At 41.5% G+C, this 144,179-nt stretch overlaps 4 protein-coding genes across 4 annotated transcripts; 3 read left to right on the top strand and 1 right to left on the bottom strand.

The window, feature by feature from the left end:
• Positions 1-5,778: 5,778 nt before the first annotated feature.
• Positions 5,779-9,822, top strand: LOC127235880 (vomeronasal type-1 receptor 90-like). Its single transcript, XM_051203268.1, is given in 3 exon segments — positions 5,779-5,847; positions 5,849-6,669; positions 9,426-9,822. Coding segments are annotated over 3 exon segments (1,287 nt in total).
• A 20,554-nt stretch (positions 9,823-30,376) lies between these two features.
• On the top strand, positions 30,377-31,342 carry LOC127235546 (vomeronasal type-1 receptor 100). Its single transcript, XM_051202877.1, has one exon. It carries the CDS (start codon positions 30,425-30,427, stop codon positions 31,340-31,342), a length of 918 nt encoding a protein of 305 aa, XP_051058834.1. The 5' UTR covers positions 30,377-30,424.
• A 9,180-nt stretch (positions 31,343-40,522) lies between these two features.
• Vopp1 (VOPP1 WW domain binding protein) lies at positions 40,523-100,342 on the top strand. Its single transcript, XM_051202782.1, has 5 exons — positions 40,523-40,767; positions 69,401-69,459; positions 85,718-85,795; positions 93,840-93,976; positions 100,008-100,342. The coding sequence occupies exons 1-5, from the start codon at positions 40,714-40,716 to the stop codon at positions 100,196-100,198; spliced, it is 519 nt and encodes a 172-aa protein (XP_051058739.1). The 5' UTR covers positions 40,523-40,713; the 3' UTR covers positions 100,199-100,342.
• A 10,454-nt stretch (positions 100,343-110,796) lies between these two features.
• Lancl2 (LanC like glutathione S-transferase 2) lies at positions 110,797-143,759 on the bottom strand. The gene is made up of 9 exons (XM_051202904.1): positions 143,343-143,759; positions 132,448-132,565; positions 127,203-127,410; positions 126,274-126,421; positions 125,229-125,375; positions 123,050-123,232; positions 117,742-117,918; positions 116,516-116,588; positions 110,797-112,995 (listed from the first exon to the last, which is right to left on the bottom strand). Exons 1-9 carry the CDS (start codon positions 143,544-143,546, stop codon positions 112,901-112,903), a joined length of 1,353 nt encoding a protein of 450 aa, XP_051058861.1. The 5' UTR covers positions 143,547-143,759; the 3' UTR covers positions 110,797-112,900.
• Between the last annotated feature and the right edge of the window lie 420 nt (positions 143,760-144,179).

Here is a 144,179-nt window from a genome sequence, read left to right as displayed (position 1 = left end):
GTTCTTGCTGTTACAAATAATGCTGCTATGAACATAGTTGAACAGATGTCTTTTTTGCATGGATGTGGATCATTTGGGTATATGCCTAAGAGTGGAATTGCCTGGTCTTGTGGTAGACTGATTCCCATTTTCTTGAGGAACTGCCATACTGATTTCCAAAATGGCTGTACAAGTTTGCACTCACATCAGCAGTGGAGAAGTGTTTCCCTTTCTCCACGTCCTCTCCAGCATAAGCTGTCATTGGTGTTTCTGATTTTAGCCATTCTGACAGGAATAAGATGGTATCTCAGAGTTGTTTTGTTTTGCATTACCCTGATGGTTAAGGATGTTGAGCACTTTCTTCAGTGTCTTTCAGCCATTTTGGATTCCTCTATTGAGAATTCTCTATTGCCTGTGCAATTGGAGTCTGAATTGGAAATTTGCCCATCTATATGTTGAAGTGTCCCCTACTTTTCGCTTTAATCATGAGATTAGGGTCTTATGTAAATGTCTGTAAGATTCCTAGAATTAGTTTCTGTGAGAGATGGAACTATATATTAAGTAATTTACATGTGAACTTAATTTTTTCATGTACTGAAAGGTGAAGGGCTGGCTTTTCTCAGGTGCACATCTTTGCCAAAGATCAGTGGCTGCAGCTTAAAGACCCCATGCTTGTACCTTCTGTCTATCTGTCAGGTTTGGTGAAATTGCCATGCTATTTTTCTTAGCATGGCTGTGTACTATAGATTTAAGTGAAGTATTGTGATTGGGTATTTACTTCACCTACCATCAACAGATTGGTGTTAATCTGTGTCTTTTAATGTAGAAATCGATTTTTTTGAAATTGTATGTTGCTGAGATTGATGTGAATATGTTTAGGGTAGTGATGTCTTCCTGGTTACCTGGTCCCTTGATTGGAATACACTTTTCCTCTTTATTTCATTTGATTAGTTTTAGTTTAAAATCTATTTTGTGAGATGTTAGGCTAGTGCCTCCTGCTTACTTCCTGGTTCAGTTTACTTGGAGTACTTTGTCCATCCTTTACTCTAAGGTCATGTCTGTCTTTATAACTAATGCGTTGTAGGCCCCAAATAGACAGATTTTGTCTCTTGATCCATTTAGTCACTCTGTGACTTTTGAGTAGAGAATTGAGGCCATTCATGTTTAAAAAATTATTGAAACGTGTGTGTGTTAGTTCTTGTCATCGTGTTGTTGATTTTTAGTGTTGTGTTCTCAGTGGTACTTTTTGTTTTATTAATTATGGCTCATCTTTCTACCATAGTCCCTTTGTTTTGTTTATTCCTCTTTTACTCCCAAAATAAAGCTTCCCATATTATCTCAGGTTTGGTTTGTTGAATGTAAAGATTTTAGGTTGTCTGTGATGTGGAAAATGGTTTGGTCTCCTTTAACCACAGCAGTAGTTTACCTGGACATACTATTTTAGTTTGGCTTTCATTTAGAACTTTACTTGCATTGCTTCAGGTTCTTCTGACTTTGAAATTTTCCTTTGAGAAGTCAGCTGTTCTTTGGACAGGTTTTCTTTATTTGTGACCTGTAGCTTTTCTCTTGCAGCTTTCAGTACACCTTTCCTGTTCTGCATACTTAGTGGTTTAATTATGAGATGCCATGAAAAATTCTCTTTTCTGGTCTTGTCTCTTATGTGTTCTCTGTGCTTCTTGTATTTGTATGGCTGTGTCTTTCCTACATTTGAAGCAGTTTTCTTCTATGATCTTATTGAAGGTCTTGTCTTTGCCATTGACTTGGGATTCTACTACCTAACCTGTTCCTCTAATCCAGAAGTTTAATTCTTTCCCTGCTGTCTCACATAAACAGTACCTTCTCTACATGCACTCTACCAGCTGAGTTGCAACCCCATCCCCACAGCTCACTATCTCTTGATTATATTACCTCATGTCTGTGCTCTCTGTAAGAAAAGGTAAATTTCATCAAGCGTGTTTGGAGGTGACATTTTCTTATGTTTAACAAAACATAAGTTTTGTTCAGGTGAGACTCTGAAGCCACTGTAAGTAAGTATGCACACCATTAGGAATGTTTTGGAAGCAGCAAGGATTCCTTGAGGAATCAAAAATGTTTTTCTTATTTCTTATGAATGGGATATTATTTTTGCTTTTGTTTTGTCCACAAGGACTGGGATCACCTATTTCACACAGACAGGTATGGCCTGGGGAGAATAGCTCACACATGGGACACACAGAGCTCAGCTGTTCCTACTCCACTATTTTCCTGAAATTAGGAAAGTGAACTTTCACATTTGATGGTACCACTTTCTAACAACCTCAATGTCAGTGCTGCCCATTTCCAGGTGACATGGTAATTATGGGTGTAGAGGGAGATGAGGTGATGGCGTTTCTTCCTTATAACTGCTTCTTAGGGCCTCATTCCACATCCATGTTCATCAAAGACCCAGGCTGGTGAGTGTTTCTTTTTCTCTTCATTAATAGTAATAACTGTAAGCAAGTGGTAGAATGAAGCAGGAATTTCTGTAATACAATCATTAGAAAATTCTCTGTTTAGAATTTTACTTTTGAGCTATAATGTGTCATTAGCAAGCACAATAGATGCTTGTGGACACAAAATATCACTGTAATTATTTGTAAAGACTGTAGATTTCACTGACAGGACAGAGTCAGGAAAGGGTAACAGGGTGGAGACAACCAATGGGTATTAAATATTGAATGAAAATGTCATGAAACCCATCTCTATTTACAATGACTGTGTGTCCATATCTCTGTAAAAAGTGGCCCTAAATGGAATATTTGAATGAGCATATCTGACTATGGATTCTCTTGAGTGTGTACTCTTGTAATTCTAAAGACATGGTTCCTCTTCGTTAAAGACAGCTGTGTTAATTTTCCATCCATCTCACAAAATGCCTGAAATGGCTTACAGAGTAAAGCACAAAGAACACATTTATTAGTTTGTGGAAGTACATTTGTAATGTTAAGATACACTAAAATTACATTTTATATTTTCTCATTTTACTCCTGTTCTCAACCTATGCATTGATTTATGTGAAACTTTAAACTGGGAATATACAACAAATACTAACTAATTTAGTGTTTATCAGTAAGTTTTTGTTCTATTAAGTTTGCATATATAATTAGGAATTCTTTTGATGTTGTTGCTGTTTTCTGAGACAGAGTTTCTCTGTAGCTTTGGAGTCTGTCCTGGAACTTACTCTATAGGCCAGGCTGTTCTTGAACTCAAGAGATCCTCCTGCCTATGCATCCTGAATGCTGGGATTAAAGGCAAGTACTATCACCACCCAGCCATACTTGCAAATTTTTAGGAGAGTTTCACTTCATGGCCTAGTAAAATATAAGACATTCTTAACATTATATAAATAAGTTTACATTTTTTCATGGATTTGCTTATCCTATTATGATAATTTCTAATGAAGTAGATCTTTTTGGGCATCTCAAAATATCTAGAAGTCTGACTTCACTTATTCATTAAATTCCTGCAAAGTTATCTTTACAAAACATGTAAACTTGGTAATTTTCAGTAGGAGTTTGGGTGCTTTAATTAAAATGAATTCATTTGTAATAGTTTTTAAAGTTGAACCTTGTTACACTAATTCCTATATAATATTGAATATGCTTTTCATTAGCAGTGAGAAGTATTTTAATTATTGAGTAATGTAAAATTATTTAAAGTCAAAATCCCAAAGTTTTCCTCTAATAGTTCCAAAATATAATTGCTCATTAAAATAGGCATTCACAAAATATGCCAAGTTAATTTAAGTTTATCTGTGAATGTTGTAAGACTAAATGGAAAGTGAAGGCAGGTGTGGTCACACATACCTGTGATTCCAGCACTTTGGAGGCCAAGGCAGGCACATCCTGAGTTTGACTGAAGCCAATCTGAACTATAGATTGGGACCACCCCTATGTATCACTATTTCCCACCTCACAAAATACAACAAAATTATAGTGGTAAACAGATAAGGTAGAATTATGAAATAATTGTTTTTAAAAAGTGGAATAAAATGATGCCAGTAAATGTTATTTAGTCAATGCACACAGAGCATCACACCATGAAAACCAAATGATGGAAACATCAGTTTATGTCTGCAAGCACTATAGAGTTTTCAGTTTGTTTTGAGTAATTCACATTGAAAGTCTGCAGTGGTGATGAGGCAGGGCCCTCGTGGATCTGATCCAGTCACGCTGGAAACAGAGATACACTCTCCATTTTCCTTCAAGTTCATTTATTTCATGAACATATTTGATACAACTCTCAGTTTTTCACTCAAGTACTGTACACGTACTTATGTTATCAGACCCAGTAAACAATATGCTATTGGTCGATTCTTAGGCCCAATAGTCCAGTCATTACACACACACACACTTCTAGTGAAAATTTCCTTACATTTCCCAGACTCAAATGCCATGTTTTGAATTCCATCATTTTTAATGTTTTGAATCCTTGTCTCTATGCTTTGAATTCTATCATTTTTAATGTTTCGAATCTTTGTCTCTATGTTTTGAATTCCATCATTTTCAATGTTTTGAATCCTTGTCTCTATGCTTTGAATTCTATCATTTTCAATGTTTCGAATCTTTGTTACTAAGTCTCCCATGGTTTGTACAAGTTCCTTATTGTTTGCTGTAATCTCAAACCATTTCTTTAAGAATATCATGTTAATGATGAAACCCATTGCTATTACAAAATAAAAGTATATATTGGTCCAGTCATAAGTTTCTTCTGCTAAAATCCCTTCTACATATGAAGTAAAATAATTCCTAAAGTTCTGCATAGTAAAATTATCTGCCATAGTTATAGAACAATTTATCTCAGATTTTATATCAGCTTAAATTGCAAAGGATGTTACAATTACCTTAGGTGTAATTCTGCTGTCCTGGAACTTTGATGCTTTTAGTTGTATATCTCAGCTTGTGGTAGCTACGCCTGGAGGTGTGTCATCAAATAGCGCCTAGCCGCCCAGGCTCGTCTGATCCCGGTTCCTGTAAAAAGTTCTTAACAAACTATGGCAAGCAGAATTTTGTTAAAAGGGGACTTTTGGAGTTACTTGTAACACAAGACGAAACGCGTGCAAGCCGGGCGGGTGCCGCCGGGCGGGTGCCGCCGAGAGGCTCTGCGCGAATGCAAAGTCCCCTGCGGAAATGGGCAAAAAATGTTAAGCGGTAAGTGCCTTCTCAGGTCTGCTTTAGCGGCAAAGATCTCCTTTGCAGTAAGGAAGAGGCAAATGTCCCAAAGCTGTGGTGAGTCCACCTGGTTAAACCCTGCCCGTTGGGGAAGGTGGGGGAGGGGGGCGGCTTCTGCCGCCTGGGGGCAAAACCCAGGTAAATCCCACTTCTGACACCAGATATTGCGGTAAATAAGGATCAGGATAAACAAATAAGCCGAATAGATGTTTATTCAGGGAGAAATAACTTACAACCTAGACAGATGAACACCAGGAAATTCAACCCGATCCTCTCCTGTCCGAGTCACGCCAGAAAGAGAGCGCCTTCCTGGCCCCCTCCGACCTCCTTCCTCAGGTCACCTCCGCCCATAGCTCCACCCCCCAATGGGCGTGGTCAGTGCTACAGAAGGACTACCTCACTACAGAAGTTATATAGAAATATAGGACATTTGCAATGTGGAATTTCAAAAAATTTAAAAGATAGGTTAATCAAGAATAAGTTGGTAAAACAGATTGTTGATATAGACATACTGACCACTGAGTCACATGTTTGATGAATACTCTGTTATTTTTTTCAGGTATATAAAATAAGTTTCTACTGTGCTCTTAAGCTAGTACACTTTCCCCATATGTTTTCATTAAAGAATGTCCTTTATTTCCAAGCTGGTCTTGGAGTCCTGGCCAATGTAGTTCTCCTTTTTTTTCTATACTTTCATAATCCTAGTTCATAAATCTAAGCCCATGGACCTGATCTCCTATCAACTGACCCTCATCCACATAGTGCTGGTTCTCACTGGAGGGGATATTGGGCTTATGGATGTATTTGAGTCACTGAGTATTGAGAATAACCTCAAATGTAAGACAACTTTTTACATAAATAGAGTGATGAGAGGCCTCTCCATCTGCATCACCTGCCTCCTGAGTGTGTACCAGGCTGTCACTATCAGTTCCAGTTCCTCTGTGCTGGCAAAATTTAAACCTAATCTAAAGAAATACACAATCCATGCCTTCTTCTACATTTGGTCTTTCAACTTGTCATTCAATAGCCACCAGATCTTCTATGTTGGGGCTTTTACCAATGCAAGTGACACCAACCAGATGAAGGTCACCAAATCCTGCTCAGTCTTCCCCATGAACATCATCATCAGGGCACTGATTTTAACAGTGACAACCTCCAGAGATGTATTTCTTGTAGGAGTTATGCTGACCACAAGTGCATACATGGTGATCATCTTGTTCAGACATCAGAGGCAATGCAAATATCTTCACAGCCGCAGCCACCTGAGCGCATCTCCTGAGAAAAGGGCCACCCAGACCATCTTGCTGCTGGTGGTTGTCTTTGTGGTCATGTACTGGGTGGACTTCATCATCTCATGCACCGCAGTCCTGTTGTGGATGTTGGACCCAGCCATCATAGCTCTTCAGATGTTTGTGATGAATGTCTATCCCACAATTACTGCTTTGGTACAAATCAGTTCTGATAACAGAATAATCAATATATTGAAAAAAACATGCATTAGGTATTTTTAAAAGATGAATTTCTCTCTCTCTCTCTCTCTCTCTCTCTTTTACGTCCCTTGTACATGTGTGTTGTGCCAGCATGTATGCATGTGTGAATTCCTGTTGCCCACTGGGTCCAGAAGTCTTTGTTTCCTCTGGGAATGGAGTTACGGATGGTGCCATTCTGCTGCAGTCTAAATAAATTGTTTTTTCCTAAAAACCATATTCTTCTTAAACTTCAACTATTCAAATAGCAAAGCAAGATTCTTCTTATGATATAAACTAAATTTGTCTATAACACATAAGCATTCTTTTATGTTTCTGCTGTCAAATACTACAGAATTCTTTAAGTTCCTAGTACACCAAAAGTTGACATTTCCACAGGAATTCTCTTATCCTTTCCGTTTTACTTTCAATTATAAATGTTCCCTTAATGCTGAATGGGAGTATTTGACTTTCTGCTAGGTCTCTGGTACAGGGAGCTGTATCAGCTCAAGACACTCCAAGATAAAGTTCTTAGTGCAAAGGAGAATTTTTTTTTGACCCAGAAAGACAAAGGGCAGGGAATAAGAGACCAAAACAGGAGACAGAGGGTGAGAGAGAAGGGGAAAGGAGCAAGGAACAGGTGGAAGGTATCTTTGTCCTGGGGAATAAAAAGTACTGCCTCTGGATACAGAGGAGACAGATGTGACCCATAGACAAATGGCAGTTTATAAAGGAAAAGAGGGGGAGGGTGCTGGAGAGATGGCTCTATGATTAGAGCACTGGTTGTTCTTCCAGAGGACCAGGGTTCAATTTCTAGCACTGATATGGCAACCCATAACTGTCTGTAACTCCAATTCCAAGATAGAAGACATCCTCATAATGGCAAAACCCCAAAACACATTAAAAAAAAAGTGTGTGTGTGTGGGGGGAATCTCTTGTTAGGATGAGGTGTTTAATTTTAATTGGATGTGTTAATTAAGGTGGCCAAAGGGCTGGGGTTAATTGCTGGACTTCAGTGCTTTGATATCTGGACCTTGGTAGTCAGCCTCAGGAATAGGAAGTGGCCAACTAAGGGAATGGTCCTTGGGTGGGGGGGGACAGCTTCCAGAGTATAATTAGTGGATTTTAGCAAGGCAGAAGGATTGGAGGAGAAGGGCAAGGCCAGCCAGGGCCATGGTTGCCATGCTTGGGCTGGCTAGAGTCCCTTCATCTATGTGGGTTTCAAAATTGAGATATTTCAGGAACAAGAATGATTGTGGAAGATCTTGGAAAACCATGAGAGGTCTGTAGCAAGTTTTTGGGGTTGGTGTTGAAAGGTTGAAAGACCTTTGCTTTGGTTCCCCAAAAGGGTCTTGCATGATTAAGAGGACAAGCAGTCAGTAGTGGGGGGTAGGGCATTGGTAATTAGGGTATTGGGGGTGAGAGGGACTGAAGCTAATGGAGGACTTGAGAGAGAGAGAGAGAGAGAGAGAGAGAGAGAGAGAGAGAGAGAGAGAGAGAGAGAGAGAGAGAGAGCTTGGGTTTAGTTATGTCTTGTAATTGGAAGTGTAGGATTTATTCAGAGTTTGATATCTGAGAACATCTAGACAGTTAATGAATTTAGGGGAGTCAGTTAGCAGTGGAGATTTGGCAATCATCTGGGCACAGGAAAAGTCAGAGTGTCAGAAGAGAGATGAGATTTGTGGGAAATGGGTGTTCTTGACAGAACAAAAACTAAAGGGTGAGGATGAATATGCAAAGAGGGGATTAAGAGATTATCCTGTGTTAAGGAAGGTATGTTGTATTGTTAATGACTGGCAGGGAAGGTCTAACTCAGCTATTTGACAGGAAGGAGCTGCCATCTGCATAAAACGTGTAGTCATAAATAGTTAGAGGGCCCTCTTGTGTGTGGGAGGAGGAAGTAGTAGCTTTTGATAAGTGAAGTTTGGAGGAATAAAATCTGAGTAGAAGAGTTTGGAGTCCTGTGTAAATTGGGAGCTGAGAGATATTGGTGGGAATAGATTGTGAGAGAGAATCAATGGATTATGGGATGAGATCCCAGAGTCTGTTAGATTTCTAGGTGAGCAAGAGTGCATAGACAAGAAGGTGAGCCATGGGACATTGCTATGTAGAGTTTGGGGGGAAGTAAGAAATGGGGGTAGAGTTTGATACTAGAAAGTGTTTATGTGTTTTGGAAGTGTAAGGATGGAGAAGTTAGTATTGATCTGGGAGCTTGAGGGCTAGATCAGAAAGGGAAATATATTGAGTTTAAGGAGTTATTTGAGGATGGGAGGAAGACAGAGGTACAGAAGTGGTTTGGTATAGGGAATGCATCAGAAGTGAGTTTTCAGGGATCTATGATGGGAGGAAGTTGGCCATGCGGTCAGGGATAAGGAGTGGAGATGGGTACTGTGGTATAAAGTTAGGTGTCCATGAGTTGAAATGAGAGAGAATCTAAGATAGGTGACTTGGGGAGAGGGCTGAGCATTGAAAGGTGAGGTCAGGAGCTAAGGAAACTGAGATGTGGAGTGTAGTGAGATATTCACTTTGTTCACACCTATGGCACTGACCAAGCCCATTGGGGGTGGGGACAGGGGCAGATGTTACCTGGGGGAATTAGGTCTGGCGAAGGTCCCGGAGCTCGCTCGCTCTTGCAGCACAGGGACAGAAGAGCATCTGGAGGCACCCTTGGGACGAGGAACCTCCTGGTGTTCATCTGTCTCTGTTGTAAGTTATGTCTCCCTGAATAAACATTTATTCAGCCTATTTTTTTTCCTGATCCTTATTAAACCACAATATCTGGTGTGAGAAGTGGGATCCGGGTTTTCAAGGGACCTGGGGAATTAGGTTTCACCCAGGCTGCAGACACCACTTCCTTTCCCCACCCCAGAGACTTGGCATTCTCTTACATCTTACTTCCCTGTCCCCGTGCTCCGCTCCGGGGTCTGTTCCTTATACCTGTGTGCTGTGGTTTCCTTGCTCCAGTGGTGCAGGCGCTCATGTGTGCCCGCTGCCACCATCCACCACCACCGCCACCGCCACCACCACTATCCCAGAACAGGAACGGTCCTTTGACTAAGCCAGGTGGACACACCTCAGCTAGTGGGACATTTGCCTATGCTCTGAGACTGCCCTCACCGTTGCTCATCTCCACTGTCGCTGCAGCCCATTCCCCAACTTGCATCCTGCTTGGCACCAGTGGTTCCTAATACTAGAGGAGGCAACACCTGTTAGCCCTGCAGTCCCAGCAATTTGCATGAGGATTGTTTCACTCCTTCATTTAACAAAATTTTTCTTGCCTTAGTTTGTTAAGAGCTATTCTACAGAGACCAGGATCAGAAGCATCGTTTTTGGTGGTACACCTCCAGGCATAATAATTACAATTTGAGATCTACAACTAAAAGCATCAAAGTTCCAGGACAGCAGGATTATATCTAAGGTAATTACAACATCCTTGAAAATTTGAGCTGATATAATATCTGAGATCAATTGTGCCATACTTTTGGTGGATAATCTTACGATACAGGACTTTAGGAATTCTTTTATTTCACATATAGAAGGAATTTTATCAGAAGAAAATCAAAAAATCATGACTTAACCAGTATACACATTATTTTTTGTAATAGCAATGGGTTTCATCATTATTATGATATTCTTAAAGAAATGGTTTGAGATTAGAGCAAAAAATAAAGAACTTGTATAAACCATAGGAGAATTAGTAACAAGGATGCAGAATATTGAAAATGACAATGGAGAGCTGAAAATCATAGAACACAAAATATAGAATGCTTAGGAAAAAAGGGTCAGAATATTGAAGATGGCAATAGAGATCTGACAGGTAAAATACAAAACATGGAACATAAAAATGACCAACTAGAAAACAGAATTTGTTCCATGTCTGCTGTCTCAATAACCAAAACAGAATGCTTACAAACCTGAGAGCAATAAATAAAGTTATACAGCCTGGAATGACCTTGACTTCTTAGATAAGCAAAGAATGGCCTAGTATAGTTATTGATTTAAAGGATTGCTTCTTCACTATATCTTTACAAGAAAAAGATAAAGAAAAATTGCCTTCATGGTACCTAGTTACAATAATTCTCAGCTGATGAAGAGATGTCAATGTGAGGTTTTGCCACAGAGAATGCAAAAATATCCCCACCCTGTACCAATATTTTATGCAAAAACCATTGGAAATAATTCATAAACAGTTTCCACAATTCATAATTTACCATTACATGGATGACATATTGTTAGCTGATTCTAAAGTAGAAATTTTAGAAAAAATGTTTGAGAAAGTAAGGGAAATTTTACCTCACTGGGGATTACAATTGCACCCAAAAAATACAAAAAAGGAGATTATATCAACTACTTAGGGTATAAAATAGGTCTACAGAAAATTAGACCACAAAAAGTACAGATCAGGAGAGATTGCTACCAGACTCTTAATGATCTTCAAAAATTACTAAGAGATATTTCTCAATTACAAACCATTATTGAAGTAGAAAGGCATGATTTGACAAACTTAAAAAATGGCCCTAAAAGGGGACAAGGACTTGAATAGTCCATGAATACTATCAGCTAAAGCTGCAAAGGAATTAGAATGGGTAGAAAGAGAATACTAGAAGCCCATGTGGACCGTGTGGATCCAAAACTAGACTGTATTCTGATTATATTACCATCTAGAGAATATCCTTCAGCGATTTTGATGCACAGGGAAGATATACTATTAGGATGGATATTTCTACACATAAAGAGAATGAAAAACTAAAACCATATATAGAAAAGATCTCTGACTTGTTTATAAAAGGTAAATTAAGACTTCATCAACCCAGCAGAAGTTATAGTACCTTTAACTAATGAGTAAATTTCCTCTTTATGGAAAGATAATGAATATTGGCAGAGAGCATGCAGTAATTTTTTTGGGAATGACTAGCAACAATTATTTCAAAAGTGAAAGAATCAAATTCATAAAAGAAATGATTTGGATCCTTCCATCATTGTAAGAAAAACACCTATCTCTGGAGTTCCTATATTCTACACTGATGTAAACAAATCTGGTAAGGCAGGATATAAATCAGGAAAAATAAATAAAGTAGTTCAAAGCCCTTATACTTCTGTACAGAAGGCAGAATTGTACACCATTCTCATGGTACTTATGGATTTTACAGAACTCCTTAATATAGTTACTGACTCTCCATATGCAGAGAGAGTCGTCTTACACATTGAGATGCAGAATTTATTCCCAACGACACAGAATTAACTTCATTGTTTATACAGTTACAAGATACTATCACAAATAGGACTCATCCTATATATATAACACACATCAGATCCTGTACGGGTCTGTCAGGTCCTCTGGCACAAAGCAATGATGAAATTGATTGGTTATTAATAGGACTTGTGCTAGAAGCCTCAAAGTTTCATAAGAAACACCACGTGAACAGCAAAGGTTTAAAAAAGGATTTTTCTATCATTTGGCAACAAACTAAGGAAATAGTAAGGGAATGTCCTGCTTGCTCATTCTATAACCAAACATCTTTACCACCAGGCAGTAGCCCTAAAGGTATAAATAGGAATGAAACATGGCAAATGGATGTGTTTCATTTTGTAGAATTTGGAAAACTAAAATACGTGCATCACACTATAGATACATTTTTAGGGTTTCAATGGGCCACTGCTCTGAGCTCTGAAAAGGCTGATTCTGTTATCACACACCTATTAGAATAATGACCATTTGGGGCATACCTGCACAAATAAAAACTGATAAGCTCCAGCATGTCTCCAGCAAATTGAAGCAGTTTTTTGAGTATTATAACATAACCACACAATCCTACAGGACAAGCAGTAGTTGAGAGATCCAATCGTACTTTAAAGGAAATGCTCTATAAACAGGAGGAACCAAGACACCCAAACACAGATTACATAATGCTTTATTAACATTAAACTTTCTAAATGCTGATGAAAAAGGAAAAACAGCTGCAGAAAGACATTGGACAATAGAAAAAAACTTCTGAACTAAATCAGCCGGTGTACTTCAAGGATATATTGACCTCAGTATGGAAACCAGTGTACGTATTACGCTGGGGTAGGGGTTTCACGTTTGTATCTACAGGAGAAGAAAAGCTGTGGATACCATTTAAGTTGGTCAAGATCTGAGTTGAACAAGAGAAACATCTTAATGAAGAGGAATGACAAGTCATCCAACTAATTAGTTCCCATGAGTTGTGCAGAGACCTCTCAAAGGCAGGGGAAGTGTTCTGTTCTTGTTCTTACAGGAAAACAGAAAATATCCATCCTCAAACAGCCAAAAGACACTGAACATGTAGGTACATACAGAAGAGAAGATAGCACTAGAAAGAACCATTTTATGAAGAGGAATCTAATTTATGGTAGAAAAAAATTTAATTCTAGTAAACTATTTCTATACAGAAACCTATTTCTCCTTACTATCTAGTATTCCTGTAGTCCCAGTTCATGTAAACCAATGCTGGCTTTGGAGTTGGATTTAGCTTTCCTCCTCTAAATTCAAGCATGTTACGATTAAATTCACAGTTTCTGCCTTGTATCAAGAAGCCAATTGGTGTAAGGCAGAATAAAACAAAATCTGGGGACTCATTTGCCTATACGCAATTTTGTTTCTGCAATCCTAATTTTCCTCAAATACATTTTCATTCTTATTATTGCCTTTCCCTATATGCATACCTTAAACATTGAAAATTTTACATTGATATTGATATTTAAGTTTTCCAGAAGGAATAATAACAATTTCTAACATCAATCTTTGAACTCTCCAAAAAGAAGATGGGGTTCCACTTCATCATTTTCACTTGACTCAAGTCTGATGCATCTGGACTACAAACATCACCCTAAAACCAGTTTGGGACTGTTTTGCTCAAGACAACTCCTGTCTAGCTGAAATGGTGCACTTTCTTATTACATCCTGGCTAGAATTTCAGATAGAACTCCAGTCAAGCATTTCCTGCCATACCAGACTAGCTACATATGTCACAGCCAGCCCTGTCGAGAAATTTGGTTGCTAAAAATTTTCTTCCTTATAGGATCCCATGGAACAATCATCATCCCATTTCAGCAGGAAGTAATCTCAAGATAACGATGTCCCCTTTCCCTACTCTTGGCTTTTAGGGATAATATTCATCTATGTAGGGTTTGTTTTAGTTACTTAGGGTTGGGTATGAAAGGTGATGCTAAGACTCGGATATCTCTTTTAGACAGGTATAGGGTATGGTTGGGGAAGGTATGGTTTAGATAGGATATAGGTAGATTAGCCTATCTTCTTGTGAATTATTTTAGTAATAGTGAGATATTAGTATTATACAGCTTACATTGTTATAGATTCTTATATGTGGTAACCTATATTCCCTTCCCAGATGAATTGTATATTATATTTTGTCATGTTGTGTAAAATCTTTCCATTTATGATGTTTTATGCACATTATCCTTACCATATTCTAGATATGTATACTTCTACTTATGTTCAAGACATTTTGTATATTGATACAATTCAGGATATTTTTATCATGCTGCACTTTATAGTTCTACCTCTGGTCAAGACATTTCTACTCTACCTCTGTTTTAGGGATTTACGTGCATATATATGTACATAGTTATATTGTTTAGGTATTTGCCCCTGATTTACTCAGGGAAGTTTCAATCAGTTTTATAGCTAGGTTCCTGAGTATTATCTTCACCCATGTTTCCTATAACTATGAGATTAGTCAGGCATAGATGCTTAATCTTCAGATACTTCATAGACCTGCAGAACATGGCATTTAAATGTTTTAATATTAGTACCCCATTGACATGAGACACTATTGCTCCTGACAGCACCTTGCATTTTCCAGAAAATATGTTGGACACTGTTGCTGCTCCTTCTGGAGTCCAGCCCCGCTTTGCCTAATGGACTCTTGGGCAAAGAACTGCCCCCATCTCGACCACTGATTTGGTCATGCAGTCCTATGCAGTCCTATGTGCTTGCAGGAGACAAATATAGAAGACTGCTGAAACTTGCCAAGTCAGGGTAAGACAGCCTTTCTACCTCCCTGCTTTTGTCGTGGTCTGTCAGGTACTCTTGGCCTTAGCCAAAACTGGTTGTACCAACGTTGTTGTGAGACTTTGGGTGACTGTCCAGGTAGCCTGCTGTTTCTGTCCTTGCTGCACCATTTGGAACTTGCCCATCCACACTTCCTGCCTACCCTAGTATTGTTATCTTCCTTCTCATACCTTTGATGAGGTTGAAGATTAAGCTATCACAACTATTATTCTCTCTTCCTAGTTAGATATATTATGTCCTAGACTTAAGATTTCCGGCTTAGGACAACTCTATTATAAACTCCGTTTTGCCTTCACCCTAGGACTATATTTGTAGGTCTAAAGTTTGTATGTTCTCCATTTTCCTTTTCTTAGAGCACACTTGTTATTCACTGTTTTGTATATAGTTTTGTATCAAGCCTAAATCTTTTCTTTAGACTAAAAGGGGAATTGAGGTATTCACTTTGTCCCCACCTGTGGCACTGACCACGACCATTGAGGGTGGGGACAGGGGTGGACATTACCTGGGGGAACTATGTCTGGGGAAGGGGCACCAGAGCTCACTCTTGCTTGCAGTAAGGGGACAGGAGAGCATCCAGAAACATCCTTGGGATCAGTAACCTGCTGGTGTTCATCTGTCTCTATTGTAAGATATTTCTCCCTGAATAAACATCTATTCAGCCTGTTTTTCCTGATCCTTATCAAACAACAATTGTGGAATGTTGTCAGATTGGTTATCAGAGCAGGAAATACTGCAAAGGAGGAGGTCATCTATATAATGAAGGTAGAAGGCAGGCAAGGCTATAGGAGTTCCTAGCCAAAGATGTGGGACTGCCTATCTCTGAATCCCTTGGAGGAGGACAGTCCAGGTTGGTTGTTTGGATTGTTGAGTGTCAGGATCCATCTATATGAAGGCAAAAAAGGAGTAGATATTTAGGATTACTGAGGAAAATGGATTTTTAAGATTTAGGACCAGACCCTGGGTGGGTGAGGGTTTTTATTCTGGGGGAGTGGGTCAGTGAGCAAGTATGTGATGGAGAGATGGGAGAGAAGGGAAGTAGAGATGTTTGTCCCATATGAAGAGAGGCAGAACCAGAAATGCAATCATGGTGAGGAAAAGCTTGCATTGCCATCTGAGGCCATGGTGATGTCAAGGCCCACACTGCCACTAAGGGTCATGTCTTGGTCCATGATACTACTGAAGTTGGGGTCCATGACCTGTGTTACTGCCAGAGATTATGCAGATGTCTGTATTGCAGCCTAAAGCCATGTTGATGTCCAAGGGCCACACAGAGCTAGCTCTGCCCTTCAGCAGCCATCACAGGGTGGTTTCAGCAATGACAATGGTACAGGAGAGTTGTACCTGCCCCTTGCCTTGGAGGAACGTAGAGCTGATCCTGGAGGCTTGTGCATGGGGGAGTAGGAGAACTGGCCCCATCCCTCAACTGGCCAGGGGAATAGTGAACACTGATGGAGTAGGTATGTAGACTGACCAACTCAGCTACCATGAAGGACCATATCCTAGGCTCGGAGTTGACCCACCCCAACATCTTCCCCATCTATGATCTGTGAAGGATCTGGTCCTGTGGATCCATAGCCACAGGATCTCCACAACTCAGGGTAACAAGAATATATCTGAGAGTCTCTAAGAGAGTCCAGTATTGTTGGTGTAGCAGAAGCCATAGGCCTTGAACTAGACTAATGACTCTTTGCAATGATCATTTACAAGTAGGGATGTCTGGGCAAATGCGTGCACTATGTGACACACCACAGTTTCCAGCGCCAGTATGATGGACTATGTGATGGAGAGATGGGAAAGATGGAGGGGTGCAATGGTACATGCATAGAAGACTGTGGTTGATAGAGGAAAAGGCCATTGCCCAGAGGGGTTGGCAAGATGATTTTTCTTTTGTTTTCTTTTTTAATTTTTATCTTTTATTTTCTTCTTGGGGGGAGGTTACAAAAGTGAAGGGCAGATGTAGGAGGACTGGGAAGTGAGCGGGATTAGGGTTCAAGATGTGACACTCCCAAAGATTTTATAAAAATCATGTTAAAATTTTTTTCTTGACTATCCTGACTTGATAGAAGTGATTTCATTTTTGTTATATTTGTTTCTGTTTTTATTTTTGAGACAGATTCCCAAGCTTTCTTTATGGCTGAAAATAAACTTGAAGTTCTGGTGTTCTTTACAACCTGAGTGCCGGAACTACAGGAATACCACCATATAAAATTTAAGTATTGCTGGGGATTGAACCCATAGCTTTGTTCATGATACCAACTGAACTAGATCCTGAATCCTTTTCTTTTCTTATACTTGAATGCCAGTTGCCATATCAGAGGAGCATCAGATAGTACTTGAGCTTCAGGAGTTCAGCCTACCAGAATGTAAGGCATTGATGGATGAATCTCAGATAGACAAGGGCCAGAGTGCTTTGGCTCCAGAACGTCTCTTGCTACTTCTATGATTTTACATGTTTGCCACTGACACTTTTCTCTGATATCTGGCATGATGTGAATGGGTGTAGGGGGGATCTCCACTGTCTTTAATGTAGTGTAATTGTCTCATGTAAATTTCCCATCCTACTGGGCATTTTCATTTGTGGATATGAAGATGATTTCCTAAACTGAACTGTTTAATTGAAATAATAATTTTATGCAATAATGGTGTTGGTTTAAGTAGGATTTTGATGATTAAGGATTTTTAACAAATGTAGTAAAGGATTAGGATAGTGATGGGAGATGTCATTCTGTATATGTTTCTCATATTGGTTAATGAATAAAGCACTGTTGGCCAATAGGAAAGGAAGATAGGAGGGACTAGGAGACAAGGAGGAAATAGGAAGTAGAAAGGAGAGCCAAGATGGAGAGTCTGAAGAAGGCAGAACTGCCAGCCGCCTCTTGCTGGTAAGACCACGTGGAAATACATAGAAATGGGTTAATACTTAAGACAGAGCTAGCCGATAAGAAACTAGTACCAGGCCAACAGAATTATATCTAATACAGAGTCTCTGTGTGCTAATTGGGGCTGGCGTGGCGGCGGGACAAGACCGGCGGCAGGCGGAAAAACCCTACTCGTTACAGGATAGAGGTTAGTTTAGTGGGAAAATTAATATATATAAGTAAAGATAGAATATAGTGTTGCCCCCACTACTCATAAATCAGGGGCTGCAAAGGATAAAAATTAGGAACAAGAAAGTGTCACGAAGCTGGGATTTATGAGTTTTAATAAGAAGTTAAATAGAATGTGACTTCAGTTAATGATTAAGGAAAATAATTGAGTCCCAGGAGTTAACTTCTTTTTGATATTGGGAAATATGGTTACCGTGGGTTTTCATGTGCATCTTAGCCAAAACAAAGCTTTAAACAATTGACTTCATGTAATTAGAAAACGAAGAATTGGAGGGTTAGTTAAGATAATTGGACGGAACTTTAAATATGAAAAGTGAAACTAGTAACTTGTTTTCTGGCCATTATAAAAATACTGTCCCTGTAAATGGCTGTGGCTGAAAGGCTCCTGAGTATGAGAAGTCTAAGAGATAAATGTTTAACTGTGTGGGGGTTCTTGGGGATAATTTGTTTTTCACCTGTAGTACATCAAATATTCAATCATGTAAGGGACATGGAGAACATATTGTGTTTTACTTGTATTTGCTGTAATCATTCACTTGACAAACAGAATGTAAGCACATAGTAGTTTTTAGGGAACATACAGAAGAAGCACATGTGGCAGGAAGTGAGTTGCAGAGCTGCCTGAAGGCAGAGCTGGCCAGGGGGTGGCTAATTCCAGTGCCATTTTAAGCCCAAGGGCCTGTGGAGTTTGGGGCCTGTGGAGTTTGGGTGGCAGCTGAAAGCTTTGTGGAGAGTCTGCAATAGGCAAATCCCAGACTCGCTCAGATGACTTGGCAATGGAGGAAATGCCAGTCAGCTCTGGCAGCTGTGGCAGTGTTGGTGGTGGCTGCAAAGGCAGGGGTGAATGGCTATCTTGTGAATTTTGTGCCCCACACTGGGTGCCAGATGATGAATCCATCTTATTATTTTTTATCAATAAAAAAAAAAGTAGTCAGATATCAGTTTAAGAACCTGAGAGATCAGAGAAATGATGGAGAAGCCACCAGTGACCTCCTTTCTCTTCTGTTCATCCATCCCCAAAGGGCTGAGATCCTCTCTCAGCTCTGCCTTACTACTTCCTGTCTCCTCTCTGTCATCAGAACTCTAAAACATCTATGGTTAATTTTGGTCAACTAGTGGCTAGCTCCTTCCTCCGACTCAAAGCAAGCTTTATTGTCAGAATGCATTCAAAATATCCCACAACACCCCAGTGAGTCCAGGGAACTGTCAACAGGGTTTTTGGATGGTTAAGGAACGGGCACCATCGTCTAGCAGTAACACAACCAACAGTGAAAGGAAAGCTTGTCAACCAAACAGAACTTAATAGAATGTGCTTAACAAGAGTGTAGGAATGCAGGGAGTTTTAAGGGAAAGTCACCAATTAGCCACTGTTGCACGGAGAAGGTCAGCACCTAAAGGCCCTCATGAATAAGGGTGGGGAGTGGGGTCCTGTAGGCGGATATGAGTTATGAAACCAATGTACCTATATTTACTCAAGACACTCCAGAAATAAGTTCTCGGCACAAAGGATATTTATTTGTCCCAAATGGACAAAGGGCAGGGGAAAAGAGACTGTGAAAGGAGACAAAAGATGAGGGTGTGGGAGAAACAAGGGACAGCAGAAGGGGTATTTGTTCCAGTGGACGAAGGACTACTTCTAGGTAAAAGGGAGATAGACATGGCCTTAGACTAATGGGGGTTTATAAGAGGAAAAGGGGAAATCCTTTATGGTGAGGTTTTTAATTTGTCAAGCTAATTAAGTGAGCCAGAGGGGGCTTTTGATTTCTGGACTTAATTGTTTGCTAGTTATCCCTTGGTGGTCAGCCTCAGGAGGAGGAAGTGACCAAGTAAAGGAACAGACCCTGGTGGCCAGCTTCAGAAATGTAATCTAACAGTTTTTAGCAAGGCAGAGGGAATGAGGGGGAAGGGCAAGGCCTGCCACAGCCATGTTTGCCCTTCTATGGCCAACTAGAGTCCTTCCACCTAGCAGATCTAGTCTCAGGGTTTTTTCCACTTGAGCAACATCATTTATGGGTTCCATCTCATGGAGTGGGCCTTAAATCAAATAAATATTGGTTGGTGACTTCCACAAGCTTTGTGCTACTATCATACCAGCACATATTGTACGCAGGTCACCAATGTAGACTGAAGGTTGGTGTTTACCTTTCTCCTTTGATGGAACACCTTCCAGTACCATGAACACCAGCCAGTAAGAATAAAGGCTCTAGATAGGCACAAGTTCTAATTCTCCAAGATCAATGAGATGTGTATGTGTTATATTCAGCAATAAATGTTATTGTCAGTGGATGGAGAGCAACTAATAATCTTAGGGATAGCCTGGGTTGTTCAGGAGATCCCATGGGGCCCTTTCAGCCAACAACTCAATTAGATGTAACCTATCCCGAATTCTGGAAACTTCTGTATTACTACCACTCAAATGTTCTTAGGTTTAGCTGTTCCTCCACACATACCCTTCCTTGCCCATTCCCTTCTCTCCCATTTGATCCTCCCATTCCAGTACCCACAATCCATCTATAATGATCGAGTCTATTTCCCTTTCCTAGGGAGATCCATCAGTCTCACCAAGTCCCTTAGCCTATATCTTACCTTTGTGCTAATATGGATTGTAGCAAGCAATCTTATCAATGACTCAACAGCTAAAACACACATTAAAAAGTGAATACATACCATGTTTCTCTTTCTTGGTCTGGGTTACTAAATTCAGTATGATTGTCTATTCCTAGTTAACATCCACATACCTGTCAGTTTCATTATTTTTAGGGATAGGTAATATTCCATTGTGTAAATGTAACATATTTTCTTTATTTCTGTTGATGGATATCTATGTTGTTACAAATTTCTGGGAATCATGAATAGAACAACAATGACTATGATTGATCAAGTGCCACTGCAGTAGAATGAGGCATCCTTTGGGTATATATATCCAAGAGTGGTATAGCTGAATCTTGAGGTAGATTGTTTCCCAGCTTCCTGAGAAACTGTCACACTGATTTCCATAGTGGCTGTACAAGCTGCACTCCCACCAGCAATGGATGAGTGTTCCTCTTACTCCATATCATCAATCATCATCAGCTTCAGCTATCATGCATTTAATTGATCTTGGTCATTCTAAGTTGTGTAGGATGAAATCTTAAAGTTGCTTTAATTTGCATTTTCTTGATGACTAAGGATGTTGAATGGTTCTTTGAGTGATTTTTTTTTTTCTTTTTGCCATTTGGCTTTCCTCTTTTGAAAATTCTGTTTAGATCTATACTACATATTTTAATTGGTTTGTTTCCTTGATGTACAGGTTTTGAGTTCTTTTTTTTTTTATTTAAAAACGTTCTTTTCATTTTACATACATACCAACACTAGTTCTCCCTCTCTCCCCTTCTCCTGCCCTCTCACCTACCTCCCAACCCATACCCATTCACTCCTCAGAGAGGATAAGGCCTTACCTTGGCGAGTCAACAAAGTCTGGCATACCAAGTTGTGGCAGGACCAACCCCACACCCACCCCGGTATCAGAGCTGAGCGAGGTATCCCACCACAGGGAATGGGCTCAAAAAAGCCAGTTCATGTACCTGGGATAGATCCTAGTCCCACTGCCAGGGGCCTCCTTATCAGATCAAGCCATGTGACTGTCACCCACATTCAGAGGTCCTAGTTCAGTCCCATACAGGTTCCCCGGCTATCAGTCCATATTCTGTGAGCTCCTACTAGCTTGGGTCAGCTGTCTCTGTGGTTTTCCCCATCATGATCTTGACCACCCCTCCCCACACACACCTTGTTCATATGATCCCTCCTCCCTCTCTTCAACTGAATTCCAAGAGCTAAGCCCAGGGCTTGGCTATGAATCATAGCATCTTCTTCCATAAGTTACTGGATGTCTATTTTATGATGGGCATTAGGGTAGTCACTAATCTGAATAAAGAGTAATGGCAGTTCAGACACCCTGTCTACTCTTGCTAGGAGTCTTAGCTGGAGTTATGTATTATGATAAATAAAAGACCTGGAGACTGATATTGAGGTTCAAACTTCAAGCTGAAGATCAGAAAAGCAGCTGGGCACTAGCTCTCACTCTACCTCAGACCAAAAGATGATCCTGGCTCCACCAAAAGCTCAGACTGCTGCCTCTCCTCTACATGGCTGGAGAATCCTGAGACTTCCATGTCTTCTTATCCTCAAGGTGGCTGGAGAATGATTCCCTGATTCTGACTACTGAAGACCCTGCTCCTATCTTATAGTCTTTTAGTGGTGGGATTAAAGGCATGTGATCTCAGATGTGGGAAGTATGTAAAACATTTTTAAAAATGACTTCCTGTATTTGCATGCATGTGTCTTACCTTAACTAGGAGCAGTTTTCTTCTATGATTTTATTGATTATCTGGTCCTTGCCATTGACTTGAGATTTTTCACCCTAAGCTGTGCATATGAATTTGAAAGTTTGATATTTTCATGGTGCCTTTCAATACAGTAATTTCTAAGAATGCACTTCCACATCCCACTTTCTGCTGAAAACACAGTTACGTTACCTCATGACTATGTCCTCTGTAAGAAAGATTACTGTTCTTAAGTGTGTTTGGAGGAGGTACCTTTTTAAAATTTTAACAAAACTGTCGTTAAGTTTTAGGTGAGATCCTGAAGCTACTGTTAAGTAAGTAAGGAGGCTATCAAGAGTATTTTTGGAAGCAGGAAGGATACCTTGGGGAGTCGAAATTGGTTTTCTACTTCTTTTAAATGGGATATTATTATTTTTACTTTTGTTTTATTCACCAAGGCTGGGATCAGCTACTTCACACAGATAGGTATGGCCTGGGGAGAATATTTTACACATGGGAAATCCAGAGCTCAGCTGTTTCCTGGAATTAGGAAAGTTCACTCTTCCATTTGATGGTACAACTTTCTAACAACCTCAAGGTCAGAGCTGCCCTCTACAGATGACATGGTAATTATGGGTCTAGAGAGAGAGATGAACTAATGACATTTCTTCCTTATAACTGCTTTGTAGAGCCTCATTCTACATGGGTGTTTATCAAAGGCCCAGCCAGGTGAGTGTTTGCTTTTCTATTCATTAGTAGTGAGAGCTGTAAGTGTAGAATGAAGGAGGATTTTCTTTAATTGAAGAATCTCTGCTTAGAATTTTACTTTTGAAACTTACTGTATCATAACCAACATAGCAGATGCTTGTAGACATAAATTATCAGTGTAATGATTTTTTTTTTAAAGAACATAGATTCAATTTCTATGATCTCTGAATATAATATATGTAACCCTAGAAAGGACTGGTGGGAAGGGAACAGAAGTGGAGACAGAGACCGAAAGGGCGAATAGGGCAAAGAAGATCAATAGGTAGTATATAGTGAATGAAAATGCCATGAAACCCATTACATTTTACAATGAATGTATACTAATACATACATAAAAGTGGGCACAAATGGAATGTTTTAGTGAGCATATCTGGATATGGATTCTCCTGAGTGTCTATCCCTGTCATTCTAAGAACATGACTCCATCTAGCTAATGCCAAAGTATTAGTTTTCCATCCCTGTCACAAAACACCAAAAATGACTTAGAGGGTGAAAAACAAAGAACACACATTTATTGGTTTGCAGGAACACATTTATAATATTAAAATATATTTAAAATGTATTTTGTATTTTCTCATTTTACTGCTTTTCTCAAGTTAACTGGGTGTATGCCTTGGTTTATACGAGACAAGCTACAAATATACCATAGATATTAACTAATTTAGAATTTATCAGTAATTTCCCACTCTGTTAAGTTTGCATATATTTCTTTTCAGGAAAGTTTCAACTCATGGCCTAGTAACACATAAGATGTTCTTAATAGCACACAGTAAATTTTAAAAATATTTTACATAGATTTGTTTATTCTATTGAATGATTTTTAATAAAATATATCTTTTCTGTTTATTTTGGAAGTATCTGAATACCTCATCTCACTTATTCATGAAACCTTTGTAAATTTATCCCTACCAAAATATAAACTGTCAAATTTTAGCAGCCATTTCAGTGTTTAAATTAAAATAAATTCAGTTTTACTATTTCAAGTTTTCTGTATTGAATCTCGTACCACTGATACTAATCTAATATTGACTAAGCTTTTCATTAGCAGTGAGAAAATATTTTCAATTCTTTTTTTTTTTTTTTTTTTTTTTTTTTTTTTTTGAGACAGGGTTTCTCTCTGTAGCTTTGGAGGTTGTCCTGGAACTCGCTCTGTAGACCAGGCTGACCTCGAACTCACAGAGATCTGCCTGCCTCTGCCTCCAGAGTGCTAGGATTAAAGGTGTGTGCCACCGACGCTCTCAATTCTTAAATAGTAAAAAAAAAAAAAAAAAAATTATTTAAAGTAAATATCCCCCATGTTTCCCCTAAGAGTTACAAAATATAAATGCTCATTAAAATACGCATTTACAAAAAGTGCCAAGTAAATTTAAATTTAGCTGCTGAATGTCATAAGTCCATTTTTATTTTGCTGGAATATATAACTTACTGATGTATACAGGAGACTAAATGGAAAGTATGACAGGTTTGATGGCACACACCTGTGATCCCAGCACTTTGGAGCCTAAGAAGGGAGCATCATGATTTTCATTAAAGCCAGTTTGAACTACAGGTTGAGACCCTCTCTGTCTCCCTTTCTCTTACACACACAATACAACAAGATTAAATTATAGTGTCAAACAGAAAATATAGAATTATGAAATCATTGTTTTTTTTAAATAGTGGAATAAAATGTTGCCAGTAAATGTTATTTAGTCACTGGACACAGAACATTCACACCATGAAAAGCAAATGATGGAAACATCAGTTTATATCTGCAAGCACTATAGAGTTTTCAGTTTGTTTTGAGTAATTCACATTGAAAGTCTGCAGTGGTGATGAGGCAGGGCCCTCGTGGATCTGATCCAGTCATGCAGGAAACTCCATTTTCCTTAAAGTTCATTTATTTCATGAACATATTTGATATAACTCTCAGTTTTTCACTCAAGTGCTGTGCACATATTTATGTTAGCAGCCCCAGTACACAATATTCTATTGATGTATTCTTAGTCCTGGTAGTCATCACACACACATGAACACACGCACATTCCCAGTGAACATTTTTTTGTCTTTCCCAGACTCAAATGCCATGTGACATGTGATCAAGCTCTGGGTCTGACTGCTTCCCTGCAGTCTCTGTAGTGACAGACTCTTCTGCTGCTGCTGCTTCATCTCAGGGGAGATGGCTTGTAAGTGTAAGAACGTAACATTCTAGTCAGGGTCTGTGTGCTTCCAGTTCACCTGTGCTAAACTCAGTTTCCAAAGAATCATGTATACACTAAATTATTTAAGAGTATCAGGCAATTACTATGAATTAACAATTTAAATAAGTAATCACTATTTATGCCTGCTGGCATTATCTATTTTATAAAATTCCATGGAACTAATTTGAGTGGCTTAGGTTTTTGTCTTCTTGAGATTCCTGAACACTTATTAATGTTGCTGACAGTGGACAGTACATAGGCCAACACCATGAATCTTGTCATCTGGAAGTAACTTAATCATTCTTTTTTAAAAATGTTTTTATTTAAATTAGAAACAATCTTATTTTACATATCAATCCCAGTTCCTTCTCCCTCCCATCCTCCCATGCCCCCCACCGACTCCCTTATCCACTCTTCAGGGAGAGTAAGTCCTTCCATGGGGGATCATTAAAGTCTGTCACATCATTGAGGGAAGGGCCTAGGCCCTCCCCCATGTATTTAGGCTAAGTGAGTATCCCTCCATGGAGGAATGGGCTCCCAAAGATCATTTGTGGACTATGAATAAATTCTGGTTTCAATGCAAGAGGCCCCATAGACTGCCCAGGCCTCCTAACTGTCACCCACATTCAGGGAACCTGTTTCCATCCTGTGCTGGTTCCCCAGCTAACTGGCTGGGGTCCATGAGCTCCCCGTTTTTCAGGTGAACTATTTCTGTGGGTTTCCCCAGGATGGTCTTGACCCCTTTGCTCATCACTCCTCCCTCTCTACAACTGGATTCCAGGAGTTCGGCTCGGAGCTTAGCTGTGGGTGTCTGTTTCTGCTTCCATCAGCTATTGGCTGAAGGCTCTAGGATGGAATTAAAGGTAACCATCAATCTCATTATTGTGGAAGGGCATTTAAGGTAGCCTCTCCACTATTGCTTAGATTCTTATTTGGGGTCATCCTTGTGGATCTCTGAACATTTTCCTAGTGCCAGATTTCTCTTTAAACTTATAATTGCTCCCTCTATTATGGTATCTCTTTTCTTGTTCTCCTCTATTCTTCCCCTGACTCAGTCTTTCTGGTCCCTCATGTTCTCCTCCCTCCTCCTTTTTTCTCCTCCCCCCCCCACACTGTGCTCCCAATTTGCTTAGGATATCTTGTCCCTTTCTCCTTCTCTGGTGGACCATTGCATGCCTCTCTTAGGGTCCTCCTTGTTTCTTAACTTCTCTGGAGGTGTGAATTGTAGGCTGGTGATCCTTTGTTCTATGTCTAAAATCTATCTATGAGTGAGTACAAATTATGCTTGTCTTTCTGTGATTGGGTTACCTCACTCAGGATGGTTTCTTCTAGTTCCATCCCTTTGCCTGTGAATTTCAAGATTCCTTTCTTTTATCTTTTCTGCAGAGTAATACTCAATTGTATAAATGTACCACATTTTCTCCATCCATTCTTTATCTAGGTTGCTTCCAGGTTCTATTATAGACAATGCTGGTATGAAGATAGCTGAAGAGATGGCCTTGTTGTATGAAGGTGCATCCTTTGGGAATTTCTGGATCTTGAGGTAGACTGATTCTCATTTTTTATGAGAACTTCCAAACTGATTTCCAAAGTGACTGTACAAGTTTGCACCCCCACCAGCAATGGAGGGGTGTTCCCCTTTCTCCACATCCTCTCCAGAATAAACTGTCATTGGTGTTTTTTATTTTAGCCATTCTGGCAAGTACAAGATGGTATCTCAGGGTTGTTTTGATTTGCATTTCCCTGATGACTAAGGATGTTGAGTACTTTCTTAAGTGTTTTTCAGCCATTTTAGATTCCTCTATTGAGAATTCTCTATTTAGTTCTGTACCCCACTTTTTAACTGGATTATTTGATGTTTTGGTGACTAGCTTCTTGAGTTCTTTGTATATTTTGGAAATCAGCCCTCTGTCAGATGTGGGGTTGGTGAAAATATTTTCCCAGTCTGTGGGCTGCCATTTTATCTTGTTAACTGTGTCCTTTGCCTTACAGAAATTTCTTTATTTGAGGAAGACCAATTTATTAATTGTTGATCTCAGTGTCTGTGCTACTGGTGTTATGTTCATGAAGTGATCTCCTGTACCAATTTGTTCAACGGTATCTCCCACTTTTTCTTCTAGGAGGTTTAGTGTGCCTGGATTTATGTTGGGGTCTTAGATCCATTGGACTTGAGTTTTGTGCTTGGTGATAGAGATGGATCTATCTGCAGTCTTCTACATGCTAGCATTCAGTTATGCCAGTACCATTTGTTGAAGTTGTTTTCTTTTTTCCATTGTATAATTTAGCTTCTTTGTCAAAAGTAAGATGTTCTTAAGTGTGTGGGTTAATATAGGGTTTTCAATTCGAGTCCATTGGTTTTTTGTACTGATACCAAGCTGTTAAGCTGTTTTTATTACCATAGCTCTATAGTAGAGCTTAAAGTCAGGGATGGTGATGCCTCTGGAAGTTCCTTTATTGTACACGGTTGTTTTGACTATTCTGCTTTTTTTGATTTTCCATATAAACTTGAGTATTGTTCTTTCATGGTCTGTGAAGAATTGTGCTGGGATGTTGATGGGGATTGCATTAAATCTGTAAAATTGCCATTTTTACTACGTTTATCCTATCTATCCAAGAGCATGGGAGATCTTGCCGTTTTCTGGTATCTTCTTTAATTTCTTTCTTTAGCAACTTAAAGTTCTTGTCATACAGGTCTTTCACTTGTTTGGTTGCAGTTACCCCAATATATTTTATGTTGTTTGTGGCTATTGTGAAGTGTTATATTTCTCTGATTAGTCTATTAATAATGGGTTAATTAATTAAAATAAATGGTTGTATAAACATGGTTTGTCAATTTGCAATTTTAAAGTTGTGATGGGGCTACATATTTTTTCAGTTTGAAACCAGCACTTGGATTATTATCCCAGGCTTTTATTTATTTACATATACATTTATTTATTTAAGATTTTGTCCATTTGTGATATGAGAATTTGTGCCTATTCTTATTGTATCTTGTTAGGTCATGTTAGGTGGATATCCCTGAAAGGCTTTTTCTGGAGTTTGCGTTTTTGGGGGTGGGGTTGCAAAGAAGGAGTTGATCTGAAAGTGAGGGGAGGTGGAGGGAGGTTCTGGGAAGAGGGGGAGGGATAGGAGAAGGGGGAAACTGCAGTTTAGACGTAATATATGACGGAACAATGAAAAGTTTAAGAAGGATTTATTTCATTTTACATGAGTGTTTTGCCTGTATATATGTCTGTGTTCCGCTTTCACGCTTGGGTCAGAGAGGGCAATGGATCCTCTGGAACTAGAGTTACAGACGGTTATGATCCACCATGTTAATATTGGGACTCTAACCACTAAGCTACCTCTCCAGCCAATATCCTGGAACCTAAGAAAACAAAAAACAAACAAACAAACAAAAAACAAACAAAACAAAACAAAACAAAAAACAAAAACCAGAACATCACAGTGCAGCTACTGTAGATATTTGTTGGTGGGAGGAGAATCAGATGTTTGACTCTGGCAATTGGGATGAATCTATTCCTTTACTAGATTAAGCTTTTAAAGAAGAAAATTTGTGTAAATATCAGACATGTGTTTTATTGTGTCATATTCATGGGGAGGTTTAGGAGGGCTATAAGCCACTAACTTCTGAATTGTTTCTATACATGCCTGAATGTATGTACGTATATGTGTGAAACAAAAATGTGAACTTGACAATATAATTGTGCACTGTTTTTCCTCACAATAATCTGAGTGAGAGTAGCAGCTTTCTATTTCTCTATCAGAAAGCTGATTTTAAAGCACTGAATTGAAACACTTTGATAAAATCATGACACTGGTCACCAGGCCAAATCACTACCAGAGACACCAAAGCTAAGACTGTTGAGTGGAACTGTAAAAGCTGTCTGTGTATTGATGACATATGATAACACTGGGGACCTTGATTTCCAGTGCATGGGAAGGAATCTCCTTTAAAACTGAAGTTCCCAAACAGGGTCACTATATGGTCATCTTCAGCAAGTTCATGTTTGTCGCAATGTGTTGAAAATAGTGTTTGTCTTAATGTCACATGTTCTCTCTTGTTGGAGGCTCTGAGCTTCACATCTTCAGATTACATGATCTGTAGCAGAAAAGTAAAAGGACAATTGCCAGGATAGGGGTGGGGTGGTAGGGAACAATGGAGAGAGGACAAGTAATAGATGGTTACAAGCAGTCTGGTCAGGGAGATATGAAAATGGAGCTCCTTAGGGAAGGGGATGGAAAAGAAGGTGGGAAGAAGGTAAAGGGGAATGGTAGGATACACAACATCCAATCAAGTAAAGGGGGCAAAGGGAGCTCGTTGGGGAGCAAGAGGGAGGTGGATCCAGAAGAAGGTAGGAGGAGAGTCAAAGGTGATAGCCGGATACAATTGATCTAAGAGGAAAAATGGGAACAGGGAGGGGCCCCTTCACAGGGAGGTAAATCCAGGAGGTAGGTAGGTAAAATACAAAAAGGATGACCGAAAAAGCTATAAGGGATCATGCCATTAACCATTTACTCCCCCCACACCCCCCACACCACCAGGAAGGTAAAATAGTGTTTGTCTTGATAACTGGGGGTCAATTCTTTAAACCTGAGGTGAAGTTCACAAAAGTTTTAAATGGGATGGGACATAAACGGTGAGACATCTAGGATCACTTATAACCACACTGGTTATATAGTTAATAGGGTGAGGCAAGTGTAGTAATGGCCTCCTATTATATCTACGTCTTTAATTCTAGATCCTGGGGATGTAAGATTTCATGCAAAAGGGGACATAAAAATAGATGGATTGAGAATATTGTGGACTAAAATAGTGGGATTATCATTCATGAATTTTCATTGCGATTTCAATACAATTATAAGTCAAAACATGAATGGTTGCAAAATATAGCTTATTAAAATTATGAAATATGAGTCTGACTTGCCTCACAGTTTTGGATTTATTGTGTGATTTTTCCCAGGTCAATATAATTTTTATTCGATTGTAGAAATGTTATTAATATTCTGTGTTTGTCACTACTATATTCACTGTTAACTATAGAATGAAACAATGTAAAGCAATAGGATTGGATTTCTAAGGAATGAAACTTAGGTGCTACACAGGCACAAAGTATGCATTCTATATACAATGTGACTGTATTATCTCTAGCATGCTATATATACAGGTAGATACATGGAGAAGTATATAGAAATGGAGGCTATGATATACAGTCTGGAACATCAAAAGTTAAAGATACAAGTTAATCAAGAATAAGTAGGTAAAGCAGAATGATGATAAAGACATACTGACCAGTGAACCACAGTTTAATGTCTATTATTTTTCCAGGTATATGAAATATGCTTCAACTATGATGTTAAGGTGAATACACTTTCCATATATGTCCTCATTGAAGAATGTCCTTTATTTCCAAGCTGGACTTGGAGTCCTAGCCAATATGGTTCTCCTTTTTTTCTACACTTTCCTAATTCTAGTTCATAGAAATAAGCCCATGGACATGATCTCCTGTCAACTGGCCCTCATCCACACTGTGCTGGTCCTCACTGGAGGGGATATTGGGCTTACAGATGTATTTGGATCACTGAGCATTGACAGTGACTTCAAATGTAAGACAACTTTTTACATAAACAGGTTGATGAGAGGCCTCTCCATCTGCATCACCTGCCTCCTGAGTGTGTTCCAGGCTGTCACTATCAGTCCCAATACCTCTTTGCTGGCAAACTTTAAACTTAAGCTAAAAAAATACATGACCTATGCATTCTTCTACATTTGGTCTCTCAACTTGTTATTCAGTAGTAGGTGGATCTTCTATGTTGGGGCTTTTACCAATGCAAGTGAGACCAACCAGATGAAGGTCACCAAATCCTGCTCACTCTTCCCCATGAACAGCATCATCAGAGCACTGAGTTTAACAGTGACAACCTCCAGAGATGTATTTCTTGTAGGAGTTATGCTGACCTCAAGTGGGTACATGGTGATTATCTTGTTCAGACATCAGAGGCAATGTAAGCATCTTCACAGCCTCAGCCACCCTAGAGCATCCCCTGAGAAAAGGGCCACCCAGACCATCTTGATGCTGGTGGTTGTCTTTGTAGTTATGTACTGGGTGGACTTCATCATCTCATGCACCGCAGTTCTGTCATGGATGTACCACCCAGTCATCCTGACTGTTCAGAAGTTTGTGATGAATGCCTATCCCACAATTACTCCTTTTGTGCAAATCAGTTCTGATAAAAGAATAATCAATATGCTGACAAACTTGTGGTCAAAGTGCCACAAGATTTTTAAAAAGGGGTAATTTTTCTCTTCTTTAAAAAAACAATTCATTAGCTGGGCCATAGTAGAGCATGCATTTTTTCCTAGTGCTTGGGAGAAGCAGAGGCTGGTGGATCACTTTGAGCTTGAGACCAGCCTAACCTACAGAGTGAGTTCCAGGACAGGCTCCAAAGTGACAGAAATAAACCCTGTCTCAAAAACAACAACAACAACAACAACAAAAACAAAAACAAACAAAAAAACCAACCAACCAATGAAAAACCCCAATTCATTTAGTTTAATTAATATGCATGAGTGTTGTACCAGCTTGTGTGCTTGTGTGCCTTCCTGGTTCCCACAGAGGCCCGAAGAGGCCACTGAACCCCTGGAACTGGATATGCAGATGGTTGTAGTGAGTCATGCTGGTGATGCACCAATATGTTTTTTTCCCTAAAAACAGATTCTCCTTAAACTGTATAAGAGTTCAAGTAGCAAAGCAAGATTGTTCACGTGACTGAAATAAAATTTTCTTGTATTACCTATGTACTTTCTTGTGACATTTCTGCTGCCCAGTGCTATAGATTCCTTTGAGTTCATTGTACACCATAAGTTGGTATTTCCACAGGAATTCTCTTACTCTCTTCTTTTTCACTTTATATTGTAAATGTTCACTTGATGCTGAGGTTATTGATATAGACTGTGTCCTAAAATACAAAATAAATCTTTATAAATTCAAAAAGGTCAAAAATCACTCCTTGTATCCTATTTGATCACAATGCCATAAAACTTGAAATGGACAGGACACAATTCTCTAGTAAATATAAAACTCATGGAGATTAAACAACTCACTACTGAATGATGATGCATCAAAGAAGAAATGAAGAATGAGATAAAAACTTCCTGGAACTAAATTAAAATGAAAATACAATACAGCAAAATCTCCGGGACACATTGAAAACATTCCGGTGAGGGAAATTTGTAGCTCTAAGTGTCTACATTAAAAAACCAGGAAGTGCACCAATAAATTGCTTAATGATGCAACTCAAAACTTTAAGTGAACAAGGACAAATCAAAACCAAGTGTAGTAGAAAGTCACAAATAATAAGTGAGAGCAGAAATCAATGAAATAGAACAAAAAATAATATAAACAATCAATAAATATAAGAGCTGGTTCATTAAGAAGATAAACAAGATTGAACAGATTCTTGGACCAATTAATAAAAAAAACCAGAGGTCCCAAATTAACAGAATCAGAAGTGAACAAGGAAACATTACAACTGACCAAAGAAATTAAAACATTGTAAAAGATACTTTAAAAACCTATAATCTGTTAAAATGGAAAACTTAAAAGAAACAGATGAATTTCTAGATGCAGCCAAACCATAAACATTAAATCAAGAAGTCAACAACAAAAGCAGACCACTAACAAATGAGATTGAAATAGTAATAAAAATATTCCAGTTAAAGAAAACATCCAGGGCCAGATGTATTCACAGTAGAATTCTAAAAGACTTTCAGAACAGATCCAGGGCTCGTCCTTCTCAAACTATTAACAAAAGAGAGTATAACCCAGCTTTACCATATATTTGCACATGTCACAAGACTTGACATCCTACTCCGCAGGTACTTGCCCCAACACATTCATTGCTTCCATATTCACCATAGCTAGGGAATGGAAACAACCTAAATGTCCTTCAACTGAAGAAATGAATGGACAATGAAAAAGTGGTATGGGATAGATTTAATATATCCCAAATACTGTATGGGATGCAATTTAGGCTAAAAGCAAATAGTCAGAGGATGGAACTAGAGAAGATCATATTGTGTGACGTAACCCAGACCCAGAAGTATAAACATTCATACAAACATATTGTCTCCCATTTGAGGTGTAGTTCCTATTCTTCAGATATGAGTATATAACCTGGAGCAACTACAGAAATCATGAAAGGAGAAAGGGGCCATTGCTAGGGCCATTGCAGGGAGAAATAGTGATGGGAATACCAGGTTATAAGTTATCTGAATGATGAAACGGGAAAAGTGAGGGTCTCTGATTGGGGAAGGGGAGGGAGATTAATATAGAAGATGGAAGAGGAGGGTAAAACAACAGTAAGGATGTCTGAAAAAAGAAATACTATTCACTGTCTAACCCCTCCTCAAAAATAAAAAAAACCCTATAATGCATGTAAATCTATGTATAAATATAGATATAATTTAAATGGAATTTTCTTATCTGAGCTGGCATTGTTCCCTCCAAGAGCTATAGACCTCTTAACAAAACTCCCAACATCAAGCATGAGAAACCTTTCTTCAATTGTTGGTCATGGTTGTCTAACAGACTCCTCAAACATTACAGACTATTGCTATTGCCCTTGGTTGTCCCCCAGATGTGGAAGGGAAGCCCCTATTGCTGAAGACACCATGCACTTACTTCATACACGGGCCCAGAGGCCTCTGAACTGGAACTGATTTAAATGTTTACTCCTTGAGGTTACCTTGAGGTAACCATAAGTTACCATGCTAGCCTCTAAAGAAGGGGATCACCCACCAGTCCTACCCAGATATGACACTTATGAGTCACAACAATGACCAGAATTGCACAATGAACCTAAGGGAGAAATACTGGCACACATACCTTTACGTTAACCAACAACTCTCTAATTGAACTTATGGCTCACCCCAAGAAAAGAAAATCATGTTTTGTATTGTGAACCTAACCAACTCCCCAGGGCTAGCAAATTCATGGATTTTGGGGGACAATAGACAATCCCTAAGTGCATTTTAAATATTTGTCCTCATGCCCATAGATAAATTTAGTCCTCTCCAGTCATCTGTGGTAATATATTATTTTTTAATAAAGCTTGCTTGAAGAATCAAAAAGCAAAGCCAGCCACACACTAGTTTGCTATAGAAGCTAGGCAGTGGTGGCCCACGCACCTTTAATCCCACGGCTCAGGAGACAGAGGCAGATGGATCTCTGTGAGTTCAAGGTCTACACGAGAGTGAATCAGTCTAAAAGAGAATCGGCTCACACATTTAGTACTAGCACTAGAGAGAGTATGAGGAGCTCAGTGCAGCCTCAGAGAGCAGTCTGAGGCTTGGTAGAGAGAATGCAGTCTGGAGATGCAATCTGAGGTTCAGTGGATCTCCCTTTTAATCTGAGCATTGGTAAGAGGTGAGAACTCTCTATGGCTGGCTGATTTGCTGTTCTGATCTTCAGCTTGAACCCCTATATCTATCTCTGGGTTTTTATTTTTCGTGCTATACTCATCACAGAAACTTCTCTTTGCAACAGATGGCAACTACTATAATAACCCCACAACTAATCAAATTCCAATAGATACATCTATAAAATAGCTTCTACACATAAGGCTCAGGGGACACTGGACAAAGGGGTGAAAACCGTGCAAGAACAAGGAGGTCGGGGAGTTTTCTTCGAGACTCTATCTCCTAGTGATGTCAAAAGCTACAACCGTAACTGGAATGCCTAAACATAAGTTGAACAAAGACAATAATAGACATGTCAAAGTGGATGGGGGAAATAAATCATGAGACCTCAACCCTATGAAAGAATTGTAGGCAACTGAGGAATGCAGAGAGCTGGACAAATAGTGTTTCCAGGGGAAGAACACACTAATTGGCTATCCAATAGCAAACGGTCAACTCTGGAAACACATACAAATAACATTATACAGGTTGAGCAGATTAGATCAGTAATATACATGCATATATGCATGTAACAACAATTAATGAAAAAGAGGTCATGGATTTCAAAGCGATCCAAGAGGGGCATGCAGGAGCATTTGGATGGAGGAAAGGGAAATGATGTAATTTTATTATAATGTCAAAAAGAAAAGAAAAATAATAAATATAAAGAAAAAAAAAAGAACTCATGAGTAGGGAAATGTTTCCTGGCTTCCTGCTCTGAATGGAATTGACCATCAGTGCAAAGAATATGTACAGACTTTGGAGCAACAAAGGATCAGTTTAGCTTTACCCTATGAGCTGACAGGTTTGGGACAATATTTTTCTAAAACTTAAACCAATTCATGTTACATTTCAGCTCAACATAGTCCCATTATATCCCATTTGAAAATACAAAATATCACAAGTCATTAACACAATAAAAGAGAATTAAAACCTATTAGTGAGGAACCTGTAGGATGATTCCATGGTTAGTGTTAACTATCTGATTGACAGGGTCCAGGATCACCCAATAGTTGTTTCTCTGGGCCTGCCTCTGAGGGATTGTCTTGATTGATGTAGAAAAACCCGTATTGTCCATGGGTAGGACCATTCCTGGGCAGGGACTCTGGTCTATATAAAGTGAAGTCAGCAAGCTGGGGCCGGGGGTTTTCTGTTCTATTCTTCCAAATGAGAGGGTAATGTGGCCATCTGCTTCAGGCTCTCACTGCTCTGGCTTCTCCTTCATGATGGACCTACCTTGAACTATGAGTTAAAGTCATTATTTCTTTCCTGAAGTTGCTTTTCTTATGGTATCTTGTCACACCAACAGAAAAAGGAACTAAAATAGATGACAAAGCTTCTTCAAAGTTCATTATAGGCAACTGACACATATGTGGCCAATGAAGTAGGTGTGTGTGTGTGTGTGTGTGTGTGTGTGTGTGTGTGTGTGTATGTGTGTGTGTATAGAGAAATGAGATCAACAAATTAGGACTGACTAAGGTTCTGATGTTAGCATAGGTCATTTGACATTTTACAGATTAAGATTGTTTTCAAAGTCATGAGAAGATAATTTGGGTTCTCTGTTATATAACATCATTATATAAAATTGAGAAGAATTATCAGTTCTTTGAATTGAAAAGATATCAATTCATGTGCCTACATGCTACATTGTACTGGACTTCTGAGCTATACTCCCAGTCCTGACTTTACCCTCAAAAGTATTTTATCAGAATGGTTAAGATCAAGAACACAAATGACAATAAATGCTGGTGAAAATGCAGAGAAAAGGAACCCTTGTCAGTGCTTGGTGGGTTTGCAAACTAGAACAACCACTCAGGTAATCAGTGTGGAAAGTTTTCAAAAACCTAAAAGTACACCCACCCTGCTCTACAACCCTTTGCCATATATGGAAAGGACACAATATTCTGCTACTTGCTTAGCCACGTTCATTGTTGTTCTATTCACAATAGCCAGAAAATGAGGACCAACTTATATGCCCTTTAATTAAAGAATGGAAAATGAAAATGTACATACATACAATGCAATACTATTCCACTGTAAAGTAAAATGAAATAATGAAACTTTTAGGTAAATGGATGGAATTAGAATGTACTATATTTGAAAAGCTACAAGGAGAAACCCTGTCTTGAACTACTCCCACAAAATGTACTATATTGAGTTTTGTAGTTCAGACCCAGATAGACAAACACTACATATTCTTCCTTATTTGCAGACCCTTGACCAAATCCTTATGTTTGCATATATAGTTAGGAGTAACTGCAGAAGACAGAAAAATAGAAAGGTGCCATGGGTGGTGGGGGAGAAGAAGCTCAAAGTGAGGATAAGACACAGATGCTGTGAAGGCAGAAGGGGGAAAGGGAGACAGGGGGGAGCTGAGAGTTAAATGGGCCAGGGGAAGGGAGGGTAATACAAGAGGGGGAGGAGGAGAAAAACAACACTAAGGAAGTTGGAAAAAGTCAATCACACACACACACACAAACACACACACGCATGCACACACACGCACACACACGCACAAACACACACATGCATGCACACACACGCACGCACACACACAAACACATACGCATGCACATACATGCACGCACACGCACACACACGCACGCACACACAAACACACGCACAAACACACGCATGCACGCACGCACACACACACACTCACACATACACACACACACACACACACAGAGTATGTGTGTATGTATCTAACATTTAAAATGAAGTTATACCTCGAGGGGATGACAATGCTTCCCCAGTAATCATAGACTAACAGAAACTTTCATACCAGTGTGGTGATTTGATTATGAATGGCTCCCATAAGCTCATAGGTTTGAATGCTTGGTCAACAGGGAGTGGCATTATTAGGAGATGTGGCTTTGTTAGAGGAAGTATGCCATTGGGGGTTGGCTTTGATGTTTCAAGTGCTCATGCCAGGCCCCGTGTTGCCTGACAACCTTCCTGTTGCCTGACAATGTAGATGTAGAACTTGTGGTTCCTTCTCCATCACTACATCTGCCTGCATGCTGCCATGCTTCTCACCCTGACAATAATGAACTAAACCTGTGAACTCGTAGGTCAACCCCAATTAAATGTTTCCCTTAAGAGTTGCCATGGTCATGGTGTCCCTTCACAACAATAAAAACCTTAAGACAGCCAGGTGTGGGAAATACCCTTCAATATGTTGTTCAGGGGAGTCCACAAATAATATAGACTACTTTCAATGTCTTTGGCTGCATCCCAGAGCTTGGAGGTAAGACCCTATTGCTGCAGACACAGGATTTGGAGGAACTGAGCTGTAACTGACCTAGAAGCTTCTCCCCTGAAGATTAGCTGCTGTACCATCAGAAGGTGTGATGTAAATTGACAGGAAGAAAAGCAATCAAAAGTCCCACCCAGATGTAAATCCTGCAAACCCCAACAATGACTGGAACAGAAAGATCTTCCCAATGATGGCACTTTAATCTTTGGAGTAACCAACAGCTGTCTGATCAGACTTAAGGCCTACTCAATAGGTGGGAATTCTTGGTACTGTAAACCTAGACCGTTTCCTGTGGTAGAGTGATCATAGACCTTAAAAGAGAACCCACTATTGCCATTCTCCCAAGTCAATATAGTTTCCCACCATGCTCTTAAAAATGTATTCTCATACACATAGATAAGTGTAGCTCTTGCTGCCTGACTAAAGGAGGTTCTCTTTTGGCAGTAGATAGATGGAGGCCACAATAGAGATTCACAACTGACCAAAAGCCAGAGAATAAGTGATGGTGGCAGTTGAACTTAAATTGACTGATATATATATATATATATATATATATATATATATGTATATATATATATATATATATATAACAACTCCTACAGTTCTGTGAACATCATAGAGTAGGACACATAGTGTATTCTAGCTATATCCATGGAATCTCAACAGTAGGTTGCCCAAACAAGACCTGCATAATGTCCACCCCATTTGATGTGCTAAAGGGGATGGAGGAAATCCGCAAGGTCCCACTCTTAGCTAAGAGAGAGAGAGAGATTAAATTTTCTCTAGGAACAAGTACCCTTTTAGGCTATCCAAACCCAAGTGGTCAGCCCTGAAGGTGTTCATCCGATCAACACTAAGTGCACTCAGTATGTTTTATAATGTGATGCAATATAATGTGTGTATATAAATGTAACAATAATAATTGAAGAAGTCTGTTGTGGGATATTTGTACACTGTGAAAACATATTGCTGTGATTGGTGTAGTAAAAGCTGAATGGCCAATAGCTAGGTTGGTGGGATTTCCCGGGACAGAGAGGACTCTGGGAAGGAGAGAAGAGCAAATCCCAGGCAGGTGGAAAGGAAACAGGATGTGCTAGAAGACAGACAGATAATGCCACCTGGCAGAACATAGGTTAATATAAATGGGTTGATTTGAGTATTAAGAGCTATTTGGTTCATGCCTAAGCTAAAGGCCAAGCTTTCATAATGAATAAGAAGCCTCCATGTTGCCATTTGGGGCTGGCAGCAGAAAAGGAAGTCCCTTTCCAGAGGTCATATATATATTCAAGCGAGTGGGACCGGAGAGGGGGAATGGAGGAGTGGAAATGTTAATATGTAATACCTACATATGCAATTCTTTTTAAAATTCATTTAAAACAGATTTATAAAGAAGGCAGTTACCACAGTCCAATAACCCTTTGCAGGCTTTGAGTCAGTCCTGTGTGCACACAAAAGTCCCCCGAAGAAACTACTTCTAGCAACCAGAAAGCTAAGAATATCATCAGGGCCAAAGCAGAGACTTCTGGGCTTCGCTGTAACCTACCCACTTACTGTTTGCGCCAAAGGTCTTACTTTTTGCCCTTCTTTATTCTGTTACTATAAAACTTCATGAAACTCTTACTGTGTTGGAATATGGAATTTGGGATAATCAGGAGGGCTTTGTTTGTTTGTTTTTTCTGCCTCACTTGACAGTTGTAACAGGTGTAGTTTCATGGTGCATTCTCTATCTTAACCAAATAAGCGCTTGTACGTAAAGCTGGCAAAGTATTTAAGACTTGCTTAATGAGAAATATATTTTCGTAAACTCCTTCCTTCCATGCCTGTTGGAGGGGGTTCTGTCATTTAACCAACTCCAGTTACTTAAAAATAATTTAATTTAATTCATTATTGTGAGTGTGTATGTGTGCTTGTGATGTGTTTGTATGAAGGCATGCACATATGCCACAATGAGTTCAGTAAGTTGATTCTTCCTGTCTTAGAACTGCAGGGTGGAATTCTCTTCCTCGGGCTTCGCTGGCCAGCATTTTTAACTGGTGAAGGCTCCCTCTGGACCCAATGGACTCGATTTTCTGGATCTCTGCACTCAGCACCCTGTATGACAGTTGTTTAAACTAGATCTCTTTAGGCTCCGCGAGCTGCTTTCTTGTCCACCTCTATGTACTTGGCCTCCTGCTTGGCTCTGATATCTTACAACTTCAACCAATGCTTCAGTAATTTACGGGGTGTTAGGTGGCAGCTGAGCCTTGTGCAAAAGCAAAAGACAGTGTCTGCGAAGGAAGCAAGTGAGAGTGGACCTTGCCACCCGCAGGTCTCTGTGGTTAAAGGGCCTACTTCAGAGGTGATTGATGTACATCGTGGGGTCCTAACAGAGTCGGACAAAAAGGCGTTGGCACAAACCTTACACCAACCTTTTGCTGTCAGCGGTCCTTTCCTTGCGGTTTAACTGTGCTTTCCATCAGGCTGGGGCAGGGTGAGCTGCCCACCTCACCCATAGAAACCAAGGTGAGAACGTCTCGAGAGCGTAATAAAACTTCAGGACTTCCCCAGGGATGGGCTCATTCGTATCCATCCCCAATCCACTGTATCCCCCAACCTCGGCGTCCTTTAAAACCCTCGCCAGAACTAAGGAAGACTAGACTAGAGGCCTCCTCCGGGGCCGGGGCCGGACACTCCGGGCAGTCTTCGCACCCGGCCCGCCCGCCGTCTCCGCGTCCCGCAGCGCGCCCCACAGACCTGGCGGGCTCCGAGCCCGCGAGCGCGCGCCCGTGCGGTGGGTCGGGGGCGCGCGGCGAGGGCGGCCCGGCACGTCCCCGCGCTCCGCCGGCTTGCGGCGCGTCCTTGTGCCGGCGTCAGCCGGTTTCCCCGGAGTCTGCACGCCGGTCCCGTCCCGGGGTGTGGACCGGCTCGGAGCCCGCCGTGCAGCCGGGCTTCGGACGGGCCTCGCGGAAGCCATGAGCCGCCGGCTCGGCAGGGTGGCGGCGCTGCTGCTCGGGCTGCTGGTGGAGGTAGGGCCGCCCGCTCTCCGCGCCTCCTGGAGTGGGGACGCGGGAAGGGCAGTTGCGGGGCTCGCGGATCTGCGGTGTGGGGTGGCCGAGGGGCCTGGAGCCGGGACCCCCGGCCCTGCCTGCGCCCGCCTGCGTGCCCAGCCGCTTGGTTGGGATGGGGAAGGGACCTTTGTGCGTGTCCACACCGGCTGCCCGCTGCACAGGGCCTGGGCCGGCACCACCCGCGGCTGGTAGGAGGGAGGGGGGCATTTCTGCTTTTGGAAAGGAAGTGGCGGCTTTTAGAGGCGAGGAGAAAATTCCTCGGGGAGCTTGGGTGGTGGGTGTACCGAGGTGAAGCCGCGCGAAGTTGATGGTGGGTGGAAGCGCCGCCCAAGCACAGCCAGGGTTAGACCGCGCTTGCCGGGGACTGAACCGCGACATCCTGTGACGCCAGACACCCTTCCTGCTCCCGCGGGTTCATTCAAAGGCGAAACAGTGGACTTCTGGTGTGTCACATCCGAATCGGGGTTTGCTTGCTCTCCCACGGCTTCACTGTTTGGAAGGAATTAATAAAGTCAGTGTAAGTGGGTAATGGCTGTCGCGGTCCTGTCTTCAAGACCCGTGGAGTCAGCAGTGCTGGGAAGACTTACTGGTTTTCTTGGAGGGAGAAAGTCCTAGTTCTTTAGAAAGGAAGGTTAGTGGAACAGTTTCTCCTTGCTCCAAGTTCCAAAACGGAGCAAAGATTGCTTGCTTTTCTTTGAAATATTTCTTATCGGGCATTTAATGTCTTGAGGTGTGCCACGTCTTAGAAATCTTAGAAACGTGATCCTCAGGGTGGTGATTCAACATTGCCGGTTGTGGAAAAGCCAACCAGAGACCATAGTTTACAAACATAAACATGTGTTTACCTTAACCCACCCCTGTCAAGTTTTGTAATCCAGTAATCTCGTGTGTGTGTGTGTGTGTGTGTGTGTGTGTGTGTGTTAACACTGCCTGATAAGATTATCTAGATCTAGGTTCTCTTGTTTCTGTTCCTACCAGTCCTGTGTGTCCTTCCTAGCTTCCTGTGTATCTAAGCTAAAAGGCTGCTGGGGTGGGGTGTTCTTGCTGTTTATTTTTCCTTTTCTTTTTGTATTCCAGTGATGTTATTGAGGAAACTAACAGGTGATTACTGCCAGGCATGCCAACAGCCAAGGGTTTCATCTTCAAGGGTTGGAAGTGGAAAAAACTGTTAGCTTTTGCGGTGGGGGGGGGGAACCAAAGTAACCTCAAACATGATGGTTAACCTATGATTGTTGCTTGTCATCAGTTTTTATTTTCAACGTTTTAATCTATTGCTTATGGTGGTGTTGTCTAGAATTGCAGGAATGGATTCTTTTTCCCCCCTTTTCCTCTGCTGATTTAAAGAATAAGAAGGCAGTAAAAACAAGGTCTTAGCACTTAGCCAAGTTTTATTGCAAGGGAAGGGAGAGAGAGGAGAGGAGAGTGGAGGGAGGGAAAGAGAAAGAGAGAGAGAGAGAGAGAGAGAGAGAGAGAGAGAGAGAGAGAGAGAGAGAATGAATACAAAGAGACAGTCTCCCAGTGGGGAGGGGTTGCAGACCTGAAAGCCAGAGTTTGTCTGGGAGAGCTAAAACTTTTATATTTGGGGATGGGTTGAGTTCCCCCTTTCTCTCCTAATTCGCAGGTTTGGGCTTGTGCAGGAGATTGGGTAATCCAGACAAAGAAACAGAAGCTGATTGGTTCCTACTGTAGGAGCCCCCATCCATCTGTGGGAGATTTGAAAGCTGACTACTTAGTCTTGGTGAGGGAGAAGGAACAGAAGTCAGTTGTTTTCAAGGGTCTAGTGAAAAGTATACTAATCCACCTAGAACCTCTTTTCCCTGTCTGTCTGCCTGCTGGGCATCTGTCTGTCTAGCGCCTATTACTTTAGTGTAGAAGGTTTTGTCCTATCCAGTAAGCTGTTTTTTGTTTGTTTGTTTTTTCAAGTGTTAAGAGTGGAACCCAGGACCTCAGTGCCTTGAACACAGTAGTCGAACTCGGCACTCTACCTTTGAGCTGCATTCCTGTTCATTTTATTTATTTTTTTCTTAGCTGCTGGAGACTGAACCTAGGGCTTCTTACTCATACTAAACAAGTACTCTATCCAGCCATAGTCCCTGTTTGTCCTGTATCACCTGCTGATCTGTACAGGGACAGGGGCAGTGTGTTTGAGGAGGCAGAGGGTTCCTCCTGAGGACATTAAAACATTTCACGGCTCCAGTTTCTGACTGTTGACTGGCTGACTGTTTTTGTTCCTTTAGCTGATTGAGATGGTTTCAACTGTACACTTGTTTTGTAGTTGACTTTGGATATGTTTTGTGGCAGTGGCTATCCTGTTTCTGCCTTCTGGCAACCTTTTGTCAATGAATGCTCTCAAGGACTCAAGATTATCAGGCATAGGAGTTTTATTAGCCAGATGTCATTGAAGAGAGTCTTAACAGTTTGAAGGGGGCTTTCCTGTCCCATCCTGACATCCTAAACAAATTTGTATTTTTGTTTAGTGACCGTTTATAGAATAACCTACTCTGTGGCCAAGCCCTGCTCTGAGCACTTTACTAATGCTAGTTCATGATTCATCCTGACAATTATCCTCATGCCCATGGTTCTTTCAAGTGGGAGATCTTGTATAATTTGTCCCAGGTTTCGCTGTTGTTAAGTGAGGGGGTTGAGATGTAAATTCAGGCACCTGGTTCCACTCCCCTTCTCCACCCCCCCCCCCGCCCCCAAGTCTGCTTACGTGGGGACACGGAGGGAAGGAACATACGCCTTGCATTAGCCCAGAGAGATTTGCAGAGGTGTGCATTCCAAGATGTGGGCAAGCCACCAAAACTCCTCCAGAAACAGAAGTCAGTCCTCCTTAGAGGGATAATCTAATTTAGCACTTCAATGTGACATTTCAGAGGGGGAAGCTGGATGTGTACTGGATAGTAGGTATCAGCATGAATATCCCAGAAATCCTGGCTGTTCCACTGGACTCCTCGGTCAGGATTTAAACAGGAAGAGGCAGCATCTTCCTACTCCATGGAGGCATCTTGAAGCTCATTTCTTGACCCCCCCCCCCCATTTAGTTTCCTGTAAATTACATGACCAACTGTGGAACTCCCTGTCTTATTGTCCCCAAACCTTCCACTCACTGTCTGACACCTAGTTAAATACCAGGTTAAACACAGGTCAGACATGAACCATACTCTGTAGGTTGGGCCCAGACTGGTCCCCTCGAACGGGAGGCTCTAAAAGCCCCCTTTGAGTCCTCAGATTTTAAGGTTTGATGCTTCAGTTTGGCTGGCTGGCTCACAAGAGCTCCTTGTAGAAAAAGAGAACAGGGATCCAGCTCCTGTCACTGCTGCTGGGATAATTCCTAGTGGCCTTCACTGGGCCACAGTAAACTGCAGAAACAACTAAAAAGCTGACTGCACCCTGTGTGAGTCGGGAGTAGTTAGACCCCAATTGTGGAGGCCCATAGCTCATTGTTTCAGTGCGGTCTCTTTCTAGGAGTTAATTTGGTGACACTTTTGAAATATATTTAGTCTTTCTTAGAAGGGCTCTATCCTAGAAGGGCTCTATCCTTCCTGAGATGTATACTTTAAAATTTTACTTGTGTGTGTGTGTGTGTGTGTGTGTATGTATATATATATAAATTTTTACTAACATTTTGGCTGTGTTATGCATGCCCTTGTACATGCCAGCAAAGGCTATGCTTCTAAGCCTCATCAACATCCCCGTCTTTGAGTATTATTTAATATGAGTCACCAGTGCAAGTCTGTAAGTTCATCTGTGTTTGTTCACAGGGCATGAACTCACTTTGTAGGTGGGGCCAGCCTCAGTATCTTCCTGGTCCGTCCCTGGCACCAAAGCTGTTCACTAAACGAGGCTGCCTTTTGCTTCAAGGCTGTTCTCCAAAAAGACAGCTGTTCTTGGCTGGGAAGAAAAAGTGGTCATCCCTGGGTGAGAGAAGGTGAGGAAGTGAATGTTGCCTTTTGAAATTAGGAAAATAAGAGGACCAGTGGGTGTTTTTTCTTCTTCTTCTTCTGTAGTTCTATGTGTTTTGATCCTCCGGAATCTCAAAATTAGAACTTTATTGTTTGAGAGTAAAGGATTTTTGTTGTTTGTCAAATGTTTCTTGCCCTGGAATTCCAATCTGTGTGATTTCTAAAATAAACCTTTCAAATGTCTTACTTCAAAGAACATTTAAAATCTGAGCAACAATTCAACTTGAGTGGAAAAGGCTTCTGGTTTACCTCTAGAAGCTCCAGGGAGGGCTGGGTGGGTTCCAGGAGAGAGAGGAATGGCATTGTTCTGAAATGGGGAATGGCTGTGGCCACATGCCAGGGCTGGGGCTCTACTAGGCTAACAGCAAGGATAGGGTTCTAGTCATGGCTGCTGCTTAATTGGGTCCATGGGACCTAAAGTTCCTAGCACTCATTGCGTTCTCTCTATGCAGCCTCTCAAATGTCTCCTCCTTAGTGTAGCTATCTTGACCAACCTAATAACTACCACCCCAGGTGCCCTCCTAACTACCTTTGTCTTCCTGGGAATCCCTTTCCTTCCTGGTATATATCAGCTTCAAAGTATGATGGAATTTATCATCTACCATACAAGTAAAGAGACAAACATTTTACTATCATTTATTAACTGGAATATCATAGGAGACTGGGGATGCATGTCAGTGGTAAAGTGTTAATTAGTGTTGCTTATGTACAGCGTGGAGGTCTATTCTAGTGCCATCAGTACACACACGCATACATGCATGCATACAGTGCCTGCCTGACACATCATACAAACAGTGAATATTTGAGGGGGTAAGCAGATAAATGGCAGGAGCTGGCAGGAAGGAAAATGCTCTGAAGAGGGGGCGCCTGTGCAATGTTCATGAAATTTGTTGAACTTGTAAGATACATTGGTTCATACTGAGGGCTACCCATCGTCATCCTAGTTATTTGTTCTAGTCAGTCCCGTTTCCCTTTCAACTTCCTTAGTCTTTTTTTCCCCTCCAAGACAGGTTTTCTCTGTGAAGCTCTGGCTATCCTGGAACTTGCTCTGTAGACCAGGCTGGCCTCCAACTCACAGAGATCCACCTGCCTCTGTCTCCTGAGTGCTGGGATTAAAGGCGTGCGCCACCACCTCCCAGTATCAGTCTTTATTTAAATATCACTTTCCTTACATACGTGTTAGACCATTGCCGAACTTAACTGCCAAATTCTTTTTGTCTCTTTCTTAAGGACAGTGTTGTATTGTATCCTGTGAGGTCAGTAAGGTTGCTTTGCTGTTCATTTCTTCTGTGCTCTGCTGGGACTCTGTGGCCAGTTTGGTTACAGAGCTAAGTGTTAGTGAGAAGTGGGCCGTTTTAGAAGGAAAGCACTCACTGCTGAGTACATTCTGTCCTGAAGCCTTTGCTTCCTGATTCTTCCCTGTGGACATTTAAGTGAATAGTTAAGACACTCTGTTCTGTAAGTGTGAAATGACTGATGTGGTAGCACCGTTTCCCCTCATGGTCCTTGTGCTATTAAGATTGTATTAGTTTGCGATCTTACCTTTCACCTCAGCTTCTGAAACAAAGAAGGTTCACGTTGAATTGCGGTGCAGCTGCGGTCTTTTCACCACGTGTTACTGAATGTAACAGTCTTGGAGCTGTCTATTATATTAAAAATATAAATTGGTTGTGTTTCAGACTTATTTGTCTTCTTAGCCCTATCAAAATCTAGCCGTGTAATAAAGTTTTGAATCTATTATTATGTGTCCTTGACAGCCTTGTAATATCCCATTGGTTTTACCCAACTGACTAATAAAAATATTGAGCAGAGTAGACTCTGAGATGTTTAGGATTTAACCTGGAGGATAGTATAGCCTAAATTGTAATAGGTCAGACTTGAGGTTTAGTACAGCTCTCAACTACTGCTCCAACACTTGCCTGCATGCCACCACGCTCCCCTCCATGATAGTGGACTAACCGTCTGAAACTGTAAGCCAGCCCCAATGAAATGCTTTCTTTCATGAGGGTGTCACCTTGGTCACAGTGTCTCTTCACAGCACAGAACAGAGACTAAGACCGGGGCCCAGTATCAAACTATTCTATTCACATGAAAGAAGAACCAGCTGCTAGAACCATCCAGAAAGGCAATCTCATCAAAGTTCAGCCTCATGGTCTTTTTTTGACAATGAAACACATAGAACTGCAAGTGTCCAAGATGGTGGCCAACTAGAGTGTATGATTCCCCTCTACTGTCAGTTCATTGGTAGCCAGTATGTCCCGTGAACAGATGATGCTTTGCGCTTGACCCTGCCATGGCATCCCAGACAGAGAGAGGATTGTTTTGTCTTATTGGTTTACCTGAGTCAGAAAGTAAGAGCCAGGGTGACAGTAACCACAACCATCCTTTCCATCATCGTAGATTGTGACCAGGTATCTTAATCTAATAACTGACATACTAAACTTCTAAGCTAGTAGTTCGTTATTCTCATTTCTTCCACAACTTCATAATGCATGTAATGTATTTTAATGACATCTCCACTCATTACCTCTTAACATCCCTCCCACGCTTTGAATCTTTGAACCCCTTCTTCCCAGTAAGTCCCCTTCTATTTGCATGTTACTTTGGTTTTCTTGTGTGTGTGTGTGTGTGTGTGTGTGTGTGTGTGTGTGTGTGTGTGTGTGTTGTTATTGCTTTTTGTCACCCATTAATTAATTAGGGCTTCTTGCATGAGCACGGATGTGGAGTTATTTTTCGGAGTGTGGACAACTTACTAGAAGCACAACTTTTAACTAAAAGATTAACTGGAGTTCAGTCTTGTGGGTGGGCAGCAGATCTTGGTAGGGACCAGTACATAGCAATCTTGCTTGGGAATTGCTATGATATTCATAATCTCATTTACATTTTTTATTTTTGTTTTTAATTATGTGCATATTAGGGGGAGGTCACATGAAAATAGTAGATCCCCTGGAGCTGGAGTTAAAAGCAACCACAGTCCACCCAAATGGGTGCTAGGAGCCAAACTCTGGTTCTCTTCGAGAACAGTATGCTCCCTTAACTGAGCTATCTCTCTGGCTCCTATTCAGAATCTCTTAATCCAACCTGTGGAACTAGTTAAATCCCTCATGGGGATTTTCCAAAGAGCTCTGTCAGGGTCAAGGCATTTCTCTTTCACACATGAATCAACTGAGCCAGTGAGAGCTTAAATTATAATTTATACAAAGATTCCTAGCTATTACATGAAGAACCATCCAAGCATGGGACTTGAATACTACCCAGATATCTCCTGTGCTCCAAGCAAGTAACTAATCAATTTCAAATCTCATTTATAAAATAACATCTCTTTGTTGTAGTCTGGGGACACAGTTTTCTTATGAAAACATCTTTTAAGTGCACAGCTGTGCTCCCATGGATTTTATGTGTACAAGTATGTGAATACCCATGATCTCCTTGTCTTCCCTGAGCCCTGATTGCTTAACCCCAACAAGCAGTCACCTTTTCTGATTACTAAGTATCAGGTTTTGTGGGATGCTCCTTTTCAAGATGCTTCATATTTTCTCAATTGAAATACTTTTATTCTCTTTCATTCTTTTGTTTCTTTCCTCCCCTTTCCCCCTGTTCTCTTTCTCCCCGTCTTTTCTTTCCTCTGGAACCCTTTTTTATATTCCCTTAAGAATTGCCCCAAATCTGTATTACTTTCATGTCAATTTTTTAAACTTACAGTCATTCTTTGTGGATTTTACATCATGCATTCCAATCTCACTTATCTCCTCGTCCCCTGGCATCTGCCCTTGCCAACCTACTCCCCAAACAAAACCAACTTTAAAAGAAAATCCAAAACAAGCAAATGGGGGAGGAGGAGGAAGAGGAGGAGAGAGAGAGGGAGGGAGGGAGGGAGGGAGAGAGAGAGAGAGAGAGAGAGAGAGAGAGAGAGAGAGAGAGAGAGAGAGAATTTTGTTGTGGAAGCTGTGGTGTGTCCTGATGAGTCACACAATTTACCCTTAGTCCATGCATCTTTTCTTACAAGTGTTCATAGCCATGAGTCATTGGTCTGGCTGGATGTCAATATGCAACCTTTTATTTTTGGTTTTAAAGAATTGTAATGGATTTGATTTCTCATGTCTTATAAAAATAGGAAGTGAAATTATAGCATTAATCTGTAAATATATTTAGTAGAGTCTAACTACCATTAATAATTTGATATTGATTATTATTCCTATGAAAACACATAAATACCTTTTCCACCAGTTGAAAATGTAATTTTCTTAAACCTCTGACCTTCTACTTTTCCTAAAGAATTTTATTGTAACAGATACACAATTTATGCTTGAAAATCCTAGCAACTATGAAACACACACATTATATTTAGTTCTCTGGATGTGGGTTTCTATTTTTGTGATAAGTACTGCAGTCAAAAGCAACGTGGGGAAGGGAGGGGTTTATTTCATTTACACTTCCGTTACTTAGGAAAGTCAAGACAGGAACTCGAGGCAGAAACCAAAGCAGAAGCTGTGGACTGTGAAGAGACAGCGTGGCCGAGGCAGGCGCCTCTTAGAAGAAAGTATTTAATCGGGGCCGTGCTTACAGTTGCAGATGGTTAGTCCATGACAGTCATGGTGGGAAGAGTGGTACAGGCAGGCAGGCATGGTGGTAGAGCGGTATCTGAGAATGGTATCCTTACCTTCACGCAGAGGCCACTGGGCCTGGCATGAGGGTTTTAAACCTCAAAGCCCACCCCGAGAGACGCACTTCCTCCAGTAAGGACATAACTTACTTCAACAAAGCCACACCGCCTACTCCTAATTCTTCTCAAACAGTTCCATTCTCTAGTGACTAAGCATTCAGACCACCACATTTACTATACCTCAGGACCACCTGCCAGTGTGGTACTGTCTCCACATCAATCGTTAGTCAAGAAAAATGCCCTATATACATACCCACAGACAATCTGATGGAGGCAATTTTTTTCAGTTAAGGTTTCAGATAACTCTAACCAGTTGGACACTGGATAGAGTTTAAAGTAAACATCAAAAAAGATGGAACAGTTTTCTTAATCTTTTTGTATATTTAACATTAAAAAAAAAACCAATGTTCTTTTGATATTTGGAAAACTACGTGTAATTGATGTATGCAACTTCACAAGTTCAATATAGCCATGCTGCCCTCTGCCATGTATATGTGAAACCTATTATCCCCCAAAGTTTCTACTTGCCTTAGGTAGTGGTTTGAGTAAAAATGACCCACATAGGTTTCATGTGTTGCAATAATTCAGTAGTTGGAACTGTTTTAGAAGGATGAGGAGGTATGGCCTTGTTGGAGATGCATAACTGGGGATGCCTTTGAGCTTTCAAAAGCCCACACCATTCCCAGTTAACCTGTCTGCCTCACACTTGTGGCTCAAGATGTAACCTCACAGCTACTGTGCCATCTCTGCCAGCCTGCTGCAAGGCTCCCTACCATGATAACCGTGGGCTCACACTCTAAATAAATGCTTTCCATTATCAGTTTCCTTGGTCGCAGCGTTTTATTACAGAAATAGAAAAATCACTAAGACAGAAGTTGGTACCAGGAGTCGGGTAGTACTGCGATGGCCCTGTTTTTTAAGAATGTGGACTACTTTTGGACCTTGGATTAGGAAAGCCTGTCACTGAGTAAGAAGGAAAGTAAGATACAGAGAAGTAAGATGAAAGCCCAGAGGAAAAATGTAGATGGGATAATTAAACATAAGACAGGCTGGCTAGAAACAAGCCTAGTTAAGGCTGGACATTCATAATTAAAAATAAGCCTCCCTGTGTGATTCATTTGGGAGCTGTGTGGTGGGCCCTGCAAAAGAGAAGAAAACATCACTACAGGTCAGTGGGATTATGATACGTCTGGCCCTCTGCCAGGCAGAACAGTTGGTGTGATGTGGGTCGAGTGTGATGCTGTCTCATTCATTTGCAAGTCAAGGAGTTCCCTTCTGTGTCACAGAGACAGAGCAGGGGAGCCCCATGTTCCTAGAGGAGCTGCCTATGGCCGTAAAAACCAAGGCTCAGCCCTTCACACACTGTGGGATCTGTGTGATCTCAGCCCTCATGCCTCAGCCTCATTACCCTGCTATTCGCTCTCCAAGCCAGAGGCCTTAATTCAGGTTCTCGTCAGCTTTTGGGCTTTTGGCTATATGGTGAGACACACAAAGTACTTGTATATTTTTCACATTAACTTAATTTTAGAATAATTTTTAGATTTGGAAAAGTTGTAAAAGTTAGTCAGAGTTCTATGTGTAGCAATTACCTAATTTACTGTCTGTGAACATTTTTGCCATGGCAAGTTTGAACAACAAAAGTAAAACTGGACATTGCCATAATTGTTAAGTTTTTAATTTTTATTTCCTCCTACTAAGGGCCCTTGTTCTATTTTAGGATTCAAGCAACCCTCTCCCACTCCCCTTCAAATTCATGGCTAATTCATACTAATCCTTGTTATGTGTATTGAAATTTTTGTTGACTCCTGAGATAGTTAGAGTGCCAGGATTTCACTTACATATTTTTATTCTTTGAGAATTTCACACAATGTGTTTTAGTCATATTCACTCCCCAGTCTTCCCCATTCAGCATTCATGTGCACCTTTCTACATTCTCCCCCAACTTCATTGTTCTCCTTTAAAAAAGAAAAGGACCCATCAAGTCCAATTTGTGCCTTATGGGTGTTACCATCCATCTGGTGGTGGTGGGCCTACCAGGATCCCCAGCCCCTCCAAGCAACTGTTCATAACTTCTAACTTAGAGGACTTGCAGGTGGGGTTCCTGAATCCTTTTCCACTCCTGTAAGAGGCTGGCTGGCTCGATCTTGTGCCAGTGTTATGCGGCCTTCACAGTTGCTGTGAGTTCATGAGGATATCCTATCCTGTACAGAAGATCATTTTGGCTTGAGTATTTACCCACCTCTGGCTCATAACATCCTTTTCTTAGCTACTCTGACTGGGGCAAAGTGAAATTTTAAAGTTTGAATTTGCATTTCCCTAATTGCTATGGCTGATGATCCGCTTTTTATTTTCAGAACTCTCTGTTCAGATTCTTAGCCTCTTTTAAGACCTGACTGTTTGTTTTCTTGACTATGTTTTGAGTTGTTTATATAGTGTCTATATTAATCCTCTGTCAGATATATAGATGGCAGGGATTCTTTTGCTGTGCACAGCAATTTAGTTTTATAAGGGTCCACTTGTCAATTGATGGCCATAATTTCTGGGTAGATGGAGTTCCATTCTGAAAATTATATTCTATGGTTCCACCTTGCTTTTTTTTTTTTCTAGAAGTTTCAACATTTCAGGTTTCACATTGACATCCTTGATCCACTTGGAGTTAGTTTTTATTCAGGGTGCTAGGTATGGATCAATTTCATTATTCTACATGTGAATACCCAGCTTCCCAAGTACCATTTGTTGGCGATGCTTTCTTCTCTCCAGTGTATGTTTGTAGTCTGCATATAATAGACTTTTCTATATACTCCTACTGTGTGTACTTTGTTCATGTGGAACTCTATTTAGTCCCCTCAGAGGAATGCTTCTGCCTGCCCACAGAATGCCTTGGGCAAGATGTTTCTTTCTCCTTCCTCAACATATGTTTTTGGCATCTCTGTCAAATCTCAGATGGTTGTAGTTATGTGTACTCATGTTTGGATCTTCAGTTTTGGTCAATATATGTGTTTCTGAGCCAATACTTTACTGTTTTTATTACTCTAGTTCTGTAGTTTTGGTAACTGCTTCAGCATTGTTCTTTTTGCTTAGCATTACTTCTTCCATCTGGGGTCTTTTGTAGTTCCATATGAATTTTAGAATGGTCCTCTCTATGTCTATGGAAACTGTTGTGTGAATTTTGATTGGGATTGTATTGAATCTGCAGATTGCTTTGGGGTAGAAAGGTCATGTTTTGCAGCAGCAATTCTATAAATCCATGAGTCTTTCTACTCTAGTGTCTTCTTCATTGTCTGCTTTAAAGGTTTAAAATTTTTATTGTAGAGGTCTTTCACCTTTTTGGATTTCTTCCTAGATATTTTACTTCTGTGAGGCTTTTGTGAATGGGAATGTGTATTTTGTTGTTGCATAGGAAGGCTTCTGGTTATTTATTTATTTAGGCTTTGAGTGTTTATATTCTCTCTTTTTTGTTTATTTTTCTTGTTTGGCTTCTGGTTTTTGTAAGCTGATTTGGTGAAATTATTGATCATTTCTATAAGTTTTCTGGTTGAGTCTTTAGTATCTGTTGTGTATTATATTATTTGCAAAAAGGGATAATTTGACGTCTTTTCCTATTTGTACCCTTTAATTTCCTTCTCTTGCCTTATTGCTCCAGATAATGTTCCCAGCACTGTATTGAAAATAATTGGGGATAATGGGCAACCTTGTCTTGTTCCTGATTTTAATGGGATTGCTTGGAGTTTTATTCCATTTAGGACAATGTTAGTTTCAGGTTTTTAGCCTTTATTGTGTTGAGATTTGTTCCCCCAGTCCTATTCTCTTTAGGACTGTTATAGTGAAGGCATGTTGGATTTTTGTGGAAGACTTATTCTGAATCTATTGAAATAATCATGTGATTATTTTCCTTAAGTATGTTTATATTATTCATTGACTTACATGTATTGAATTACCCCAGAATCTTTGAGATAAAGCCAATTTGATCATGGTGGATGGTCTTTTGATATATGTTTATATTTGGCTTACAAATATTTTATGAAGACTTTTTCAACTGTTCATCGGGGATATTGACCTGTAGTTTTGTGTGTGTGTGTGTGTGTGTGTGTGTGTGTGTGTGTGTGTGTGTGTGTGTGTGCGTGTGTTTACCTGATTTTAGCATTAGAGTAATATTAGCTTTAAGCAGGGAGTTTGGAAGTGTTCCTTCTGTTTCTATTTTTTGAATTATTTAAAAAGTATTGGTTGTAGATCTTTGAAAATCTAATAGAATTCTGCTGTGAATCCATCTGGCCCTGGACTTCTTCTTATCTGGAAAGTCTTTTATTACTCTTCAATCTCATTTGTTATTGACCTGTTTAGATTGTTGACCTCTTAGTTTTATTTTGGTCTAGAAATTCATCCATTTCTTTTATACTTTTAAACTTGATGATGCACAGGTTGCTAAAGTATTCCCTTACAGTATCCTGGATTTCTTTGCTGTCTATTGCAATATTTCTCTGTTTATTTCTGATTCTGTTAATTTGACATGCGTCTTTCATCCTTCAGTTAGTTGTGCCAAGGGTCTGTTGATCTTGTTTATCTTCTCAAAAACAAACAAATAAACAGCCAAACAACCAGCTCTCAGATTCTTGGCATTATTTTTTTCATTATTAATTTCATTCATTCTGATTCATTCTGATTTTTCTAACTTCTTACCATCTACTAAATTTGGATTTGGTATGTTCTTGTTTTTTTATATTTTTGAGTCACATCATTAAGTCATTTATTTGTGCTCTTTCTGGGTTTTTAATGGGAATTTAGAGATTATAGATTTTCTTCATAGGACTGCTTTTTAATGTGCCCCAGAGGTTTTGTTGTGTGTTTTCATTTTCACTTAGTTAACATACTTTTTTTTTTTGACCTGTTTCATTTCTTCTTTGACTCATTCATTATTCAGTAATCTCCATGAATTTGTGTACTTTCTAAGGATTTATTTGGTGTCCATTTTAAGTTTTATTGCATTATAGACAAATAGGACACATAGAGTTATTTCATTGATATGCCAAATAGGCATCTCAGTCAGCCACCTGTCTGGGTTTCTTTGAGATCTAACATATACCAAGTATCACTCCACTGAAGAAAACTAACTCCCCGCCTCACATCCCCCATAGCAACAATAAAATGCTGATAGCTTCTTGGCTCAGGATTGGGCTTTGTGCTTTCCTCCCCTCCTCCATGTTGGGATTTTTGTTTGGCTTGAGCTCCTGTGGGTCTTGTGCATGCTGACACAGCCTTTGTGAGTTCCTACGCATATCTGTTATGCTGTGTTCGGAAAACAAGGTTTCCTTTAAGTCATCTTTCACCTCTAGCTCTTAGAATATTACTGCCTCCTCTTTTGCATAGATCCCAGCGCCCTGAGGAGAAAACTGTGGTATAGACATCCCATTTAGGACTGAGCAGCACCAAGTCTCTTAATCTCTGTACATTTTTCAGCTGTGGGTCTCTATGTTAATTTATATCTACTGAAAGAATTTCGGATGAGGACTGAGTGATGCATTGATCTGTGGACACAGCAGTGTGTCATTAGGAACATTTTATTATTGCTATATTCATTTAGTAGGATAATAGTGGTAGGTTTTCCCCTAGAACACATTAACTATGTAGCCTCAGGTTCTTGGCCTCATCAACAATATCAGATAGGAATTCCATCTCACAGAGAGGGCCTTAAGTCCAAAAGACAAAAGTGGTTGGTTACTCCTATGACATTAGTGACAATATTGGACCAATGTGTGTAAATTGACAGGTAGGTTTATTGTATCATGCAGGGTTTATACCTGGGCAAAGTTGATTGTTTTTCTCTGTTTTTCTCTTTGAATAGCACATTACAAAGCTATAAATGCTAGTCAGTAGGGATAAAGCTTCTGGGAGAGTACCAGTTAGATTTCCCCAAGTTGTATGACATAATGCATGTGGTGTCTTCAGCAACAGGGTCTTGCCATCAAGCTGTGGAGGGTAACCATAGCATTGGCAATAGCCTGTAATGTTTGGGGCTTTGCGGGCCCTCGCAAACTCAAAGAAAGAGATTAACTTCTTTCTGGTACTGGGGCTTTTATTTAGCAGCATATGGTGTGTGATTTGGGTATTCTTTCCAGTCATAGACTAACTCCATTTAAATTCTGTTTATGTAAATATTTTAGGAAGCTTTTACAGCAGTAGGTTTTCACAGGGCTTTTTTGAAAAGGCCTTTAGTGGTAGTTATCCTTCTCCATAGTCTCTTTTACCACCGCCCCCCATCCTCAACACATTTAATTCTTGCTCTCCCAATTTCCTCTGTATTGACCTTTCCTTGGACGATCCCCTTCTCACCCATGATCCCTTACGAGTGCCCTAACCTTTGGGTTAAGTACACAGAATAGCTAACCTGTATTCTGAATGGAACACATGTATTTAAAGCTTAAAAGCTAAGATCCACAAATAAGAGAAAAATCCAGTGTTTGTCTTTCTGAGTCTGAGTTACCTCACTCAGGAGGATTTTTCTAGTTCTATCTTTTCCCTCAATGTTTCATTTTTCTCAACAGCTGAATAATAGTCCGTTGTATAAATGTACCACATTGTCATTACCCATTCATCAGTTGATGTCTCCATGTTCTGGTTACTATGAATAGGTTAGTAATGAATATGGATAAGCAGGTTTCTGTGTAGCTCTACTACTTTGTGTTCTGCTGTCCCTGACCCCTTCATGCTTTCAAAACTGCCATGAGGTGGAAGACTCTGCATTACTAAGCTCAGCTCCCAGCCTTGGACCTGCTGATTCGCAGATGATTTTACCCACAATGACACTGGGGTCTTCTTAATCATGGTTGGCTGCTTTTCAGCCCCAGTTCACCACCATCAATTGTCTGAGTACCAAAAAGATTTCACCTCATTAGTGCTGGTGTTAATCAAAGCTGATTCTGTAGCCCCAGCTGACTAGAAACCACAGATTCTTAGTTCAAGTATATCATACGAGTGATACTGAGAGTCTTTGCTTCCCTTTCAAACTTCACAAGCTGGGGCCCGTTGTTTACATTACATTCAATCCTTCACTTCTAGGCTCACACAATGGCCTATTAAGCTTTGCACACTCAATGGATTTTCCAACCCAACTTCCAAAACACTTCCACAGTCCTCCCCCTAAACAATATGGCCAGGCCTGCCTCAGCAGTAGTCCGTCCACACACTTAGGTACCAACATCTGGATTTACTTTTTCATTGTGATAAACACCTTGGCCAAAACCAACTTGAAGGGGGGGAGGGGTTTATTTGACTTGGATGTCCTAATCATACTCTGTCATCAAAGGAAACCAAGGCAGGACCCCATGCAGGGCAGAAGCAGGGAATGCTGAGAAACTCTGCTACCATCTTGCAGCTCTGGCTTCCTCAACTTGTGTTTTTATATAACTTAGGACCACCTGCCAGGAGTGGTGCTCCCTTCTGTGGGCTGGGCTTGACTCCTTCCATATCAGTCATCTGTCAAGAGAATGCTGCTCATGCAGGCCTACAGACCTTCCCTCTTCCCAGATGCCCCTAGCTCGTGTCAGATTTACAACAGACAAACAAACAATTAACAACAACAACCAGCACGCAGTTCTCTGTGATTTGTGCTGCTTGTCATTGCACCCACTTCAGTAACATAAAGCCAGAGAGGGGGTGAGTTTATTTTAGGAACTAAACAAAAATCCGCCAGCCAACCAGAAATGTATACTGTCATTGCTGTGAGATAATAAGCAGTAAGTACTGCATTATCAAGCAGTTGGGAATGCATTTGTATTAATGCACCAGTGATCAGAATCCTGGTAGCTATTCAATTTCCTGGGGATTATTGTACGGATGTTTATATGTGAACCACAGAAACGTCACAATGTGCATGCATGTCTGCATCTATGTACACTCACGCAGGTACCTATATACGTCTGTATACACATGTTCATGTAAGTGATGTGTGTGTCTTTACCCAGCTTTCATCGGTTTCACTGGCTAAGCAGCTACTTACTGACCCGATTTTTGGCTGTCACCATTCTCCGTCATACACTCTAAGACTTCTGTCCTACCTCAAGACCGCTTGAGCAAATGTGAACTTCATCCTGGCCTGAATCTTCTGCTGGCTCTCAGCTATCCAGTTGTGAATTATTCAGCTTCTTTGTCCCCCCCCCCTCAGCCACAAGCATTTTTCACAGCCCATTGCGGTGGTTTGAATGAGAAAGTCTATGTAGGCTCAGTGTTTGGGACTTGGTCCCCGCTTGGGTAGGATTAGGTGGTGTGGCCTTGTTAGGGCAAGTATGGCATTGGGGGCAGGTTTTCAGAGTTTTCTCACACCGCTTCAAATTCATTCTCTTTGCTTAGCCCTGACACCACGGTGGCTGACCATCGGGCTCTAACCCTCTGAAACCGTAAGCCCAAATGGCTTCTCTCTTCACTTTGATTTCTTTATGTGTATAATACTTGTGTGCAAACGTGTGCCATGGAACACGTGTGGGTGTCAAAGTCAACTTGTGGGAGTCAGTTCTCTCCTCCCGCTGAGTTGGTCTTGGCAATTGAACTCAGGTCATCAGGCTTGTGGATAGACACCTGTAATGTCACCTGAAATACCACCTAGGGATTATACTAGCCCACTTCTTACTACTTTGTAGATGAACAACTCAACGCTCAGAAGCAATTGGTGACCAGACTAGAATCTTTCTCTGTTGTTGAGGCATAGAAGTAAGTATCATGCTGGGTAATGTGATTTGTTCATCCCAGGAGGTCATGCTGTCTCTAAGTGTGAGTGATGCCATCATTTACTCAGCCCAAGGCATGTTTTAATTTCTAATCTCATTTCAGAAGCTTTTGGTTTTGCTTGTTTGTTGTTGTTGTTGTTGTTTTTCTTCATGTGAGAGTTCTAGGCTTTCAGGAATGTATGTGCCATCAGAAGCTATGGCACACTTTCTTTCTGAAATATAACTCGGCGGATGATGAGCAGAGGGAGATAAAACAAAGCGTGCTTTATCTACACTTTTTTTTTGAGGGGGCATGCATTTTGTCTTTTTTATCTTTTTTTTTTTTTTGATATTTCTATTTGCAAGAGGTGAAAGCTGATTTTTGGTCTTCAATCTGAGTTACGGATTGACTCAGTTTGGATTAGCTGAGTTTGTGGATTGACTGGCAGAGCATAAAGGAAATCACCAACCTTGCACAGTTCTCAGTCATGTCCTGTGAGATCACCAGGCCAGGTGCCTTGGTTATAGGCTGTAAAACTGACATGTGGGCCTTATTCTCTAATGTATTGGTTGTGCTCTATGTGATTACGTCAAAGGGGTAGGTTTACTGGGGTAGATTCTGGGGAGCATAGGAAAGTGTGGTGTCTTCAGTGTGTCTATTAGAACTGGAACCAAATTAAGATTGATTTTTAATCATTTGTTGTCAGCAATGTCAGATGCCATTTCCCTTTGCTGTTTTCGCCAATCAGATTCATAAAGCATGTGTTTCAGACCAGTCACCACCTTAGACTATAGTACCACAGTAGCCCTTCCACCAGGGGAAGTTCTCCCCTTTTAGCAAGGTGACAATGGTTCATAGAAGCTTCTGTTTGCAAAAAGTTTGCTATGCTAGTTTAAACAGCCCTGACTGGGACTCGTCCTTCGTGAAAAAGCCAGGACAGTTAGCTGCAGTTCTGGGCGCTTGTCTTAGGGCGTTCATAGGTTGCTCAAGATGGCTAACACTGGCATAGTTCTTTTGTTCAAGGCACGTTGGGCAGCAAGACAGAGTCTAACACTTGTTAGGGAGCGTATTGTTCTGTCTCCCCTGTTTTTACCTATTTATAGGAAAATAAACTCCAGGAATGCTTCCATTAGAAGCATAGGCAGGCCCTGACACTAGTAAGGGTTTTACACAGATCTTTAGCAATGCTTAAATGCTTTCCCCTGTGCCTGGGTAAAGGTATACTCTCTTCATTTGTCTCACTACAGCTTTCAAATTTTAGTATTCAGTTTTAAAAGGGATGGTGGGTTTTTTTGTGGCATTTGTAAAATTTATTATATAAACCTTTCTAGCTGAAGCCCAAACATTAATTTCACATTACTTAGTGGCCAAAATTACATCAGTAGGTGGGCGCTGGAGAGATGGCTCATCAGGTAAGAACACTTACAGAGGACCTGGGTTCATTTGTCATCACTAACAAGGTGGCTCCCACACTCTGTCATTCTAGTTCTAGGGGAGCAGATAGCCTTTTCTGACTTCTGAATGTACATGGTATACATGCACACATGCAGGAACATACAAATGCACATAAAATAACTGTTGTATATTGAAATACTAAATTCTTCTCTCTCTCTCTTTGTTTTTTTTTTTTTTTTTTTTTTTTTTTTTTTATGTTAAGGCCTCTTTTTTGAGAAGGAGGAAGTTTTTTCATGAATTGCCCTCTGCATGGGCTTTTGGCTCTTTCTCTCCATGGTTGTTTATGGAGGAAGGTTGAGGATTGGTCTTTCTGAGCTCAGAATGATGGTTCTCTTAACAAAGTTGTTATGTATCTGCCGCCTTGTTTTTGTTCCTGGAGATATGGTAAATGATAGCGGTTTGTTTGGGTGTTGTCATAGTTACTTTTCACTTGTTGTGACAAAACACCATGGCTAACACAACTTATAAAAGAAAGTGTTTAGTATGGGGCTGGTCCTACAGAGTTAGAACCTGACCATCATGGCAGTTAGCATGGCAGCAGGCAGATGTGGCACTGGAGCAGTAGCTGGGAGATTACATCTGGATCCATGAGAATGAGACAGCACTGGCTGGTGACATAACTCCTCTATTAAGGTCACACTTCCCAAGCCTTTCCAAACAGTTCTTCCCAAGCATTGGACCAAGAATTCAAATATATGAGCCTATCTGTGTCCCATTCTCATTTAAACCACAGTATTCCATTCTCTGATACACATAGGCTTGTGACCATATCACAGTGCACAATGCATTTATATCAACCTGAAATGTCCCAAGAATCTTTCACAGTTTCAACATGGTTTAAAATCCAGTCTTTTTTGAGACTCAAAGCAGTATCTTAATTGTAACTCCCTGTAAAAGCAATAAGCAAATCACATATTTTGGGCATACTGTGGCATAGAATATATATTACTATCCCAATAGGGATGGGAAGGATCACAATGAAGAAATACTGGACCTTTGATTCCATTTAGAATGAGGCCTTGCCTATTCTTTTCAGAATAAACCTTGTCTGAAATGGTAAATTGCTTAGTGTTCTTTTTTTTTGCTTCAATCTGTGCATTTTTGTATTTCTTTTCTTTCCTTTTGTTGTAGGGCTGCTTAAGGAGTATTACTAATAACCATACTACAGAGTCAATATGATAATTTCTTGAAATCTCCCCTGCCAATGAAATTAGTTCAAAGCTTTTCAGTTTTGCTTCAGTCAACATTTTACAACATGGCACAAAGCAGCCATATTCTTTGCCAAGATATCCTAAGAATGATCTCTAGCTTAGCTGCTGGTATTGTTCCCCCTCTGAAACCTCTTGAGCTGGGTCTCCATAATCCAGTGTTCTTAGCACTATTGTTTTCCAAGCTCTTACTTGATGGCTTGTTTAGCCCTGCTTTCAGCATTCTGCCACTGTCCTAGTCAGGAGTCTTCCACATTTGTTCCTAAATCAGCTGTTAACAGCAATGCCCACCTCCTGGTACTAACTTCTGTTTGTAGTTACTTTTCAAGTGCCATGACCAAGGCAGCTTATACAAGAAAGGATTTAATTTGTGGTTCATGTTTCTAGAGGGTTAGAGTGTATAACAGTCATGGCGCTAAGGATCGCAGCAGTCAGGCAGACATGGTACCGATAGTAGCTGAGAACTTGTATCTTGATCCACAGGTGTGAGGCAGAGAGAACTAGCTAGGAATGTCCTGGAACTTTGAAACATCAAAGGCTGCCCCCAATGACAAATTTTTCCAACAAACTCATGCCCCTAATACTTCCCAAACAGTTTCATCAGCTTTGAACCAAACATTCAAATATATGAGCCTGTGGGACTCCTTCTCATTCAAGTCATGGCCAGGGTGCTGGGAGATTGTACTAATAAGTCACAAAGGCCACTGGAGTTGAGGTTCTTTCATTTGGGTTCAGATATCAGTTTCCTTTTTTGTAGTGAATACCTGTAACAAATCTCATGCCAGTTCCTATGCAGGATGTGGCAGATATTCTAAAAGGTAGGATGATTGGTTTGGTAGCACAAGAAATTACACACTGTTTAGAGAAAACACACAGACATTTGAAACCACCATAACTTGTTCCAATTTTGTGTTTTTTTTCCTGCATTTCATTTTCAAGTCACCTTTTTGTGGCCTTTGATTGTTTATAAATGGATTTTCCACCAACTCTCAGAGTGGCCAGAGTGGCCATGATGTTAAGTGGGGTTTCCTATGAAAATCATCTGTGATCATCATTCTCTCTCTCTCTCTTTCGCTCTCTCTCTCTCTCTCTCTGTCTCTCTCTCTCACACACACACACACCTTACATACATAATATCAGTTACTATCCCCCATTTACTATAGCATATTAAATGGAATAAGAAGCATACATTATTAGGAATTATGAGAATGGCAGAGAAGCCACCATGAGATACTAGCATAGTGCCAGATGGTTAATAGCAAATGGACAGATGATAGGAGTCGGATATGGAAAAACGAGCTCTGGTGCATTTTTGGTACGAATATAAAGTGATGTAACTGCTGAGGAAAACTTTTGATGGTTTCTCAGAAAGTTATATGAGGAAAGCTGTGAGAAGTGAGGAACATCCGATTTCTTAGGTAATCAGGAAGCTGTGAGGTGGCAGGGTCACCTCAGCCCAGTAGGTTCAAAACCTTGTCACTATTAAAAGAAGAGATACTGAAAAGTTATATATGATGTGTCTTGTTGCCTAGGGATTCTATTCCTAGGCATCTACCCAGGATGTAAGGACATTTATGCAAATGTTTGTCACGTTACCAGGGAAACTGAGGTTTCCTTTTTGAGTTCTTGTCTTAATAAGACAATAACTTAAAAATGGACTCAGAAGGGAGCGCAAGGATAATTTTATTTGACTTTGAGAGCAAACAACAGGAAAGGTAAAGGACACCCAGGACCAAGTTCTCAGCACAAGGAAGATTTATTTGCCCCAGAGGGACAAAGACAGGAAATAGAGGACAAGGGAGAAGGGGAAAGGAATAAGGGAGAGAAGGAAGGGGTCTTTGTCCCAGATGGGTGAAGGACTGCCTCTGGATAGAGAGGACACAGACATGGCCCATAGCAATGGCAGTTTATAAAGAGTGAGTTGTTTAAGTTTAAGTAGGCATGTTGATTAGGTGGGCCAAAGGGGGCTTTTGATTGCTGGACTTCAGTACTTTGATAGCTGGATCTTAGTGGTCAGCCTCAGGAGGAGGAAGTGGCCAGTTAAGAGTGGGCCTTGCAGGGCTAGCTTTAGGAATGTAATCCTAACAGGTTTTTTTTTTTTTTTTTTTGCAAGGTAGAGGATATGGGGGAGAAGGGTAAGACTTGCCAGAGCTATGTTTGGCATGCTCAGGCTGCCTAGAATCCCTCCAGTAGGCAAGCTGCAATCTTGGTAGCTGTTTAGAATAGGCAGATGGAACAGAGGGAAGGAGGAGGCCAGGACTTTTGCAGCGGTGGCTGTGCTGGAGACTGATGAGATCGCAGAGCGGTGTAGATTAGGTTGGCCTCAAACACACGGTAATTATTAAAGGCATGTGCCATCACACTCCTGCATGGGTGTTTAGGCCTTATTGTATGTCTGCACCACATTTGAGTGGTGCCCAAAGGAGGGCGCCAGGTTCCCTGGAAGTAGACTTAGCAGTTGTGAGCTACCTTGTGGGTGCTGGGACCTAGACCCTGTCCTCTGAAAGGTGGGTAGTTGGTGCTCTTAAGCACTGAGCCATCTCTCTAGCCCTTGGCTTGACTCTTAAAAGGAGACAGCAATGTGTTTCGTTCTGTATCCAGGGCAGAATGCTAAATTTAAATCCTATTCTTTTGACTTTGCCTTACGGAAAAGGCCACCTTTTCACACGGCAATTTAAGTTCTAAGGAGTAGCAAATTTGATGTTTCATTTTGTAGTGCTACCAGGGAAATGGGGTTTAGGGTCCAACCCTCCCTTCTGAAGACGTAACCTAAAACCATTTAGAAATCCAAGCAAGGAGCAGAGCCCCAAAGCACTTTTGCAACCCCTGGCCTCCAGCCAGTGTAAACCTAAGACATTTCCTGTTTCTGTCCAAGGACATGAATCGAGGCTTCTATCTCTCAACTGCCTGTCATCAGTAGCAGCAGCAGACATATTAGTCTAGAACAACACTGATGTCTGCCAACTAGTGAGTGATGCTCCCACTCAGTGGGGCACAAGTACTAAAACTGAATGAAGCGCAGTAACAGATAGAATGCAGAAGAAAATGTAACTTAAAATGATTTTACTTTATTGAGTCTTGTAGCAGAGGCAAGATTTCTATAGAATAGAAAGCCAGAAATGAGTTAGGAGATGGAGTTGATTGTAGAATCTGGGGACAGAAAGCTATGCTGTGGAACTGGAGTGCAGTGAAGAGGGTACACCTGGACCCATTTTCTAAAGTTCATCAAACTACTTGATGGATGGTGTGGATGGTATATAAATTAAAGCTCAGGAAATTGAGGTGGAACTTGCTTCACCCAACTGTCTCCTGAATTATGTTTTATAATTGTGTTTTAAAAAGTGTTAAAAAGATTTGGAGAACTCTGTTCACAAGGGCATGAGTAGTCCTTCCAAGTGCCTGAGTGTAGTTTGGGCTTTTCAGCGGCTCCCGCCCTTTGCACTGACTTACATTCTTATGTCCCTTCTGTCTTTCACACAGCATATTCTGGCTAGTGTTAGAAGATTTTCAACATAAAGCAAGAGTATGGGTGCAAAATAGTCAACCCCTCCCCAACTTCAATTTTCAAGATGTATTTTTAAAGTAATTCTAAAGAGATTATGGCACCCAAAAATGACTATCAAATGTATGAATGTTAATTTTTACAAAGTTAAAAGTAAAAATATGTAATATTTTAAGTTGACTAATGAACACTTTCCATTTTGGACTTTTTACAGTTTCAGTTGCTGACTATATAGAGTATCGTTTGGGACATCTTTCTACCCTTACATATTATTACTTTTCATAATCTTTGCATTTTAGACCTGAACCCAGAACCTAGGAAATACACCCTGACTCTGAAACCTGAGCCAAAGAAACACTTTGATCCTGGAACCAGAGCCAGTGAAAGAAATACGCCCTAGCCCCAAAACTAGAGCAAAAAAAAACAAAAAACAAAAATCTCCCCGGGGGAAACTCCACTGCTGAGGAGCCCTGTATAAGCCCTTCTGCTGGCTCTGTTACAGGCTGCCGTTCACCACTCTGGCAGAAGCAGCCACCCCTGAACTCCTCCTTCCTGAGACATTCCCTTTGGAGTTTGGGGTGGGGGTGAGCAGAAAAAACCAGAAGAGACAGTAACTTTTCTCCTGAGCTGGAGGAGATTGCTACATTCTGAAGGTGCTTCTCCTTTAATAGAGAGAAGCAGCAGAAGTAGCATCTTGGGCCTGAGCTGAACAGAGCAGAAGAAGAAACAGGACTCCCCTAGGACTTTCCCTTAGGGGAGCAGAGAAGAGCTCTAGGAGAGCAGAACAGGATTGCTACATCCTGTGAGGAGACCATCTCCCACCACACCTCAGCTTCAGGTATCCCTGACTTCCCGATGAGTCAGGGTACCTTTCCCTTCAGAGCTGTCCCTTTGCAGCTCCAGGTATCACCTGACTTCCTGAGGATATCTTTCTTTCCAAAGCGGTAACATTGGGATATTCTTTATCCAGTGCTTCTGTTTTTATATCTGAAATATCTCTTCATTTGTATTTTCTACTTCTTTAATAGATTCTAAAATATAATGTAATTAAAAAACCAAAACACTAAGAGTTTCTGCTGGGCGGTGGTGGCTCCTGCCTTTAATCCCAACACTTTGGAGACAGAGGCAGGTGGATTTCTCTGAGTTTGATGCTAGAGTGAGTGAGTGCCAGGACAGGATCCAAAGCTACACAGAGAAACCCTGTCTCAAAAAACCAAAAAAAAAAAAAAAGTTTCTAAAAGAACTTGCAGAGTATCAAAATATATGTTAGAAAACATCTCTGCTACCATATAAAAGGTAACTTCTCTTGAGTATTTTGGTACATTGATTCAGGCTAGCTGTTTGTTCTTCAGTGACAGTGTCCTGAGAAAGTACCAGAGGTCAGAGGATGAGATGGAAGTTTGGGATTGTGAGTCTTATATAAGGTTATAGGGCAGCATCAGTAGAATGCTGTCATATGATGTGATGAAGACATCAAGAGACCAATGAGCACCGTTGCACAAGGGGAACATAGGCTATCTCAGGAGCATTGCAGACAGCATACAGTGACCTAAAACTGATAACTCCAGTCTCTCCAGGGAGAAAAGCTCCAAGCCTAATTCCTTTGAAGCCCAAGTTCCAGCCCACTACTAGACCTTGCTAAGTCTGCGCCTGGGCAAAGACACAGAACTAGTTTTCTTTGTTTCTGTTATCAGGGCCTGAGAAAGCCTTGGATTGGTCCGGCTCTCAACCTATGTTTCTGGAAAGGTAGTGTACCTTTCACTGGACCTTCTAGGACGATGAACTGATTAGAACCTGTGTGATTGTAGAATGGCTAGATTGTGCCAGGTCTGTAATCTAATCACAGTTTATCTGAGGCTGTCTTTATCCCTTTAATTAATAGCCATTTTTTTTTTACCCACTTTTGTCGCTGACCTAACATCCTCATGACTGACAGGTAAAACCCCTCAAATGTATCAGTAGACCACTAGCTTCCACCAAACAAAAGGTGAAAGATGCAGTTACATAGTGTCTATGTTCAGTAGTTGAGATTTTCCATTTTGCTTTATCTTGATTTATGACTTTCTTTGCTCTGTATTTATAAAAACCTTGATAAACCTTTCACTCCATTGAAACTTGGAATTTGTAGTAATCTGAATCTGTGTTCCTAAGCCGTGATCACTCATATTTGACTCCGGAATAAACTATTTCTTATCCAGTTTGAGCTGGCAGTTGTGTTTTCTTGTTGACATTTTCCATATTATTTCATTTCTCTTTTAATGTATAAGAAAAATATGCAACTTTGCAATTGCCATTTTGTTGGCTTTCTTAGAATATTCTTAAGTTACAATATGAAGGTGGCTGCCTTATACTGTTTCCTTTGGGTATATGTCAACTTTTTGTCTTTGTTAGGGTTTCTATTGCTGCAATGATATACCATGACTAAAAGCAAGTCAGGGAGGAAAGGGTTTATTCAGCTTGTACTTTTATATCACCAAAGAAAGTCAGGGCAGGAACTCAAGCAGGTCAGGAACCTGGAGGCAGGAGCTGATTGATGCAGAGGGCATGGAAGGGAGTCGATTACTGGCTTGCTTCCCATGGCATATTCAAATTGCTTTCTTATAGAACCCAGGACCACCATCCCAGAGATGGCACCACCCACTATGGGCTGGGCCCTCCTCCATCAGTCACTAATTTTAAAAATGCCTTACATGTAGACCTTGTGGAGGCATTTTCTCAATTGAGGTTCCCTTCTTTCAAGGAACTCTAGTTTGTGTGTCAAGTTGACATAAGACTAGCCAGCCTACTTTGTTAGCTAAATTATATTGAAAGTATAATATGAATTTTATATGCCTTAAATTATAAATTTCTGATTTTTATTTTGGAAAGTTTGGTTAGTTAAAAACTTTTTTATTAGTTCTTTGATAAATTTGAACAGTGGAGTTTTGTTCTATTCATGCCTTCCTCAAATCCCCCCAGATTCATTTCATCCTTCCCTAAGTTTGAGATCTCATGTTTGCAAAGCCTATAAAATACAGTTTTGTTGCCCATATACTCTTGGATGTGTGGCCTTCCACTGGAGCAGGCTTACCCCCCAAGGGCTACACTTTCAGAAGAGTGATTCTTTCTCTCCTAGGAGCTAGCTATCAGTTGCCAGTAGATCCTTAGCTCTGAGTGGTACTTTCTACCCACCCCTCCTCTTCATGCTGGAATTTTATCTGGCTTGAGCATGCAAGGGTTTTGCATATGTTATGACAACTGCTGTGAGTTAATTTGTACAGCTGCCTTCCTGGGTCAGTAGGATACTGTTTCATTGTAGGAATACATTGCCTTGGCTCTTGAAATCTTTCTACCCCTGAACTTCAGTGATCCCTTGGGAGGAGGGGCTGAGATAAAGATGTCCCCATTTGGACTGAGTAGTCTTGTAACATGTCTCGTAATTTCTGCACATTGACAAATTGTGGGTCTCCATGTTAGTCAATAAAAAGCGGCTTCTCAAAGAGAGGCACTGATCTGTGGGCATAACAGTAAATCCTTATGAGTGGTTTACCGCTAGGCCCATTTAGCACAGTAATGATAGTTGCTTCTCTCATAGGGCCTATGACCTGTCTAGCCACGGGTTCTTGGCCCTGATAATGATGACAGAGAGGGTTCAACAGGTGGAGTGGGCCTTAATTTTGGCTATTGATTTTTAGCTAATCTAGTACAGGCCCTTGCAGTATCTGCTTTCACCCATCTCTTTAATTAAAACACAAAAGCAGAAGAAAATGTATTCACAAAGTTATGTGTGCTCACAGTAGTTTTCCAGGGGTGTGCAGTTGGGACTAACTTGCATTTTGCAGTGTGCGTCCCCCATAATCTTTAAGAGAGTGCTTGACTTGAAGAAATACTGCTTGTAAGAAGTCATCAAGGTCTCTGAAGTGCTATTAGTGATAGAAACAGCTTGGTTTAACTCTTCTTTTAGACTCTCCATCCATCACTTCCGTGCTAACTGCTCAGTCTCGGTTCTAAGGACACTCTCCTTTCCAGAAGCACTTTTCAATGTTTTCAGAAGTTAGAGGATGAGACTTTTCATAAGCAATAAGAAAAAAGTATAATGCTTAGAATCCTTCACAGTCTAGTAGAATTAAAGAAAACAGTCAACAATTCACATAATACTGGCGAATAATGATCAGAGATTTAGCACTGTCCACCACTCTCTTAAAGACGTTAGGAGGAAGGTCAGTGATTCTAGAGGTCTTGTGGAGGACAGCAGAGGGAGAACTGTGTGTACCTGGGTCTGGCCATGCACAGTGGTAGTCCCAAAGGAATAGAGTTGGCCTGGGAGGAAATGGGCTGAGGAGGGCAGGAACAACTAGGGGGAGCCTGTGTCAAAGCCACTTGGTGGCCCAGCCCCAAGGAGATGCAGCTGGATAGGAGGAGGGACTGAGGCAGGCAGTAGAGGCAAGCCTCTCATTTTTTGCATCTAAGGGAACACCTGGGCTGGGGCTCTCGTGTGCTGCCCAGGAAACCTGGCTTGCCGTGTCCAATAGACAGGGTGCACCACTGTAGAGTGAATAGTTTGAATGTGACTTTCATGATATTGCAGAGCGTAAAGACCTAGGCATGGTGACAGTATGGGGGTGATGTCCGTCACATACAAAAGTTTTGGGGAAGTAGTGTTCCTGGTGCTTTGTTTTAACCATTGTTTACTGTTCTGAAGTGTATGTTTTTAAAATGGGGTTGGGGTGTTTCTCAGTGGTTATAGTGCTTGCCTAGAGTACACAGGGCCGTAGGTTTGATTTCTAGCACCAACTACTCCCTGCTCCCCCACCCCCTCCTGCAAAGGACTGTCTCTCATTTGCCCTTGTAGGAAAATGTTTGTACAAAGTGTATTTAGAGGTATGGAAAGCTATAAAAATAGTTGCTGCTGTTTCCCCCCTTTAAAAATGGTTGGCGATGCAAACATCGAGGAAGGGAGGAGTTGGGATTCTCCGTGTTTTATTGCTTGCTCATCTGCTAGCTTTTTATACTTTCCTCCATTGCCATTCTTTCCTTGTTAACTTCCGTGAGGCCTTCTCAGTAGTGTGCAAGTTACTTACCACTGACAACATTTGTTTTTCTCTTTTTATTTTATTTCTAGTGCACAGAAGCGAAAAAACATTGCTGGTATTTTGAAGGACTCTATCCCACATACTATATGTAAGTATTGTGCTATGCTGCTGATTTGACTGTGCTCAACTTTGTTTCTTTAGTAGTTATAGGACTGAATCACTGGATAGGGAAAGCTCAGGCCCAGCCTGTCCCTGACACCCCCCCCCCCCCGACACACACAAGGTTTTATGTCTGCTTTTGCTCGTGGACAATAGTCCCCTCACGAGGGCCATTCAGCCTGGTCAGATAAGTTACTCTAAGAGTATGAGTTGCGGTATGCCCTGCTTTGCTAGGCAAGTAGTTCCTATAGGATTGGTGAAAATCAGGAAGATGTCTGTGGAAGACAGACATGGTGTTGGGAGTAGACTCATAACCTTGAGCTTGAGAAGGAAGGGCCTCCCTCAACTTGATTCCTCTGTGTGTGTGTGTGTGTGTGTGTGTGTGTGTGTGTGTGTGTGTGTGTGTCTGTATCTGTGTCTGTGTGGAGGGAGGGAGAGTTTGAGATTTTACAATGGTCATCTTCCTCCAAGATAGGCATAGTCATGGCCTTGGCTCTAATGGGATATACTCCATCCTGTACACCAGTCAGGCTCACTGTAATTATTAATCATTGTTACCTCTTTCTCTGTTTTATAGGATTTTATACTACTGTTTTGGCTACTGTTTTGAATTGTGCTTTGAGGTTCCATACATTTGAGGTCAGATAAACCAAACAAATTTCCTTAAAAGCTCTGCTATTTTATTGTTAAATTTTGTCAGTTATGAGAATTTTCAGAAATGCACATAAATTATGGTAGCAGAAACATTGTATTTATGAGGTATATGGACATGTGAAGTAATTGAACATGACATCTATAATATAGTCAGTCATCTGTATTATGGGTTTTGTAATCCTCAGAACATATTTTAATAATGCACAATATCAAATGTTCAGTCTTTGCAATGCCATCACTGTTTTCTAAACAATACAAGTGCTATCCAGGTACAATTTATATTGTGTTAGGCATAAGCAATCTAGAGATGATCCAATATTTACTTCAGATGTTTGCAGGCTGTATGCAAATGGTAATTCATTTTATAAGAAATTTGAGCATCCTTACATTTTGTCATCCAAGGGGCTCATGGAATGGGTCTTTAAAGATAATTGAGGACATTTGTAACAAACATTATTTCTTAATTGTCCTGGCCACACTTTTCTGACCTGTCTGTTGTTACTGGAGTGCAGTGTGGGACAGGAAATGTTGCTGTGGAGCATAGGAAATTGTCAGTGTGTTTCGTTGGTTTCCTACTAACGAAAAGGAGACCTTAATTGCCTGCTTTTGGGGGTGGGTTCTGAAAGAAAGGCTTCATAGCTAGAAAAAGGCCAAACCTACTGGGAAAATTAAGTAGCAATATCAGGACTTTGTCTTGTATTGAAGATCTGTTGTGCTGGAAACTGTTTATAGGATCAATGAGGAGATAAAGTATTTGGTACTTCTCAGAGTGAAACATTTCTATTGCTGGACATTGTTTCCTTTATTCAGTGTCTTCATTTAATGCATATTAATAGCTACTTCTTTCAACACACTGTTCTTTGAAAACATGCTTTCTCTCTTGTAAGCTTGTCAAAGGTTGGTAGTGGCAGCTACTATTGTATTTACTTGTTAGTTTATTTCTATATCATTGACTTATTCACTAATAATTTCAGAGCATTTTTGCAGAGTGGTATCCTGCTCTTATCTTTCCTCTTCTCGTTCAGTGGTGGGAAGAAGGCCCTGAAACCCTCGGTTGCTGGATTCTGAAACTTGAGACACTCTAATGATTAGAATTCTGGATTGGGTGCTTAATATAAGTGTGGTATTTACCCTTACCCACCACGAAAATTAACTTGTTTAGTTGCACAGCCGCCCCTAAAAACCCATGGCTTCCAGCCCTCTGCCTCTGCTCTTGCTGTCTCTCTCCTGACTCCACCAGGAAATGTTCACCTTGGTGCCTGTTGAGACCATGACTCCATCTGGAAACCACCTCCTTGGGTACTTTTTGGAACTGGTGTAAAGACTTTTTTCCAGGCTTTTCTCTAGTCCACTTCTCACATGTTTTTAAATTTTCATGTCCCTTTTCTGCTTAAAAACATCTGAAGCAAAGTTCAACATTTTAGCCCATTTTAAAATAGTGGTTTTCCCCAGTCAATGTTGCTGCACGCTTTTAATCACAACACTTGGGAGGCAGAGGCAGGTGGATCGTTGTGAGTTCAAGGCCAGCCTGGTCTACAGACTCCAAAGCTACACAGAGAAACCCTGTATCAACCCCCCACCCCCAAAATAATAATGATAAAATAAGAAAATAGTGATTTTTCTCTTTATTTTGCATGCCATGAGGGCAATGACTTAAATACTGGCAACACACTCCTGAAGGGTGAACCAGCCTCTTCCTTCCAGTCCTCACTACCCACTGGTGACTTTTGATGATGTCACAGACCCCCTGCTGGGTACCCTCCTTCTCTGGGAAGACTTCTGTGATGCATTATCCTTCCAGCAGCTGGAACTTGGCACTCCCACATTCAGCTCTGGTGTAGTGTCTTGAATAATCCTTTCTGACCATACTACCTACTGTACTTTATATCCTCTGGGTGCTTCCAGGAAGTAGCCAGAAATTATACATCCCTCAAACACAGAATAGAGGAATTAAACCACACAAACAACCCTGTCTCTCATAAAAGACAGGTCACCTGGACAGCAAATAACAGAGAAACATTAGAATCAATTGACATCAAACATACGAACCTAGCAATATCTACAGAGCACAGCACCTAAACACCAGAGAATGCACATTGTACTCAGTAGCTGGTGGAAGCTTTGCTAAAATAGGTTACATACTGGGACACAAAACAAATCTTAAATTTAGGAAAGTTGAAAGAACTTTATGTATCTCATGTAACCAAAGTGCTGTTATATTTCAATTACACAAACTCATAAAGACTAAACAACACATTACTGAATAATGAGTGTGTCAAAGAAGAAATCAAAAAAGAAGAGTTTTTCTGGAACTAAGTGAAAATGAAAACAACAAAACAAAACCACTGGGACACATTGAAAAGCAGTCCTATGAGGGAAAGTTATAGCTCTAAGCTTCTACACTCAAAAAAATCAGAGAGCACACACAAATGACTTAATACAAATCAAAAAATAGGACAGAAAGGAACAAACCAATCCCAAATCCAGTATTTGAGAAGAAATAGTAAAAATTAACAAAATATGGACAAAGAAAATAATACAAAGAATCAGTGCATTTAAGGCCTGTTTCTTTGAGGAGATGAACAAGATTGGCAGACGGCTGACCCCGCTAACCAAAAGAAAGAAAGGCTCAAATGAACAGAATCAGAGATTAACAGAGAAACATTACAGCAAATACCAAATAAATTCGAAATATTACAGAGGAACACTTTAAAATACAAGAGTTGGAAAAAATTCTAGATTCTTCAAAATCACCAAAATTTAACCGAGAGCAACAATGTAAAGAACTCTAACCAGTATGAAGATTGAAACAATAAGAGAAGACTTCCAATTAAAAAAAGCCCAGACCCAAACAAGAATGAGAATTCTATCAGACTTTCCTAAATCTCCAGCCAATATTTTTTAAATCATTTAAACAAATAGAAATGGAAGGGTGCTTCCACATACCTTCTATAAATCCAGTATTATGTTAACACCAAACGCAGTTAAAATCACAATGAAACCCCAAATCTACAAACCAGAATTTTCCTGATGAAAATTCTTAACAGAATTTGTCTTTATTCTGGCTATGTAGGGATGGTTTGACACACATAAGTTAATAAGTGCAATAATTCATGAAAACTGATTTAAAGACAAAACGCCCATGATTGTTTCCATAGATGCAATAAAAACTTTTGGCAAAGTTCAACATGCTTTTATTATTATAGTTCTAGATAGTCTAAGGCTGGAGGGAGCATACCTCAGCATACTCAAGGTAATACATAACAAATTCACAGCCAATATTTGTACAAAATGCAGAAAACCTGCAAGGAACCTCAGTAAAACCAGGAACAAGACAAGGCTGTTGACTATCCCCATTCCTTTTCAGTTAATCACTCTAGAACTACAGCAGTCTGATAGAAGAAAATCAAAGAGATAAAAATAAGTCGAATTAAGCCAGGCATTGGTGTCGAACGCCTTTAATCCCAGCTCTTGGGAGGCAGAGGCAGGCAGATCTCTGTGAGTTTGAAGCCAGCCTGGTCTATGGAGCAAGTTCCAGGACAGGCTCCAAACCCTGTCTCAAACAAACACAAAAAAGTAAAAAAGTAAAATTATTCCTATTTGCAGAGGATATTATACATAAGAGACCCCCAAAAGTACAATAGAAAACCTGTGGGCATGATTAACTATTTTAGCAAAGTGACAGTAGTCGGCTTACAAAAACTAGTACCCTTTCTATATATCATCAACAAACATGCTGAGAAAGAGATTATGGAAATACTCCCATTCAGAAAAATCTAGTGATAAATCTAACCAAGGAGGTCAAAGACCTACAATTAAAACCTTATATCTCTGAAAAAATTGAGACATGAGAAAACAGGAAAACCTCCTATGCTCTTTAGAATTAATATAAAACCATTCTAAAAGAAGCAACTTGCAGACTCACTGCAATCCCAGCCAAAACTGCCACAACATATTTCACAGAGACAGACAAAAATATCCTGAGACTCATATGGAACCATAAAATTTCCTAGGTAGCCAAAGCAACCCCAAGCCAAAAGAGGACCGTGCTGGAAGGATTATCACTTGAAATTTGTGGCATATATTGCTTAGTTACAGAAATAAAAAGCATGGTTTAGGCACAGAAATAGTCATGTAGACCAATAGAACAAATAGAAAAACCAAATGTGAGCACACACAACTACCACCTTCTGATGTTTGAAAAGGTGCCAAGAAATACACACTGGCCATAAGACAACATCTCCAACAAATGGTGCTGGGAAAAGCAGACGTCCATATGTGGAAGAATGAAATTAGACCCATGTCTTCCCACTTGCAGAGAAATGAACTCCAAATGAAGCAATGAACTTGGTGTTAATTCCGAAACACTGAAAATTCTAGAAGAAAATTCTTTCAGTACCCTACAAGATTTAGGTGTGGGAAAGCATTTTCTGAATTGAATCGTACTCTGTTTGTCGAGGATTTAAGGCTAACAAATGACACGATTTAAAAACCTCATAAAGATTTCAAAAAAAACAAAAGGCTTCTATAAAGTAAAGGAAATGTCAGTTGAGTGAAGAACCCCACAGAGTGGGAGAGAATCTTTGTTAGCTATATATCTGACAATGAGTTAATATTCGGGATACACACACACACACACACACACACACACACACACACACACACACACACCCCAACACCAACCACAACCACACATATGAACTCAAAAAGCAAACAATCAAAACAAATGATGTATTTGAAAACTAGGCTATCTCTGCCACTCATGAGGCTTGAATCTGGAAGACTGACTAGGCCATTGAGGGTATCAAGAAAGGACAGATACATGACAGAAAGGCCAGGGTCAGTGAGCTATCCAAACTCTGAGGAAATTCTGCAGCTCATAACTTCAGCACATTTATTATGTACAGCACAAGGATAGGGGCTTGCTGGTTTCCATGTAAAGTCTCTATAGGGAGGGGCCTCAGGCACAGTCTCCCTGGAGAAAGAAGCTAGAGTTGCCAGTGTTTGTACACACTGGTCAGTCGTTTTCAAACACTCATACTTGGGCAGAGGATGGCCTTGCCTTTCCGAACCTGATCTGGAAGAAAGGTTTGCCAATTTCCAATGGGTCCAGTTCTGGGGTCCTTGACATGATGAGCTCATGTCAAACAGCAGGCACTTACTTAGTCAGAACTTCATTGGCTCAGTACTTCACTCCCTCCCTATATGCTATGGATCTGAGCAAAGTGTTCTCAAAGAAGAAGTAAAAATGTTCAGAAATATCTTTAAAAATGCAGAATCCTAAGCCTTTAGGAAAATACAAATTAAAACAACTTTGACATTTCGTCTCACCCTACTCAGAATGGATGGGGTGGTCAAGAAATAACTAACAGCAAACACTGGTGAGGATATGGGAAAAGAGAGCCTTCATTCACCATTGGTGGTATAGCAAACTGGTACAGCCTCTCTGGAAAGTTGTGTGGAGAATTGCCAAAAATATATCCACCATGTCACCCATCTATAGCACTGCTTAGCATAGGCCCAAAGAAGTTAAAGTCTTATCCACAGATATTTGCACAGCTCTATCTACAATAACTAGGCAATAGAAGCAACCTAACTGTTCTTTGACTGATGAGTGGCCATGAAAATATGGTTCATACACACAATGTAATATTATGAAATTTGCAGGTAAATGGATGGAATTGTGTGCTGAGTGTGGTAATCTAGCCCCTATTCCCTATTACTTGTGGTTCAGATGTGAAAATATAACCGGGAGAAATTGCAGAAACTAGGAAAATAAACATGGACTGTCCATGGGAGCTTTAGAGAAGTAAATAACAGGACATAATTGTCCTTAAATAAGAAATTGGAAATATGGGGGAGGGTTTTAATTGGGGGTTTGAGAGAAGGACATAATGAGAGAGAGAGAGCAATGATTTTTTTTTTTAATCCAGGGATCATTATATCATGTTTGCATAAAATTGTATATACACATTTATTGTTTAAATGAAATCGCGCTACTTGAGGTGATAATGCTCACCACTAAGAGCCATCGATATCTAACAAACTCATGGTAAGAGACATGACAAACCTTTTCCCTTGTTGATCAAGGGAATCTGAAAACAATATAGGCTATTGCTGAAGACACCTCACAAATCAGGCACATGACTTGGAGGTTGGAAGCCTCCTGCCCTGACTGCCTTTTGTAGTACAGGATGGTGATATGCACCCTGCCAACAGAGGAATGTAAAGTAGTCCTACTCAGCTGTGAAGCGTGGAACATGGTCAGTGACCAGTGTGACATCGTATCCCTAAAGGTGCTACAGTGGCATTCGTATACTGGTGACAACTAACAGCTGTCTAATTGGACTGGAAGTCTGTTCAGTGGAAGGGAGCTCATGCCTGGTGCTGCAAAGCTACCTATGGCTGGTGAGGTCATGGATCCTAGGGGAGAGCCCACTACTGCGCCTCCCTAATCTAGTACACACATTCTGTCTGCTTTCTAAATCCTTGCACCTAAAGACAGTGTGGCTCTCACCCCTCATCAAACAAGCTTCTCTTTGCAACAAATGGAGACTTTGACAGAAATCTGCAGTTGGTCAAAATGAAGAAATCAGCTGGTTGCCATTCTCAGCTTGAATTAATACACATCTACAACACAGCCCCTACTCTTAAGATTCTGAGCACAAGGAGGAAGGGGCAGAAAGATAGTAAGCTCTGAAGTACCAGGTTGTCTCCTGGGAGATTGTGTCTTTTATGTATGCCAGGCTAGTTGTACCCAAGAAATCTGGACGATATGGTTTCCTAAATAGGACCTGCGCAATGACAACACTAGTTGACATACTGGCATCGATGGGGGAAAGCTCACAAGGTTCCACTCTACATGAAGAGCTACAAATGTGAGGCCTCTAATTTGTTATCTAAACCCAAGTGGTTATCTCAAAAAAGTACACACACACACACACTCACACACACACACACACACACACACTCACAGGAACATACATACTTCTGTTGCTGTTAAGAGACACCATGACCATTGCAACTCTTATAAAGAAAAGCATTTAATTTGAGCTGGCAAATAATTCAGAAATTTAGTCTATTATGATGATGAGAAGCATAAGAGTGTGCAGGCAGACATGGTGCTGGAGAGGTGGCTGAGAGTTCTATATTGAACCTTCAAGTGACAGGAAGATTGAAACATGGAGCCTGGCTTGAGCATCTGGAACCACAAAGCCTATCCCCAGTGACACACTTACTCCAACAAGGCCGCACCTCCTGATAGTGCCACTCCCTATGGGCTGTAGGGGGAACGTTTTTATTCAAACCACCGTGTGTGTGTGTGTGTGTGTGTGTGTGTGTGTGTGTGTGTGTGTGTGTACAATTATTAAAGAAACAAAGGCTGTGAATTTAGAGGAGGATGTGGGAGAGCATGGAAGGAGTTGAAGGGACAAGGGGGGAAATAATGTAAATACATTACACATGAATGAAATTTTAAAATTTTCAAAAAGAGTTATTCCAAAATGAGCAGTTGAGTGCATAAATTCTATGTGTTAATGATTAACTAAGTCACCAATAACACATTGGTGTTGCATTAAGGAAAGTAATCAAAACACTTCCACCTGGAGTCATTTACCCAAGAGCAAGTCCAGATTTGAATTCTCTTTCTTGTTCCTTGTGTCTTCCAGCCTTTGTCTGTTGTATGATTCTCAGTCTGTGCTTGTCAGTGTGTCTTCTATCTATATGTGTGTCTGTTCCTAACAAAGGGCTTCACTCTTGTGTGTTTTGAACAGCACTTAAAGCATCCCATGGGGAAGGAAGGGGATAGTTTAGGGAAATCTTTTGAGTTTTCACAAGGGAGTAAGTCCCTGATTCCAGTAGACCCCAACTGACCCAGATAGCGAGTGTCATTGTTTATTAACCCGGAATCTTGAATGGACGCTTTCATCCTTATGCTTTATTTTAGGAAGTTGCTTTCAACGTCTGTATTTGCTGCTTTCAGCAAATGATATGCATGCACTGTCAGGGTCAGGAGCATAGAAGAGTACATAGAAGATTACAGCCATGTGTCAGCTTAGGTTGTGAAAGTTTACATGGGGAATCCAAGGCAAATAAGGTTGGTTACTACATTGTTCTCTTAAAGGCAGATAGTTTGAGTACACAGTAGGAGATAGGTCTTGACTTCAAGGCTGTGAGGTCCAGCAAAGGTTCCAGTCTCTTGGAATATGAGATATTTTCATAATACTGCATCGCCACAATTGAGGAAAAATGATAATTTAAGGAAAGTAAGAGAGATTTCTGAGGATGAGAGGGGTTCCAAACGGAGGAAAAAGCCATTGTATTCCATTATGTAAGGTATTTTTATGGCCTGGGAGAAAGTGGAGAAAGGCTGATGTAAACTCCATTAGAATTGATCAATTCTCTGGGGTATCAGGAGCTAAACTAATGGATCACCCACGTGATTTATATCTGTACCCTGGCTCAGGCAGGGAAATGATCGAATACTGTTTATGTACTGCCCATCCAAGAAGCCAAGTGCTCCTGTTCAAGTTTGTCTACTGCCTGGCTAATGATTGAGTCATCTTGACTTAACACAAATTATTTTAAAAAGCATGTAGCCCCATAGTCGTGTAAGTGCTGGCAGGTGGAAAAGGTTTTACCCCAAAGGTGGTGCTTGACTTAACTGTCTTGCCTTAGAATGCTGAGGCATCCTTAAGATCAATGCGTTAACAGACCACTGGACCAGCTGTTACCCTGGACCCGAACATCTTCAGAGGCCTTCTGCATGTTTGAGTAACATCTCTGGCTTCCATACTGATGGGTCACAGTGACAGAAAGGCTCTTGGTTCTGGTTCAGATGTAAATGTCCTTAAAGGAATGAAGGAATCCATGAAGATGCCTCTTTGAAAATAAGTCATTAATACTGGAAGGGAAGCCACACACTAAGTAGCTGAGGAAAAGGATGGAAGGGAGTATGGGATAGGTAGCATTTTGATCAAAGATGAAAGGGAGCTAGGTTTGTCTCTGCCTTGTCTAGCACCTGACAGGACCTCTTCCTTCTAGTACTGTTGAGTTTAACCAGGCCGTTTAAAAGGCCCAGTTCCCAAGTTGGACAGAAGTTTCTTTTCAGGAACTTAGTTGTCTTTTGTGTTATGAACAATGGCGAGTGAGTAATTTATCATTTGTGGGGGCCATGTTGCATTGAATAGCTTTTCCTGCAGAGATGTCAACTTACTGCAGATAGGATGCTAACAGTCAACCAAAGAAACTATATTGTTCAGGTGTAGCTTAGTGAGCCTGTGAGACTTTTGGGCTTCTTACAGGAGATGAGTGACTCCCAGACAGTGTTGCCATGGAAAAGCCCACCTCAGCACTGGGGATGACTCCTTGCATCTCTGGGACTCCCTAAGAGAGTTGAAGGTGGCTTGACCAGTACACCTTTCCACCAGCAATTATCTGATGGTTTATAACCTTGAGAATATTGTAGACTTTAGCTTCCAGAGAGTTGAAAGTTTTGTTTGCTTCTGGGTCTTTGGAGCCCCCTTCTCCCTGTAAGAGGGAGTGTTTTAGTTAGGAACCTGCAACACTGCTGACCAGGAGTTCAGGAACAGGTTTGTGAGCCAGTACCCAGTAGTATCACTTTACCCGTCTTCTCGAGTGGGAGGTACCAGTGTGAGACCCAGGCACAGGGTATAACCACCTCTTATGGCTCCAGTGTGACACTGGGCCTGATGCTTATGGGTCTTTAGTCATTTGAGAAATGATCTTCCTAGGCTCATGAATTTGAACAGTTGTTTCCCATTGGTGGCCTGTACGTGCATGTCATGTTAGGAGGTGTAACCTTGTTGGAGAAAGTCTGTCATTGGGGGTGGGCTTTGAGGTTTTATAGCTTTGCCTTACTTCCTGTTCTCTCTGTGTCCTCTAAGTGGATGAAAATGTGATCAGCCAGCTCCTGCATGTTTTCCCTGCCTATCACCAGGCCTTCCTTACCAAATTCTGTCCTTCTATCCTTCTAGAAGAAGAAGCTAAGTAAACCCTTTCTTTATTTGGTCATGGTATTTTATTACAGTCACAGAAAAGTAACTAGAACAGCATCTCTCCTCACTCTGGAGATGTGCAAGGAAGAGAAGGGAGTGGAGACAAGCTCTTGTCCCAGTGTGATCCCTAGTTCCCACTCCCCCCTGCTTTCCAAGACCCCGATCTCTGTGGTGGATCAAACAGCTGAGTTACCAGCCTGGGGAGGCATATGGAGCCGGCTCTGGAGATAGACTGCTTATAAATTACCCAGCCTCTGCTATTTTCTTAAACTGCCCACATAGACTGAGACAGCCGTGCAAGTAAGGATTAAGCTGAGAAAAATGTCAGTCATCAGCCTAAATTCAGATTCTGAGGTCGGGGCAATAGAATTGGTCTCCCTTTCAAATCTCATTGGCAGATTCACATTACTCCATTTGTGTTTATGCACTGTGTGATTTCAATGGTTGTAAATTTGTTATCACATTAAATATTACAAGCTTCTGGGAGGATTTCTTCTTTTTCATTTCTCATATTATCCCGCTATTCACATATTTCTTAATTTTACCATATCTTAATCTGAATCTTAATGAGTCAGAAACTAGAAAGACTGTTTCCAAAGGCAGACCTGAATCAAACTGATTCTAAAGAAGCAGCTATTTTCTAAAATGAAGAAAAATCTGGATCCTGGAAATACAATCTAGACTTTCAAAAATCCTGTAGAACTCAGAGGCGTATGAAGACCTGCTGGTCCATCCTCCATTGGCTCCCTTCAACCCTATTGTAGCTGGGTTATTCAAGAGATACCAATTATGAGAACATGAGCTGTCCATGCATCTGGATTGGTAATTATAGGGTTTACAGTATTTATGAGACTTTCCCTCAGGATAGAAGCAGACGTATAATTTCTTCAAGCAAATGCCACAAGCCACCTTAAATACATGGACTTATTCAAATCTGAGGAGGTGTCTGCTGCTAGTAAGTAAGAAAGGGCTGGCAGCCAGTTGTCTCTCCTTGAAGCCACCCTGTTGGCTTTGACCTTGGATATACTGATCAAATGTGCATTAAATGACCATTGTAGTATGTCTCAAGACAAGCTTGCCCTTTCTCATAGGGAAACCAAGATACTGACTTAGAGTCAACTGATATTGATAGAAAAATAATCAGAAATGTATCCTCAATCTGTGACACTTTGACCTGACAGCAAGACAGATAAGAGCTCTGACACCTTGTGCTATTTATTTTTAAAATATAAACGTTACATTTGCACAGATGTACACTATTAAAATGATCAGAATGTCTGTTCCATGGACTATAGGGAAGATCTCATGCATCCACATTCTCCCCAAACTTATCAAAATAGAGAAATCAAAGCGTATAAAGGCAGCTCTTTGTATATCAGTTATACCTCAATAATTTTTCTAAACTGATCAGAAAAGCAAAACAGCTTTCCCATCCACCTGGACTCCACACTTCCACCCCCATACACACATACCTGCTGGGTGTAGGAAATGAAAACAGGTTCAAATCTCCAAGTTTAGGTCGTTGGTTCTTGTTCCTGACTGAGGGTTGTCTAAGGAATGACTCCTAAACAAGAGCCGCCAGTGTTGAGAACCATTGCTTCCTAGGTTGCTTCGCACAAAACTATCACTGGAAGCAGGGGACACACCTGCCCAGCTCCACCCTGCCCGTTATTCCCACAGGTAAGGGGTTCTACATGGGTGGGACTTCCTGCCACCTCAAACAAATGGGAAGAACTTCAGTAGGGTAGGAAAACACCCTAAAAGAAAGGCTAGAGATGTAATCCTTTAGATTGTGCTGGAAGGACAATCTAATAATAAAGTTGCATCGTCATGAAAAAGCTTGTTATAGGAAAACCAGATTAGAGGTTAATGGTAGACCTACACACCACTGTATCAGAATTAATATCCTGGGGCTAATAGATAAAACCCTTTTAAATTTATTAACTTAGCAGACTCTTAGCTTCCACCAACCCAAAAGCTAAGAATGTCATCAGATAGGCATCTTAGGCTTATAGAAAAGCTTCCCCTGTTCTGCTGTAACCACCCCTCTGATGTACTCACCAACGTCTGTCCTGCCTGGTCCCATAGCCCTTTAGTCCCAAATAAACACACAGAGAGAGTCTTATATTAATTATAAGCCATTTGGCTGATGGCTCAAGCTTCTTATTGGTGCTCTCTCTCTCTTAATTATTAACCCATTTCTATTCATCTGTGTGTCTCCACGTTTACTGGTGATATCTGGTCTCTTGCTTCCTCAGCAGCTACATGGTGTCTCCCTGACTCCGCCTACTGCCTTTCTCTGTCCCTGTTTGTACTCACCGCCTGGCTAGATCCTTCCTGCCCATTGGCCGAAACAGTTTTATTGACCAACAAATAAAAGAAACATATATTCACAGCTTACAGAAGGACATCCCCCATCACCGCTGTATTGTTAAAACTGTCAGGATTTATGGCTTTCTTTATTCTATCAAACTATTAAACTTCATGAAACTGCTCCTATGTTGAAACATGATAATCTAAATCTGTGTTCCTGGATGATGGTCACTCAGAATGGCTCCAGAATAAACTCTCTTGTATTCCCTTTAAGATGGGAGCTGGGGTTTTTGTGTGCAGGAATTGTAGAAGGTTCTTTACCATGTGTTACAGTTGGTAAAAATGTTAACAGGTTATGTGGAAATGGGAACAAATTGGGATTCTTCCTGATAGGAGGAAGTAGAATTGTACCCAACTTAGGCATGGTCTCCCAGGGAGAAGAAGAATGATAGTTGGTAGAGTTGTATAAACAATAAAAACACGTCTATTGCAGCGAAACATACAAGTCCAGAAAGAAACAAAAATAACAACAACAACAAAAACAACCCGACTATTCTGGCAAACACAGAAATGTGACGATTTAATGCTATATGCAGGGAAAGGATTTCATTTTCTTTTTTAAGAAGTTGGAGTGTCGTGGTGTTTCCCAGACTGAACTGGAAATCCTGGGCTCAAATCATTCTTCTGCCTTGGGCTCCTAACTAGTTGGCACCACAAATATGCTACTGTCCTTGGCTGAGAATGAGCTGTTAAGTCAGATAGTACTTAAAAGGATACAATTATAAAGTTTAATTATTAGGCATATCCTGTCATCTAACACTACCCAATGATGATAGCATTTTACCCTGAACTCAAAGTTGCTTTACCACATTCAAAGTTAAATTGCTACATATCATTTTAACTAATAACTATTTAATATCTGCCTGGGGTTGTGTTACAATAACAATTTCAATGGTTGCTTTAAAACAGCGAACATTTATATTCCTATTAATCCTAAGGCTAGAAAGCCATGATGGCACCAGCTGATCCAGTGTGGTTTGTAGACAGCCATCTTCCATATAAAGAGCAGAGAAGAATCAAGCTGACTCCTGCCTGGCCTTATAAAGCCACTAATTTCATTCCCAAGAGCGTCACCTTAATGACCTGATAACTTGCCAAGGCTTGCCTTCAAATGCCATCACATTTGGGATTAGCATTTCTGAATATGGAATTTTCTGCAGAAACATGGGAGAGGACAAGTCCAGCTAGTCCTCACAGTAACCAAAAGGAAAAGGAATTCGTTTTTCTGACATGTCTTGCTATATAGTGGTGGTTGGTCTAGAACTCACTATGTAGACCAGACTCTCTAAGAAATCACAGGATCTCCCAGTCTGCCTCCGAGTGTGGACCACCAATCAAACCCAAGCCCAAAAGGCTATTTTCAAACTAGAAATATTTGTATTTTATTGACATTGAACATTCTCTGACCTAATATGTCCTCCTGTTCTATTCTATATGTAGGATAAATGTGTCTAAAGGCTAGACCCTCTTCACTTCTGGACATTGCTAATAATGACACATACTTATTTTTCATCTTTGAAATCTTGGCAGAAGGACCTCATTTATTTTTATTATTATTTAACGTTGCTGGCACACACTGCAAACTCATGGCTCACAGGCACACAGACTTATTCTTCCTTTCACATTTTACACCTTAAGGACTGCATCACTTTCATTTATCCAGAGAGGGAACCTTAGACACCCTGATGTTATCTTTGGAATATACTGAATTACAGATTAACACCTGCTCTCAGGGGGTTGTGTCTCGTTCTCTGTTCTTATCTGTATTTGGATCTGAGAACACAGCGAGAAGTCCTTGTCTAACAGAAAGCAATTTCAGCTGTCCATTTTTGCCAGACAGAAGCTCTGGGCCCATATAATTAGAAGTGCTTACCTACGAGTTCGGTGAGGGTGAGAATGGTGTTCTTTTCTCCTGCCAGTCTGAGAATTTGTGTATCTGGTCCACAGTAGAACGAGACGGAAGCTCCGTACCCAGTTTAGTATTAATGACTTCCTTTGGAAACATATTCCAGCCATAGTACTTAGGCTGTTAGAGGATGGGGTTATTTAATATACCACAGCACCCAGGTACATTCCCCGCTTTAAACTAACCTCAAGATTGTAGTCAACATTTTGTTTATAATTGGCACTATTTGGAATGCAGTTGGGTGTGCCTAGCTCTCCAGAACACCATGTCTTATGGAGAGGAAGCAGGAAAAGGAAAGGGGTGAGTGTGTGTTCCTTTGAGTGGAAAACATTAGCCAGCATCTGACATGGAGAGTCAGGCCAGAGATGCAGAGGAGACTTAAGGATGCTTAGGAATGAATGGATGTCTGGCTGAAGGGGCCACAATAAATGCCTTGTGTTTCGAGAAAAGAAAGCAGTCATTTCACAGTGTGTATTTGCAGCTGATATTTCCAAACTGAAAACTTAACTTGGACTTGGATGCTGAGTCTTGCTAAAAGGAAGAATCTGAGTTAAGAACTCACAACCCTTTGTGCTCATGATATTCGGGGGTAGATGTGTTTTCAGACTGAGTGGACCGTGTGTTGTTATATTAGCAAATGCAGGTGATAGTTGCCTATTTATTTAAATATTCAATATTTAAGAGCTTCCAGAATTCTAGGCAAGGAGTTCTAAATATGTATATTAGCTGGCCCATCTTCCTGCTTCCTCTGTAGGATGTCAAGACTTAGGTTAAGGGCTGTTTCCTTATAAGGATGATCAGTGAAACACAATATGGATCATTAAATGTATCAGTGTACGCCTATCACATCTTTTATATAAAGTTATGGATTGAATGGGCTCCATCAGCAAGGTGATGACAGAATGAGATTATGATTTATTGTTGCCACATACACAAATTCTCTGGTTGGCAGAGAAGAATTGCTCCTGTTAGAGCTGAGGTAAAACCTGGAGAAGGAGACTTGGAGCCACCATCTTGCAATTGTGTCACAGGAGCAGGGGACGGCTCCCCACAGCCCCTGAGCGGTCAGGACAGGAAACAGTACTCACCCCTAGCAGCTGAACACAGTAAATATGTGACACTTATACCTTGTAAAATCAATCAGTGCAGGGTACCAAATAGTACAGTTGGACGCAAAAAGTGGTCATTTGTTCAACTTTGTTTCACCCCAGAAGATGTGAGCGACCAGATCTTAGCTTTAGACTAGTGAAAGTCACCTCAGAGACGCTTTGACCCAGACTTTATCCTCTCCGCTGCAGATGCCGTTCCTATGAAGACTGCTGTGGCTCCAGGTGCTGTGTGCGGGCCCTCTCCATACAGAGGCTGTGGTATTTTTGGTAGGTTACAATTCCTTCTCCTTCTGAGCGCCCTTTCCTAGCATTGCCCCCGGTCCCCAGGTGCCCACTGTCAGTCTAGTCACAACCTCAGTTCCAGTGCCATCAGTACAGTCATGAGGTCTGTGGGACAGCCTGGGCATTGGGCTTGCCCTCCTCCAGGACTGCTGGGGTAGGAGTTTACAGAACCTTTCTCCATCTCCTTTGTCACTGACTGAGTTAAGAAGAGCTTGGTGAGGTACAGCCCCACCCTTGAGCAGCTCCCTAGCCAGTTTCTGAAATGCTGTCAGGCTGATTGTCTTGAGGAGTCAGAATCAGTAGCCTGGGACTTGTGACAAAGTTTCTGTTGCCCGAAAACCTCCCTTCATCTGTATCTTCTGCATCTTAGCTTTCAAGACAGGCACCCTGTATCCTCACCCTCCGCAGGTTCCTCACAGAGGTCTGGGGAACATATGAAATCGATCAATTGCACCGTAAGAGAAGGTTGGGAGGGATACTGTCATTTAGAGAGTAGCCTTGTGCAAGTCTTTGTTCTCAGAGAGGCCCCTGGAAGTCTCTGGAGATGCGCTGTGCTCTGTAGCCAAGAGGCATTTCACATGTGGGGGATGGCACAGCGCTGCAAAGGGGATTTCTGTAAAAGACACTGAGCGTTTCTTGAACTCATCTACTTGGTTTGCTTGTGTGAGATCAAGAGAGGAACAAAATACTTTGCAAGTTAACGGGAGATCAAAACAGGAACAATATGCCTTGGGAGTTCATGGGAGACTGAAACAGGAGCAAGAGACTGTTTGCAGCTAAGACGGGTAAGAATAAGTTCCTGTTTCTCCTATGTGAAGTCCTTGCTAAGTTTCTGTTTGTAGTTAAGAATAAGTTCCTGTTTGTCCCGTGTTAAGTCTTTGGGAGGTAAGGTTTGATTTATAATCAAGAGTAAGCTTCCATTTCTTCGCTCAGTTATAGACTACTTGCAACCCACCCACACGATACCCTTACCCTTGTTCCTGCCCTTTCATTGTATTTTCCCAACCATATATAACAACCAACTCTTGCCTACGTGCACACCTTTTCTCTCCTATAAAAGAGACCTCTCCCTCAAATCCCAACTTAGTGTGAGATAGCTGGCTGGCCAGTCCTGGATGCACCCCCAAGTACAGCTTGATTTAATTGAATGGCTGTGGATTTGATCTTTTCTCCTTTTCCACAGACAGATGTAGCAGTTATCCCATTTTTAGGGAGCCAAGGTGGGTGGCTAGTCCTCCAGGAAGCTTCATGACTAATATTACCATGAGTCCAAAGGGAGGAAAGGCCGTAGGCATCCCTATCTCCAGATATCCCCTGTTGAATTCCTCAAGCTTCTGCCCTGTGGAGACATGTTGAATTCCAGTGCCGGCAGTGTTGAAGAAGCTGTCAGGGTAGACTGTCACAGTCCAGGTCTTCTCGTCAGGCATGGTCCCTGCATCTTAGTGTTTAAATGAGTGCCCATAGCTTAGCCTGCCATGCTGACGGCCCTGTGGCAGAGGCTCTACTTACATTGTCTAAAAGTGGCTTGCTGTCTTACTACACATCAAGTAATTGCCTCTTAGCCCTGGGGATTTGTTTTTTAAGAGAATTAAAGTCAAGGTCATGGTCATGGCCAACTGAACTAGTACACTAGTATGCAGGTCTCATCCCAGTCGGGTGGTAGGCTTGGGTACCAGGTTTCTCTGGCAGCATTATGGGTAGAGTGATTTCTGTTTGCCTCTTTATTGCTGGAAATGTTTAAGATGTGGGTGTAGACTCTTAAGGTCCTCCACTGGGTGAGAGAAGCCATCCCCTGTCATGTGAGGCATGAGGGAAATCGTCTTCCCTATAGATAAGGAGGAGGTGTTCCTTGTCCTGGATTATACACCAGGAGCAACAGACTCTGACAAATTCGCTTTCCCATGCATTCTTATCCTGTAACGATGCTAGTATGAAATTTACTTGGACGGGGGTCTCTATCTATTCAAGGGGAAGGGAACTGCCTGAGACTGGGGATGTCTTGTCATGTAAGTGTATTATAGATTTAACCTATTTTATTCAAGCATTCAATTTTCTGTAACAGGCTTTTAAAAATACACCTGGTTTGACTATTATTTTATATTGAACAAACTATTTTAAACTTATTTTGAGTAACTTGCTTTAGGCTTAGCTCTGACAACATTTACAGAAGACTATGTAATGGGAGATTCATTGCTTTCTCCCTCTAATCCTGCCTCTGTGAATAAGTTAGATTTGTGCTTAGTATATGACTAAAAACAAATTTTGGGCACATTAAAGACATTTGATCATTATAAGATAATTAACATGTCCTTGTTGTCTTTGTTTTAACAGTTTACAATAGACTAGCAACTCTCATAAAATTAAGATTTTATAATTTTATCTGTTAAGCTTTTAAGCCTTTAAATTACAATTTTGAACTGAAGCTCTTTTAGTACCAAAATCCATTTTAAACTGTAAATACAGTCCATGGGGAAACTGGGAACCTCATTTTCTTGATCCTTGTCAGTGTGCACTGAGTCATGTATATAGTTGGCTCATCATTCTCCCAGACTACCAAGCCAGATCTCTCATGAGAGGTAGGATCAGAAAATTACACCCTCTGCTATTCGTATCCCAACTTAGCACAGGAGGACAAGGATAGGATCCCCATTACAAGTTTTCTTCAGAAACCTTAAAGCTTCTCAAAGGGGATATCTTCCTCAATTCTTAGATGGGCTCCCCAAAAGGCCTGCACAGTCTTCCCCAACAAAGGGTCCTTCCACTCTAAGAGACCTGTAAGAGGCATAAACTTTCTACCCAGACCGGATTCAGTACACAGACTTACCCTAAGTGTGTCAGAAGGACTCATTCATTTTGTCTGGGAACACAGCAGTCAGTGGCCCTGGAATGTTTATCAGGGGATCCTCACACGCAACCTCTGGCCAGGAATGCCCAGAGTGATCCTGAGTCCTGTGTTGGCGTGGGAGATCTTGCTGGGGCTTCAACTGAAACAATCTATGTGAGAAAGTTACAGTTTGTCATGCTTTATTAAGCCAGTTGAGAGTATAGTGAGTTCTCCAGCCTGCCAGGAGTAGACTTATGCCTCAGACTCCTGGTGCAGAGACAAAAGAAGGTAGGTTTTTGTTTTGTTTTGTTTTGTTTTTTTTTTTTTTTGTTTTTTTTTTTTTTTGTTGTTGTTGTTGTTTTTTTTTTTTTAATAGTCAAAAGGCTGCAGTAGGCTAAGTGTGACCATTGAGCTGGTAAAATATCACACAAGGCCTCTCCTCAAGAGGGGCCAAGCTGGTTTTTGTATCAGGACCCTTTCTCAGCAGGGAAGGTGGGCCCTTCTGGTATTGTAAAGCACTTTATGAAGAGGAGTGAGAAGACATTTGTTTACAGGCAAATGTGGCTTCCAAGGGACAACCTGACCCTTCTTAAGCTATTTCACAACACCCATGCCTGGACTGCTAAACTCTGTGGATCATAAACTGAGGGTTGTTGACAAACAGCCGTCCTTAAAATATACTAGTTTCAGAAACAGAGACAGAAAAGGGACTTAGCAGAACAGAGCATGAGAGACTCGTGTCCATTCCAGAGAGCTCAGCCTACATCAGGAGATGCTTGCCTTGTAGTGAGGGCGGTTTCAGAGGAGTGAGAGCCTCAGAAAAGCTGTCCTCCACTTCCAATAAGAGATCATGGGGGCGAGGGAGAGGGGCTCCTTGATCCTGGAGGCTGAGTCCTCTGGAATTGACTCTAGACTCTCTCCTGTTTCAGAAAGGGGAAGGGAAACAGTGTTATGTAGTTTTATAGAATAAAGACAGTCATAGGTCCTGACAATTTTAAGATGCATTTGGTGGGTGCATCAGAGAGATTGTTACAACCAGATAGGGGAAATTTTCCCGTAAGCATTAGATGCCTGTCTGATGACATTCCTAGCTTTTGGATTGATGGAAGCTAGGCGTCTGGTAAGTTAATAGATTTCAAAAGGTTTTCCTCTATTAGTCACAGGGTGTTTGTCCTGATGTAGAGGTAGGAGAGGGATGGCTGTTTAGGGGCTAACGCTAGCCTGAGATAAAGTAATTAGCTTCTGGACCTGCAACCTTCCAGCTGTGTGCATAGCATACAGGGGGCTTTTGTGTGTATAGAGCAACAAAGGAGGAGGGTAGATTACATCGTCAGGTGAGTTTCTCTGCAGCCTCAAAGTGGTAGATACCAGCAGATCTGGTACATTCATCTCCTTGTCAGGAGTTAACTGGATCCCAACAGCCCACAGGTGTTAGCAGTCAAGTCAACTTTACTGTTTGGACTTGCTCAGTCTACCTGAGGCCTTTAGGCCATTACCCCTTCAGTAACAGGTAGGCCATTGTATGGGAGTACTCTGAAGACAGTGCACAAAACATATTTAAAAAATATTTTTATTATGTGCATTGGTGTTTTTCCTGTATGTATGTCTGTGTGAGGGTGATGGGTCCTGGAGTTACAGTGAGTTGTGTGGTGCCATGTAGGTGCTGGGAACTTAACCCAGGTCCTCTGGAAGAGCAATCAGCACTCTTAACCACTGAGCCATCTCTCTACAGCCCGCCACAAAACTCCTAATGCCAGGAATTTGGGGGAAAGCTGCAAAGCTTTTGACTAGCACTTTCAGTGAGTTTGTTCCCAGCATGATGGGGTCAGCATTTTGAGTAGAAGAGGTCTGAGGCTGAGTGAGAGAGAAAGTCGGTGGTATCAGTTCAGGGTCCCTCCGTTTCCTTCCTGTGGTTTGGAGGAGAATGCTTCTAAGACGCCCTGCCAGCTGTAGAATCTTAAGCCCAGGTATGAGTGAAATTGTTGAGTTTAGTTCCTACCCCTAGATAGCATTATAAAGCACATATTGCCAAATGGAAAAGACGGACAGGGGTAGCTGTATAGATGAGCCTGCTACTTGAGGTTCCCATACCTCTCCTTGAATATGGATCCAGGCAACAGGGTCTTGTGTTATTGCTCTCTGTCACCAGAAGGTTTGCAGGATGGAAAATTGCCATGTAAAAAGAAAAGGCAAACTGAGTTAAAGAAACTGAATTATTTCCGACTTTAGAATATGAAAACAACTTCCCCTCCTAATCCTCGGGAATATGAAAACAACTTCCCCTCCTAATCCTCGGGAATATGAAAACAACTTCCCCTCCTAGTCCTCGGGAATATGAAAACAACTTCCCCTCCTAATCCTCAGGAATATGAAAACAACTTCCCCTCCTAGTCCTCGGGAATATGAAAACAACTTCCCCTCCTAATCCTCAGGAATATGAAAACAACTTCCCCTCCTAATCCTCAGGAATATGAAAACAACTTCCCCTCCTAATCCTCGGGAATATGAAAACAACTTCCCCTCCTAGTCCTCGGGAAGCTGCTCAGTTATGCTGTACAGCAGAAGACTGCAGTGGGCAACCTGCCTATGGATACGATACAGTCCTCTGAAAACGACTTTTCTCATTGATAGCCCAGCTAGGATGAAGTTCATTTTCCTGGCCTTTGTCAGTCCCCCTTATTAGTGGTAAGTCCTTAGACTAATGCTTCAATAAGGAACAGATCAGTTACATGTGACACCAGAGACACAAGTTGGCCTCTTGTCAAGTGACTGTGCTATCCTTGCTTCTGAAGTGTGAGGTACAGAGTCATTTTTCATCTAGGAGGGAAGAAAATCCATTTGGCAGTATAACCATCTTGGCCCTTCTTCGTGGTGAAGACCTGAGATGACTTATTTGGAAAGCAGAGAGCCAGGTCTGTTGGCCTGGCCAGCAGTAAATCCCCGTGCACATTCCACCTCTCCAGGTTTTACATAACCGGACTCAGATTATGCATTGAATGGTAAGATGATAAGCTTTAAGCAGCAAGTCCGGCTGTGCCTGGTGGCACTGTCCTGTAATCCCAGCTGCCTAAGAGGCTAAGGCAAGAAAGTTACATCTCCAAAACCTACATGGACTATGGAGTGCATTCAAGCCAGCTTGAGCAAGCTAGTGAGACCCTACCCGAAAGTAAACCATAGGAAATGGGTCTGGCGCTATAGGACTATACTTGTAAAGATGGGAGAAGAGTGGGAGAGGGAAGAGAGAGGCCAGGACAGAGGAGGGAGAGGGGAAGAGCGCAGGGGAGAAGGGAAGTGAGAGACAGGGAGTGGAGGGAAGAGGAGACAGAGAGAGACTGTCCCTTTTGTGATTCCAGCATCCTCGCTAATGAGGTCCCTTACTTTTCCAAACCTCTGAGCCCACTTCCCAGTCCTGCCAGCTCCAGCTCGGCTCTTGCATCTCTCCCCTGAGCTTCCCCTGCTCTAGGCCTCTTTGCAAGTGTCACCCTTCTCACCAGACTTCCTGTCCCCTCCTGATGTAGCCCCTTCTCATTTAGAACCTACTCAAATATGGCAGGAGGAGAGTATTTGTCCATTTTTATGTGCAATACTATCTCAGTTTAAACCCCCAGTGCACTGAATTATATACTTAGTATATAATTTTGGTAGGTAATATTTTACACAGGGCTGCTCTTCCAGCCTTCAGTTTTCTTTCTTACCGCTTATTTATTATGAATAAATAGTTGTGTATTCTTGCCAGTCGGTTTCTTTCTCTTCTATTAAAAATTAAGTTCATTGAGGTGTGGGGAAGGGACTCAGCCTCTGTCTTTGGTAAGTTATCTGCTGCTGTGATAAAACACCATGACTACAGCCACTTGGGGAGGGAGGAAGGGGTGTATTTCATCTCAGGTCACACTGGGTCACTGAGGGAGTCAGGGCAGGAACTGATGCAGAAACCATGAAGCAATACTGCTTCCTGGCTTGCTCCTCCTGGCCTTTTCAGCATGCTACCTACCCAGGGATGCCCACTGTGAGCTGGGCCCTCCCACATCAACTGATCAGTCAGGAAGATGTCTCACAGACTTGTCTGCAGGGAATCTCATGGAGACATTTTCTCAATTAATAATCCATCTTCGCGGATATGTCAAGTTGTGCCAAATTGGCAAAAACCAACCAGCATACCTACTTTCCTCCCTGTGGTGCTATGGACATCAAAGGCGCCAAACTTGTTGAATAAATGACTAATTAAAAGAAAGAACACAAAGACCCTAATTATACCTTTTTTTTTTTTTTTTTTTTTTTTTTTGAGTTATTTCTGTCTGTGACCGATGGTCTTGCACTTAGTTGTCTTCCTACTCTCAAAGGCCCTATCACGTGGTCTTAATTTTTTTTTTTTAAACATATTATCTGGTGTCATTGGCTGTGACCTACCAAATTTGCTGTGTGCTTGACCCACACAAAACCCATATTATGGACTTGTATGATGTTGAAAGAGTTCCACAGGCCAGAGATGGGTAAGAATTTATCAGTTTTGCTTGGTATTGCCCTTATCGTAGATGATTGGGTAGATGTCTTATCTCTAAGATATGGAGAGAAATCAGCAATGTTTACAGCCAGGAGTTTTCTGAATATTTTTCTGTTTTGTTGACTGTGTTTCCTCTCTCTGCCTATATTTTTCTAGTAATTAAGTAGTGTTCTAGATGTTTTTTACTATTCTTAAATGTTCATTCCATAACATAGAAAGGTGCATTTTTGTGGTTTTGACAGTCAAGAATTGCAAATGTGGAGACAGAATGACAGAGGCTGGATTCGCCAGCACCTTCTGTTTTGACTGAAATATTGTGTTGTGTTGGAGACATAACTGAAAATGCAGTACAACAATCCTTTGAAATCAATCCTTTGTAGCCACCAAGACGCAGATTTTTCTTAGCAAGCATCTCAGTGTTAGCAGCTCCTATCCTGGGGATACCTCAGGAATTTTCAGGGCAAGTATTTTGCTGATATCATCCATAGAAGGAATGTCCCAAGGTGAAACAATCCAGAGCGGACCACGGTTAGTCACATGCCTTCATGGCTGGAGGCTTCCCATAGCTTGCTGGATCTCTCTGCTTTGCCATTGGGGATTGGTATTCCCGGACCCCCTGGGAATCCGCAGCCATTTTTGTTATCATTCTAGAGCCTGGCCTCGGCCGAGGCTTGAATCATGGCCTCATGTCTTCTTCCTTGCAGGTTCCTGTTGATGATGGGTGTGCTCTTTTGCTGCGGAGCTGGTTTCTTCATCCGCCGGCGCATGTATCCACCACCACTCATTGAGGAGCCCACGTTCAATGTGTCCTACACCAGGCAGCCACCAAACCCCGCTCCAGGTCAGCCGGCCTCATCCTTGTCTGTCCTCATAGTTGGTGTGCTCTCTTCAGGCATTTACAGTGCCACAGGCTGTGCTAAAAGAAATAAATCAGGCTATTTGGTCATTATTTTTTATGTTTGCTGGGAGCACTGAAGTATATTCTGTGCCTGTCATCTCATGTGTTTACATTATTGTTGATGTACTCCGTGTGAATGATACATCGTTCATATATGCATACATGCCTTTTTTCTTTTTTATAAACAGTTATTTAATGTATAAATTTTTATATATGAACAATAATGACCCTACCATTCTTAATATTATGTTACTACATGGTCATTTGTTTGGTATTTTATGATTGCTAGTGATTTTGTTGGTTGTGGACTAAAGCTTTTATGTTTGATGAACTTGGGGGTCAGTGTGTTCACATCGCTCTGCTCCAGTCACAGCTTCTACCTGGAGGCCTGGGAAGAGTATGTTCATTCATTCCACCCAGCCCACTGTGGGTGGGGCCATCTCCAGGCTGCTGGTCCTGGGTTCTGTAAGAAAGCAGGATGAGCAAGCCATGGAACAGCCCAGTAAGCAGCACCTCTCCGTGGCCTCCGCATCAACTCCTATCTCCAGGTTCCTGCCCTGTCTTGAATCCTGTGCTGACTTCCTCTATAGGTGAACTATGATGAAGAAGTTGCAGTTTTCCTCCCCATGTTGCTTTTAGTTCTGGTGTTTCATCACAGCAGTGGTAACCCTAACATTTACCAACCATAGCAGGGGACAAAGTCAGGGTGCTTATAAACCAAGTGAAATGGAAACCTCATTCAGTGCTCAGAGAATGGAAGATTAAGTATGAGCGTGTACAGAAACTGGGCTGGAGAAGGAGTTGCAGACAAGAATAGTGGAGCAGACTATGTGGAAATGACATCTCGTCAACCTCTTTAACATGACTCTAGAGTTTCAGAGAGCCACTGTCATCCCAGTGGGGTAATAATCTACATCAGGTGGGGCACCAAGTTAAAAAAAAAAAAAAAAGAAAGCAGCAAAGGCTGTTGGTTAATCGCCAGTGGGAGGGCGTCAAGGACCAAGGGCTGCTGAGGTCCTACATCTTAGATCAGAGTTATCACCATGGGGCTAAGAGGCTAAGAGGGAGCTGATATTTGATACCATCCTGTCCGTGCTCTAGTGGTACCTGGAAGCATTCAGAAACACAAGTGCCCTATTTTATTCCCCCCACCACTAGATTTGCAGACCCCCTTGGAGTTAAAGGATCCCAGTTGTAGAACATAGGTTTAGGTCCCCAGGTCTCTACTAGTTGTCCCAGATTCCTTGTTTAAGAATGTAAACTTAGCTGAACCTGGTGGCACACAGAGGTATGCCTCATCAGTGCTAAGATGGATATTCATTCCCTGGAGGGCAGGAGATGGCAGCCGTTTGAATGCTGGTGTGTGAGGGTTAGCTGTTAGGGCCAGCCTTCATGTCCAGAATCATTGATAAGGCACACACCGAAAAGGTGCTGCTGATTGGCGGTTGGAGAGATGGTCTAGCATCAGAGTTCGGGGCTTTTTTGTGGATTGAGCAGGACTTTGAGGGAATCAGAAGGTATGGGTAACACAGCTGTGGAGACTGAGGTTCAGAGGTAATGCTCCGTGTGAAACTGGGTGAGCAGATGTTTTTAGTTGAAAGTTTGGGGATTATTGGGATGCACAGCAGATGACAAGAGAGCAGTGTTGAGTAGTTGAAGTTCTGAGAATAAAAATGATGCTGAATGGGATATGGAAACCCAAAGTCTGAGACATAAGGTGAGTCACTGGCCCCTTTGAGGGTCAGTACCTTGCCTGAAAAAAGAAGTTACATGAAGGAAAGAAGCCCATGGTTTTGTCTGTGTGCACAGAAGAAAGGGCCTCATCAAATCCCACAGTCCCCAAATCCTTGTTGCTGACTGGGCCACCATCCTTATGGCCTCAATGCAGGAAAGAAACACCAACTCCATCCATTCATTTCCTTTCTCATAAATATTAGCTAACAGTTCCAGCTCCCCTTAGAAACATAAAGAGCCAATGGAAGAAATTCTAAAAGTTTGGTTCAAGGAGCTTAGGTTCAGAAAGACCAGAGAGAGACATGTTTCCCATGTAGCTTACTAGTGGCTGAATGTGAGGAGATAGTCTAGGTCATAAAAATCAAAGATGAACTGGGGCCTGTCTTCTTTGTGGAATATTATATGGCAACACAAAAGTCCACAGTTGGGATCATAGCAACACAGTTTATAAGACTCGGGATGTGTCTCAGTTAAGTGCTTGCTTAACTGATATTCACAAGGCCCTGGGCTCTTTCCCCCAGCACCACATGATACCAGGTATGATGGCTTTTGAGTGTCATTCTACTATTCAGGAGTTAGAGGCAGAAGGGTCAGAAGTTTCAAGGACATTATTGACTATATAGCAAGTTTGAGGTTGGCTAGAGATATATAAGATGCTGTGGATACTACTGCTACTGTTACTACTACTACAAATAATAATAATATAATTGTATAAGAAAATGGCAGTCTATGAAGCAAGAATTGAGCTGGAAGCTGGCTAGCTTTCACAGTGTTGGAAGGTTCTATGCAGGCATTTGCAAAAGATAGGTATCAATGGTCTTACTGAGTTATGACCTATAGAGTCTCAACCTGTTAGGCAAGATGTACCCAGGGATACAATAATGGCAGCACACTTGTTGATCTCGGGTGAGATATGAGTCCCACTTCCCAGGAGAGAACACACGTCTCTCACTGTAAACTCAGTCAAAAACCTCTGGCTAGGAAGACTTTAGCGAGGATCTCAGAATTATTGCTTAACTAAATTGAGAAGACACCAACCTGTGGTCTCAGCGTCTATCTTTATGCCGATATACAACTGTTACTCTCATCATTATGAAGAGAAGCTTCTCTTTGCAGTGGACAATAGTGAATACAGAGAGAGACTCTTGGCAGCCAAGTGTGCCCAGACATAGGGCATGCATGATACCTCCTCTAACACTCGGGGAATATTGCAGAAGAGGAAGTGGGAAGATGTCGCAGTCAGGGGTCAGGGGAAAATGGAAAATGCTACATTTAGGGCATGGCGTCGCCACTGCATTCTTGCCATGGCAGCTGCAGTTGCCTGCACTGGGCCTAAATAAGATGAGCCCTGTAAACAGCCAGTTGTGGCTTGGAGGCAGGCTCATGGGACCTTACCCCTTGCTGAACTCTTGGAAACAGATAGATTCTGGGAGAGGAGCAACCATTGCTTTCAGTTGTGTGTGCAAGGGTGAATCTACCCGTTTCCAATACAGGGTCAGTATCTGTGGCCACAGATTGACCTATATGAGACGAGTGGATTGCAAAACACAAAACAAAACAAAATGGTATGAATATAGGAGGGGGACCTGTAGGGAGGAAGGATGATGAAAGTGATAGAAGGGAGTCCAGAGAGGCCTAAGTGAGAGTAGACAAGTAGAAAGTTGTCAGAGATCAAAGTTAACCACTTATACAAGTATGTATTTATATATGCTATGGGAGATTATTTTACCAAAGATGCATTAAGGCATTGAGATTTTCAGTATATTGAAAAGCTAACAAGAATGGTGATTAGGTTTATCACAAAATGTTATTAAGAGCAAGACAGTCTCTTTTAAGAATATCCTGTTGCTTTAGACACAGGAGTTAAGTTCTAGGTTATATCAGAACAATAACAATTTTGAAATAGATGAATCCATTTTATTCTCAAACTGGATTTTTGTAATTGAGGTGAGATATTGATTTCTCTCATATTCTTTTTTTGGGGGGTTGATCTAAGTCTGTGCTAAAAGAGAGGCTGAATTTCCTAAACAGTTCTTCATCTTTATCCTTGGTAAAGAGGATTCTGGGAAAAAGCTGTTTGCATGGGCTGATAACCCGTAAAAACTTCAGTGATGGGGTAGAGTTCGTTGCTGTTCATAGCCCAGTTACAATTCTTTTTGTGTCATCTTTAGCTCCCTTGACAGCCACTCATTGCCCACCTGTATCAGACCTACCATCCTGATAAACAGATAAAAACCTTTGGAGTGCATTAACTAAACCCCTTCCCCCACCAGTGAGCCAGCGAAGAATGATGTCAGCTAATGTCTATCTGTGTGGCTTCAACCTGCTTCCTTGGTGTACTTACCAACTTATTTTAAAATCACTTTCATTTATGACTTGCTTTGTTCTGTTCTTATAAAAACCCATAGAACTGTTTCCACACGAGAACAGAGAAACTGGGTGACCTAGCTCTATGTTCCTGGGTCATGGTCACTCGGATTAGGCTCCAGGATAAACTCTCCCTTATTCCCTTTGCGATGAGAACTGTGTTTTTGTGTTAACACCTCTATTCACCTCAAAGTCTTTGTCCAGTTTTGCCCTGTGGTTTACCTCCCTGAAGCTTTATTTTTCACAGTTTTAATCTGTATTTGTAACCCTGCTTTGGAGATTTGTTTTTTACAATGGACTGCACGGATTTCCTTGGGAACTTTTGTTCTTAACTATGTCATCTGTGGTGTAGTTGACTGTAGTTCTGAGGCGCTTTTCATTTCCATGGAGTCATGTGTACATTTGGGAACAGGTCTCTGAAGTCTGGGGACATCTGCCTAACTTGCCAGCCTTCTCTCCATGGGTTTCACACATGCAGGGCCGTCTTTCTGCTTGTAGTTCCCTGAGTATGCATGGCTGCTTCAGTCACAGCTGAATCCGTCATCTTTCAGTTCCCCTCTGAGGGAGCCTGAGTGATTAACTTGGGCAGTGCCTGGCATTAGATCTTCCAGCTAAATCGAAACTGTGGAGAGAGGCAGCAGTGTGCACCCACTCTGAGAACCTTTGCCCTTGGCCAAGCTGTCCCCATTCCTGCCTTGTCGTCTCTCTGGTGGGAGCCTTCAGCTGCTAACCACTAGTAGACCACTAGTAGACGCTGCTGCTGCTGCTGTCTCTATAGCCTCAACCACAAGGTTCCCACCATGTTCAAGTCTGGAGGTTGTCAAGATTCTTCATTAAAGGATTTATGTTCGTGATAGATATAGCTTGCCCACCTTTTGTTTGCTCTGATTTTTTTTTAATATCCTAAATGTATTTCTCTCAATTATTTTGTAAAAAATTAAGATATACCCAGCATGCCAATTCCTACAAGATCCACGAGCTGGTACTCCAGTGTTCATTTGAGAAGCTCCACTGTGGGGGCATTACAAATAGCCCAAGCTGTGGCGCAGAGACAACAGCCTTCGCTGTGCTCACCTGTCATAGGCGTGTTCATAGGAGGCGGGGGCGTGTTGCAGTAGGAAGGAGGGGGTAGGCAACACGCCCCCACCCCCCTCTGGTCCTCAAGAGCAAAAGCCTCAGTGTGCATAATAGCCACTTCCTTCTGTCACAGAAGAAGGAGGCATAGCTCAGGAAACTGACAACTCTACCCAGCATGGGCCTGTGGGAGTTGCCCGAGACCTTTGGCCCACCAGGATGACAGATACTCTTTGCCTTCAAAAAAATGGAGCAGGAATGGAGACCTTAACTTCAGATACCGTGCATTTCTAGTAAATTGTACTCAAACTGTGTGGAGGGGACTATGGTGAATCTGGACCAAGAGTCAGGGGACCAGGTTATTTAGGGGATCTCCTCACAGCCAGGGCACAGTGACAGCTGTCTGCAGACCAGCTTCCTCACCTTGACTTGGGCACACCCCTGCAAACATACTTACAGCACAAGCCTCCGCAGCTCCTTCAGAGCGAGCTGCCTTGTTTTCAGATCTGAGTCTGTGATGGGCGTCTGTGCCTCTGTAGGGTACTCCGTCCTCCTTTCATGCTCCTGTTCTTCATTGCACTCCGGAGACCGATGATGTTTCAGCAATAGACTTCTCCAGAGGAATTGTGCTCCCCGAGGACAGGACCGTGTGTTTCTCTTGCTTATTACCCAGTCTAGGTGTTTACTGTCTTGAGGAGGGTTTGGTTCTTCCTAGAACTACAGCAGTGCAATGCATGCTAGTACGGAGATGTGCCAAATAGTGGTTTTTTTCCCTCACATATGGATATCTGTCTTTCAGGGGTCCAGCAGATGGGGCCGCCATATTACACGGACCCTGGAGGACCGGGGATGAATCCTGTTGGCAACACCATGGCAATGGCTTTCCAGGTCCAACCCAGTTCACCCCACGGAGGCACAACCTACCCACCCCCTCCTTCCTACTGCAACACGCCCCCGCCTCCCTATGAACAGGTGGTGAAGGACAAGTAGCAAAATGCTACACAGAAGGCAAAGAGGCTGGACAGGCCCTTCTGTGTGTCCTCCCCATCCTCACTGATACTTGCTAATAGGGTGGTCCAAGGGCAAACTGCTCTTTGATGTCTTCGAAGCAAGCCCAGCTCTCTTTCAAGTTTATTGTGGAGGACATTTGAATTTCACACTGTCTCCTCTGTTGCTTCTGTTTCTGATGTAGTCTGTGCTCTCTGAGAGAGTGTGGCAGCAGCCCCCGAGGGTTGAAATTACTGAGGTAGCTGATGTAGATCCTTGGGAGAGAGGCTAAGAGGAAAGGAAGGCATAGCCTTTGTGTTGGGGCAGATCAAGAAAGGGTCAGGCTGAGATAAGGCTCACACGATGCAGTAGCGGGAAGAGAAGTCCGAACGGCCGCTACCCACTGTCCTAGCCCATCCTAATAGAAGCTGTGGGAATGTGCTGGGGAGGCCTGTTGACGCTGTTTGGTCTCCACTCACATTTTGAAAGTAGGCTTTCCCTCTGCAGGGATAGGAAATGCCCAAGTGTATGCTGTTTCCGCTGCAAGATGAGGGTCAGCATCTGGCCCCAACTGGACACCTGCAGTTAACTAAAGACCGTTAAAGAGAGGAAAGTCTTTTAAGTTAGGGAAAATTACTCACTGCTCCAAATGGAGACATTGCATTTTATAAAACATGCTCTGGCTTCAGATGGAAAAAAGAAAAGTTTCCTTTTTCTTTTAGTGTATTTATTGAAGTGAGAGTCCTGTTCTTTGTGATCAGATGGCGGCGAGTGTGAACCCTTGGGGTCACTGCTTAGGGCTTCAACATCCTTCCCCTAGGTAGTTCTGGTGGTGGGTTTCATGGACAGTTCAGAGCAAAGGTTACATTTGACCCTTGGAGCGGGAGAGAACAGCTAAAATAGCCCAGCAAAACAAGACCAGCTTTGCTGCGTAAGAACTAGGGTTGTATTTGATCCAAGCAGAGATGTGCTGGGCTCAGAAGAGGGGAAATTTATGGATAGAACAATGGATGGAAACCTACTTAGTTGCACAGACCACATAATCAAAATTAGAGAAAGAAGGTGTAGTTAGAGATGCTGTTTCCCAGGTGAGAACCAGCACGCCTATAGATTTCCAAGTAGTGGAGAGAGTTCTTAACAGTGAGGAGTGCTGTTCCCTTGCGTAGTTAGTCACGTTGATGTGTGTTTAGACCCAGATTGAGACCTTGTATACTAAGAGGAAGGCAGTATAGCCAAGATGTCTAGATTACTTTATGTGTAGTATTGTAGGGAGTGGGCTGGGACTAGGGGGACTGGCATTTTAAACGAGCCAATCAGAGCCTTTTGATAAATTGTCACTTGTTGAATTGGGCATCCAAACATCTCCCTAGAGTGGAGATGAATTGTTCCTGGGGTATTTATAGGGGCAGGGGTTCAGGAATCAGGACAGTAGCGGCGTAGGCTTAGTTTAAGGACGGAAAGCATGGGGACTTGGTAGACAGTTTCGTAGGAAATTTCAGGGAAGGAGTGAGCACCCTTTAAGGCAATTCATGGACACAGTGCTGCTGCCCAAATTATTGAGTACCCTTGTGTGTCTGGCATCCTGTCCTGGATCCAGTACCCCTCCAGGTTCGGGTCCTTGTTTTAAATACGACAACAAAGCACAATGTCTGCTGTTTACAATCAAGACAACTATATGGTCCAAACATTTCTGCCCCCTCTATCACTTGCGGTTTGAACTTCAGTTTCCTCCTTTCCTTTTTAAAACAAGCACAGTCAGAGCTGCTCCTGGGATTGCCCCAAGGGACAGCTGAATCCAGGCATTGGGGGTCCTTGACTACATCTTACCTTTTTGATAGCAAATCCTTTTGAGAAACTGAACAACTGACTGACTGATAGGGCTCAGCAATTTTATACTCCAGTGTCTGTGTAAGATACATTTTGTTTCCATTAAGCCTGCATTGAAATTCCTTCCGCTGCAAACACTGGCAACGCCTATGGAAATTGCACTTCTGGGGACAGTTCCCAGCATTCTTGTTTTCTTGTCTTCAGTGAGTAATGCTCACCCCTTCCAGCAGCTCCACTCATGTGTGCTGAGGTCCTACAGAGCCGGTGCTTGGGGACAGACCTGAAGCAGACTTGTGCATGCTTTTTCTTGGCAACACTCGGCTCACATTTCTTCTTTGTTCTCTTTTGATAGGATCCTGTTTCTTATGTATAAAAATAAAAGGGAATTTGGTCATGTGCTGTGATTATTTTCTGGGGGGGGGTAGGAAAAGGATGGAGATGGGGTTTCTAATGAGAAATGATGTACAGTAGATCATGAACTCACATAGGAAACAGCGTAAGGTAGATGATGCCCCCCACCTACACAGCTGGAAGCCAACTAAACGTTACCCAGGAATTTATGTTCCCTTTGGTCCAAATGACACATTTTCGATAGGAAAGAGTCATCAGAAGCAAGTGAGAAGCAGAATTATTTACCCAACAGGGGATGCAGGTGTTGTCCAGGAATGTGGCTCTGTTTTCCCACAGGAAGTTGGCCTTCCCTCAAGGGGATACAAATTGGAAAGGAAGAAGTCAAACTGTCACTGTTTGCAGATGATATGATAGTTTACATAAGCGACCTAAAAAACTCTACCAGGGAACTCCTACAGCCGATAAACACCTTCAGCAAATTAGCAGGATAAACTCAAAACAATCAGTGGCCCTGCTATTTACAGACGACAAAGAGGCTGAGAAAGTACCACTCTAGAACTGTGTGTTGTGTTCTGCAGGTGTCACCTCAGCTACTCAGAGACCCAAGGCCAAAGGACTGTAGGAGTTCAAGACAGGCAAGGCGATAGAGCATCGTTCTCATCTCAGGACTGTAAATGTCCTGGTCTGTGTAGTCGGGCATTGTACCTCTTGGGTGTGACTGAGGCTCTACTTGCCACAGTTAAGCTGCATTTTTGGATGAATTGCTAAAAGACACAGTGTTTTTAGAGTTTTATATTCTGACTTCTTCAAATCCTTGTCTTAGAAGCCTTTATTTATAGACCCACATTTGGTCTATTTGTTTCAGGGCCTTAGCAAGACCATGTTATTTTAATTGAACATTCCGAGAAGCATCTTCATTCTGTATTATCTTCTACTTTACAAATTTGCAAATTATATCATCTTCTTGGAGAAACAGGCAGGACAGGCAGGGTTGGAGGTATTGCAGTTCTTCTGCTCAAAGATAGGTGATTCCAGAGGAAGACTTAAGAAAAGCTCGGTCTTCCCATCTCTTTATTCCATACTCTGTGGCTGGACCTTCTATTAAAGTGCTTTCTTCGGTACTTATTACAAAATGGCTCATCTGACAGACGCATCTGCTGAATACATGGCAGTACATGGGACTTTCAAGGGCCACTTATACTGCTTACATATAGTCATCAATAAGGTACAACTCACAACTCATGTTAAAACTAGCTAAGATTAAAGGCACAGCCTCAGAGCAACACACGGATGTGAAATGGATTTAAACACAGTGTGAATGACACTGCGTGTGGGGTTACACTGTGGGAGGGATCACACTGCGTGTGGCTGTACACAGGCGCTATGTCAGTTCCTCAGGAGGCTGAGGCTCTGAGGATCACTGGAGCCCAGGAGGACAGGGTTTGTTTGAGCAACACACTAGGACTCTGTTGCAGATAAATTAATAAATGTGCATCTATGAAAATCAACAAAATAAATTACCAAATAGACTGAGCTTAGAAACAACTAACCCTGACACCAGGATTCCTAGAATGCAGGACCACGGGAAAATGCGCTGAGATGGTTTGTCATGAATAAGACACAAAGAAAAAAAATTATGAGAAAACCGATAAATCCATCACTTGGTTTTTATAACTCAGGTATTTTAAAATAATTTCTTAATAGTTGGTGTACATTCTATGACAGTTGCTGTGCTACAGCTTAAAGCACTGACAGAATAAGGAAGTGCTTTTTATTTGTTTGTGTTTTGGGGTTTTTTGTTTTGTTTTTGTTTTTCTTTGTTGGTTTTTTTGTTTGTTTGGTTTGGTTTGGTTTTGGTTTGTTTTTGAGCCAGAGTTTCTCTGTAGTTTTGGAGCCTGTCCTGGAAATCAGTTTGTAGACCAGGCTGGCCTTGAACTCACAGGGATCCTTCTGCCTGCTGACTGCTGGGATGAAAGGTGTGCATCGCTACTTCCTGGTCAGTAATAGTCTTTATCCCCCCCCCCTTTTTTTTTTTTTAACTATTTCTGGACTCAAGTCTAAGCACACTGCTAATGTGCTTTATGATAAAATGCCTGAGAGAATCAACTTATAAGAAGAAAATGTTTTATTTGGACTCACAGTCTGAGAGATTTCCATCCATGTTCACTTGGACCTGTCCCACAACAAATGATGGGGGGCATGGTGTGGAAGAGGCCATGTTTACCTCAGGGATTACAAATATTCCTTTCAAGGGCATGCCCTTCGTTACCTAAGTTCCTCCCACTACAGTCAGCCTCCCAGAGGATCCACAGTACCTTCCATTAGCACTGTGGGCTGTTACTGAACTTTTAACACATGGCTCTGTAGGGATGTTCATAATCCAAAGTATAGTACTACCTGATACCTTACTTCCTCTCAGGCCCGTAGTTCCAAGGGTTCCTGGGAAATCAGCCCATAGAGTACCAACTTCCTCTGAAGTGGTACTATGTTCTTGCTGCTACTCCTGTGCATTTAAGGCCCATGCCCATCTTTGGACATGGCTGTTTAAACCTGGTAGCAGTGATTTACTAGATTATGGTAGGGACATCCTCTAAACCATAGGCCAAGTCTGATGACTTCTACAGACAACTACTCCTAAAGCCACTTTTAAGTTCTGTCTGCAGTACCACCCAGATCTGTCATTTGATGTGAAATTTCTAGAACACATCACTTCATCTGAAAAGGGCCTACTTCCTTACTCTGCAACCCCACCCTCAGCTACTCGGAGAGAGTTCTAGGCCCCAGTGGCCCATAAAACCTTTTATAAGTGTTTTAGTTTGCAGTGTGTAACTAGCCATGCTTTTAAAAATGTATTAAATTTCTGAATTCGAGTGTGTGTCCGTGTAACACCATACATGTGGAGGTCAGCTGACAACTTTGTGGAGTCGCCTCTCCCACCTTTACCTTGGATCTAGGGATAGAACTTGACTTGCCAGGTTTACGTGGCAAGTGTCTCACCCACTGAGCCTTCTTGAAGGCCCACTAATTTGGATGGTGGTTTGAATAAGAATGCCCCCCCCATAGCTTTATATATTTAAATGCTTGGTCTTTAGGAAGTGGTTCTACTTGAGAGGGATTAGGAGGTGTGGCCTTGTTGGAGTAGGTGTGGCCTTGGAAGTGTGTCACTGGCAGTGGGCTTAGAGGTTTCAGAAGCTCAAGCCAGGACCAAAGGCGCTCTGTCTTCCTGCCGCCTGCTGAACTGGATGTAGAACTCCCAGCTACCTCTCCATCACCACGTCTGCCTGCATGCTGCCATGTTTCCTCTGTGATGATAATGAATTAAATCTCTGAAATTGTAAGCCAGCCCCAATTAAATGTTTTCTTTATAATAGTTGGTTCCATCATGGAGTCTCTTCACAGCAATAGAACACTGACAGAGGCAATTTGTTTCCATGACTGCCTAGTTTTATTTGGTTAGGAGTATTGCAAGGATAGGTTTGGCAAATTCTGCTCTCACTCAACCCATTCAGGTAGACAAGGAACAAGACAGAAGAGGTTTGCCTACTTGCACATATTCTTAGGCAGGAAAGGTAACCCCCACAAGCCAGCCTCTCCCATGACTTAAGATGGAAAATCTAGAACTCACTTTCATCTGTTCTTTCTAAATCCCAGTGAGCTCCCAAATATCCATAATAGTTGTCAAAACAAAGCAAAAAGAACTAGAATAAAAACATGGCATAATCTCTGAAATAAAAGCCTGATGAGATATGTTGACCAGAGCACAGGAGGGGCAGGAAGGGCACACACTGGCTCTGACAGGAGAACCTGAGAGAACTTTAGTGGGCTACACCTGGGGATGCTGCAGGCACGCCGGGGGCCAGGAGCTTGCTCCTCACCAAGCACACCCTGAGTGAGTGGTGAGACCCTTACTGTGCTGAGAGGTGAGCTATACTCCCCATCGTTATGCGATTTTAAGAAATGACTTTAAGTTACTCAATGTTTTTATTAACGTCTTCATACCCCAGGACTTTTATGGCTTTCCCACAATCTCTAGATCTCTGCTACACTTTGAATCTAAAATACACAGCCTCCAAGGCCCATGTGTTAAAGGCTGGGTCCACACTTGTGTTATGAGGTGGCAGAAGAAGAGGGAGGATCTGGTGGGAGATCTTGATTGTTAAGTGGACCTTTAAATTGAGTATTGGGACTTCAGCTCCTAAAGCTGAAGTATATATTTGTCCTTGGCCATGATATCTACCGTATGCCTCTGAATGATTTAATGCCTCATCACTGGCCCAGAGTGATCAGACCGACGCCTCATCATGAGATGAAACCTGGAAAACTGAGCCAAAATAACCCTGCTTGCTTAGTTTGGTTTTCTTTGCTATTTGTTACAGTAATGCAAAGCTGAATTGTCGTCCCAGTGAGTGGGAGATGCTGTGCAAAGTGAAACCTCATAGGCTGGAGAGAGTGACCCCAGGCTCTTATCACCTCCCTGTAGATGCTTTCCAGGAGACACAGCCACAGTGCTCTTCCTCCTTGTGTGCTGCACTTTTGACCCTGAGGGCTGTCCTTGACTACGCCAGCCCTCCTATCTAATTGCGGAGGCATTTCCTAGCAAAAAACGATCCTTAGTGTTTTCAATTCTTATCTTAGTCCTTTCAGCTTATGAAACACAGAAATTTTCTCCCAGAGGTCTAGAAGCGTTCAAATAGATAAACAAACAAATAAATAAATAAAAAGCTAAAATTAAAGTACCAGTGGAGATGCAGCCCATTGGGACCACTATAGAAGCCAGAGAGTGGGGAGGACCACGGTGTTACAGTGGAAACAAGTGTTTAAAAAGCTCTAAAAGGTGTCAGGGTTAAATACAGTGAAGTCAGGAGCACTGGCAAAGGTACACAGGAGGCCTTAAAGCTTCTCCAAGTGTTGGCCACCATGTGGACAGGGGCCAATGGGGTGCAGGTAACAATGGTGGGAGCTGTTGAGTGTGGCCTCTGCCTCTAGAGGGTGGGTATAAAGGTTTGGAGAGATGCTCCTAAAGTGTGTGTGTGTCAGAGAGAGAGAGAGAGAGAGAGAGAGAGAGAGAGAGAGAGAGCCCTGTTTGCTGTTGAGATTGTGGTGCTGGCCCAGGTTGAGGTGATAGGCTCAGGCTGTTGTGAAACATTGGTTCAAGATGTGTTACGTTAGTTTATGCTTACATGGGTTTCATGATGCAAAGATGTGCTGCATTCCTTTATGTTGTATTTCTTTAATTCTGTCTTACTTTGCCTATCTAAAACACCTGATTGGTCTAATAAAAAGCTGAATGGCCAATAGCTAGGTAGGAGGGCTAGGTGGGCCTGCCAGGCAGAGAGAATAGATAAAAGAAAAAGAGAGATTGAGGAAAGGCGTAGAGGAGGGTGACAGGGTACCAGCCGCCCAGCAAACACCACCAGCCACAGAGTAAGAAGGGAAGAAAGGAATAGAAAATAGAAAAGGAATAGGAAATAGATGGGATAACTTAAGAAAAGCTGGCTAGCCACAAGGGCATTCGAATGTAACAAGACTCCGTGTATTTATTTGGGAGCTGGGTGTCATGGCCCTGAAAAGCAAAGAAAAAAAAAAAAAAAAAGCCAACATCAAGTCACCTCCATTTCCTCCAGTAGAGGCGGGATGACGAGGTACATGGGCATGGGGAGGCTTGAAGGCGATCTCAACTCCAGCCCTCACCACAGTGTGGTGGACAAGACTCTGGGATGGGCTGTCATCTGGAGATGGGCAGTGGAGAGAGGAGCTAGCAGACAAAGGCTGCCCCATACACAGTCTACCGTGGCCCCGAACAATGCACAGGGCTCTCCAAGTGTTGGCCACCATGTGGATAGAGCGGCCAAAGGTGCTTGGGTAACAGCCTGAGTCTAAAGGTTTAAAAATCTCAGGCAAAATCAGCTTTGTTTCTCTTACTCAGAAAACAGTGCACACTCAATACATACAATGTCGAGTGAAGAGGCATGGAAGGCGCTAGAGAGCCTGGTTTATGTAGCATTTGGGGTGTTTCTGCTGCCTCCCCCTCTCCAGAGGTACTCAGGGTTAAAACAGAGATCTGTGGCCCAGTTTCCTGCAGTATTTTTCACAGCACTCAGTCTTCCCTGATGCCTGGACTGCACAGCACACAACCAGTCTGCAGCCCAGCCACATTTGATGAAGCCTTTAAACACACTCTTCTACTTGAAATTAACATAACATTTTATACATTTAAAATTATGAGTATGATTTTGATGACATATGGCCAATACTAGCCAATGCTCAGTTTTTATACTCTGTGGGCCCTCCTGTCCCAGCCCCAGGGAGAAAGCCAGGACCTCATTGCCTAAAGATTTAGGAAACCAGTGAACCAGTCTGCTTACTGGGACCTAAAGGTCCTCCCTCCCTATCTCTTGAATAGAGTCCCCTGTGGACCTCTTCCTCCCATGGCCCATCATTATTTCAAATTTTGTGATAACAATTCCGTTAGTTTATTTATGATTTTACTATGTTTTGCTCTGCCCTATTCTTCATTTTGAACTTTATAATCACAGTACATTTTCAACTTGTTTTGTTCACATTGTTACTCTTTCTTTGTTATGGCTCCTATTGTGCTGTGTAATTCTCATTCTTTTTATGAATGCCTATATTTTGAAATAAAATATGAGAAACAAGTTGCTAGATCAAAGTATGAGTCCTCATGTTTGTTTTTTTTACCATGTTCAACATAGCGTACTGATTCTCCCTATCAGCCTTTGCCAGCACTGCTTGGGTTATGCACGACTATACACGGAAACTGTTGTAGCCATAATAATGTAGCACTATGGGGAGTGCTAATTTTGAATGAATTATAGAATCATTGTTATAATGGTATGTGTTGATTTGGCCCACTTAGGATTGCAAATGTGAAAGGTAAAGAAGCCCCCATGTTTGTTCCTTTGTTACATGGGCCTCTCAGTATTTGTACACACCACTTTCTTGAAAAGGCTTGACAAACCAAAACTGGCAGCATGAAGTATCATGTATCTAAAATGTTCTCTAGAGGCCATATATTACAGTATAAGAGCAAATGTTCTTCATTAGATCCTGTGGGCATCATCATAACCTGTGGGTTTCCTACCAATGGCTTTGTAATTAATGACCCCTGGATGCTGGTTAAAAGCTATAGGATAGCACTTAGTGGCGGCACCCGATGCCAGGATGCTCTTCCTCAGCATAGGCCTACAGCAACGGAGTTAGCCAACCATGCACTGCAACTTAGGAAGTCCTGAGCCAAGTAAACTTTCTCTTAAATTGTTTCTTTTGAGCATTTTGCCATAATGATGGGAAGCTGACTAACATATAAGGATTACAGAGAGAATATGAAACATAGCATTAACTATGTGAGATACATGCATATATGAAATGTAGCATTAAGTACACACATAGGAGTTCACCAAATAGCTCTCCACTTCCAAACATAGCTTCAGGCAACTCTCCTTTTGAATTGCCGTCACTTCATTTTAAGTGGAAGCACTCATGTCCAGGGCAAAACACTTCTTGTTTTTTGAGGATATGCAGATGCTTTAAGTGTTTGAGTCAACCCCTGACTGAAGCAGTATCACAGTCCTCACTGTATTTTAAGCATTACTCATTGTGGTGGTTTAAATGAGAATGGCCCATTATAGACTCGTGTGTGTGTGTGTGTGTGTGTGTGTGTGTGTGTGTGTGCGCGTGCGTGCGTGCGCGCACGCGTTTGGGAAGGGTTAGGCCTTGTTGGAGGAGGTGTGTCACTTGTGATGAGCTTCAAAGTTTCAAAAGTCACACCATTCCCAGATCAGGGTGTAAGATCTCAGCTACTACTTGAGCACTGCGCTTGCCGACATGCCTGCCTGCCGTCCTGTTCCTAGCCATAATGGTCATGGACTCTAACCCCTAGGAACCATGGGCCCCAAATTAAAGGTTCTATTTTACCCTTGGTAATGGTGATCTGTCACAGCAATAGAAAGTAATTATGACACTCACAATTCAGTTAAAGGCGCACCGCAGCCTGCTACATACTACCATTCTTAAATGCTTCCTTATTTGAATCACGGATCAACTCTTTGGGCACTTGGTATTTCTAACCCCTCACTCCTAACTCCAGCCTTGCCTTTTCCATAACCAGGAAGAACCATATATATTAATTTCCCCAGGTCTTATGGTGGAAGAAGGTGATATGACAAATTCTGGCTATGAAACGGCCATAAAACACCACTCTCAGGGATTCTGGGAAGGCTTTGTCTTTCTCATGAAGAGGACTGAAGTCACTGGTATTGCCACATGCCTGGTAACATCATTTTGATCATTATAACTACAGAAGCTCGACTGTGACCAAGAGGTAAAGACCAAGATAATCACAGAATTACTCACTTTGACACTGTTGAACTGAGACAGAAATGAGAACACATATAAAGACTCCATAAATTATCACCACAAAACTGTCTTTTATTAACAAAACCAAAGAACCCCAAACACTTTCTGTGGACAGTAACTTTTTCCCTCCAGATTTTAATGGTATTCTGTGTGTACGCATTTTTAAATTTTCACCACATTTATAATACAGTTGTTGACATAAAACAAGCCTAAGAAACAAAAGTGAGATGTTCTTAAATTTGATTTCAATCACTTAAAGGTATCAAATGGTTAAATGTGAGCCCACAGTCCCAGTTTTCAAGCCATTCTCCTTTGCCTCATGGGAAGGGGCTGCAGCTTCTGTAGCACAGCAGCCATGTGCAGAGTAGGAGGGAAGACGTCAATGTAGAGACCAAGAGGCACACCTGTCGACTCACCAAGGTGAGGAGGAAGGCAACAATCCACCTGTCTTAAAGGAAATCTGTAAACAAAGCCGTCCCCACTCACCCCATGGGTGTTTTATTTTTCTCCCGCCAGCCATGTTGGTCAGAAAGGGACAGGTATGAGTGCACATAAGGGGAGCCTCACCACTGCTACTGCCGCCTGAGGGCCTTGGTCAAATCCCTACAAGCTGCCACCCTGACTCAGAAAAGGGCTTCCTTCAAGAAAGTAAGCAATCAGGGTCCCAGAGATTAGCTCTGCCGTGTATTATTTTTGATGAAATGGTTAAGAAGATGAAAAATGTTTGGTTCAGATGAGACTGACAGCTCATGAGGTCTTGTGCACAAAGGCTTCCCCTCAGCCTGTTTGGGATGGTTTGCCCTACCTTCAGGTAACGAGGTACTTACTGGACAGCCCCGAGAAGCCCATTATCAGGCTCAGGAAGTGAGTTAAAGGATAATCCTAGGGATTTATACACGTGGAAGTAATCAACCCACGGTGAACAGAACAGTCATGATTTAGAATCAAGAGTACATGTGTGAAGAGACTCAGGCATCACCTGGATGGAAACTGAAGGCTGGATGTTTAGGGTACCAGCCCCACAAGCAAGGTCCAACACTCAAAATGGTCCATGCATGGCCACAGTCTGAAAGTACTGAGGTCCAGATTATTACACAATCCTGCTTTGTCTTTTATGACATTATTTCCACAACAAAACATGCTTAGGAAATCTAGCACACTTGTATCATGTACAATAACCAAATTCTGAAATTTATGTGACAGGGTTACTAACCATAGATGAATCCAACTTAATGTCCTTAAAAATAATTTAAAAATCACCTAGATAAATATGTCTTGGTTACAATACTTTGTTCCTTATGTGTATAAATTCAGCGTAGAATCTATTTTATTACTTCAATTTGTATGAAAATAAGGAATGTATTAATTTGAAATTCATAACTTTATCAAAATGTGAAATAAACTTTTGAAGGGGCATGGGTGGATCGGGCTGGCATTATATCTACTCTGTTTTACACAGCAATAAGCTATAGTGCTGACTGACAGGTGGAGTGTGTTTTAATAACATGTCTGGGAATTGCTAATGTTCAGTCACTAACTGTGCTGACTGTAAGATAACAATAAGGGAGGCAGCTGTGCCTTCCCGAGCTCCACAGTGCACGCTGACTCGCACACTTTCCTTCCGGTTCAGGGAGCTGTCTTTCACTCGTGTTCTTCTGAAAATGGCCCACGGGAAATGCTAACATGGTTTTCTCACAGGGTATCTAGATTTGCTAGCTGATGTTTAAGACACGTCACACAACTGTTTCTTTGTTGATAGAGAGGACACTCTAGATACTATGTACAAAAATGTGGGGCTGTTGCCTTAAACACACGTGCTCAGCTAAGAGTTCGTGTGACAAGTGTGGCTTTTCTAGTTAGTCAGTTTACACCTATAGACAAGCACCAAGAAACATGCACACTACAGGGAGCCTAGATATGAAGAATTCATATTTCACCATTAAGGGAAACACAGTCACAAAATGCTGATGATGTAGTTTCTATCGCTCATGCTCTAATTTGGGGATCTTTGCAACAAAAGGGGCCTGTGGAGACTTTTGCCCTTTTATTTTTCTTTGTCTTTTAGGATTTCTCAGTAAGTTCTGTGTCAGGCACTAATCAGTCAGGTGGCTTTTGGTCCAACGGGTATGTTAGTTGTCTTTTTGCACCTTTTTAATCTTTCTGTAAAACGCCAAGTTCAAATGCTGGAAACCGTGATGTCTCTGGTACCAAGATATCAGAGAGAAAGTGTACAGCACCAGCCATACCTGCAAAGCAAAATGTGCATCTTTTGAGAACTGTATACGTTAGTGAATAGAGCAAGGTGACATTTAATCCCTTCCTCTACAGGGGCTGTGAGGACATAAGGAAAAGTGCAATCACCAATTTAAGTGACATCCTTTCAGACAGTACCCAATAACCATTCTTTATTGTCTTGTGTGAATGTTTGAATTCAGGCATATGCACTGTGAATACAGATAACAGCAGAAACTTGAAGTGTCAGTCCTGCCTTCCACCTTGTTTGAGACAGGATCCCCATCGTTTTCTATTGCATACATACCATTGTAGCTGACTCACAAGATTCCGAGGTTCCTCCTGCCTCACCTCCCAGTTCCTCTTCAAAGTGCTGGGATTACACACTTAAGCTACATATCTACACATCTGGGTTCAGGGGCTTCAAACTCAGATTCTCACACTTTGTGACAAGTGAATTTGCCTATGACCTATTTCTTCAACTCTACTATATTGTGTTTTAAGAAGTGGATTTTGGATTCTCATCTTGCATATGAAATGTTAAGATGTTAATTGCAGCATCTACCAGATAGATATGGATGTAGATGTAGGATGTGGCAACAGTCCTTAGCTAACAGGTGTGAGGGTCAAGTACCTTAATCCAATGATAAAATAAAAGCCCTTGAAGAATTTAAGGATGTTGCCAACTGTATGTCTACAAATGAAATTTTCTTGTCAGAGCTTTTATAATCTCACATTTTACATTTTCTTTAGTTTCTAAGAAAGCAATTTTCAAATAAGTGCACATTTGTTTTTGTCAAAAGGTACCCCCTCTCCAAAAGCGGGGAATAGAGTAACAACAGCTTTCAGAGTTGACTGACAGGAACGTTTATGGTGGTGGGGACTGAGGGCCTATGTCTCCACCTAGTCAGAGGAATTCCACTCTGAGTTTCAGTTAGTTTAGGTTTGCTTTTGCCACAGAATTCACACACAAACAAATACACAAATCTTAGATGTAACTCTTTGAATTTTGACAATTGTGCAAATTGGAATAGAACAAACTTCTATCAAGTTCTGGAATGATCTATCACCCCAGCAAGGTTCTGTGTCCCTGCACTCCATTGTTAGAGGTAACTGACATAGTTGAGTTTGTCCGATTCAGAGCATGGGTGGCCTCTGGGGACTGACTTCCTCACTGAGTTGGGTTCTTGCAGTTGATGTCTGTCTGGGGGTGTCAGTCAGTAGTCTGCCCTTCTTGCTGAGTAGTGCGACAGAGACTGTCCTAATTTTGCTACTGAAGAACATTTGGGTCAGTCCCAGCTTTCTCTGTAAGTTTTTATTTGATGAAAGGGTTCTAGACACTTTATTATTTAAATAATAATAATAATAATAATAATAATAATAATAATAATAATACATGTACCTATTGGAACCCATTAGAAACAAAAAGAGGCCCTTATAATGCCTGTTTCTGGGTTTCGTAGGCAGGCACCGGTCCCACAGGATACCGCCTTTGGTGGAATGGAAGGCAAAGCCATCATCGAATGAAAAAGCAGATTTGTTGCAGTGAAGAAGAGCAGATCTACTGAGGGTGAAGCAGGTGGGTAGGTCCCAGTGTGAAGTGATTACAAAGTGCCAGGAAGTGGAGTTTTGATAGGCTCATTCTCCATAAGTGAGGTTGAACAAGATCCAGCGGCTTTTATGAGACAAGGCATAAGCCGCCTCGGTGATTCAGGGAACCAATGTTGTAATTTAAAAAAAGCAGCTCAAGAGAGAAAGAGCCCGTGTAACACAGTTCAAGTGGATAGCTATTTTATTTAGGGAAAAGGATCATAAAAATGGGGAAGGGGAGGGGGAAGACTTGCCTCCAGAGAGGAGAGAGAGGGAGGGAGGGAAGGAGGGAGGGACAGACAGGGACGGGGAGAGAAAGAGAGAGAAAGGGATGGGAGGTGGGCAGGACCTTTAAAAAAGAACATAATGAATAGGCACAGGAGGCTCTCTTAGTGGCAGCAGCTGAGGTCGTATCTTGTCAGAACTCCAAAGGCAGATCAGTAAAATGCCTAAATTCTAACAGTGAGTACTCATGGAAAGCAGCAGATAAAGCCAGTGTTCTCTATGGATAGAACTATCTGTTGGACTCCTAGATGAGAACTTGGTTAATAGTTATTGCTAGTTCTGTCTGCCATGCATTGATGAGGCACAGGACAGACACAATCTGCTGGTTTCCTAGCCATGGGGGAACTGTTCAAAAGTGGAATTTTGATCCAGTGGGTAAAGTTGCTATTTTAAACTTGAATGTATAAGCATCAGTGGCCTCCATTTAGAGTCAGACACTGACTCCTGTGGTCTGATGTAAATGCATCTCCTGTTTATTTATTCTGTGACAGGGCCTCAATATAGAGCGAGGCCAGACTCCTACCCATAATCTGATGCTTTAGCCAACAGTGTGATGTGATTACAGGCAAGGACCACCATGCCTGCCACAGGTTTTAGTGACATAAAAATCTAAAGTTTTATTCTGAGATTTTTTTCCTTATTATTTCAACTGATACAGAAAAAAAAATTGACAAAATCCATCGCCTATCTACTTGACTTGAAATAATTCAATCCTTATTGCTTCTAAAATTCATGCTGGGGCATAGTTTAAAAAATGTGGTTTAAAGTTATTATCAATTTATCATAATGCTATGAAGTCTTTGCACTGTGGTTTATCATTTAATTGAAACATGTATGTGTGCATGCCAGCATGCACATGTAAGACTTCACACACACACACACACACACACAATTTGGGAGGCCAAGTGTGATGCATGCCTTTAATCCCAGCACTTGAGTGGCAGAGGCAGACAGATCTCTGTGAGTTTAAGGTAAGCCTGGTCTACACAGCAAGTTTCAGGATATTCTGGGATACATAGAGAGACTCTGTATGAAAAATATATAACAAACAAACAAGCAAAAAAGGATTGCTACCTCTCTAGGACTTCAACTATAATTATATTAATTATATTACATTCTTATATATTTATCAACCTGGGCAAACTTAATTATTGTTGTTTCTACAAAGGGCCTTGTTATAACCATCCATAAGAACATTAATATGCCTTTAATATTCACTCTTATTTTTCTAATAATTAATACCCAATTACCCAATTACTACTATCAATTAATAATCAGTTACTAGTAATTCTTTATATAATTTAAATAACTAAGTGTATTTTAAATAACTAAATTTCCTGTGAAAATATATGTGTGTGTGTGTGTGTGTTTGTGTGTGTGTGTATTATTATAGACAAAATGCAGAAGAGGAAACTTACTATCTTCTCCCATCCATTAAGCCTTCCAGACTTTGTTTGCATATATACATCAAAGAAGTGGAGACGTCAGCAGAAGCAAATGTAGGAAAGATAAACTGGCTTGCTATCATTTTATTTTAGTTCTGTAATTTTACTCAAGCAACATCAAATGCACTAATGCTAGTCCTCAGAACAGAGAACTAGCCCAATTTCCCTGGCCCAAATACTCAAATGTACAGTTTTGTTTTTCATACTGTCCTACCTTCAAAGAGGGAATAAGGTCTGTCAGGAATGCGACACCCATGTGCTCCGTAATCTAGACACCACTCTGCAAACTAAAAAGAAAGACAATTCTTTTTAGGAATAGAAATTCTGAAGAGGCAATAAATGGGACCCTTTAATGAATTCATAAGAACTGAAGAGGGGGCTCAGGAGTAGCTCAGTGGCTTCCTGAGGTGTGCACATAATTACACCATGAGAAACATGCATAGTAATAAAAACATATACAAGCATTTACCAAGTGTAGCTTGCTACCATTCATGAAAATGTACTCAAGGCATATTTAATCGTTTCTATTTGGGGCTATGTGCTACTGATGCTCATAGGAGAGTAACCTAGACAAGGACAATCATGAAACTTATTGTTCACCAGTTGAAGCCAAGCTATAAGCAATACACTCAACAAATAATTGGACGACTCTTCCATGTGGCTGTCTTAAAGATCCTGAAGACTGCCATAGTTAAACACTGGAATAGCAATTTCCCCTGTAAATTGCAGGGAAGGAAATAGACACTAACAGTTTAGACTTGATTCTATTGAGAAGGAAGACCGTGAGGTGGTATATCTGTTAAGATGAGACAACGTAGAGAAACAGACAAGGGTCAAGTGTGCAGGACTGCAGGAACTTGCGAGAGGAGTGTAGGTTTTACGTGCAGTTGAATGTGAAACTAATGAAGGATTTAACAATTGCAGATAGTCTGCATGTTATTTCAATTAATTCTTGAAATATCCTTGGTAGATAGGTAGTCATTTTCTTCCCACTTTTTTTTTCAATAAAGAAATGGAGACTTGAAGAATCGATGTACTTTAAGACAATAAAACTTCTATATAAGCTGGGTATGATGTCAAAGACCTGAAACCCTAGAACTTGGGGAAGGGGAGTGGTCAACCTCAACAACAGCAAAACCAAGGCCCATCTGTGCTAGCTCAGACTCTTCAGAAAGCAAACCAACAACACGTAAATAATGCTTATACGCAGTGCAGTAATTCTGACCAGGTAATATGATTCCAGAACTTGTGTTCTTCAGAGTAACCTTTATGCTTGCTGCCCTCATCTCATAGACAGAATAGAGAGAGGGTCAAGGACAAGGCCAGAAGAAGTAGATTCAAGCACAGATTGGGAGGAGTGGATTCAAAGAGTGGAGAGGAGTTGTGCTTTGGACTCTGTCCTGGGAAGTTCTGGAGCTGTGGGGATAGAGGTGTCCTCACCTTACAGGCTCGATAGAGGTACTTCTTATCTTGTGTAAGGTGGTAAAGGGACAAAAAGGAATAACCATTTCCAGAGGTGCCGTGGCAGATTCCATAGCCTTTCCGGAGCAGACCTCGCTGCCAAATCACATCGCTGCACTCCATGGCCTCTTTCAAGTATTTTTCCTCCTTAAAAACCTGGAAAGTGGGGAAATAAAATAGTGTTAGCATATTCTTTCAATGAAGAATTAAGTAAACTCTATCCCCACTGATTAGAAAAGTATACAATATTACAAAAACTGAATAGGCATTATGGTTAAACAGACATAAGATTCTCTTTACCCAGCCAGATCCAGCTCATCCTTCTCCTCCAGGATCTAGCTCAATAAAAGCCCCCCAACACATCCTCCTTAATCCACCAGATCTAGGCTGGGTCCCACATCCAGTGTCCACCCTTACCTGGCCACCTATGCAAGATGGTAACTAATCTCTAAGCTGGGCCTCTCCTCTCCACAAGTCCTGAGCACCTTCCCCCCCCCCCCCCACTCCAGACTCCTGAGGACATTTAACTAGTCAAAATATTTTTAACTAGAAGGTCTTCTACTGGGTTTAGGTGCTTCACTCAGCCTGAGCTGAGACCCACCTACTTCTGTTTGAGCATGAACACTAAATTGTTCCCAGACTGAACCCTAAACCCCATTCTGCTCAGGACAATCCGACAACTTCAGGTCATTGGAAACTGAGATCCAAACATCAAGTCAACAATAGAGAGACATAATTTCCATGCCAAGAAACACTATCACCAAAGTAACTTCAGATATCTGTGTCCCATTGCAACAGCACAAGCCACAGAAGAGAATACATCATCACTAAAAAAGCACCACTCCTATAGTGATGTTCCCTGAACAAAAGCAAATCAGATGCTACACAAAACAATGATATAAAACAGCGTAGTACATGTGAACAAGGAACTCAATGAAGATATGAACAAATACCAGGATGAAGACTGAAAACTTGAGTGGAATAACACAAACAATACAAGATATGAAAATAAAACTTATATGAGAATCTCAGAAGAAAGGCAAAATGAAATAACTCAGAGGACAGCCTCATCCCTAGACTGGATCAAGTTGAGTATCAGGTTTTGAATCAAAGGAGAGGAGCGTGATCACTGAGTCACAGAAAATGTCAAGTCCATTACAAGAGAGAAACCATGAACAGAACAGGAAGGAACTGGAACGCTACTTAAAAAACAAAAACAGCAGCAATAACAACAACAACGAAAACTGAACATACAATAATAGGTGTAGAAGGGTAAGAAATCCAGGTCAAAGGCAAAGAAAATATTTTCTACAAAATGATATAAGAAAACTTGCCTCATCTAAAGAATGACATTCATATTAAAGTTGAAAAGGCACACAAACCACCAAATAGACAGGACCAGACGAGAAAGTCCTCATGTCATGTAACAGTCAAAACACTAAATTCATAGCATAAAGGACATTGAAAGCTGTAAGAAAGAACAAGTTACTTTAAAAGGCTTCCCATCAGAATACCAGCTGGGTTTTTAAATGTCAATTTTTTAAAACATCTTTGAGAATTTCATGTGTGTACTGTATTTACATAATTTCTTCCTTTTCTCCCCATCTCACTCCTTCCACAGCCCCCCCCCCCAGTGCCTTCTCAAATTCATGGCCTCTACATCATAAACTATTATTGTTACAGATGGGTGGTGGGATGCCCTTTAATCTTAGTACTTGGGAGGCAAAGGCAGGTGGGTCCCAGAGGTCAAGGCCAGCTTGATCTACAGAATGAGTTTCAGGACAGCCAGGGCTCCAATGTTACCCAACACACACACACACACACACACACACACACACACACACACACACCATTTAGTGTTGCTCACATGTGAATGCGTGGGGCTAACTGCATTGGATTGGAACCCTATCTGGGAGTTTGTCCCTCGAGAAGACAGGACTGCTCTCATAAAGGACAGGGCCTTGTGAAATTTCCCCAGTCACAGTGGCATGCCAGTGTTGTCCTTTATCAGGTCTTGTTTAGGAATCCATGTTACTGAAATTTCATGGCTGTAGCTTCCCAAACCTAATACAAGAAATTATCTTGCAGCTGAGCAGATGTCCTGGTCCTCTGGCTGTAAAGCCTTTCCACCACCACTTCACGGTGTCTGTTCTGAGTATCAGGTGTAGGGGTTGTACTGCAGATGTATCCGTTGCTGATAAGAACACCACAGAGAGTTTTTATCTGAATTTTGACCAGTTGTGTCTTTCTGTAATGGCCTTTGGCTACTGAAAAACATGAGCTTTTATAAATATTTAAAATGAGATACAAGAGCTATGCTTATCTGTGAGTAGAAGATTTAGAATGTGGTTACAAACCATACTGGTTTAGAGAAGTGGCAATAACAGGTTATCCCTAGGGCCCTTGGGTGTACCTGCCAAGGATAGTAGGCTAGTTTTATTGTGTCATGCAAGAATTCCTTCCTGTGGTAGTTTGAATAAGAATATTCCCTATAGGCTCTGAACTTTGAATACTTGGTCTCCAGTTGGAGGTGCTGTCCAGTGAGGCATGGAAGACACAGCCTTGCTGTAGGAAATACCTCACTGGGCTTTTGGGTTTCCAAATCCATATGCCTTTCCTGGTACACTCTCTGCTTTCCACTTCAGTTTAAGATGTGAGCCTCCAGCTTCTGCTGCAACCACCATGTGTGCTGCTTGCTGCGTGGCCCTTGCCATGATGAACTGTGAGCCAAACAAGCCATCCCTTCTATAAGTGGCTTTGGTCACAGTATTTTATACAGCAATAGAAAAGTAAATGAACATAGAAGAAACTGGTACCAGAATTATTGTGTAGGTATTATTGTGAAAAACCTGACTGTATCTGGTGTTTTTTTTTTTTTTTTTTTTTTTTTTTCCCAAATAATGGTGAAATCTTTGGGACCTTGTAATAGAAAAGTGGTTCAATCTGTAAGCGGGGCTTAACCGTCTACCCTAGCAGGATCTGAAAGACTATGGAGAGAGAAGTAGGCTGTAGCAGTAGGGTTCAAGAGGTCTCAAAAGGGAATATATATATATACACTGGTTTGTTTCCTAGTTAATTGCCCATTTATATGATATTGGTAAAGAAGCTGGCTGCCTTCTGCCCATGTGTAGTAACTTACCTTAGAGTGACTCTATGACTCATTTCTTTGGCAGAGTATTTGAAGCCAGGATAATTTTGAGTCTCTGGCATGATCACTATTGATGACTATTATGCAGCTCTACAGTGAACAAGAGCAGTGGGGCACACAGAAATGCAAACGTCTCTAAAGATAAAAGAACACTTGAAACAATGTTACAGCAAGGACTATTAAAAAGTTGCTGCATCTTCCTTCACAATTTCAGAGAGCCACCTAGGCCAGGCAACATGTGGCAGGCAGTCCCTGTGTGAAAAGGCCTTGAGAGGTCAAGGGGACCTAAGATATATACTAGACCATCTATATACACTCTAGTCCAGTGCTGCATCCGTCCGTCCATCCGTCTGTCCGCCTGTCTGCCCATCCATCCGTCCATCCGCTCATCCATCCCTCTGTATATACTTGTTTCCTAGTACACTGGCTTTGGTAGAATGGTTATTTTTACAATGTTTATTCTATCAATCTGTGAGTATAAGAAGTCTTTCCATCTTATAATGCCGTCCTCAATCTCAGAGATTTAGAGTTTTCACTGTAGGGGTCTTTTGCCTCCTTATTTAGGTTTATTACTACGTTTCCTTGTCTTGTTGTTGTTGTTGTTTCTGCCGTCAACAGTGCCACTTCCATGATCTCTTTCTCAGTGTGTCTGTTGTTAGTGTATAGAAAGGCTGCTAAGTTCTGCAAGCTGATTTTGTGTCCTGTCACTTTGCTCAAAGTGTTCGTCATTTCTAGAAGCTTTCTAGTGGGATCTTTGGGATCGATTATGTATAAAACCATGTCATCTGCAACGAGGGTTAGTTTGACTTCTTTTCTGACTTGTATCTCTTTACTGCTTTTTCTTGCTGCTTTAACTAGTGATTCAGACACTAAATGAAAATAAGTGGAGAGAGTGAACAGCCCTATCTCAGTCCTGATTTTATTTATTTTATTTGGAGGCAGGATCTCTCTACGTAGCCCTGGCTGGCCTAGAATTTACTATGTAGACCAGGCTAGCCCTGAACTCACAGAGATCTGCTGGCTTCTGCTGGGAGAAAGGGAGTACACCTGCATGCCCAGGCTTGTTCCAGATTTTAAACTAAGCAATGATGAGAGTAGGAGAAATAGTCATCCTCAGGGAAGAGCACAGAAATTAGTTATCCAACACAAAATGGTCAAGTCCAAAAATACATTTACAAGAAATGTCATATAGAGTGAACACACTGTATTTATATATTAGGAACATATATATGTATATATCAACACTTAAGGAAAAAGATGCCATGAATTTAAAAGAAAGCTGGGGGATACAGAGGAGGTACTAGAGGGAGTAAAGGGAAGAATAATATCATTATTTTATAATCTCAAAAAGCACACACACACACACACACACACACACACACACACACACACATTTAAAAAATAAGTCAGATTTGTTGGCTTGTAATCCTGGTACTGTGGAGGTGGAGAAATGCTAATCCCTGGAGCCCACTGGCCAGTCAGTCTAGCCTAGAACTCAGTGAGTTCTAGGGCAGTAAGGAATCCAGAAAAAAACAATATGAATGGTATTAGAGGAACCATATCCAAGGCTAACCACTGGCCCTTAAATAAATACACGGACACATGTATGTATGATCACACAATGTACACACATAATTAAATTAAAAAGTACAAACTGAGGTGGGGGAGATGGTTCCCCAGTAAAGCACTTGCATAAGCATAAGGCCTCGATTTCAGATCCCCAGAGCCCACGTGAAGGTGTCTGTGACGATGCACATTTGTAATCTCAGCACTCCTATCAGGAGAAGGGAAGCAGAGGGAAGAAACCCTCAGAAGCACACAGGCCGGCCAGCATAGCATGTGCTGCAGCAAACAACAGCAGACCCTGCTCACACATGATGGAAGGCAAAGACCAACACCAAAGATTGCCCTTTCATTTGGCACATGCGTGCGTGCTCACACAAACACGGAGATTACATCCAAGGCTGCCCTCTGAGCTCTACACATATGACCTGGCATGTGTGTACTCACACTAACACAGAGATCAAAATGTAAAACTAGTTTTCACTGTACAACTGAACAGGCTTTGCAGAAGCAATCTGAAAACTTGGCGGTGGAAACTATGCCCTTGGACCCTGAGGGCAATACAGAATTACTAACCTGGTACGCCTGTAAGAGCATGTGGATGACGCCTGGAGCCCCATGGCACCAGTGGACCAATCGATCTGTTTCGTTGCTTAATGAAGATGGGTAATTTCCAGATCGGAATTTTTTGTGGCGCACATAATCAATACTAGGCTTCACCATTTCTGTTAAGGTTTCTTGATCCACTTTTGCTTCTGGCTTTAGAGACACACACACACACAAATAATAAAATTATTTTTTCTGTTTTTTTAAAACACTTTAAAAAGGCTAATCTAATAAAGTATTAGTTATCCATAACACTAAGGAAGACGCAAAATTAGAATTCAACCTTGCGGATTTTTTTTTTTTTCAGATACAGCTTTTTTGTTTGTTTCAGTTCTTTGAAATCTTGAATATATTAGTGTTTCAATATGTTAAACTCTATTCTTTGATGAATCGACCAACACTACCAACACTTGAAATCAAACCATCCTACAGAGAAGAGCTGAGGGCCTCTCTGATAAACCCTGGACTATGAAAGGTGTGTGTGTGTGTGTGTGTGTGTGTGTGTGTGTGTGTGTGTGTGTGTGTATGCTGCCTAAATACTAATCTTTCATTTGCCCCCATGTGGTTCTTACTTCCTCCTTAAAGGCACAATGCATCTCACAAATCTATCAATTTACTTTTTTACTTTGGCCAAATTATTTAACCTCAGTTTCTTTATAAGGTAATCAGAATAATTAGCTCCTATTGAAAAGTATATGCTTAAAAAGAAAGTATATGCTTGTCATTCAGTAATTTGTATAATGGTTATTACTTATTAGAAACATTCATTAGTTGTTACCTCATAAAATGAATCATATTTGCATTACAGTTTTACTAAGGAGTTACAACTACAAACAATTGGAAATTATTTTACTATTTTGATGGACTTTTATTTTGTTTTATAAAAGTAGTGAAATGTAAAAACATTCAAAGGGTTTCAAGATACCATACAAATTCTCATCAAAAAATGGTGGCAACAAATTGCAAGTGACACTAATTAAATATCTTTTCGTGTGACCTATTATGAGGCCCTCACATATTGCATTATTGATAAAGCCTAGGCTAAAGAATCAGTCTCTGTCCAGTCCCATGTGTCATGTGGAATTCAACTCCCTTTGCTCTCTTCTTAGCCTGGCCTTCTCTAATCAAAACAGATGATTTGTTTTTCAAGCTCCAATTCCTTTTGTTCCTTACAGGAATTACTGGAAGGAAGAGTCTGACAAATCCAAAGGCTCCTTAGAGATGTGTGAAGAAGCCCCTTCCTCCACTGCACTGGCTTCATCTCAACACAGACACACGCCTGGTGTAGCTTCTGTGTTCCACGGCACCTGAGTTGCCAGTTCTATGGTTCTGCAGAAGAAATGAGCTAGTTTCTTGCTGACAGTCTCCTCTGGCATTTCTGTGTGATCTTCTGTCCTGTTAGATCATTTGCTTATTTTTAAACTTATTTTCAATTTATACTTTTTTATGGGGGCCTATATGTTTCCTAGTTCCACCAAAGAATTGGAATTTCTGATTTTGTTCTTACTGTTACTTAGAAAGGATTTGTCAGAGAACATATTTTTGTCCTACCACTGTACAACTGGACTTCCATTTATCAAATACAATTGGAAATGTTTTCATAGACTAAAATGACAGTCTTCTAGATGACAACTGAGAGATGGCATGACCATAGGACTTGTGGTATGGGCCAGAGGATATGTACATACAGCTCTTAAGCCATGTAGCCATCTCCGAAAAAGGTAGCAAGCCAGCTTCATCACACTACTTAGCTATGTCTGTAAAGGCTATCACATATTTCTAAACAGCTGTTACTATATAGTGCTTCTGTGTACTTCACCTGAAGAACAAGTAAATAAAGTTTTCGTAATTTGTATTTCCCTTAAAGAACAAAATCAGCCTAAGTATCTGAATCTAAAGCCCATAATCATCATTAACGAGTCCCCACTTCATCAGCAGGACCAGAACAGAAGGAAGCTGTGGTTGACAGGCAGCAATTCTGGTATCAACTATATACAGAACGTACTTTCAGGAATTCACTGCTGTAAAGGCAAGTTAAGTATCTGTGAGTCAATCCAGCCCATCTGGTCCCTATGAAGAATTAATGCCCCATTCATATTGGTCTAATCTATTATAATATGGTCATTATGCAGGTACATATTTTATGTACCTGCATTAACATGTAGTAGATTCCAGCCATGCCATGGGCTGCTCCAACATATTGCTTCCTGTGCCACTGATATAACAGGGGGCAGCGCTCAGTTTTCCTTTCTTCCCTTGACAAAGTCTTTCCTGACTCAATAATAGCAGTGACTACCTGTAGAGACAAAAAGGCATCATCTTATCAAAACAACTTACAAGCATCTCCATCTACTCCAATTAACATTGGTGTGTAGGGGAACACAGAGAAGTTACTTAATGAAAAAAAAATTGAGCGGCCATTATCTTAACAATTTATTTCATTTAATAATTCAGTCAGAGAAAATCACAAAGTAATGCTTGAGGAGAAAAACATATTAAAGAAGTCTATGGAACTGAAGTTCTTAGTATGAAAAGTTACTAAATCCTATAGAGCCTTCCTACTAAAAACTCTTCCAAGTTCTTACTTGCTTCATAGCTGTCAAGTTTTCTCTAAAAGGCAGCAAGGACATCTCCTAGACATGTACTAGCTTCACTGATGAAGTGGGAGCTAAGGAAATGTGGTCTTCCGTGTTATGGTCTAATGTCTGGAATGACTTTGTGGCAAAGACTCACGATAGTAAAATGCTGCAAGTTTTAGATGGGCACCCAGCCTTGTGGCCAGCCATCTAAGCTAGGGGAACGAGACATGAGCAGACAGGATGGCATCTTGTAAATGGCAGCTGTTTCTTTTCCCTTTCCAAGCAGGCTAAGTGTACCAAACTACATTCAGTTATGTGGATAGGGTATATGTAGAGGACAGCGACCAGAATGAACAGATTATAAATACCCAATTATCATCACCTCCCTCTAACCTTTCAAAGTTGAACTATATAGTTCCAATGAAATACAACCTAACCAATAAGACCACTGATTTTTAAAGTTTGAGAAGAAAAGTAGCTGTTTCTGAAAAATATTTTATGAGATACTTTAAAAGTAAAATTAATCCCACCTAGAAGCAGAGGCTCCAGGTATTACCAGAACTGTATGTCATCAGCTAGCTTTGAAAATAGGTAGATCCAGTAGGCCCACAATACCTCTTTAATAGCTGTCTCACCAACAGTGCCGGGACCAATCTCTGTATTCAGGTACAGTAAGGCATACAGGTAACCTGCCCGTCCATACAGCAGCTCGTCAGGAAGCTCCGACTCTTGACAGACAACGGTTCTATGCATCTGTAGAAGTCTAACCAACAAGACAAAGGATTATCCCAGAAAATGTCTAAAAAAATCTCTCAATGATTGAAAAATAACCCCAAGTTCATAAAATAGTCAAACCTCTCTATTACCTCCTGTTTCAAATAACAAAATTAAGAATAAAAGCATATAGGTTAGAGATGTAGGTCGGTGTTAAAAGTATTTGAGGTCCTGCATTCAATCTCCAGCTCTGAAACAGATTCCAAATGTTCACGTCTATGTCACTAAATCATACCGTAAAACCAGAGTTCATACTTTAAAATCTAGATCAGAAGGAAGGGGTGTAAAGTCTAGGTAAGATGGAGCTGAGGGTGTTACTTCTTAGGCAAGACTAAGTCACTCCATCTCCAGCAACATGAAATGTCCTCATGGCCCAGATACTCTACCAGATCCAAGGAAGAGACCTTGCTTTCTGCTTGTTCAAGAATATAAACTAACCACTGCAAAAACCTTCACGGTCCATCATCATTCCCGCGTCACTATAACTAAGTGCTAAAGACTGAACTCAGGATTAGTTATTCTCAAACTACTTTCATGGATGTGAACTCACTTTCACGCACTGAAGGCAATCAAAAATTGTTGAGAATGGTTATTAAAGTCCCACTGAAATTAAGGCACACTCATATGATCCCACCACTAAGATTAACATACTTCACTTTCAGACAGACCTGTTTGCAACTGCAGATTAGAAAATGGCTAATGGTTGAACATCTTTTCTCAGTAATTCTTCAACAAAACCTTTGGAGACATTTTCAAGTTTTAAAACTCACTTGGTGATGCATTCCTGGGACTCACATTCACTTTTGAGTTTATGATATATCACAGCTCCCACAGCAAGGGGCCCAGCATCTCCACAAAGGAAAGTGACTCTGCGACCACTCAGATTTCGGAGGGTTCTCTTCACGTAATCCAGGGATCGGAGCAGGTAGGTCTGGTCACCAGTGACCCGGTACAGCTGCAGGTACAAAAGTGCTATGCCTGGAATGAGTCCCACCCCCAAATGAAAAGCATTACTATCTTCCTTTTTACCTTCAGGAAGTAATTTTCTAATTATGCAAAACATCTTCTACAAAGATTGTGAGTTTTGAAATGGACATCATGAACAATAACAACAGAAAGTGTAATTTATTTCATAAAATTGAAAACAAGACACAAAAATTAGGTTGAAACTTATCGTTCTGTTACTGGCCCAAGGTGGTGAGTCATCAATTTATGCTTAGAAAAGACACAGTCCTGACTCATATCCTCCCAGCTTATCCTCAGTCCTCCTGAATCTCAAGCTAATGTAACTCCTTCCTTTTCTGCTTCTCCTCAAATAATTTCTTTCTATGTGATTCTACAGTAAGTGATTATCTTTCTGAAATTTCTGCCTCCTTTCTCATTTTTATATTTTCTACAGTCTTTCATGTTTTTACTTTCCTCATCAAACAACTAGGCATCTAACCAGGGGAGTCCAATCCCCATTAGGGAATACCACATGACATGGTACACTGGGTTGCCTGTCACCAACATCTTCTAAAACAGAAACAGAAATCCGGAGCCAGGTGTGGTGGCTCACGCCTGTGATCCCAGCATCTAGCAGATGAATCCAGCAGTGTCAGCAATTCAAAGACGTTCTCAGCTACATGACAGTGACTCTGAGGTCAGAACGGCTACACTGAGATTCTCTGTCAAAGTCTCCCCTCACGAAGGATAAGAACCAATTGTACTGAGAGTTCTTGGCAGAAACCCTTTGAAGAATAACTTCCTTCGAGAGCATACTCTGACTCCTGAGCGATGGGACAATGGGAGAAGGGTGCATGGATTTGACCAGTACATGCAGTGTGTCACACTGAACCCCATTAATCCGTTCAATTAATATGTAATGGTTTAAAAAAAAGGAAAAAAAAGGAAGTCGGCATGATAACTAGGTAAAAAAGGAATCAATGTAACAGGAGCACACTGCACAATAAAGTACTAAAATAAATGTTGTTAGAGTGGGTCAATAAGATGTTCATTTAATCTAAAATTGAAGATCTTTAATACTCTAGACTTCATCTAATTTACCTAATAATCTGATCTGTATTCTCTTATTTTAATTTTTAAATTTCTCTAAATATCTAGTTGTTTATTCTTTAGTAGTTAATTCATCTTCAGGTTGATCAAGGTGGTGTGGGCAGTGAGAGATGCCCCACTCTGTGCCTGAGACGGGTGAGAGAGCTTCCCTATCCCTCCCCAGCGGCAGCACTTGGGAGTGTGGACCCTGCACCTCATCGGGGCAACGGGGTAGATCTGGCTCTGATGGTTCAGGTGTGGCTGGACTGATCCTGAGGGTGTGAAAGCAGGAGAAGTAGCCCCGCCCCTTATTCATTGCTGGAAGGAGTGAACTGGCCAGGGCGATGCTGGAGAGCTCACCCTGGTGGTGAGGGTGGGGAGAGCTGGTGGGCTGACCAACCCTGCAACTACCCAGGCCCAGAACCAGGGTTATGACTTTGCCCACCCCAACATCCACCCATCTATGATGTGCTAGAGCACTTTGGTCCAGCAGACCCAAAGCTTAAAGATCTGTATAATACAGCACAACAACAAGACATTCAAGAGGAGCGCCAGTGAGCGCCCAGCACCGATAGTATAGCAGAGACCAGAAGCCTTGAACCAGAACAATGCGTCTCTGCAAGGAACACTTTCAAGTAAAGATACATGGACAAAAGGGTTTACTGTATGACTCACTGTCGTACTACACCTTCCATAACTAGATTTTTCCTTTCTTCCTCTCTCTTAAATTTTACTTTATTTTGGGAGGGAGATTGCAAGGGCAGAGGGCAGACACTCAGGAATGGGGAAATGAATACAAGATACATGATGTGATCATGGAGCCCTCATCTAGTACCTGATGGAAACAGAAGCAAAGGCCCACAACTAAACACTGAGCTGAACTAGAATCCAGATGCAGAGAGGGAGGACAAGACCACGCTGCAGAAACACATAGAGACAGCTGATCTGAACAAGGAGGAGCTAACGGGCCCCCAGACTGATAGCTGGGAATCCAGCGTGGGACTGACTCAGACCTCCTGAACATGGGTCTCAGCTGAAAGGCCTGAGAAGTCTAAGGGACCTCATACAGTGGACGTATCCCTGGTGTACAAAAGGACTTTGCAGGGCACATCCCCCATGGAGGGATACTGCCTTAACCTAGAGACAGGAGAGAAGTCCTAGTCCTTACTTCAAATGATTTGACAGATTTAGATGACCCCTCCTGGAGGGCATCACCCTACATGTGGAGGTGGGGGATGGGAGGGGAGGGTTGTCGGGGTACATGTGGAGGTGGGGGATGGGAGGGGAGGGTTGTCGGGGTACATGTGGAGGTGGGGGATGGGAGGGGAGGGTTGTCGGGGTACATGTGGAGGTGGGGGATGGGAGGGGAGGGTTGTCGGGGTACATGTGGAGGTGGGGGATGGGAGGGGAGGGTTGTCGGGGTACATGTGAGGGTGGGACAGAAGGAAAGAGGGAGAGAGGGAGGGAGGGAGGGAGGGAGGGGCAGCTGGGATCGATATGTAAAATAAAAAAAAATTTTAAAAAGATACATGATGTGAAAGACACAAAAAATAAATAAAAAGAAAATTTAAAAAACAACTTCAAACTGCTGAAGAAAGACACGTTCGTGGTTTGTAGAATGAATACTGTGAAAATGACCATTTTCCAAAAAGCTATTTTAGAATCAATATAATTCCTATCGCATTCATCACAGAAATGGAAAAAAACTATCCTAAAATTTAACTCGAGAGCCAAAACAATCCTGATCAAAAAGAATGCGGAGTGATACAAAACATTATGATAACAGTCCAAAAACACACACGCAGACCAATGAAACAAAGCTAAAGACCCAAACATGAATACACGTAATCTCAGCTATTTATTGTTGACAAAGATGCCAAAACCATGAGCCAAAGAGAAGTGTGCTACAAAAACTGGATGTCCAATGCGAAAGAACGAGACTGGACCTGTATCTATCACCTTACAACCAACTTTAGATGCATGAGACTTGAAAAATATGAGAAATATCCCACTGCAAACTCAGTCAAAGACCATAAATGGAAGGTTATATAAGCCCTAGGAAGAGTCTACTATTTTTGTATCATTAAATGTTAATATTTTCAAATTGTCTTATAAACATTTATGTTTGTGCAAACAGGTTTGTGCTGATGTTAACCTGGATTGAGAAGCTTTTTTATTTATTTATTTGCAGTGCTTAATGCAGAAAGTCCTAACTGATCAAAGTGCCAAAATAAGTAACTGCCAGTGTTCAGCTTGAGATAGGTTATCTATAACAATCCCCCCCCCCTTCTGTGTCTGAGGAAACATCATAGAAGAGGCTGAAAGAATGTAAGAGCTAGAGGATGCAGAGCAGAGTTGTGAAACGCTGTCTTCTGGAGATGACATGGCTGTTTTCATACCGCAACTCGAAGTAGCCTTGATTGTCTATACAAGACTTATATGTACGATTAAGCCACCTAAAACTCCAGCATTGATGGGGAGGATGGCCCTGAGTCACTTTGCAGTCACAGTGGCGGCTGGTAGACTGCCCTTGCCCTAGTGAATGACTACAAATCCATGTACACATACTCAACATGAATTTGACTCAGGGGATTATTATCATTAGTATTAATAATATAAAAGCATACACTAAGTTAGGAGAAAGACAGGTTCCAGGCCCTGGAAATCTGGAGAGAGGTAATAGGGGGTATATATAATGAAAATACATTGTATGAATGTATAAAATTCTCAAAGAATAAGTAAAATATTATTTTAAAGCTAAAAGGAAAGTCTCTAAATGTGAATTATTAGCATGCTAATCAGACTTGACTATAATTCAGAGAACAAGGTCTGTCTTACTTTATACACTTCATACAGCTACGAAAATGTTCTGACTACCTGGTAATGTTAAGTAGCCAGTTAGGTATTGTAGGCCTGGGGCACATTGGAGCTGACCATGCCTTAATTTAAAACTTGCATACTCAAGGTTTAAAACTAACTACTAGTCAAAAGAATGTGCCAGTAACAGATAGTTACCTAAACCTCATCCCAGGATCCCAAACCTGGTAGGATTACTATCTATCAGGCACCCTCATAAAGGACAAACATAGCTCCAATAGTCTATCCAAACAGACTGTCCATGCCCTGGACAGAAAAGGGCCCTCAGAAAAAGCTATCTGTTCTGGAAATAGTATACATTTGGCCTATGACATAGACTGCACAATGACCACTTTGTTCACTGTTCACGCAGAGCCTTTAACAGTACTTACTCTATGAAGTGACCCCTGTGGCCACTACCCACTTCCATCCCCTTTAACAGTAGTTACACTATGAAGTGATCCCTGGGCTGCTACTTCCATCCCCTTGACAAAGTGCTCAGCTTTAATCTGTACTAAACACCTGCTATTTCCTAAACTCTGCTTTGTGTATCTCATCTGAGCTCCTATAGCATCGATCAAGAGAACCAGGAAGAAGAGAGCCCAGAGTTAGAACAGCAAAAATGTAAAGTCAGTTAAAGCAGGTGAGTGTTCAGATCCTGAATTACATGACTTTTTGTTTAAATGATGTAATAAATCTATCATTAAAAGAAAATGTTTATGTATATAAATAATTAAAACGATTTGAAGCAAATTAAGTACAACCAACAAGGTAACCATTTATGAAACAGACCAGAGACACCATTTAATCACAGTTTGACAAAAAGAAAACTAGAACAAAACCAAACCAACAAAATAACATAGAGTAGACCTTTTCTTGCCATAGATGTGCATAGCTGTATGAGGTTAAATGTTATAAAAATATACTACATAATAAAGATCAAACTTTCAGACAGTATTTCTTCAGAAACAAAACTACAAAATGACTCATAATAAAACTGTCTAATGCTTCAAGAGTATGAATGTCACTGTTTTAAAATAGGAGGAAACGTCAAGTTTCGGCTTATATACCATAGTATATAAGTATACAGTATATAGGAATGGAACATAAGGGTTCCTACTCCACCTGTCCAACCAGTATACGCAGAGCAATCGTGAGGGTCAGCTGTCTTCAGTCCTTCCTCCATTTGCTGGAGAAGATCTTTGATTTTGGTCTGGATGCGCTTTATAAAGTTAGGAACAATCTAAAAATCAAAGAAGAAAGAAATTAAATTGCACAAGAAGAGAGCTTCATGAAAGCAGTAGAAAGTTGCCCTGAACATAGTAGAGAAAAATGACCTTATTTGGCACTTCTTAGGGGGCCTGAACCTGTTCTGGCTTTGTAGAGTTAATGTTTTAATGAAATAACACCTTATATGGATTACTACTTTAAAAAAAAAAAAGAGTTCAATGCCAGTTTTAGCTACATAGTTAAGTTCAAGGCTAGCCTGGCCTCTGCTGGGCCTTCCTCAAATTAAAAACGAACAAACAAGACAAATAAAAGGCTCCTATTGCCCCCTCCCCCCTGACTACCCCTTTTTTATCAGGGACTACACACCCACACACTCTCAAGGTTCTTTCCACCCATATGCCATGGGATAGCCTCAGTGAGGTCAGACACTGTATGCCCGAGCTCACACATGCACTTGAGACATCCCAGTGAGACCAGGGATAGTGCACCCTCTCATCTATTAATTTCCCCTGTCCCCACATCCCATCAGAGCAAGCTCATCAGGCCAGAAATGCCTGCCTGCAGCCTGAGTCTCCCCAACCCATACATTCCTGAAACACCCCCATGAAAACAAAAGCCATCCCTTGGCTCAAACTCATCTTTGCCCCATCAACAAAGATTCCCCTGAGGTTTGAGACTATACTACAACTAACCAAGTAAGGTTAGTTAGTTGTAAATAACTACAGCTACCTACCTGCACATAAACACCATTTTCTCTACAACTTAGTTTCACATAGCTCATAGTACCTAACCAAGCCAAAAGAAGCTACGTCTACAAAGAACACAATACTGAACACAGACATGCAGGAGCTCATTCAAAAAGGTAAGAGGAACACACACGCAGAGTTAGTCACAAATAGAAGCACCACCCACAAAAAGTCTGAACCACAAAGACAGGGGAGCCAACGCCAGAAATGGAGAAAGACATGGACACTGGTCCAGATAGTCCTTAGAAATGGAGAATATAAGTATGAGACATCCATCACAGAGAATCTCCTGGCAGCAAGCCAAGACTTCTAGGAAGTAGAAAAATGTGCAAGCTATCAAGTAGACCTAAGAATTCAGGGGTCCTACTGCTGCAGCCAGTAATTACCCTAGGGGAAGGTCTAGTGATACAGCATGGTACCTTGCACACAATCTGAACATGGAAAATGACTATACAGCAACCTCGTCCTCATCACAAACACACCCACCTAAAAGAAGCAATGAGACCCAACAAATAACAACCAAATAACAAATTCCTAAGTACAAGTCCCAGTGTAAAAAGACACCAGAGGAAGGAAAGATCCCCTGGGCTCATAGATAGACAGAATTAATATAGTAAACATGTCCATTCTTCCAAAGGCAATCTACAAATTCAATGCACTCTACATAAAAATTCCAAGATAATTGTTCATAGAAACTTGAAAAACAATTTCCAATTTCATAAATAAACACAAAAATCTAGGACAGCTGAAAAAAAACTGAATAATAAAAGAACCACTGGAAGTATCTCAAATTGTACTGTGGAGATACAGTAATAAAAACAGACATGTTGATTAATGTAATCAAATTAAAAACCCAGATATGGATCCACACACCCATGGACACCTGAGGTTTGATAAAGTCAGAGGTAAACACTACAAAAGGATACGGCATCTTCAACAAATGTTGCTTGTCAAACAGAATGGCTGCATGTAGAATTACTTATCATCCTGCACAAACTTAACCTCAAATGGATCAGAGATCTCAACAGAAGGCACTGAACCTGATACACTGAACCTAATAGACGAGAAAGTGGGAATAACTTGAATTCACTGGCATAGGAAAGGGCTTTACAGGACACAAAAATCACAGGCACTAAGAATAACGATTAATAAATGGCACTTTATGAAGTTGAAAAGCGTCTGCACAGCATTTGGGCAATTCAGCAGCCTACAGAATAGGAAAATATCTTTACCAATTATTCATCTAATAGGCTAGTATCTAAAATACATAAAGAAAAAACTAAATATCAAGAAAACAAATAACAATTAAAAAGTGAGAGTTCTCACTAACCAGAGTTCTCAAAAGACGAAGCACAAACAACTCAGAAACAAAAGTTCAACATCCTTAACCACTAGGGAAATGCAAACCAAAATCACATTGAGATTACATGTTACACCAGTCAGAGTGGCCAAAAATCAATAAACAAATGATGGCACATACTGTTAAGGATGCAAGGAAAATGTTGCACTTATTCAAAACAATAAAAATCCTGAGCAATTTCAACAATGCTGGAGGGATTACCATTCCAGATATCAAATTATATTACAGAGCCACAGTAATAAAAATAGCAAGATACTGCAGAAAAACAGACATGTAGACCAAAACAACAAAACAGAACATGTGTACATATAACTACAGCTATCTGGTATTTGACATACAAGCTACAAATATACATTGGAGAAAAGATAACATCTTTCAAAAATGGTCCTAGGAAACAGGAACCCTCAGCCACTGCTAAATGCAAACAGATGCAGCCATTCTGGAAACCAGTGTAGAAAAATCTCAGAAAGCTAAAAATAAATCTCCCATATGACCCAGTTATGCCAGTACTTGGAATATGCCCCGAGGACTCAACATCCTACTCTAGAGATATTTGCTTAGCCATGTTCATTGCCACTATACTTAAAATAACTACGGAATGAAAACAACCCAAATGTCCTTAAAATAATGAATGGATAATTTTAAAAAATGGTTTATATACACAATACTATTCACCTATGAATAAAAATGGCATTGTGGCATTTGCAGATAAGTGGACAGAACTAGAAAATATTAAATTGAGTGAACTAACTCAGAACTATGTGGATAAATATTGCATGTTTTCAAATTCATTGTCCTTTAATTTGAGTCCTCAATCCAACCAAAAAGCAAAATCAAAGTCAGGCATATCTGTATCTTACTTACTTTTGGGTCATCTGTTTATGTAAGCTACTGTCCCAAATACATGCAATCAAAGAGGTATATCTTTGATGTGATGAGACACATTAGTGAGAGCTTTCTAAGGTTTTACGCAGGTGTAAAGTCACCCTTTTCTCTGTAATGTTTTAGAGTTGCAGTTACCGCAGCTTGCCAAATACAAGGATCCATTTTTCAGAAGTAGTAGCAATACTAAAAAAAATTACACTAAAATGCTTATAATCACACATATGAAAACATAAATATTCAGAAACATGCACATGTCTTAATGCATGTTGCTCAAGAGCCTTGAAAATACAATGATTATCAAAAAATAATTTTGTTACTCAGTTCTTTCAGGGCATACAAGATGGCAAAGACAATTATTGTGAAGGTACCCTGGTAGTCCATGGGACTCTTATCATACTTAGAGTGTACTTTTTAATAAAGCATCTGGGTATGGTGGTATATGCCTTTAATCACAGCACTAACAGTATTTGGGAGGCAGGTGGAGTTCTGTGAGTTCCAGGTCAGCAGAGACTACACAGTGAGACCTTCTCTCGAGAATGAAGTAAAACAAAGGAGAAATTTCACATCATTTTATTTCTAAGACATAAGAAATCTTCTTGTCATCATTAGCTTTAACTGATAAGTTGACCCAGCCTAGCATCACCAGACAAGGGAGTCTCTCACCTGAAGGAGTACCCAGATTAGACTGGCCCGTGGTCATGTCTGCAGGGGGTTATCTTGACTGTAACTAGCCTACTGTACTATGGGCAGCATTATTCCCTGGGCAGATATTAAAGCTGGCCAAGCATGAACCTGAGAACAAGCTAGCTAACAGCTGTTCCATCACAGTTACTGCTTCAAGCTCTTGCTGTGAAAGTTCCTGCCTTGACTTCCTTCAGTGAAGGACTGTGTCAAGCAAATGTAGGCTAAAAGAACTGTTCCCTCCCAAACAGCTTTTGATCAGAGTGCTGTATCATGACAGACAGGAACCCAGAACACCTGTTTATTTAAATTGGAATATCATCCCTGCTCAGGAGTTAATCGCCAGAGTTGTTACAAATGGGAGTTCTTAATGTAAAATAGGATTGCTTCTAGGTTTTATCCTAGAACAAGCCAGAACAACCCTCTTCTTTGACACAGAGTTTTCTTCTGTTTAGAGATAAACAAGGAAGAGATAAGGCCAGAAAAGGGTAAAAGAGAACAGGAGTTTGACAATAGAGTTCTTGGAAGTTTTTCTTTAATTCTGACATACCCTCTAAAAACTTTAATTACTTTTGTATTTAGCATCTTTTAGCATAAGTCCTATTAATTTTTGTAAATTACCAAACACATATCCAGCTAGTATAACAATATTTTTCTAGATGTGTCTCCCCTTCCTTCAGATTAGGTACAGGGAGGAGTGTCCAGAAAAAGAAAATAGATTGCTGCCAAATTATCAAACAATAATTATTTCAGAGGTCTGAAAACAAAATAAATAAACAGTCAGACACTAAAAGGCTTCCAAAGCAAGTAAACAAACTGAACTCTTTCAATGGAACATTTTGAAAGAAACCAAAAGGTTATCCAACAAGATCCCACACCATCTCACAATAAACAGATGTACCACCAACCACACAAGGAGCGGAGCGCTGAGCCCCATGCAGAACTCACGGTACCCACCTGAGGAGGCATGCCCAATACTTGGGAATAAGGAGCCTCCTATTGGTCCCTGACACCAAGCCCACTAACTCCACCAGTGATCATGGATTGTCCTTGGGGCCCCACATTTGGTAACCGGTTATAACTACTGATTCAAAACCATAGTTCTCACCTCAAAGGGAATAAGACAGCATTTATGCTGTTGCCAAATATGAGTGAGCAGAGCCCAGGAACATGGATTCTGGTCTCCCCAAAATCATGTTCCACTATGAAAGTAGTTACAATATGGGATTTTTATTGCCCACGTATTAAAGAGTTACAAATCAAAGCAGCTACAAATCCATTAGTGGGAGCCACAGGTAGGCAGGTTATAGCAAAACGGGGGAAACTCTTATCAGGTTCAGATGCTGTTAACATTCTCAGCTTCTGAACCAGTGAAAGCTAATATAAGACTGTCAAAGTTACAGGCTATTACTAGGTCAGACACAGATGTGAAGTATAAGTAGCTTTCAATGAAACTAAAAATAGCCCCAGATAATTGGTCTCCTGTCTGCAACATCTTAACTCTTGATAACCTTGAAGTTCAGTCATTTCATTTGGCCTCATGGACTCTTTAACAGTGGTGACGCTTTCCTCTCCAGGTGCAGTTAGTTTGCCCCAACCCCTCCCCCTGTCACATACACATTTTCCTTTTTTCTCCTTCTGGGAACTTCAGTTCACACATGGTGTCTAGTGCAAGGCTGTGGATCTGCATGCAGAGGGCACTGATTCCTGACTCCTGTGTCTCAGGGCAAAGGAATGCACCAGGGGCACATGGTTAGAAATGAGACAGATGACTAAGGAAGGCAAAGTACTCCCAAGAATAGACATAGAGTAAGGACCCAAAAAAAAGAGTTCCAAATGTACTGGGCCATGTGGCTAAGGCCCTTTCTGGGACATCTGTACAACACCGGAATCCCTCAAGTTTGTATATTGGAGGTTTTTTTCTGTCGTGGTCTAGAGGAAGCCCAGGCAAAGGACTTCCAGTCTTCCTCTGCAAACTGCCTTCAATCATATGTCAATCTTGATGTTTCAATTGAAAACATAATCAGTGTGTGTGTGTGTGTGTGTGTGCGTGCTTTCAATAACATGTGGCTGAGTGTTGCTACTCTTTAAATAGATGAAGAGAACAAATCCATTCCTGCAACCCTAATCAACACCACCATGATGGCATCAAAAGGGATAGAGATGGGCTGGGCATACAGACTTGGGTGGCACATAAGCATACAAATTATCCCCTTTATGTTCTTGAAAAAGAGTCAAGAGATTATTTTTTCCCCTATGTGCCTCACAAGAATATTTAAAGACATTGTAGTTTATCAGGTTTGAGGTGGGACCTGTATTCCTAACAGGTATCCTGAAGTGCTGATGCCTAACCACAAACATCACTCTGACAAGGATTGTAGGTGTCACCCCTCCATCCATAACCCCATGGCCACACACTATGCTTATTTACTTTGTGCTTCAGTTTATCTGTTTTTGAGATACAGAATCTCATCTAAGTTTCTCACGCTGGATTCCAACTCCTGAGCTCAAGTTGTCTTTCTGCTTCAGTCACTTGGGTAGCTAGAGGTTCAGGTATCTAACTGTCCACTTTGAATGAAATGTCATTCTCCTAGCAATTGAGAAGTACTGATTTCCTTCTATTTCTATAATATGTTAAGATGTGAAATACATTTTGAAATGAGAGAGAACCCATCAATTTTTTTAAGCTATGGAATATTAAGTAACTGTAAAATAAACCATTGTTCAAGAAGGTCAAATTACAAATAAAAAGTAAAAGTTCTCTAATTTTATATTTTCTTCAGAGTAATCAAGTCTTTCTAAACTGTCCCTATTTACTTTTCAGCCTCAAATTCGGTGAGAACATGCTTTAACATTTTGTGTCTCCTTGACCACTCACTGTCAGAAGTAATCTGCTGTGTCATAAGGGCAGCTCTATGGCAAGACCCACATGGTGAGAAACTGAACCCTTGGAGACAGTGAGAGGGGTAAGCTGGTAAAGGCACTTGCTGCCAAGCCAGCAACCTGAATTTAATTCCCAGAAACCACATGATAGGAGAAAACCATGGTGCGTGTGTGTGCACTAACTAACACACACACACACACACACACACACACACACACACACACACACACACAAACTCATGCATGCACAAATATAAAAGGAAAACAATTAGCCAGTCAGGCCTGCCAACAACTACGTGAAGGAAGTTAGAAGACTATCTTTACTTTACTGAGCTCTGGTATGACTGCATTTTCATGACAAACTCTGAGTCAGAACCACACAGCTAACTGCAGTGTTATGAGGCTCTGGACTGTGTGAGATAAGTGTTTTGAAAGTTGCTAAATTCAGGGTAATTTATTATCCAGCATCAGATAGCTACTACCCAGAGCCTTGTCCTCAAATGCTCTCTTGGTCCTAGCAGTTCAGACTGTTCCTCATATCTGCCATTCCTATAGTCTCTAAGTTCTTTTTACTCCCTGTGAGACATTGTTCATTACACCAATCTCATTAGAGTTAATAACAATCAATTTGGTGCAGTTTTCCTCCTCTGACTGGACCCTCCCAAGATACCACATAAAACTGATGCTGCTGGTTAGAAAACCATCTAAGCTCCACAACTATTAGATTACTTACCATAACCCAGCTCCTCGTACTAGACTTGATAGCTCCGAACTGGATGGACATAGCAATTTCAGATACAACAAAGAAGGAAATAAATGGTAACCAATAAGAAAAGCCAAAAGTATTAGCAGATGATGAGATCCTATACACAAAGAGACCTTAGAGACGCTATCAAAATCTCTTGAGAGCTGATAAGCATGTCTGCCAATGTCATACAAAACTAACACACAAAAATCTCTATGTACCAATGACAAACATAATGAAAAAGGAACCACAAATTAAACTCATTCACAACACACACATACACAAATGCATACACACACTGGCATGCATGCACAAATGAATAAATGAGACCGTACACTAAAGACTGCTATAGTGAAAATATTAAGGCCCCAAAGAAATAAACTGGAGAAGATACTAGAAAATGGGAATACCCCCATGCATATGGATTGGGAAAATAAATATTGTACAAACGGACATCCTACCAAGAGCAATCTACAGATTCAATTCAATCCTCGCCAAAAGCAATCTACAGATTCAATGCAATCCTCATCAAAATTTCAAGCAATCCTTTTCAGTAACAGAAAATATAATGCTAAAATCTATATGGAAACACAAACAAGACAGAACAGCCAAACAAATCCTGAACAAAAAGAGGACTGCTGGGCACAACACACCTGATTTCAATTTGACTACAGGTCCATGCTAGTAGAAATATCACAGTTCTGGAGCAAAACAGACATGTAGATCAATGTAACATGATAGAGAACTCAGGTATAAATCCATGCTACTACATCTATATGGGTTTTTTGTTGTTTTGTTTTGTTTTGTTTTCCAACAAAAATGCAAAAAACCAAAAACCCCACTGGAAAAAAAGAGGGCTTCTTAAACAGATGGTGCTATGAAGGGCAGCACATAAATTCCAGAGGCGTATGTCCTATTGACATTAACACGGCAAAATTCATGGGGTCCAGTGACTCAGGCCATACAAATTGCATAGCCTTCCCTGAATGACTATAACCCTACAGAAATCACCCAACCCACCTCCTCATTCAGCTCCACATAATAACCCCACTGAAAGAAAAATAAAATAAAATAAAAGTAAAGGACTTGGCTTCCCTAGGTATGGTGGAAGAAAAAGTTTATTATAAATACATGGGAGAGCATAGTCAGAGGCAGGGTCATCTGGGGTAGTCCAGAGTGGACATGATGGGTCTGAGATGGACCATATGGGGACAAAGGGAAGGGAAAGGGAAGAGTAGATGAAAAAGGCCAGGTAAGCAAAATGGTTAGATTATTGTATAGGGAAGGGCAACTGGAGGAAAGGCAGCCAAGCCCCAGGGCTGGAGAAGTTTAGGGTAGGGGTGAAGCATGCCAGCCAGGATGGCCCTGTAAAAGGTAGTGACTAAGGGTTACAGGGAAAGCCTGGTGGTCATCATCCACTTTGATGAGTTAACTAGGGACCTCAGCCTTTTGCCCTGGGCTTGAGACTGAACATCCACCTCCTCACTCAGCTCTGTTTAATAAATGCACCCAGTCTGAGCTGCTAAGAACAGCACACCGGGTATTGACTTTTCTGTAACATGTCTGTTGTTTCTTCACTCCCCTAATGCCCCATCAGATCAACCCCAAGCTGTGCGGGTCGTGGCAGTGCTGGGAATATTGGTATCTTTCAAAAGAAAACTAACCATCATCTGTCACTCTGCACAAAACTACCTCAATATAAGACTTCATACTTTAAAACTGCTCCAGGAAAAGGAGGGAGTATACGTCAATGTATAGACGTAGGTAAGAACTTTTCAAGTAAGACTCCAATATCACAGGCATTATGACCACAGTCAAAAATGGGATGCATCCATGGAATAGGAGAGAATCTTTTCTACACATTCAACAGTAGACTAGTGTCTAGTATCTGGAATATACAAAGACCTAAAAAACAAAACAGAACAAAATCAACCTAAGCATCACGAAAAAAGACAACAAATTTTTAAAAATGGGCTACATGGGATTGGAATCACAATTCAGCAATTAAGAGTGTTTGCTGCTCTTGCAGAGGATCCAGGTTTGGTTCCTAGCACCCACACAGTCGCTCACAGCTGTCCACACTGCATTTGCAGAAAGATCCAGCACCCTCTTCTGACCTCCTGAGTATTAGGCAAGCACAGGGTGATCAGGAAGGAAAAATACTTCCATAAAATGATTTTTTAAAGGTGGAGGGGCCTATGCAACTGAAAAAAAAATGAAGGTTCTCAAACAGAGTACTACAAAGACTGCAAACAGTGTACGTTTTTAAAAGGGTTCAACACCCTCAGCAATAAGTGATATGCAGATTAAAATTACTTTAAAATTCCATGTCACCCCAGTGAGAATGCTCATCAATACAAATAACAAATGCTAGCACATGGTTGTCAAGAAAATGGTGCCCGTTTACACTGCTGGAAATCAATCTAGAGGGTTCTCAAAAGTTGGAGATGAAAATACCTAATGTGCTGAACATGGTGGAGCACATTTTTAATCCCAGCACTCAGGAGACAGAGGCAAGTGGATATCTGTGAGTTCCAGGCCAACCAGGGGCTACACTGAGAGACTCTGTTTCAAAAATAAATAGCATATATCCAAAGGTTCCATATTACTACATGTAACAGATGACAGCTTGGCCCTAAACAAGCTATTTGGGCTACACTCTCTAAAATTTGAGCACGTTGAGGAATGGTCAGAGGTGGGGGGAAAAAAAAAGAAGAAGAAAAGAATAAATCCAAGAGCCATAAGATACGACACAGCCAATGTAACCATGAGCTCAGAATTGCTATAATTATTTGCATGTGCACAAGAAGGGCCCTTCCAACAGGCAACAGGTAGTCATGGATGGGGAGGGGCTCATGGGACCCTAATCATTAATGCTTAACTATTAGCTACAGATTCACTCTGGGTAGGAGTAGCCGGGTTCCAATGGATAATTCACACAGACAGTCCTGGTCAAGCCCAGAGGGACACAAACAAAGACATAAATAGGGAGACAGCGATTGGGCGGGGCTGGGGAGGTTCGGGGGAGATGAGAGACAGTGGGGTGGGAGCAACCAGAATGCATTAAATAAAATACATGTATGAAATTGTTAAAGAACAAAATTAACTGAAAAGAAAAAGATGTTAGAAGGTATGACTTTAAGTCTTTCTGGCCCAAGTAAGCGCGCACCCACGGGCAGATGTCATAAAAAAAAAAGAAAGAAAGAAAAGACATCTACCTAACAGCAACAACTAATTCACATTTTAGTCCCAAGAGACATCAAAGTGCTCCGCCGGAGTGTTTCAGCCACAAACAGATCCAAGCCGTGCCTACGGGATCAAACCCTTCGCCCTGCCGCCTTTTCCCTGGACCCGCACCAGACGGGGACGCGCGCCGATGACGTCATCGCACCCCAGGGCGTGACCGCCCGCCGGACGCTACCATTGGCGGAGGTGGCCTCACCCTCCCAACCGCTGGTCGGGGCCCTGGCAGCCCTGGCAGCCAACTCACCTTCCCGTTGGGGTGGAAGGGGAGGCCCGGGTCCTCTGTGGTGGGGAGAGGGCAAACTCGGCCGGTTTCCTCCGCGGCTCCAGCGACGGATCCCGCGCCGGAGGCGGCGGCCTCATAGTCCGGGAAGGGGTTGGGGAACGCCCGCTCCTCCATCTCCGCCTCTCCGAGGTGCAACTTGAGTCTCTTTGACATGGTCTCGCCCATGTCCGCGCGCTTTCGCTGCTTGAGAGCTCAGGGCACGGCGCGCAGGCAGGGACAAACCTCCTGCAGGGCGTTCGGGCCGGGGCTGCGCGGCGAAGCCTCCCTGGCGGCCGGTGCCTTGCACATCTGGATGCCGCCGGCGCGAAGAAGCCGAACCTCCAGCCTTGCCCAGTCACGCCCTCCCGGCGGCGGCTCGCAGCCGTCCCGCAGACCCGCCAAGACTCCCAGTTACCGTCGCCTCTCCTCCGGTGGCTGTGTCCTACCGAGAGGTCCTAGAGAAAAACCGCTCGCCCGCGAAGCTCCCGTTTGCGGTAGGGAAAGCCTGTAAAGATGGGTTCACTCAAAGTGTGAGCAGAGCAGGGAAAAGCGCATCTTCAGCCGCTCCATCATCAAACTGACTGCATTTCCACCAGCCCAGCCTTGCCGCCCGTCCGTGTCCTCGCCCCCTGGTCTTGCGCCAATCACAGGAAAAGCAGCTGCTTTGTTTGATTAAATATATGTATATCTTCTAAAGAAAAGAATTGCAAAACGGCCTAAAACAGTGAAAGGATAGCCTCCCGAGGGAGGGGGCATACAGTCCATCCCATTCATCACCACTGGGAGGGGGGTTGCTTGGAGGAGGAGCCACAGGCCTTT

This window comes from Phodopus roborovskii, unplaced genomic scaffold, assembly GCF_943737965.1.
Source record: "Phodopus roborovskii unplaced genomic scaffold, PHOROB, whole genome shotgun sequence".
In the NCBI taxonomy this organism is placed as follows: Eukaryota; Metazoa; Chordata; class Mammalia; order Rodentia; family Cricetidae; genus Phodopus; species Phodopus roborovskii.
Note: the sequence above shows the minus strand (reverse complement) of the source record. Positions and strands in the feature narration are given on the sequence as shown.

Bases quoted from the DNA above. Each gene is read 5' to 3' on its own strand.
- Vopp1 (XM_051202782.1), top strand. From the start codon at position 40,714: ATGAGCCGCCGGCTCGGCAGGGTGGCGGCGCTGCTGCTCGGGCTGCTG. The intron at 40,768-69,400 runs GTAGGGCCGCCC...TTTTATTTCTAG, and splicing joins TGCTCGGGCTGCTGGTGGAG to TGCACAGAAGCGAAAAAACA. The intron at 85,796-93,839 runs GTAGGTTACAAT...TCTTCCTTGCAG, and splicing joins CAGAGGCTGTGGTATTTTTG to GTTCCTGTTGATGATGGGTG.
- Lancl2 (XM_051202904.1), bottom strand. From the start codon at position 143,546: ATGGGCGAGACCATGTCAAAGAGACTCAAGTTGCACCTCGGAGAGGCG. The intron at 127,411-132,447 runs GTGGAGTAGGAA...GACTCATTCCAG, and splicing joins TGCGTATACTGGTTGGACAG to GCATAGCACTTTTGTACCTG. The intron at 125,376-126,273 runs GTATTGTGGGCC...TTGTCTCTACAG, and splicing joins GTGAGACAGCTATTAAAGAG to GTAGTCACTGCTATTATTGA.
- LOC127235546 (XM_051202877.1), top strand. From the start codon at position 30,425: ATGTCCTCATTGAAGAATGTCCTTTATTTCCAAGCTGGACTTGGAGTC.